The sequence below is a fragment of the Scomber japonicus genome, chromosome 18 (assembly GCF_027409825.1).
Source record: "Scomber japonicus isolate fScoJap1 chromosome 18, fScoJap1.pri, whole genome shotgun sequence".
NCBI classification, from domain to species: Eukaryota; Metazoa; Chordata; class Actinopteri; order Scombriformes; family Scombridae; genus Scomber; species Scomber japonicus.
The window spans coordinates 10688007-10830390 of record NC_070595.1 but is presented as its reverse complement, the minus strand read 5'-3'; the positions used below and the strand labels follow the sequence as shown (position 1 = coordinate 10830390).

General features: G+C 40.9%; 9 protein-coding genes across 14 annotated transcripts; 5 read left to right on the top strand and 4 right to left on the bottom strand.

Annotated features, from left to right (window-relative positions):
- Window positions 1-11188: 11188 nt before the first annotated feature.
- On the top strand, window positions 11189-16718 carry c1qtnf6a (C1q and TNF related 6a). Its single transcript, XM_053338461.1, has 3 exons — window positions 11189-11325; window positions 15595-15798; window positions 16171-16718. The coding sequence occupies exons 2-3, from the start codon at window positions 15603-15605 to the stop codon at window positions 16716-16718; spliced, it is 744 nt and encodes a 247-aa protein (XP_053194436.1). The 5' UTR covers window positions 11189-11325; window positions 15595-15602.
- A 6291-nt stretch (window positions 16719-23009) lies between these two features.
- Window positions 23010-26572, bottom strand: LOC128378296 (carbohydrate sulfotransferase 12-like). Its single transcript, XM_053337764.1, has 4 exons — window positions 26186-26572; window positions 25083-25235; window positions 24273-24452; window positions 23010-24167 (listed from the first exon to the last, which is right to left on the bottom strand). The coding sequence occupies exons 1-4, from the start codon at window positions 26549-26551 to the stop codon at window positions 23619-23621; spliced, it is 1248 nt and encodes a 415-aa protein (XP_053193739.1). The 5' UTR covers window positions 26552-26572; the 3' UTR covers window positions 23010-23618.
- A 5261-nt stretch (window positions 26573-31833) lies between these two features.
- card11 (caspase recruitment domain family, member 11) lies at window positions 31834-53907 on the bottom strand. Its single transcript, XM_053337759.1, has 25 exons — window positions 53891-53907; window positions 46690-46898; window positions 46305-46442; window positions 45433-45609; window positions 43998-44146; window positions 43569-43748; window positions 42297-42443; window positions 41752-41877; window positions 41119-41313; window positions 40844-40990; window positions 39632-39704; window positions 39297-39487; window positions 39064-39170; window positions 38854-38900; window positions 38591-38714; window positions 38247-38415; window positions 37872-37998; window positions 37553-37796; window positions 37010-37094; window positions 36546-36641; window positions 35749-35866; window positions 34370-34552; window positions 33618-33739; window positions 32800-32915; window positions 31834-32266 (listed from the first exon to the last, which is right to left on the bottom strand). The coding sequence occupies exons 2-25, from the start codon at window positions 46886-46888 to the stop codon at window positions 32062-32064; spliced, it is 3465 nt and encodes a 1154-aa protein (XP_053193734.1). The 5' UTR covers window positions 46889-46898; window positions 53891-53907; the 3' UTR covers window positions 31834-32061.
- A 2543-nt stretch (window positions 53908-56450) lies between these two features.
- On the top strand, window positions 56451-63427 carry ap5z1 (adaptor related protein complex 5 subunit zeta 1). 2 transcript variants are annotated; one of them, XM_053337760.1, is made up of 18 exons: window positions 56451-56551; window positions 57118-57255; window positions 57630-57810; window positions 58005-58155; window positions 58290-58402; window positions 58570-58744; window positions 59060-59113; window positions 59808-59948; window positions 60107-60144; window positions 60521-60683; window positions 60925-61103; window positions 61219-61361; window positions 61464-61582; window positions 61800-61927; window positions 62129-62226; window positions 62319-62451; window positions 62722-62936; window positions 63026-63427. In XM_053337760.1, exons 1-18 carry the CDS (start codon window positions 56511-56513, stop codon window positions 63276-63278), a joined length of 2463 nt encoding a protein of 820 aa, XP_053193735.1. In that variant the 5' UTR covers window positions 56451-56510; the 3' UTR covers window positions 63279-63427. The 2 variants fall into 2 exon arrangements, with proteins under 2 accessions (XP_053193735.1, XP_053193736.1); XM_053337761.1 differs by lacking the exon at window positions 59060-59113.
- An 85-nt stretch (window positions 63428-63512) lies between these two features.
- On the bottom strand, window positions 63513-72249 carry LOC128378295 (monocyte to macrophage differentiation factor 2-like). Of its 2 annotated transcripts, none has more exons than XM_053337762.1 (7): window positions 71838-72249; window positions 68954-69035; window positions 67854-68020; window positions 67026-67100; window positions 66818-66919; window positions 66581-66650; window positions 63513-65698 (listed from the first exon to the last, which is right to left on the bottom strand). In XM_053337762.1, the coding sequence occupies exons 1-7, from the start codon at window positions 71900-71902 to the stop codon at window positions 65498-65500; spliced, it is 762 nt and encodes a 253-aa protein (XP_053193737.1). In that variant the 5' UTR covers window positions 71903-72249; the 3' UTR covers window positions 63513-65497. The 2 variants fall into 2 exon arrangements, with proteins under 2 accessions (XP_053193737.1, XP_053193738.1); XM_053337763.1 differs by having other exon boundaries at window positions 64873-65698; window positions 67860-68020; window positions 71838-72247.
- A 4071-nt stretch (window positions 72250-76320) lies between these two features.
- On the top strand, window positions 76321-83103 carry wipi2 (WD repeat domain, phosphoinositide interacting 2). 2 transcript variants are annotated; one of them, XM_053338476.1, is made up of 12 exons: window positions 76321-76524; window positions 77327-77409; window positions 78006-78175; window positions 78330-78426; window positions 78766-78863; window positions 79206-79298; window positions 79455-79525; window positions 79653-79760; window positions 79944-80108; window positions 81055-81162; window positions 81288-81385; window positions 81577-83103. In XM_053338476.1, exons 1-12 carry the CDS (start codon window positions 76451-76453, stop codon window positions 81687-81689), a joined length of 1278 nt encoding a protein of 425 aa, XP_053194451.1. In that variant the 5' UTR covers window positions 76321-76450; the 3' UTR covers window positions 81690-83103. The 2 variants fall into 2 exon arrangements, with proteins under 2 accessions (XP_053194451.1, XP_053194450.1); XM_053338475.1 differs by having other exon boundaries at window positions 79653-79766.
- Window positions 83104-85615: 2512 nt separating this feature from the next.
- Window positions 85616-100210, bottom strand: LOC128379211 (myosin-16-like). Its single transcript, XM_053338855.1, has 43 exons — window positions 100001-100210; window positions 99758-99901; window positions 98990-99146; window positions 98521-98548; window positions 98325-98421; window positions 97987-98079; window positions 97794-97857; window positions 97266-97364; window positions 96797-96904; window positions 96427-96561; window positions 96011-96112; window positions 95755-95921; window positions 95501-95671; window positions 95217-95393; window positions 94716-94901; window positions 93961-94048; window positions 93665-93782; window positions 93145-93265; window positions 92707-92843; window positions 92492-92573; window positions 92218-92391; window positions 91933-92013; window positions 91553-91699; window positions 91265-91369; window positions 91010-91096; window positions 90647-90792; window positions 90345-90435; window positions 89775-89831; window positions 89578-89664; window positions 89232-89477; window positions 88980-89125; window positions 88760-88883; window positions 88435-88631; window positions 88174-88306; window positions 87858-88074; window positions 87622-87758; window positions 87419-87522; window positions 87092-87284; window positions 86796-86999; window positions 86576-86701; window positions 86291-86461; window positions 85999-86199; window positions 85616-85813 (listed from the first exon to the last, which is right to left on the bottom strand). The coding sequence occupies exons 1-43, from the start codon at window positions 100208-100210 to the stop codon at window positions 85616-85618; spliced, it is 5856 nt and encodes a 1951-aa protein (XP_053194830.1).
- A 3347-nt stretch (window positions 100211-103557) lies between these two features.
- Window positions 103558-121552, top strand: smurf1 (SMAD specific E3 ubiquitin protein ligase 1). Of its 3 annotated transcripts, none has more exons than XM_053337786.1 (18): window positions 103558-103798; window positions 112234-112272; window positions 112903-113011; window positions 113297-113430; window positions 113552-113617; window positions 113766-113841; window positions 114431-114642; window positions 114761-114845; window positions 115426-115572; window positions 115908-116139; window positions 116506-116609; window positions 117808-117922; window positions 118026-118204; window positions 118292-118429; window positions 118664-118784; window positions 118966-119167; window positions 119650-119725; window positions 119821-121552. In XM_053337786.1, the coding sequence occupies exons 1-18, from the start codon at window positions 103744-103746 to the stop codon at window positions 119918-119920; spliced, it is 2190 nt and encodes a 729-aa protein (XP_053193761.1). In that variant the 5' UTR covers window positions 103558-103743; the 3' UTR covers window positions 119921-121552. The 3 variants fall into 3 exon arrangements, with proteins under 3 accessions (XP_053193761.1, XP_053193760.1, XP_053193759.1); XM_053337785.1 differs by having other exon boundaries at window positions 119641-119725; XM_053337784.1 differs by lacking the exons at window positions 119650-119725; window positions 119821-121552 and having other exon boundaries at window positions 118966-119424.
- A 632-nt stretch (window positions 121553-122184) lies between these two features.
- Window positions 122185-142135, top strand: rnf216 (ring finger protein 216). The gene is made up of 17 exons (XM_053337783.1): window positions 122185-122244; window positions 123074-123205; window positions 125651-125787; window positions 126013-127377; window positions 127529-127605; window positions 128309-128417; window positions 129429-129590; window positions 129906-130017; window positions 130765-130898; window positions 131118-131168; window positions 131596-131733; window positions 131976-132124; window positions 133851-133929; window positions 138741-138838; window positions 140001-140223; window positions 140741-140810; window positions 141258-142135. Exons 2-17 carry the CDS (start codon window positions 123139-123141, stop codon window positions 141650-141652), a joined length of 3366 nt encoding a protein of 1121 aa, XP_053193758.1. The 5' UTR covers window positions 122185-122244; window positions 123074-123138; the 3' UTR covers window positions 141653-142135.
- The last annotated feature ends 249 nt before the right edge of the window (window positions 142136-142384 follow it).

Sequence of the window (142384 nt, the reverse complement as noted above, 5' to 3'; positions counted from 1 at the left end):
AGATTTCTACCACGTCCATGCTACTAAATTCTGCATATTGCACCTTTAATACAACATTTAATACAACATGTAAAATGTGATCTAACATCTAACATTGGTGTGATCACATTTCAAAAGTCCAGATGTGCACTATGTAGACACTTGCTGTCGATGCTACTTTCTGTCTAGACTGGGTAACAGTGTCCAATCTTGATTAAAAGCTGTGTTTGAGCATACATTAAAGACATGTGAGAAGGGTCTGGCACAGTGATGATTGCAGTGACAGAGTTGCGCAGTTCGGGTTTCTCCTCGTTGACTCCACAGAAAGCGAAGACTGTAGAAGCAGCGGTTCAAACTTTATGACTAACTTCGCTGGAAACTTCAGCCAAAGTATGAGATTTATTGTCTATTTATGTTTGTGTTGAATGAAACTCACAAAAAATATCTTTGTTAGAGCTGATGTTCATGTGCTGGCCTCCACTCAGTTCGTTCCTAACATTTTATTCACCTGTTTCTCTCCGCTGTGAAACCGAAGAAACGGTAAGAGGTAAGTTTTTATCTCCGAATGAATGAAGTCATGTTCATAACGTAATATTATTGGTAATATCCCCACACGATAACACTGATAATATTAATTCGTAAGTAATGATAACACAGTAATCTTTATATATTTGATTTGTGAATTCTGCACCTTATTGTCTGAGCTGTCAGAAACCGACCTGCAGTCTTTCCAGACTCCAGTCAGAAGAGTTAGTCTGTTTCTAATTTTAGGAATACACAAGCACACTGAGATTTCAATAAATTATTCAACTTTTACAGTGAAATGTGTTGTTCTTATTAATTTCTCTCATGTTTACACCCTACCTGCTGATCTTGTCGCAGGTTGCAGGTTCAGTAAATCCAGATTTCTTTAGTTCTGCTTGTCTCTATCTGAAATCATTTAAGGTCCAATGAAACTTTGCTGCTTTTGGTTACAGAACTGACAGTTCATGTTCATCATATCACATCTAGTCACACTGATTTCTCTCCCTCCAGCGTCTGCCCAGACTCTTCTAGTCCTTCTTCACCTCCTCTGGTCAGACTGCAACCCCAGAACCAAACTCTGACAGGACTACAGCCAGTCTGTATTTACTTTGGGTATTCATCAACATGTGTATAGGTAACATGTGCATAATCCAATGTTATTGGTTTTGTTATGTATGATTTGATCAAATGTATTGAATTGTGAGCCCCATATCCCCATCTTGAATATATCAACTGTCTTCCTTCATTAGTGATCTTAACAAAAAAATGACAAAGTTAAGAAAATGTCTATATGAAAAGAAGATAACTTAATAATATATAGCAATGGTCATTAATTAATAGTGATGATTATTGTCACAAACAGTAATAATAATAACAACAACAACAATACTACTACTACTACTACTACTACTACTAATAATAATAATAATAACAATAATAATAATAATAATAATATAATGTATGATGATGATATTATTTAAGATTTCTTTGGCAGGGACACCACACATCAATCAGCTTGGGTCCCTAGCAACATGCCTGCCAAGTGTGAAGAAGTGTGAAGTAGAACAGATATGCGAAGGGCAAACATACAGGCAGACAGAGATTCCTTGCTTATAATAATAATAATAATGATGCATTTTATTTAAAGGCACCTTTCAAAGCACTCAAGGACACCTTACATGGCACATATAACACAACAACAGTACATCAAACAATATAAATCAGGTAACATTTAGTGCAAAGATAAATAATGAATATGAATGTGACTACAAAGTGCATTAGTACAATAAATAAACAAGAATGTGATTGCATAGTTAGTGAGAGACAGAGTATGCCACTCTGAATAGGTGCGTTTTCAGGCGGGATTTAAAGGTGGAGACAGAGTCAGAAGTTCGAATGTTTGGTGGGAGAGAGTTCCACAGGCGGGGGACAGATCAGTTGAAGGCTCTTGACCCCATGGTAGTTAAGTTGCCAGATAGGTATTTTAGATTTATGTAGAGAGATAGAGAGATGAATACATTTCCTCCTATACACAGAAATTACAGCTGAAGATCTCAAGGGCGACAAAAACATATGTCCAAATGCTGTTCTGTTTGTATCCATGAACGCAACAGCAAACACAGACAAAGTTACAGCATCAGAAACAGAATATGGTTTCCAAAACTATCCTTTCCTGCTTATCTATGTTGCCTCAGTGACTACATTATAAACTCACTTATTGATCTTCATTATAATATTATTATTATTAGTAGTAGTAGTAGTAGTAGTAGTGTGGCTTCTAAATCTATTTTATTTTAATCACTTTTATTTGTCATTTTCATTAGTCTCAAATAGTTTTTACTATTTATTGTCTCCACTTGTTCTGTCTTATTATGTGCCTGTCAATCATCTGTGAATCTCTTGCACTAACCTGTATGAAAGGTGCTATACAACAAAGTTTGATTTATTGATTATAACACAGGAAATCAGGTTTAGACTTTAATAATATCTTAATATAATAAATTAAGCCATATCTTCATGATGACAGAATCTCTCTTGTATCCTCCTTTTTTCAGGTCTGTCAAGCATTGAATAATGTGAGCAAGCACAGCACCGCGTGGAAGCTCCAGGCACTAAGACTAATAGGATCCTAAGCTGGCTTTCCGGTGGGGTCAAGGAAGGTGTTTGGAGATGGAGCAGGACAGGTCAAGCACACCTTGTGACCAGGCAGACTCAAGAGGATGAGGAAGAACTGGAAAAAGTGAGGCAACAGCATAGAGCAGAGCAGGATGGAGAACCAGTAGCAGAGGGACAGGAAGCTGGTGGAGAGGGTGTTGTAAAGGAGTGGCAGTGCAAGAGGTTGCATATGGTGTTAATGAAGGGATGGAGGCATTGGAATGTGAAGATGATGAATTGCAGCCTGCTGCAGGAGAGACCAACTGGCACAACTGATGGAGGAGTTGGAAGAGAGACTAGAGAATGATGCAGGGGCACTAATAGAAGGAGAAAGGGACCACAAGCTGGTGTTTGGTGATGATGAGCAGCAAGATGGTGCTTTTACTCATTAAGAGGACTTGGAAGACCACAGATATCTGTATAATGAAATACATGTAGTACTACATAGTGTAGTACATGACATAGTACAATGTCAATCCCCCAGAAGTTCTCTCCCTCACTGCTAGAGTGCATCACTCTGCCTTCAGGCAACAAATACCAGATCAACTCAGTCATCCTCGTAGGGGGTTAGGGAGCAATTTGGGGCACAGGGTCTAGAGACAGGAATGTTAAACTGAGGGATTTGTAGGTAGACATCTGGGCTGAGTCCAGTGTCTGGCATCTCAGGGACCTCTGCTGGCCTCAGCAGACCAGACATGGTTCTGTTATAGCACAAAAACTATCTTAGTAACCAAACTCACAGTGCCCTAGTAGGACGGGCCAACCATCTCACCAGCTGAAGAAAGCAGAGTACCAGTGATTGATGAGGCTTTTGTGACAGGATGGCACGCAGCTATATTCCCTATAGAAGTTGACTGCCGCAGTTTCTCAGCAACATCAGTGCGCTAATTATTGCAGAAGATCAGTTTTGAATTCAAACAACTAAAGAAAGCCACCGAGGAGATTGCTGTAGCAGCTAAGACCAGCTCAGGTTGAGAGAACCAGTAGTTTGAACCCCTATGCAAGTGAAGGCTACTCAGTCATGTGCTGCTCCACTCAGGTGAGGCATACAGGCGAAAGGGGCCTGAGATACCTGCTGAAGATGCAGGAGGGTTCCTGAAAATGAACCACCATGCCACCAAATAATACCATAAAGAAGAGGAACTGGTTGTTGCACCATAGTAAGTAGCTCTTGCAGGTTCTGCTTATAGCAAACGATATGTATCTATAACTGCTGAATCTCTGGTGAAAAGCTTTTGGCATTTTTGGCGCCCCCTATGGATTGAGCTCAAAATGCTTTAGTAATCTTGTTCCCGATGATAAAGTGAACATATGTGCAAAGTTTCATAATGACTGGATTCCTGTATTTCCATGCAGGTTTTTTTTACTTTGAAAGCAGCAAAATATGAATTTAGTGTTTTAATTATGTAAACTGTGATACATTATTTTTTAATCAAGAGCTATATTGTATGCAGGCATTACTTTAGAGTCATGATAAGACTTTATAATGTATGATGTCAATATTAAAGGGTACGAAAATAACCAAATCCATAGCAACGTTTAAACATTTGAGTTAGTTAATCCACTGTCAAAATGAAAGGCAGCAGGTTTGCTACTGATCTCACTTGTTTGTGCATATTTAAAAAATATTTCATGCATTTTGAACATCAGATCACAGCCTTTAATTACTACTGATCATTATTTCTGAAACAGATCACTCATCCAACCATTTATTAGATTGTTTATTTTAGATTTGTGTAAAACATTGAGGTCATTGACAGAATTGCTGCTCTCGTCTCAACACACGCAGTATATTTCCGTTGCGTATGGTGACATCTGTGCAGAGACCAAACACAATAAAAGCTCTGGTAGAAATGGGTCACCCTTTGACTTCCTGTGTCGTTGTGGAATGAAGGCTGAGGGTCGGTCATGTGAGTTGATGTGAGAAAGAGCAACAGAGAGAGAGAGAGTGAGGTGTGTGTGTGTGTGTCTTTGTTTTTGAGTGTGTGCATCTGCATGTGTGAATTTATGTGTGTGTGTGTGTAGTTTTGAGTGTTTACATGTCCTGTCAGGTGGTCCTGGTGGTGTGTGTGCGAGAGTGAGCGTGTGTATTAGAGTGTGGTTTGACATTTAAAGCTGACACAACCGGCGACATCCGCTCACCTCACAGAGAATTTACAATATTTAGCCCTGCCAGTAAGAAAGCACAGGGTTGAGAGGGTTCATCAAAGTTTCTACAGTATTTCCATTTGATAAGAGTTTATCCTTCCTTCCCAAATTATGTCAAGACACGTCACTGAATACGTACAAAAAGCAGCAATATTTATAACATGTAAAAACAGCATTTTTGTGTATCTGCTCAATATATTGACACTTTCAACCTATGAAAAATGTGCATCTAGTTATTAAAATACAATGAAATTACAGACAAATGCAAGTTATTTATATATAGTACTGAAAAAGTATTTAATGACTCTTCATAGGAAAAGAGAAAATATGTTACACACATTTAAATTAAGCAACTTTGGGTCAATATAACTGAGTTAACTTCACCCGGTAACAACTGATAGACAACCACTGTCACCAATCAAACAAAAGACAGTCACTCATTTTGACCAATTGTTAGTATTATTTTTTATATCAGAGTAATCTAAACTCTGGTTATATTGACCCAGTGTTAGACAAAACAAGCTGAAATTTTACATTCAAATGTTCTGTTAGTTGTACAAAATACTGTAGATGACTGTAAAGGATACATACATTATGAACAAGCAATTACAAATAGCAACAAAAAAGAGTTGGAATGTAATAAAGTACAATTTTATGTTACTTGATACTGTTTGCAGTTTTACCAAAGAGTAAATTCCCCTCACATGGTTTCAAATAAATAGCTGCTTGAGGCCCAAAGAGGTAAAACTCTGAATGTATGTAACAGAACAGTTTTTTTTCTTCTTTCTTACCCAATCTATTGTCTCAAGACCTCTCAGATTGTTCTCATGAGCCTCACAAAACAGTTCAAACTAGCTCCATCTCAATCAGCTACAATAAAATGCTGCTTATGCATCAACTCATCATTGTTAATAATGCACTTTGTTAAAAGTATTTAAAATATCAGCCACAGCTCAATTTAATGTAAAAGGAGTAGCTTTTAATGTAATATTTTTAAGTCTGGTAATATTAGAGAGTTTTACTCAAATATGATTTCAAATGCAATAGTTTTACTTGTAATGGAGTATTTTAACTTTGTGGTATTGATACTTTCACTTATTGTTATGATCTTCCTCCATCACTGGGAGAAGATAATAACAGTTCACAACCATATGAAAATGTAGTGGGTAGATAATACAACAGTAATATAAACACCTGCAAATAGCAGCTGGGTTTGATGGTGACCCAATAGATTTCTACCCATTGGCACTGGATGTGTTTGTGCTATACTGACTGAGTGATTTTTAGTGTGAATGTCTGTTTACATCTCTCACTTATGTCCCAGAATAAGTTGAAACATCTTTAATGTAGGCTACTGTGTTCATTTCACCACTAGGGGACATTATAAAACTGAACAAAACAAAACTGAATCAGGGATTCCTCCTCCTCCTTTGGTGTCTGTTTATTATTCATGTTGCCTTTCTCTTTACAACACACACACACACAATCTCAGTCATTCCACATGCATTGCTCATTTCCCAGATTTAATAGATACCGTCTTTATCTGTCAGGTAGCTGGCAGTGTCTTTCAGGCATTGGTCCAGCTGGATGGCTTTGGAGTGTCAGCTTGTTCAGATTTCCTCTGCCTGTTCTGTCAATCACTGAGCCAGCTTTGACCCAGCTGGCCCGAGGACAAAGAGAGAGAGGGAAAGAGCGACCCAAAGGACTTGTCTTGGATCAAACCCACGACTAAATGGGAGAATGTGAGGTTGGGCTGACCATGTTTTAGTCTCTTTATGTGGAGTAAACACAGTCAGCACAGAATCACAACCACCGTTGAAAGTGAGGGCCAACATATGAAAGCAGTTGAGTCAAAGCAATGAGAATAACCACTGACAGTTCATTGAAATTGTTCTGAAGCCTAAACTTATTTCTCAATTTACTCCAGATTTTACTGAACTGACTGGAAACCAAATAGAAGAATAACAGCTGTTTTTCTTTTATATGCTTTTTAGCCACTTAAACATAAATATATGCAAACAGATGTGAAACTGTAAGCTTGATTTCCTTCTTTCTTGAAAGTGTGTTGTGATGTTTTCTGTTTCTTATTGTGGTACAATAGTGGGAAATGCAAACAAAGAAAAATAATGCAATTCTTTATAAACTGCTTCCAATCAAGAGTCATATGTAATCACTTTAATAACAGGCAGAAAATCCATGAACATAGAAATATAGTTTAATTTACTTAGTGCTTAGATTATATCCATCTTTGCTGTCTGAACAACGCATCACTTTTACCTCAAACACAAACCTGATCTGAGGACATTTGGTAATCATGACATTTCTTCCACATGAATGTGCGCCTGAATCCTTGCTGCATGTGCACTGCGATGACGTACATTACCACAACCCATAATGCAACAGTTTGACCAGTTTTGCAAACTCTCACAAATGTTGAGGAGATTTTGTCAGTTTGTGTTCATTAAAGTTCGACCGAGGCTGACATGAGACGGTTAAGCTAGGAGGCAGTTAGCCCAGTTAGCTTAACTTCGCACAAAGACTGGAAATAGGAGGGAACAGCTAACCTAGCTCTGTCCAAAAGTAACAAAATATTCCCACCAACACCTCTGAAGCTCACTAATGAAAATGTAATATCTCATTTGTTTAATCCATACAAAACCCAATGTCTAAAATCAACATTCAGCTGTTTTAGGAAGGCAAAAGACACAACACATAGCCCCTCGGAAATTATGTTTTTGTATGAAATCTTACAAGTTTATATGTGACCAGCTGTTGTTTGTATCACAAAAATGTAATGTGGGGCAAAGTACAGAGGCTATTAAAATGTATACTATATAGTTTTGATACATGGTTAACTCATGATGTGAGCATCAGGTTTGTAAGCAAACAGCTGTTTAAGACTGAGAGGATGTTGGGGGAGGCAATTAAAATTCTATTATGCTGTGGTCAGCAGTCATTTTCAGGTTTTTATGAGTAAATTGTTCACATATCAGATCAAAGGCTGTGGGATGAATTCATTACTTTACAGCCAGGGAGAAATGGACAATGTGCAATGGTATGGTGTTGGCGAGACCAGGAAAGAGTACAGAAATGGAGAAATAGATACCAAATTGTGAGATAAGTGCCTCCAAAAGTGCTTCCAAACAAAATAAGAACAGAGGAAGGGATACTGGAGGCAGACAGACAGAGACACAGACTTAGGCTATGGCTTTAATCCTGAGGACAGCAGAGAGGAAATGTAAACATTTCTCCAGAAGACGATCAGGTTGTTTCTGTCTCTTAATAGTTTACATTGGCCAGAAAGGCAAAGGAATGTTCTCCCGATGTAACAGCATTTCAGTCTATAAAACCTCAACCCTTGGGACATAAAGGCGGTAATGTTCAACAGCTGTGCTCATGTTACACGTGTGCACAAATCCTGCCCCGGCCTCCTTTTGTTCTGCAACAGAAATCACTTCTAACAAGTGTCATAAAATAAGAGGGCAGTTAGCATGGTTATTTAATACATACAGCAAGAGCATAGCTGAGTACATGTGTACATACAGCATACTTGGGTTTCTCACAGTGTGAAAGAGAACACGTTACTCAATCTCATAGTTTACTTTATTCTTTGGTTTTGGGACAGATTAAAAAATTAAAGATTAAAAAATTATTAGTATCAGTCTTCTTATTTATACTGAAGCAAAATGATATGTAGCACTGTGCTACATATCACAATCTCTTTCATTTGTGCTACTTGCACTATAAGCTAGTAAAGCTCTGTAAATGGAACTGCGTTTCTGCACATGCTCAGTGGCGTCTGCTGTACATTCAACTTCTCTCTGGAGCCTCAAAAAATGCTCACTGTTTTGGAACTGCTTCAGGGCAAGGGAACATGTCACGCAGCACAACAGTGTAGCTCACTGATATGTTTTGGTAGTTTTTGGACAACAGAGGTACTGAGGAACATGATCAGGCTTTGCAGATATACACAATACTTCTGAGTAGGATGAGTTCATTGTTGAATTAGCTCTGCATGTGAGATTTGTGGACAATAAGAAAAATAGACCCCTGCTTTATCTTTTAAAGAAGGGGTCAGCATTAGGGTCAACAATGTGTCTGTTTTCCCATCACTGCTGACTCAGTGACTCAGAGTGGCGATATGCTACAGGCACAGTGAAGACTCTTCCTAATACATTGTTGATATATTCTATTTCTTTATTTCATTTAATTCATTCAACAATAAAATTGGTTTATAAACAGTTTTAGGGTCGTATTTGAGGGTATTTGTCATGATTCCCATGAGGAAGAGACGGCTCGTAGACAGCAGCATGTTACTACTCATCATCAACATGAACATATCCTCTCTCTTAAGCAAAGAGAAGATAACTTATCCACGCACACAATAAAAAGTGGACCGTTTCATGACATCGAAGTTATTGACACAAATCTGTTCTGCTCAGATCAAAATTATGTCATGTGCCTGTGTTGTTCATCGTTTATGTTTATAAGATGGTACAAGATCATATTAGTTGAGATTTTGTTTCCATTGTTATCTACCGCAGAGTTATGAAGAGTTATAAAGTTAAAGTATATTTTTTGGGGCTTTTTGCCTTTAATATAGAGGTTAGTAGAGAGAGACAGGAAATGGGAGGCAGAGAGGGGGGAATAACACGCAGGATACGACCGGGGTCGCCTGCAACAAGGACTGTAGCCTCAACACATGGGGCGGGTGCTCTATCCACTGAGCCAAACACTGCCACCAATTAACCCTTTTATTAACAAATCAAAACTCACGCAGCTCCTGTGTGTGGCTGCTGCCCGGCTCTCCAATGCTTCTTAACTCTCTTTTTCCTATGTCTTTTTCCCACTCTGCCTCAGTCCAGCCATTACTGCAGAGAGACCAGAGAACTTGATTAGACATCTAAGCCCAACTGTGCCAATCAACTCACCTGGCGCTGCGCCTGCTGAGCCAGCTCTGCCCAGACTCTCTGTCCTACAGCTGACTGCTCAAACTACACTCACCCCCACAGTCAAAGATTTAATGTCATCTATAAGAGGGAAAACTTCAGCTTTCATTACAGGATCAGATATTTTAGTTGGCCACTGCCTCCTACCACTGCCTGAAAGCATCATTACTCCAAAAGTTCTAAGAACTACTGCCTTAAAAGATAAAACCATTGAAATATGACCCATTTAGTTGTAAAAACAGGAAATTCCAGGGATAAAAACAGACAACAACAAAGACCACAAGAAAAAAACCTGGCTGGTTCATCTCATTGGTTTTTGCTCCAACACTACAGTACAGAATACAGAGTACAGTCTTCTGCAGACACGTGGCAAGACAGGTATGAAAGTATCACAGTAGATAGCAACAGTAATCAGATTCATTATATTTTATTTATATGTCAGGTGCTTAGGGAAAGCAGCAGTAGTTTTTGTGGTGGGTTATGTGAATGGCTTGGGTGTATATATGAGAGATTAAAGACTTCCTGCCACTCTACAAGTGCACCTGCTGCTTAGCAACAAGCATACGCCCTTATGGTCCAGGGCTGCAGGGTCCCTATCTCTCTTTGTTTTTGTCACTCTCATGCTTTACAGCTGCTGTGAGGTGGCTCTCCGAATTAATCTCCCTGACTTTCTCTCTTGCATCCCTCAATTAATGCATTTTTGTACTTATCTCTTTATAGCATTTTCTCTGACATTTCTCTTTGTTAAAGACTATAATCCAAACCTTGGACAGAACATTACATTCTTAAGGTCTAAAAATGTTATGGTTAGAGTTGAATTTATTGTGGTTAGTTAGTAGCTTATTGAAAATAACAGAAGACAGCCATAAATATCCACCTGTAATTGACTTCCCACACATTCCCTATTGCTATTGTACTTCTTGCACAAGTCACTCTCTCACTCTCCCTCTCTCACTCTGTCCCCTCTCTCTTTCTGGCTCCAGCAGATGGGAGGAATGACGGGAAGGAATTCAGCACAACAGAAATGCAAAATCCGGGGGGGCGGGGGGTGACTGGGAGTTTCCTAATTTTCGTAAACAGACCTGGAGAGTGATCCCCCATTGTCATGTGCACATTTGCTCCAATAACCACAGTTATAGGTGATTTCATTCATGCAGTCAATATAACGGCAAATACTTTTAAATCAAACTTACAAATCTTGTCTGTTCAGTTTGGACTTTAAACAAATGAAAGCATTTCAGAGTTGGACACTTCCTGTGCCTTTGTTATCCTAAACCTTTAACAATTTTTGTATGTGGCAGTAAAGATTAAAGGGTCAGGCATTAACTATCATCCTAAATGTCAAATAAATGGACATACACCAGTTGCCAGAGTGTACATGAAACTAGGAGGGATCAGAGAGAAGAGGGATTTTTCTTTCTATAGTACTATATACTCACAACTCACTCCCACAGTGAGACACTAAGAGGGAGAGAGGACTGCTGACTGTTGAGGTTGACTGAGGAATTTCTCTCTCCTCCGTCCAGCTGTCTCCTCAGCGGACTGAAGCGGCTGCAGAGACTTGAACAAGGTGAGATTCACTCAGATAAAAGTCTCAGTTAACAGCTGGCAAGTTGCATGAGCACTGACTGTCTGCATTGTGATGATTGTTGAGTAATGAAGTTCTGTTTGCAGCTATGTTAGAGCTCGATCGGGCTGTCACTAAAAATCAGATACAAACATGTTTCTATAGTCTAATCTAATGCATGTCAATCTGCAAAATGTAGGCTTTATTGATGATTATTGTTTTCATTTTTGCAGCATGTGTTCCTGTGTGTTCACTAATCTTGTACTTTATTCTTATACTGTAAAAAAAAAAAAAAGTTGCTGAGAAATACAAAAAACATTATACAGAGATCTACTGTCGTCATTTATAGATATACATTAGTTTGTATATCTCATTGAAAAGGTTTTAGTTCTAATAGAGTTTTTCCCACTAAAACCAGTTATGTAATACCCTAGGTCAGTACATGAATCATATCAAACTCACTGAATGGCCATCTGTGGTCCAGTCTGGAAATCCTAACAGAACCTTAACACAAGCAGCAGATTTCTACTCCAAGATAAACGACATGCGGTGACACAGCATACAGATGAACAATAATATTTGGATGGACTGTGCCATATACAGCTGCTAGAGCAAACACTGTGAGAGTGTGGTTTTATATGAGTGGGCAAAACAAATATGACAATCCCTAAAGTTTTAAATGACTGAAATTCTCCAACAGTGTAAACACTCTTCGCTTTGGCTGCAGGATTCCCAAGCAGTTCCTCCGTAGAGCAGGAAATAGATATGGCATGTGTGTATAAGTAAAGGTGGACAAAAATATTAAAGACACTATAATGCAGTCCAACAAAAAAACAAAGAGGGTTTCATAGAAGGAAATAGGCTGATTGGTGTGTCAAACAGCTATGTTGGCTCAATTATTGATTGTTTCTGGGATCACATGACATAGTCACGATCCCATAGGTATCCAGGAACTGAGTGAAACAAAGCAGGTAAACCTAAGGGGGTGAGGGGCACATTTCTCCAACTTTTGTCTGAGGGGAGGCCCACAGGCTCAAACTTTGAAAAACTGCTCTAACAATTTGCCAAAAACAGAACCTTACAGCCTTAAAAATGATCAAATTTAAAGATAGATAGATAGATAGATAGATAGATAGATAGATAGATAGATAGATAGATAGATAGATAGATAGATAGATAGATAGATAGATAGATAGATAGATAGATAGATAGATAGATAGATAGATAGATAGATACTGTAGATAGATAGATAGATAGATAGATAGATAGATAGATAGATAGATAGATAGATAGATAGATAGATAGATAGATAGATAGATAGATAGATAGATAGATAGATAGATGCAGTAGTCAGTATGAAGTGATGGATGTCACAGCTCATGGGAAGAAGCTGTTTTTTGTTTTGGTTTTTGTTGTCCTGTATCTTCTCCCAGAGGACAGAAGAGAGAACAGAGAGTGTCTGGGGTGTGTGTAGTCTTTGGAGATACAACTGGCTTTCTTTTTCAGTCGGCCAGTGTAAATGTCTGCAGCTGGAGAACCACGTAGTGCAGCAGTAGGTCAGTATGCTCTCAATCACTGACTGGTAGAAGTTGGTGAGCATGTGATGAGGGAGGTGGGCGTGTTTTAACTTCCTGAGGAAGTACGGCCTCTGTTGGGCCTTCCGCACCTGGTGTGAGATGTGTGTGGTCCAGGTGAGGTTGGCCGCGATGTGGACACCAACGATTTTGAAGCTCTCTGCCCTCTCTACCACCTCCCCGTGTATGAAGAGGGCAGAGTGCACAGTGCGCTTTGATTTCCTGAAGTCCACTATCATTTCCTTGGTTTTAGAGATGTTTAAGTCCAGGTTATTGTGAAGACACCAGTTTGTCAATTGCTGAGCCTCTTCTCTGTAGGCTGTCTCGTTGTTGTTTGGTATCAGTCCTACTATGGTGGTGTCGTCACTCGTCAGCCAATTTGACAATGGTGTAAGAGGGGTGTATGGGAGAACAGTCGTGGGTGAATATGGAGTAGAGGAGGGGGATGAGGACACACCCATGGGACGTGCCTGTGTTGAGATTGAGGGTTGATGATGTGTACTTTCCCATTTGGACATTCTGTGGTCTGTTACTAGGGAAGTCCAGAATCCATGTGAACACAGTGAACTCACAGTGAATTCAGCTGGATTGTTAAGATGATAATATAATAACTGGCAGGCAAAGGCACACAAGTTAAAAGTCTTGTTCTGTTTGTTAACACCAGCAAAACGTCACCAGTTAAACAGTTCAAGCATTTAGAAAATATATGTTTATGATCTTTAGCTGAGCTTCAAGATGCAGTCATATATAAAGGATGCAAGTGTCAGTATGGATGCAGCTGTCCTGCATAAACACAGCAGCACACACTGTTCCAGTTTCAGTACACAGACTGACTGATGAGTTTGGCAGACATCCATTACTTTTCACTTTTAAACAACACTCTGCTTTCCACTCTGACTTTCTTTGCATTAAGTAACCATTGTGCAGAATCAACCAGCTAATTAGTGATAAATTATTGCCTGCCTGCAGAGTCATTTTTCAGGTGATTTATGATCCTTGCAGCCCCACCATTTTCCATTATTATTTCACCACGTTTTTAACATTTGGGATGTGTATGAGCAACATATTAGTTTTATGCTGTATTTTATTGAGTCCTGAGGCACCATTTGGCCTCTCGGTGTCAGCTCTGTGGGCGTGAAAGGGCAGAAATCTTCTATGGCATTTTCTTTAAATAACCAGTAAAATATCCCTGTGAGTGCATGGACAATCAAAAATAAATATGCTAGCTTTGTTGCAAGAGGGCTTCACTTTATTAGTTTTTCCACAATTCCTGACTTTTGTCCTTGCTTCTCAGGGTAACTAATGTTTTCTCTGGCTCAGGATAGCAGATTCCTCTCTCTTCTCTTTTCCACCGCTGTGGGAATAACATCAAGGACACATAATGATCTCATTTTCTGAGCAGCTGCTTAACAACTGATATTTCAGCGAGGACATGTGTTTCATCAGTTTAATGGAATAATCTTCACAACTGTTGCCACAAGCAAGTAAATAAAGAGGACTTCCATCTTTTATTTAAACAAACTAATCTTTTATTGCTACTGTTTGTGGGTGAATTTAAATGGACAATTATCCAAAATAAACACTTCTTTTATGATTGTCCTTACCGGCCAAGAAGCTTTAAGAGGGGACAAGTGGGTTGATTGCTTTTAAAGCTGTCCATGGTTCTGTTCCTTTTATGCAGGATTTCAGATATTTTAACCCCATATGCACCAAGACCACTTAGATTTTCTGAGGAAAGGACATTAAATACACCTTGTCTCTTAGTATCAGGTCCACTGAGTAAAGTTTGGTCCAAACTGAAAAATCTCAACAAATATTGGATGGATGCCATAAAATGTAGTATAAACATTCATAGTCCCCACAGTTCTTTTGACTTTGGTGATCCCCTCTAGTGCCACCATGGTGTTGACTTTTTTTTTTTGAAATGTCTCAAGAACCATTGCTGTGAAATGTATTTATGTTCCCAAATTGATGAATCCTAGTGAGTTTTCATCAGCGCTATCATCAGAACAAACGTGACTAAAAGCAACTTGCAACGCATGCAAGAATCCATCTTGTCAGGCTTCAACTTGTGTGTTTGTGACCAGTCAGCGTCCTATGAGGATTCTCACATGATCTTGTGATCTTGTGACTCCTCTTGCCTCAAATGGTAAGGCGGTGATAGACAAATGTTTTATCCAATCACCATCATCAGTATTTTTTATAATCATTGATGATGTACAGTCAATGGTTAGCATGCTGGCATCATTGTGCCTTTATGTACAGCCTCACAGAGCTGGCATCTTGTTTTTTCTCCTTTATGCTTTTATTTTACATTTAGATTTATTTAAATGATGTTCTATTAATGCTGCACAGTTGTTGTAATGTATTGTCAGAATATTTGTGAAGCACTTTACATCTGTGGTTTTGAAAGTTGCTCTCATGCCTTGATATCTAAAATGGAAGAGAAACAAATATAATCATACTTCCCAGAGTCTATGTAGCTCTTTGTAGCCCATTGTACACCGATACACTGAGACATGTGCCACATGTGCCAACACTTTCTGTCTGCTCACAGCACTGCTGCAACACTCAACACTTGACTCAATTTTGTCACAGTGAGTGATGCAAAATAAATTGTTAAAACACTTGGATCCAGGCCCAACAGCAGAAATTAATTTAAAGCTCTTTATAATAATTTCCTCTGCTCATACTGTAGGCACAGCTATGTTGGGTGTTGTCCTCCTTCTATCCTTCTCCTCCTTGGTGGTGCTGGTACCTCCTCCCAGTGCCCCTCCTGTGACCTGCAGGCACTGCTGTGATGACATGGAGCCAGAAGAGGGCAGTGCAGCTCAACCTCCCACGGAATTGTTCAGCCATGTGCCAGAGGTCCGCACCTACATCAATATGACCATCCTCAAAGGTACCACATGTACAATAATGGGACATGTTAGGTTTCATGTCAATTATCAGCATTTGCAGACCCCAAAATACTATAAGTCCATCATAACACTGTTATATTCAACAGTTTCTCTTGGTTGATTCAGTTTATACACCAACTCCTAGTATTTCATGTTTCTTTGAAAACTGGCTGGTGGCTCAGTGGTTCAGTGTCTTCGAGTTTCTATGCAGTTTACAGTCTGTACACACAATAATTCCACATGTAACCCTACAATACTTCAACAGTTATCAGAGGATGTATCATGTCTTTGGTGTCTTAGTGTTCAGCTGTTTTTAACCCTATGTTTTTTCATTCTGACGTGAGTAAGCTTAGTGTAATTATCACTCTGCACAGGTGATAAAGGAGAACGTGGTGATAGAGGGACACCAGGTAAAGCTGGACAGGAAGGTCCTCCAGGCTCCAGGGGTCCCATGGGCCCAAAAGGCAGTAAGGGCGAGGCAGGTCTCTCAGGAGACCCCTGCAAAGTCCAGAATGCCGCCTTCTCCGTCGGCCGTCGTAAATCTCTCCACAGCCTGGAGGCCTACCAAGTGCTGGTATTCGACACAGTTTTCGTCAATCTTGATGGCCACTTCAACATGTTCCATGGGAAATTCTTCTGCCAAATCCCAGGAATCTACTTCTTCAATGTCAACATTCACACATGGAACTTCAAGGAGACGTACCTGCACATCATGCAGAATGACACAGAGCGGGCCATAGTGTACGCCCAACCCAGTGACCGCTCCATCATGCAGAGTCAGAGCCTAATGCTAACGCTTGAGCTGAACGACGAGGTGTTTGTCCGCCTGTACAAGAGGGAAAGGGAGAATGCGATTTACAGTGACGACGTAGATGTCTACATCACTTTCAATGGATACCTCATCAAAGCCAACACAGAGTGAATCAGGGAATCAGATTGGTTGTTTGGAAAGCACATAGAGTGAACTGACAGGGAGAAAGATACAATTTACAGTTAAGTTGTTCTGTTTGTCCTTCAATTTATAGACAAAACAGGATATCCAGCATTAAAATTGTAGAAGGAAAATGCATGGTGTCATATTATTTCAACATTTACGAAATAAACTTACTCTATCTTTGCTAAAATTAGATGAGAAGATTGATACCTCTCTAATGATTATACAGTAGCTAAATAGACTATGTAGCTTCAGCCAGCAGTCAGTTAGCTTAGCTTAGCATAAAGACTGGACACAAAGGGTAAGTGTACACATGACAAATAATTGGCGAAACATTTTTGTTTTTACTTTTGGTTATTGTACAGATTAAACAAGCAAGATAAAACATCTTTAGAAACACTACATTTTGTTAGCTTTAGAGAGGGCGTGGCTATTCTTTTCACTCCATTTCCATCTTTATGCTAAACTAAGCTAACCAGTGTCTAGCTTTGGCTACTCAAGAACTGTGCACATGTTCTCTTCTCATCTAACTCAAGGCAAGATAGTGAAGTAAATTTCAAAAATGTCAAATCATTCTTTTAGCTACAGAGCTACTGATGTTCCCTTCTCAACCCCTTATATGAAAACAGGTTAAATAATCATATTTTTATAGAAATTCAGCCCACAAGAAGTGTAATTTAAATTTAATTTGAGAGAGGGCTAATAATTAGTTTAATGCTGTAATAAGCAAATAATGATTTATGTAACAGGATATGGTATGAACAAGCACACATTATCACTGGTAATTTAGACTGTTACTGTTTGTGGTGCTAAAATATGGTGCTAACTGAAATTGGGGAAAATTACAATTTGTTTGTGTTTGAGTTTGTCGAACTGCAGCTTCATCAGGAAGTATGATATTTTTCTCCCATTATAATTAATGGCCTGGATTGACTCTCAGATTGCATTGAGTGAATTATGTTCGGTATACTTGAATGTTTTGTGCTAAACATGTTGCCAGAAGGTGCTGATTATCTTCCCTCACCCTCCTTTTTTATTGTAAATATGCAATGAAACATTAAGGGAGATTAATACTAACAGTGCTTTGTACATAAACTGGAGTCCCAAATGCAATATAAAGCAATAATAGCAAGTCAAAAGTATAACTGAATATATTAATAAAAATACTGAATTCAATACACTCAATTGTCTTTAATACAGAGAGTAGGTGGTACAGTTCAGCCTTACCAAAGTGGATACAATCCAGCAGAATCAACAATGGCTCATGAATGATCAGATTAAACTTCATCAAGTTTGGCCAGGGTCTGAACAGTCACGGAAGGTATCAGTGATTATCTTGGTTTGATTAAGAGAAATGTTCTAGTCTTGATCTAGAAAATTGCCACTACAGAACTAGGTAAACTTGAAATTTGCAAATGTCAGGGTTAACGTGTAGAGTTCATACAGTTTGTTCCCACCATTACTGTCTATGACACCATGACATGACTAACGGACTACAACAGGTTTGGGTAGTGTTAGAAGCAAATCTGAATGTAAGACTAAAACAACTTTACTTTAGGCAGGTAGGTATGACGCAAACATGTTCATGCAAGATATTGCTATGATTATCTATGCCATATATATCTTTTTGGTTTTCATAGAAACAATATTTTACATACCAAATTGTACATGTTTTCTGACAAACCCAATGAAATTGTGAAATGTCTTTACAGTAAAATATTACAACAGTATCAATAACAACAAACTTCTGTCCTTGAGACTGTAGCTGGATGTCAGTCTAAGGACTGGCAGTGACACTCTAGTGTGTATTTCCCTTGGTGTGGTTTGTTTGGCAGGTGCCAAAGCAGCAATTGCACTCAGGTGTAGACCAAAACAACTGGACCGAGACCTTGTTGAAGAGGTTGTATTGATAGAGTTAGAAATGAACTCTGGTAGAGTTCATTTAAATGAATTAATGTGATCCAACCTTGATGCGACCCAACTGCAGGAAACTGCATATTTTGGAACAAACCAGGTCCATTTTGGACAGCTATCCTGGAAGAAAAACAAACTCTACTTTCTCTGCATGCCACATTTCTGACCAGTGTGCGGAAAGACAGCTTCCACACAGCTTTTGTTGATACATTTTTGTTCCCTTGATATTTTGTCTGTGTGAAACCAAACTGACCCAAAGGCAAAATGCAACAAAGTAGCAACTTATCCAATGATTTCGAGTAAAGCAAACAAACTATAGGTGTTACAATGCCCTAAGTGCTCCAAATCAAACTGGGATTTGTTGCTGCACAAATCATCTGTAATTTTCTCCTTTATAGTTTAATTTTGAGAGAATATTTTCAAGGTCAGTGCAGAGAGTAGGAATTGTTGCAGCAATAAAGACCCATTTCCACATACATAATGGGACATCAGTATTGAATTGAGACAGACTCGAAAAAACCCTGAACCTATCCTTTCATCCATGCAAAAACCAAAGTGAAAAATTGTGGTTGCCTGGCAACTTCATACCGATGACAAGTCTTCAGGAATTCTGTGTGCCTGGCCGACAAATAGTCACTATGTGTCATTTTTGCCTTACAGTTTTCATATAGATTAAACAAATATGTTAACTTGTCATTTAAAAGTGGTATTGAGTTTCTCATCTCATCAGCTTTCAGCTAGAAAAAAAATGGACTGCTCACTTGGAAGTCAACTGGCATAAAGCTCGGACAACACCACACCGCATTTTTCTCATCAATCAGGGGTGTAGTAGTGAGGCGAACATTGGACCAAAGCCCCTAGGTCAAACATGAGGAGGGCCCTCAAAAAGCCTAATGCAGAATAAGAATGATAACACTTACCTCTTCATATTTTCTTTATGTTGTGTCTTATACAGTCACACTTTCAGTTTCACTAAGTATGGTAGAAATTAAATGTATTATTATTATAAATAGTCATACAGACTATATCTAAGACAATGTTAGAGCTGCTCCTAATTATCTCATAATAGAATTATTGAACGTTACTCCCTGTCATGTTAATTACTGTTCTAAAACCTCATTGTGAAAGCTTTACCCAGTAATTACAGTAAAGAAAGGAGCTGAAATATAGAAATTCAGATTGTGCAAACTTTCTTAAATATTTATAAACTCTTAATATCGTATATAGATATCATATTATATATCGTATTAATATCGATATATCGTTGCCATGGCTGACCCCACCTTGTTGTTTATGCAGTTATTACAGTATCACATGTTTTTAGAATGCTGCTATTCATAGTAATCACTAATATTGCTTTGTACATATTATTACTAATTACAGTCATGCTGACTTGAACATTTTATGTTGGTAGTGGTGGAGAAAGGACACATCGGAGCAGGAAAACTATTTACTTGCTGATCTACACACGACAGTTGTATCAATCTCCTCATGAAACCACTACAACTGCAAAGATGTTTGGCATTGTTGGTGGATGGGAAGCCTGTGAGGGATCATGTTCATGTTGCAGATCATGCCATTCTAACACTACACTGCCTCTAAAAGGTTGTGTAATCAAACGTCTGATAAACATGAATACAGTGACACCTTGAGGATGTCCTGGCAAGTTGCTGAGTAATTAACCAAGTGCCCTCGCCCAAGTCAGTGCTGTTGTAGCTTAATGTGGATCAGTTTTCAAATGAAAGTTGTTTAATGTCTCACCTGTGATACACATCATACATTGACAGAATACTGAAATTAATGTACCGTAAAGAGAGCATGTGGGTGGTAGATTGGCACAAGTACTTCTTAGGCTTTAACATGGAAAAGTTTCCTTTTTTTCCCGAATGTTTCCCTACCCCATTTCTGTGGAAACACGTTCTACTTCATTGCATCGAGACAATACCATGACAAATACTCTGAGGAACATCTAATAATATACTAATATAGTAAGTCACTATTACTCTTGTGCTGGTGTTATCTAATGTAAAGAGTTTAATGTCATAATATAATACTGAAGGAGAATAGATCATTCTGTCTTTCATCCACAAGTGATGACAAGACAAGTGATTTGTACAAAGAGAGACTAATGAATCTGACATCATGCCCCACAAACTTTATTTCTCTTGTATGAAGACCAGATGATGAATGACACCACAATATTAATGAAAGTGCAATAATACTTTCCATTTTCTCCATATATGAGATAAGGAACAAGTCTGTCAAATTGCAGATTCTCTTGTGAATTTATGAAATATACGTTTTACAAAAACATCAATCACAAAAATAGATTTTTTTTTTTTGGTTTTTTTCTGTGCCACTATTTACTGTTAGGAATTGGCATGAGGTCAAAATGTAGGATAAGGTTTGGCACTGCAGCAGCTTCAACAAACCTTTAAGCTGTTCAAAGTGATGTTGTAGCGTCAGGCCACTCCGGAGAAAAAAATGCATATCAGCAGTCAAACAACAAGTTCCCTAAAAACCCAACCATGATTTCCCATGTTTTCCTATTACAAAAGCAGCATGTACTCTATCTATTTCTTTTTTTGCCTTACAAACATTATACTATCTTACAGTCCTGTTGTTTGTACTTTGAAAGAAAAAAAACAGCCAAGAACAAAACTGCTGACAAATCAAGACAAGAACATAAGAAAATACAACAAAAGAACAGAAATGCAAAAGAGATATGAAAATGTGACTGACGGACAATCCAAACACTAGTGAGGTGGGAGTGCAGGATGACTATGTGTTTTTTCCCTTTTTTTCTGACCCAAGTGATGATGACTTTTGGGAAAACCAGACATTGATGAAATAAAATAAAAACAATGAAATCTCCCCTTTGACAAAATACGTCACACTTATACAAAACAAATAAACCAAAAGGCTGTGATACAACACTGAGACAATACTGTGAACATGTACATTTTAGTGACTTGACACAGAGCATGTCCATGACATCACGTACAGTACAAACCACACAGTATCGCTGTGTGGTAAATGACAGGCAGGGTACACAGAGCATTCCACTGGACACAAGCACTTATAATACGTTCTTACACAATCATGAATCACACAAATTTCCAGTAAGACAGTTAGACAACTCTGCTGAAGGGCTCTGCTGTTTCCTATTGTTCCCAAATGATAGTCACACAAGATAAACAAGGCCCAGTATATCAAATATACCTTGTTGTGGCTTCATAATGCTGTCACTATATAGTGTTCAAAGTAAAAATTAAGTCCTCCTACAAAAATACTTTTTTTTTTTTGCTGTGTAAACTTTTGCAACCAAAGGCACTATCTTATCTTCCTCTCTTTTCATACAGTATGAATCATGGATCTGGATCTATGCCCAGATCATGATGTGGATTAATCCTGCCTCGAACCATGATCACACCTCTGCTTAGAAACTCTGACATTAAGACTCATCTTGTATTTAATATGCTAGCATCAACCCAAGCCATGGAGTGTTGTTTCTTCACTTCAGTGCAGTAGAATTGCACAGATTCAAAACCACTCCTTGTTTGCTTCAGGTAATGTGCTCAGCTTCTTGCTACAGAACACTGCAATCCATGAAAATACTGCCCTTAAACAGAAACATTTTCGTCATACTTAAGGGGGGAACAGCAATACTGTTGCAGTCCTTGTCAACTCATGACATAGTTCAGTGTCAATAACTGCAGTTTGTGCGTGAAAACACAAAGGTGATCGAATGCTGATGAAAACACTGTCATGGTAACAAGCAATAACAGAAAATGTTCCCTTTGGGAAAGTCTGTTAAAATATAACGGAGGCTCATCTGTGCACTTCCAGCTGAAATGAAATAAAAAGAATGTTGAAATGCCGGTTTTTACGCCTCAAAGGCAAGCTGAGACAAATCCAGCAATTTGGGTTGGTTCACTGGAACTGCATTTGCTTCTATTATGATGATGTGGCTACAATGTGGCATCCATATCATGCTTCAAAAACCAGTCAAATAAAGCAACCTGCTAAAATATTGTCAAAAATGTTCTATTAATATAACGGAATTAACTTCTACATGCTGAAACCTAACGTACCGAGGTCTAAAGAAGCAATAGGGTTTGCTGCTGAAGTGGAACATAACACGAGTATCCTGCTAGTATGTGTATGAGGTATAAAGGATTTCTACCTGTTTCTGAAGTTGACAACTGTCAATAGTGTTTTCAACAAAAGTGTTCAACAAAAAAAATCCCTTTCATGCTTAACATAAACATTGCACTTACACAATGAGAAATAAATTAGCTGAAAACTACCACTGTAGTGCAACTACATTTAAAACTAATCTAGTTGTTTTTTTATCGACCACCCCCGCTTCCCCAGGTCCCGTCCACAGCATCTATTGTGGCATCACAACCAAAAGCGGTTTCTATGACATCGCAAACATAGCATATGGCTCTGTGACATCACTTCAGCAAAGGTTTATTTCGCAACTTCCTGCTACAAAGCCTGTGAGGTCATCACAGTTAGTCCCAGCAGAACTGTGATGTCCCAAACCACAGGCATGGCGTGACATCAGAGCTGGGAGTACAAAACACTCTGCATGGAGGTTTGAATCAAAGACCACACTGAATGTACAGATTATTAGGGACACCTGCTAATATCCTCTTGCAGCTGTATGTTGCACAATCCACATTCCAACTGTCCCACTCTAACTTGTGTGCTTCTTGTTATCTTTGTGATTGGTAAAGATTTAATTGACAAACAGTAATGGATAATGGCTATTACCTGATTTTGCTGCATTAATGTGCTTCCTTGGAGGAGTGAGTGTCCTTAATAATGTGCACATTCAGTGTAGTATAGACCAGACTGGAGAACACATCTGCAAAGCACATGACTAAGGGAGGTGTCACTGTTGTTAGAGTGTAGCATTATTTTATCACATAAAAAACCTCTGTGTGGCTTAGTCAGTTTTGAACATCACTCATTGAGGATGGAGTCTGGTTTGTCATAGCCAAAGAGCCTGAAGTCAGGTTCATACAGCTTGTAGAGTTCCTTCCGGGCCTCAATGGGTACTGTGCTGAACCAGTCGGTCTCCCAGCTGCTGGCTGTAAGGTTCCTATGAGAAGTGGGGAACTCCACCACATTGTCCACCCTCAACTGACGTAGTAGGTGCTCGGCATCCTCTTCTGCCGTCTCCAAATGGCCCACAAAGTCATACTGAATCTGGCATGGATGGCAAAGGCGATACACCTGCCGCCAGTGCTCATTAAAGGGCATCTCCTTCTCTGTCTGAGGGTCCAGGAGATACTGGATGAAGTGGGAGAAGGAGGGATGGATGCCCACAGTGAACGCCTCATCTACAGAGGCAGGAGGTGTCGGCTGGTTGGCGTAGCGGCGCAGCATGACCTGTGCAAAGCGGCGGTAGAAGTCCTCATTGCGCATTTCAAATTTATTCCGGTAGGCAGAGATGAGACGAACAAAAGGGTCCCGCACGAAAATAAACTTGGTGTACTTCTTCAGCTTCACCTTTAAATTATTATTAAAAAATAAACTTTAGTAATACATCACATATTATTACCACACATATAACTGATAATTAATGGAAGTGTCAAATAAAGTATAGTATCTGACCTTCATGAGGTGCCTTGCAAACTTTCCGTAACGTTTCCAGAACTTGTTGAAGGTGAAGTGCATGCTGCTGTTGTGGACCAGGTCTCTGGAAATGGCCAGCGGGTCTCTCTGGGGAACGCCATCATGCAGGAGGCTCTCACTGAGAATTATCATGATCCGCTTCCAGTTACTGCACGCTACCTGAGGGTGGCAGAGAGCACACAACAGAATATCAAAAGAGAATCTTCAGTTACTACTGTGAGAGATGTGGAAACTGGTGGAAATAAATGGAAACATCCTGACATGAAAACAATGGCTCAGTTACAATTGTGTGCGTGAAGTCGACTGGCCAAAGCAAAGACATTCAGTACTGTATCTGCTTCTGGTTTAGTCATATGAAAAACTATAGTGCCTTTATGTGTATGAACCATGAACAGTTCAGCCAATGAGTGATATTTCTATTTTCTATATTTTTATTTAAACTGCAATGCAACCATGTCACTAACACAAGCACTATTTATATTCTTAGAGCATGTAACAATATAACCAAATAAATGTAATATAAAAGATAGCTAGTTATCCTCACTGTCCAGTAGTCAAAGGCAATTAGGTGGGCAAATATAAAATGTGGCACAATAAAAGACACTTTTCTGAGAGGAAGTCATAAAGTCTGATAAAGATGAAACACATAAGAGGCTACAGTGTGGAAGCTTATGAGAGGTGTTGCAGAGATGGAATGGAGATGTTACACTGTCACATTTACATTATAACTAAACTAAGTTTCATGTAACAGATTCAAACAAAGCAGTGTAAATGCAGGCGTTTGTGTACCTTAGGAACATAGCAGTAGATAATACCATGTCTGTCATCCACAATGAGGTGATCCAGCTCCTTGTTGGGAATGTCGTCGAACGAGCGGTTTTTGCCAGGAAACACCACGCTATCATTAGCACACATCTCCTGAAGTAACTTCCGCCGCTGCTCCTGGTTATCATATTTGCAAAAAAAAAAAAGTATTATTTACAGCTAATATGATAAGAAATGTATTAGCAGACTTCTTTTTTTTACTTTCGAGTATTAAAAACTTTCAAGTATAAAAAAGCAGACATCAAATAGGAAGTACCAACTTCACAAACCAATGAGAATCATAAAGGTGCAACTTTTTCCCACATAAAGTAATACCAGGGTCAGAGAGATTACAATAATTACACACCCACACTCTTTTGAGAAGGAGCCTAATCGAGCAAAATAAGTGAACACATCTGGATGGTTATATTGAATTTCATTTTAGCAAGTGCAGCTGCTTGTGTTTAGACAACATTTAACACTGGAGAACTTTGGCTTTTATAGAAAAACACATTTCTCAAATCAAAATATCAATATTTTGATATTGGTACCAAACTTGAAGTATCAGTACTAGAATAGAAAAAAAGAATAGATATATGATTGTTAGAAATACAGCTTTGGTTTAATTTCAAGGAACTGCAAAATATTTATAATCCATCAATGTTACAAAGCTTTAATCCAATCAACATATCACAAATGATTTTAGTGAGGATTAGTTATTTTTAGTTATTGCTTTTAAAATCCTCCCATTAAGGATCAAGGTCACACTGTTTGAATGAAAAGGAGCTGCTGCTGTCAACAAAATTAGGATTCAGAACTGTGATTGTTGCTGTAAATACTGTGTCCTCTACCAGGCCTTTTTCATGGCTGACAGTTTGACACGTCATAGCAGGAATCACACAGGTGGAACTAATGACATTAAGGATGACTCCATTTTATATAAGTGTCCTATTAAACCATGTCAGTGAGCCAGCATGCAACTGGCTACTAACATAAATGGAATGCAGTGATTCATTTTTTGAAATTGTCATACATTTTTATTTATAATAATACAAATAATAATAATAATAATAATTTCATATATCAACCTGTCTCTCGCGGAGCTCTGCTGCTACTGGAGTCAGGTGAATCTTCCACTCCCGTCGAGGTATGTACCGTTCTTCAGCTTTGTCTGATTGGTTGCTTGTTTCAGCGGGGACGGCGTCTGTGGGCTCACCAGTTCCTGGCTCTAAGAACTGGTTAACGAAGGCATCGATGTCGGACAGGAAGGACGGGGTTCGGGAAGTTTGAGTTCGCTGCTGGGGTTGGGGGTGTGGGATTTTGGGACCAGGCGAGACAGGAGTGTTCAAATACAGATGGGAGGCTCCGACATCATCCCAGTAGAATATGATCAGTAGGATCATGAAGGCTGATCCCAGGACTACAAAAATGCGGAACATCCTGGACGTCCCCATAGTGACGGACAGCTGTGCCAGATGCAATGGCTTTGCTACAGGATCAGCATAGCACTGGACTACAACTTTACAGGGCGTCTCTTCAACATCACCATGGCAGCAGATTGAGATAATTAGGATAGGATCACCAGGACAACAGATTGTAGTTACAGGGTTCTTGCTACAGGGTCACCATGGCAACAGAGTCAAGGTCCAGGAGCTCTCTCTCTCACCATGGCGACAGACAGGCGGCAGCTATGATAGAGTCTGTGGCAGGATTAGGCTTATCATGATGCTGTGCACTGCAGGAGTGTGCTGTGCAGGTGTGTGACTGGCCAACCGTGGATTAACTCTCACCTCTGCTCCATGCCTGCAGCGACCTGCACACAAAGACAACACACATACTGATGTTTTTGTGTGTGTGTGTGTGTGTGTGTGTGTGTGGGAGAGATAGAGGGAGAGAAAACTGCCACTATTTATATGTATAACCACTTCCAATTCTAAAATCTGCTTGGCTCATTTCTGGATAGCATGCTGACACCAGAGAGATTTTTCAAACCAGAGTTATTGCATCAGAACGTTGGATTGTTTTGTCATTTTGCGAGCATATTTGAACAAGAACGCATACAGATAAGCTCACACAAGAATTCAGCAGCATGAGAAAAAAACAAAGACAGTTTAAGGTGTCTTTGTGTTGCCCAATTCCCAGTGTTCTTGTAAGCGTGTTTCACCAACAAGGTGCTTAAATAAGGAGGAATTTAAAAAGGATTGCATACAGCATACAGATTCTGACAAAAATAGAAACAGGGAAAAATTCTAGGAAGGTATTCCTGCGCTTGAAATATAGAGCAAAGTGAGCAAGTCTTACAGTTTATTGGACTCAAATTTTAAACAAGGCATGCACTGAGTTTCTCCTCCCCTCTCAGAGTTGACCTAACGCCCACTCGCAGCAGTAAAATCACAAGAAGTTGTCAAATACCTGCATGCCAGGGAGCTCCACATACCATAAATTAATACGTTTTCATAGCACAAGTATCCTGCTGTGCCCATACCAGGCTTCCTATAGATTATAGTACAGTATCAGCACACTTTAATACCAAGCACCCCTGAGGAAATAAAAAGCTCCTATGTTAGCAACCTTTGAAAGAGGGCCAACAGAAAATATTTTACAGCCCTCACTGAGATACATCCTGCACGCACTGAAGCCTACTGTCCTCATGCAATGTACAAAATGTTATTTTATGTAGTTCTGTAAAGAAGGAGATAGCCTGAGGAGATCTAGCATACAGTTAAAGACAAATACACACTTGTCTGTTCAACCTGTGGCTTATCTCAATCACAATTTATTCCGCTTTGCCTCCAGTCTATCTTTGCCGTTTAAAAGTCACTGGGCGTCGCTTTTCCACTCCGACAGACTTCTAAATTTGGAGCTCTCGTTCAACAGTCCTCATTTATTTCCTCTTTCCTGAAGCTAAGAGGGGTCCATTGACATGGAAAATCATCTCTCCCCTCTCCAGTGGCTGCAGACTAAACTCCTCCTCCTCCTCCCCTCCTCTGCACACCAACAAATTAACTGCTGTGCTAATGTACATCATATCAGACGTATCAGGGGCAACGATATTAAGATCTTCTCTCAGTGGTTTAATGTGTCTCATTGGATTAAGTGCTGTACTTAAAGTACCATTTTTAACATACACTCTACTGAGTATTTCCATTTTGTACTGTGTTATACTTCTAGTCTACTACAATCCAGAGGGAAATATTGTACTTTTTGCTCCCCCAGCTAAAGTCACTTGATATTTGTCCCTAATTAAGATTTTACATATGAAACACGTGATGAGCTTGTAAAATATGATACATTGTTTAAGGCCGTAATATCCATCAGTATATAAAACTGTCTTGTTACAACTGTAATAATGAAATCTACTCTAAATTCCTGAATCTGTCAATACACAAACATTGTTCATTTCATAATCATAACTGTTGAACACAAGATGTCTTCTACTTCACTGAAGTTAATTGTTAGTGTGTGTGCATTGGAGGCTTCAAGGTACCACATCACACTTACATGAGTTGCATACTGGACCACGGTTGACTAGTTTTGATGTCATAAATCATGCTCGCAGGTGCTGCACATGCCTTGAAAGCCTCTGGAAATTTGGCTTGAAATAATAAAAATGCAAATATGATATCAAAGCGAAAAGTCTCATTCAACATCCACAAGCATCTGAATGAAAATAAACATTCATAACTATTAGAAAACAGCTCAACTTCAACAGATGAATGTGAAAACAACCTTTCTACGACCAGACACATCATCAATCATTCCACTGGTCAAACCTCACAGTCACAACATGTCAATTTGACTGGTGGGAGACTTTCAAATCAGCAACACAGTAGACAGCTAGCAGGGATAATAATCCATCAATAACACGACTGTAACAGAGGTCATTTTTTCTGCATGGAGTATTTTCACTTGATTAATGACATTATGTGCTCAATTTGATTATGTGCTTTTACAATCAAAAATTGCATACTTTTTGAAGTTAGGTACTTTACTTGACATTTTTCATGCTGGATTTTCACTTGTATGTTCAGTGTGTGAAATTGCTACACAATCTGAATAGATCCTCTACCACTTCCTACAGTAACTACGGACAATATGGCTTAAGCATTAAATGAATAGATTGACGGTTCATGCGCCTTTCTGTGCTGACAAAACCGATTTTGAACGTAGACATTGGCAGCGCTTCCGTCACCAAGCTCTAGTTTAGGCTAAATTAAAGTCACACTTATTAGGATAAATAAATGAGTTGCTTCATAACTCACCTGTCTTTGTTTTCTCAAATCAGCTGTGTAAACAACAAATAAAAGCCATAAGAGCAGCCTGAGCTCCCCCACCGGGAGACACATCACACCGTCCTGTCCGCAGCAGCCTCCAGCGGATGCCAGACCGGACACAATGTAGCCTTTGACGGGAGAGCAGCACCGCGGGAACGGGCTGTTCCTCTCGCCGGGAAGCTTTTACCATGTGGTTCGCTTCATTACAACCTCGTATGGCGCCGTTAGCCCCAATTTAACGTGTCGACAATAAAGAGTGGCGACAGAAAACAGCCAGTTTTTTTTTTTATCAATATCATATGCTGTCACGGTGACTATAGCGCTAGTCTAGGTGTCAAAGTAGTGCTTAGCGTTGGAGCAAAAGGTGCACGCAAATAAAATAAATGTTGCAACTAAAGGGTGACGTGTTTCGTTACTTTCATGACTGCTCGGTAGTAATAAGAAAAGACGAGTGGAAAACAATGCCTTCTCACCTCTTTTGCGCCCGCCAGCTCCGAGCGCCGCGTCAGCTGAGCCTGCCAGTGATGAGAGTAGAGTCTCAGCTCCTGATTTTTTCCGTGGAGATGGAGCGAGAAGATGGGAAAGTATCGCGAGAGGTTGTAGGCGAGGTTTCTGCAGAGTGAGCTCATAAGGGGAAAAATTCACTTTTCTGGGTCAGCTCCAGCGTAACATGTCTCATCTCTGGGATGATTTATGGAGACACAAATCACCCCCACCCCCCACACACACACATACACACACACACACACACACATTCTCCTCCTCCTCCTCACCCCTCTATGTTCTCTCCCACAGGAGCTGTGAGCTGAAAATAACCTGCTGCACCTGCAAAAACAAATGTCATCCTCCCTCAGAAAAGAGAGAGAGGGAGAGAGAGAGAGAGAGAGAGAGAGAGAGAGAGTGAGAGAGAGAGAGAGAGAGAGACCAAAAGAATCATAATTAGGAAACGTGGCTGTAGGGACCTCCTGTGCCTATTTCTGTAACCTCAGGCTACTGCAGTTAAAATGTTTGTTTGTTAACTCTTCTGTATCCTGTGAGATCTAACATAACAACAGGCTCCCACAGAGCCGCTGATTTATTTTGCAACGCACACACACAGACACAGACACACACACACACACACACACACTCTGAGCGTGAGCACACCAGAGTATAAGATAGTACAAAAAGAAGTCTGAAGAGGAAAAGAAGCTTCACAGATGATGGAAAAGTGGGCATATGTATATCCTGATATTTATAAGCTACTGTATAGCTGTTAGTTTTATATTTGATTACTTTTAAAGATGGTTATTATATTTTAAAATATAAAGCTTTGTAAAGAAATAAAAAACAGCATTCTATCATGGTGCTGGGCAATAATCCTCCGATGCGACACGATAAGCTTTGGGCAGCTTACATATCTGATCTGAGAAATGTGAATTACCCTTGTGTCAAGTACAGAGGACACAGAGTGAATATTGGCTTATGAATATTTGGGAATACTGCATATTTGCCATCTGCATGTCTGCCCTTGCAGATCAGAAGATTATCTCAAAAGAGGTTACTCTAAATCCCCATCTGGCCTGCCCATTTCTGTCAAATTGAACCTTCTGGTGGCTATTTAAAAAATACACAATGTTTGAGGGCACGATGGTCATAGAGATCCCTGCAAACACAAGGAATAAAACCTGATTTATAGGCTGTAGGAATAAGCAAAGTGAGCCCAGCCTAAGCTGGTTTACAGAGTTATACATAACAATGCTGACAGATGTTTTTACATGCCCCAGATTTGGGGGGTTGTACTCAAAGTAATCAAACTAACTCATGATCCATTCTGGGACTCTTTGAATTCATAGCTGGGTTTTAATATCAGAGAGGCTGAAGGATTGTTTTGTTGATGTTTGTTGAGCCTATTTAACTTTAACTTAAATTAATAAATCTGAAATGTTGGTATTGTCAATCACAAATATAGGAAATGATGTTCAAAGGCACAATCTGTTATCTATACAAAAGTTTAAAAGTAGCTTCATTACCAAAACTCAAATCACATATGATCCTGCTAACACTTCTAAAATTGATTTTTAAACATCCTAACACCAACCAACATCTAAGTTAATGTATCCAGTGAATGCTTTCTGATGGCGTTAAAGGTTAGATCGCATTACTAATGTCCACATTTGCCTTTATGGTCAATGAACCTGTAAAACCTTTCTATTTAAATTTGTAAATCACATTCTCTCATTGTCTCACGTGGTAAAAACATTCCATTTTTTATTAAATTATTCTGATTATCTTGCTATTTCTGACATTTTCAAGCAGGTTGTGTAGCAATTCAGCAAAAACAGGTCATCTACTCTACAGGACTGGATTTTAGTCACTAGAGGGCAGTGTCACCTGGTTGAAGTAGAATGAGGCACTAATTGCACATGATGGACTGTGAACACTTTCAATTTAGATGCTTAACTTTTAGACAAAGGAAGCACTTTTCTGATTGTTTCCATCTGTTTATTTCTCCAAAACAAGGGAAAGACACACATTTACAAAATATATATATAATGCATTTATTTTAAGCCTATAACTGAGTGAGTGTCCATGTGTGTTTTGAGTCTGAGCATAAATATAAACGTTAAAAAAAGCATGATGTACAAGGTTGTTTGTGTTTTACGGTGCTCAACATGCACAGCACCCAGTGTGTATCTGTGTGTGTGTGTCTAGAGGAGGTCCTGCTCCACCCAGACAGTCTTCTTCTGCTCCTCAAGTATTCGGTCTTTGATGACCCTGATGAGGTCATCTGGCCCAGCCCAGGCCTCGGGCTCCAGGCTGGCATAAAGGCAAGGGATGCCCTCTAGCTCCTTCTCTTTTGCCCGACACGACCTTACAAACTCATCCTCTGACTCCACGCGCAGTGGCAACTTCCTGTGTGGACAGGAAACAGGAAGTGGTGGTGGTGAGTGCGGTGATGTCTGGAAGCCAGTAAACTCTGCAGAAGTGGTCTATGTGCTTTGTTGTGCAGTAATTCTCAGAAAGACTGACAATAATCACATGCTGGATGACTATTTAAAGGCAAAATCCACCAGAAAATATGACATGCATTAGGCTTTGTTCACAGAGTAATAGATGTTTTTTGAGTTGCTGGTATTTCTACTGACATTATCACCAGCAAACCAGACTGAAAAGCAGCCACAGGACGATTCTCAGTTTTGTGGAATAAGTTACCGTTTCACACCTATGCTGAAGTTTGTGCAGTAAACCTCACAGATCAACATTGTGAAACAGTTTTAAGAGTCAAATAACAGACGTGTCCTTTAGTGGGCTTTACAGACACTTCAATTTAATCTCACCTCCAACTTGGAATCACAACGTCATGCAAAGACTGACGTATGTTCATAGCTGGAAAAAGGTTTGTGGCTGACATTTGTGGCTACGAGGCTCCGTTGAGACAAACTTACTTTAACTTCTTGACATTTTTCTCGCAGATCTTGACGGAGATGATGATTGGGTAGATTTCTCTTCTCAGAAGATCTTTGACGCAACTCAACTCAGCCTCCAGCAGGCAGTGTTTGCCCTGGTGACAGATTGGAAAAATGGGCGTTACAAACATATAACTGATTTTTACTATATACTGCTGTCACATGAATGAACGTGGACGACACACATAACATATTAAAAAATAAGTATTATTCTGAAGGCATTTTCCTGGTTGATCAGATTTTAAATGGCATAGAGGTACTTTTCAAATAATGTGAAAAGGAACAAAATGAATCAGAAAATCACAACTTTTCCATTCATTCAATTGCCATTCATTGTTTGTAGATTTTTGGTAGACACCTTGGTTTACCAAAACTCTACAAAAAATGAAGCATACGTGGGTTAAAGGTTCAAGATTGTTCAAGAGGTTAAAAAATACACTTATCCATTTCCTTGCTGAGAGTTAGATGAGAAGATAAAAATGACTTGCTGATTTTTATCTTTGCAAAATTTGAATATGAACATCCGATGATAAGACTTCAGGAAGTTTCTTCATCCAGTCCAGAAGTAGTCCAGCATGTGTCCCCCATAAAATTACACCTTTTCAGCTTTCAACATATAACGTGTTCATCTCTGACTGAACCAGTGTGTTTGCCCCTGCTTTCCATCTATACTATTTATTCTAAGCTAACTGGCTGCTGGCTGTAGCTTCATATTTCGCGAATTGTCATGAGAGTGGCATCGATCCTCTCATCTAACCCTCAATGAGGAAATGAATTAGTTGTCAGTAATAGCCCACCTTGGCAGCGACAGCCTCTATATTTTCTCTGGTGATGCATTCAAATGTGGCGTAATTCTCTTTGTAGTGAATGAAGGGCTCCACATTCTGTTTCAGATGAAACTCCTCTTTGGACAGTGTGTCTACACAAAAGATAAGGATAAAGTAAAGTACAATACAATGTAAAGAACACATTACACAAACCCTGAAAAGTGTTGAGACATTGCAGGCAATAAGAAGAGGAACAGAAACTTGTGAGGGTTTTACCCTGGGGAATCTCTGCATAACTAAGACATCACACAGTGTTTTGACTTGCCAGATGTTCAGCTCTGTACACCGCCAATTTGTATATGACCTCTTTGTGCTAGCAGCAGTTGATCCTTACAGTGACTGACAGTACTAGCAGCTGATTCAGCTGTAATATCGAAAATAGTCATTGATTGAGATTTCTTTTCATCTGTGCCATCATCACCTTTATCTTCTAAATAATCAACTAGGCCATCTTCCATCCTGCCTCCGCCATCTCTCTGGTTACACTTTTTAACATTTACACCACAGTGCAGTACAATACCTGACCTGGATCACAACAGCAGCATCCCTCTCGCTGCCTCTCTCCATTTACTACTACCTGCCTTCTGCTATCTCTTCTATCTTTGAATCACAATAGGTTAAAGCACAGGATGCCGCTTGGATAGAAGGTGGAAATATTGTTTGGACAGACAATAAGATGATATATTTTGCAGTGAGTGTGCAAATTCCCACCACGCACTGACCTGGTTTGCAGGTATTAAAGTCCATGGCTCCCCCCATGTTAAGTATTTTCTGGATAATGGTTTTGGCTAGAGCAGTGGGAGTGAAGAGAACTGGTCTTCTCCTCTGAGTCCGCTGTGGGGTGACAGGACTGTAGGGGATCAGGTTGAAACTCCTGCTCAGTTCACTGTCTGGGTCAGCAGCTTCTGTTTCCAGGCAAGACAGCACACATACAAAGAGAGGAGCACATAGTGATACACTCACTAACAAGAATACCTGTAGGTTCATACTTTGACTAAGAAAGATGATTTAAACTTTAATCCAATCTCTACCCTTTGTACTTTATCATATTTTTCATACATCTTCAAGATTTTTATATTCATTCACAGACTGAAAACAGACCTGCATTAAAACAATGCAATGGATGCGTTGGTGGAGGCATGTTAGTGAGACATGAAATACAATCCAAGTGGGACAGCTTGAGTAGCAGATCTGGGAATTTGAAGATTGTAAGATGCCAAAACTCTGCACAGTGATTACAATTCTCACATATAAGATTTTACAACTCTGGAATTCCACACACAGCAGCAGTTATTTTGTCTCTGGTCATGCTGATTGCATGGAATATGCACTTGCATGCAAATTATTTGCTGACGCAGCATCCTGCCAGATGATATATTGGAGTTGAGTAACAATTTTTTTGCCAGACGAGACTGATTTATTTCAAGCAGCCACGTGCTCTGCTTGGGACACTTACTTCTTCACTGACACTGCTTTCTAAGTATTATTTTCCAAGTAACACTTCAGCTACTTTCTTATATATATACCTGACATTTAACTGCACTATTTGCACTTCAGCTGAAATTTCAACTATTTTTACCACTTTCACATGAACTGATATCTTAGCTGTTTTCGTCTCTAACTCTTCAAATGGCAACATACGTGTTTCCCCCCCGCTTATATGACAACTGACATTTCAACAGCATGTCTTTCTGTTCAGTGGACATTTCAACTTCTCTCAATGCTTACGATTCCACTGCACTTTCACTTCTCTCTTCACATTTGAACAACAGCAACAAAAAGAAAAAAACTTCACCTGGTTTTGAACTCTCATAACTTCCACTGTTCGTATACATTTATCTCCAGCTGCAACATGTATTTCAGTTCATATACTCGAACTAGCACTCATTTATTTCAGTACTTTCACTTCAGTTTACACTTTTATGCTTCAACTGAAATTTAAAAACCTCTCATCACTTATAGTTTAGTTAGTAATTTAACTACTTTCAGTGTTTGTATTTTGACCTGGACTCTAAATACGATTTCAATTCAACGTTTCAGTGTTTCTTGTGGTTGCTGACGTGGAGTTCTATTTCCCCCCCTGCAAGCGCTCTGAACCCACCTTCAGGTCTAAGCGACTCAAAGCCTTGTCTGGGTAGTGTTGTGTTGCCTGAGTTGATGATCCTCACGCGCTCATTGCTGTTCATCCGCTTATACTTGATATCCACCCTGCTGACAAACTACAAATCAAAACAGACACCGGAAAAAGTGTTATCGGAGGCTTAGATACACAGATTTTTTTTTTTAATGCAACACATTTAAGGAAAATGATGATTCAATCTTTAATATGTGGGTATTTGAAAGGTTGTATATGAGATTACTATCATAGCATTAATGGTTCCATTTTGACATCAAAGTCCTTACTGTGACTGTTCACTTTACAGTCACCATTTTGTCATAATACATGTTATTGCAGAGTGGGCTGCTTAGGATCCCTGCCACAGAATGAGCTGGAGAGGAACGTGGTGTAGTCTTATTTTAGCAGAAATAAACATGTTTAGAAAATTCTGAGAATACAAGAATACCTGAATTATTAAAGATCCCCTCCAGACAAAATTCTCTTATTGCATACAGGATCACGACTAGCTTCCAAACAAGTTGCGATGTCACAAGAAAGCAGATGAATGTGAAAAAAAGCTTTCTAGTATCAAACTCTGCACAGTCAAACATCCAAGTGGAATAATAAAATATAAGTTGAGGAGGGCTTTAAGATTGTTATGGATGTTAAAACCGTGCTCCGTTGACTGTAAAGTACATTTTGTAACACTCTGAGTCTGTATGTTGCAACATGGCTTCATCATCACACTGAACAGACTGAGGCTTGTTATGCAACAGGAGGGTTTGTTTGTGCTTCATTACCTGCAGGATCTGAGTGAGGAAGATGCTGGCTCTGGACAGGCGTGGGCTGGCTTTGGGATCAGGCGTGGGGCTGCCTTCTTCTGGTTGTAGAGAGTTCTGCACAGGCACATATACACAACACAGGAGAATATGTGTATGAACATTTTTGGGTCATCGAGTATCTATTGCCACTGACTCTAATCTATTGATTTTCATTATATTTCTTCTTACTTTTCCATAATACAAAATGTACAGTGCACACTTATACTACAGTAGGCCAAGGAGAATAGCTCTGCTTGAAAAATAAGACAAAAAAAAGCATACCCAACATAATTTAAACAGATTTAGATGACAAAATGACTGTGAACTATGTATCCTAGAATAGTTGCATAAGCATTTTTGTCTAAGTCAAACAGGAATATGTTCGTATATTAATGCCATTCATTCAAATATATGTATAATTAAAAATGTAGGGAAAATCTTACCCTTGTGTTGCGATATATTTCATTGTCTTCTTTCCCCCCTCGACACACTAACTTCTGTATCTTCACTAGGAGCAGCTGCTGGGCCCTACATTCACACACATTTAAACAGAGAGCAAAAACAAAACGTGCTATCATTTAAGAATCTGTCGTGCCTCAAACAGCTTCCTGTCATTCTTGTTGACAAGAACAAATTGTGTGGCTCAAGTGTGAAAATGTGTGTGTGTGTGTGTGTGTGTGTGTGTGTGTGTGTGTGTGTGTGTGTGTGAGGGTGTGCTTGTGTGTCTGTAGATGGGATTTTGCTGTTGCGTTGTGGAGATCAGTGAAAAATTAAGATCCTGAAAGCAGAAGTAGAACCCTTATATTGCTAATGTTTGCATGTTTTCTCAAATGTAGCAGCATAAAAGCAGAATAGAGCAATGGTGCTCGGTTATGTCAAACATGCAGGCGTTGTATCAAAAAAAAAGATTTCATCCATCTCACATTCTTCAGTCAGAAAAATGTAAGAATATTAGTACTATCATATTTAAAAGAAGTGCTGTGTACCGTGAGTTGCTGGGTATAGTGCCACTGTCGCCCTGGTCCAAGCCGGTGTAGGGGTCCACACGTGCACACAACCACTCACAGCGGCCCTGGTGCCTGGTGTCCAGGACATGCACCACCTCGTCACAACGCACGCTCAGAGAACAGCTGTCTGATTGGCCAGAGATGTTGAGGTTGACCCGTATGTAGAAGGAGTCGCCAGAAGCCAGTGTGCCATCCACTAAGTCCCTCTGAAGGCGACGGTAAGCTGCAGCACACATTTGAATTTAAACACAAAAATCTTAAATTTAGCTAATCTGCCAAGACCAATAAAAACACTTACAGTCATAGTTGGCCCGATAGTGCAGCTTGATTGGTCCAGAGCAGTGCTGCAGTGTCCAATGGGCTTCTTCCTGAGTGCTGGTATCCAATGAAATTCTTTGGTTCTCCCCACGAATGCACCCTTCAAGCTGCTCAGACAATCACATCACAAGACGGATGAGTAAAGCATTCATGTTTGTGGTGTGTTATGTCTTTTGTTAATTAGTCCCTCACTTACAGAGAAGACAAACAGAACATTCTTCTAGAAACATAAATACAGTACATGTCTTTGCTCTTATTAATTCACTTCCATTCGAATAGACAAAATGAACCTCACTGAACTTTTTATTTATCATGAGTAAGAATGCTGCTCACATCACAGCGGTAGACTACATACCAGCAGGAGGTGGTGGCCCTCTCGAAGCCCCACCCTCTCAGCGATGGAGCCCGGCTGGACGAATGAGATGAAAATACCACTGTCGTTGCCGCCGACCAGAGTAATGTCCTTCAGCAGGTTGTCCCCTAACAAAGATAACTCCTGTACCGGCTTCAGGGATGAACTGATCCTAGAGAAGGAGGACAAAGAAGGACGAAATGGCCTGCACAGACACACACACACACACACACACACACACACATACACACACACAGACAGAAAAGTGTGACCGTGAACATGTTTGTAAGTATATTTGATTTGCAATGAATCGTGTGTACATGAGTGCATGAGTGACTGTACTGTACCTCTCCAGAGAGAGTTTCCTGAAGATATTGTTAACCTGCTCCAGATCATAACTGTCCATCCCTTCCGACTGATGGGAGGAGGAGGATGAGTGGACAGAGGGTGGGCCGCGCTGCACTTCATCCTCTAAGAAGAGACAGACATAAACCGGAATGAAAGGGAAGAGCAAAAAGATGGATTTTTTTTAAAGTATAGACTACCAGATCAAAAACAACACTTGATGCTCTTGTAGTAAATGTGTTAAATAATTTTAAGTGTACTTTACCAAACTCCATTTCCATGTTGTCACTATCAAAGGTATCATAAGAGAGGCTGAAAGAGACCAAACATCAGACTACTTTAAAGCCATTCATAATAGGGAATCAAATGCAAACCTACACATATTCTTAAAAAAACATGACTGATTGATTGCACTTGTAGATGAATAACACTTGGATTAAATTACATGTACAGTCTGGTATGGGTCTGTGACTACCTGCGAGGTTGGAAGTCATGTTCTTTCTCCCTCTCTCTGCGGTACAGCGATGCTTTCTCAGGTGGCTCAGGGAGTGTGGACAGGATGCTGTCGTTACGGTAACGCAGCTGTGGATTTTGTGAGTGAAGAAAGCAGAAGTCATTGCAAATTTGAAAACTCATGTATGTCAGTCTAATCATGTATTAGAGTGGGGAAAAGTTCCAGATGAAACACTTCAAAAGAGTAGTCCTCACCATATTTTGCCTGGTGGCTTGATCCATCACGTTGAAGAGGAGCGGGGAGCAGGATGGTAAGGAAGTGGACAGAGGGGGAGCCGAGCAGGGGGGGTATGTAGGTGACAATGGGAAGCTGGGCGAGGGAGGGAGGGAGCTGCTGGTCATGTGCGTGTTTGCCGCCTGAATCTCCAGGAAATCTCCTCCATTGCCTGACAATGCGGAAACAAAGGAGACACATGTGGATAAACTTGCACAGGTTGAATGTGAGGGTTACGATGAAATACATGAATAAATTGGGGTTAGGATTAGGGTTAGGGTTTAAGGTTAGGGTTATAAATATAACTGTGTGTTACCTGCAGACTGCGTGGCCTCTGAGTTGATTGGAAGCACTCTGGGTTCACAGACTGGAGACTTAACTCTAAAATTCTAAAATACAAAACAATGAAAGCTTTTTAATCAGAGTGATTTCAATACTGCACATAATGTTTGGAACAGATTACTTCAAGACAATTATTTGCAATGTTAAACCACTTTTTGAGCCAACAGAAAAAAAGCCGGCACTGATTGTGTTTGCGATCACCTTTCAGGTTTTCTTTTTGATTTCACTTCAGCCAAATTTCATGTAATTTCATCCCTGCACAATTAAAATTAACTTTGAGCAGGAGTAGGGAAAGATCTTGTCTTTGTTTGCTCAGAGCATACATGTGATTAACCATGTCATCACTTGAGAGCTGCTCTTTGCTATAAGTAGCTTAATAAATGTGTGTTATTGATCACCAGACCCAAACGAAATCTAGAGACTTTTCAGCTATGATCCAGGATGAAAATCTGCAGAAATCTGTGGAATGTTTTTTTGCTTGTAATTTGATAGATAATATTTATTTAAGATCAGAAAGTTAGTTTTATGTGAATTAGAGCTCAGCCACATTGTTCTGGGAACGAAAACAAGTTGTTGCCCACTGATATCAAAACATGTATCTCTTCTTGTCTTTGCTCATATTTGTTTTGTTAGCTACTATGACTCACAAATTTGTTAGCTACTATGACTCACGAAAAAACTTGTGTGGTTTTATATGTCCAGTGTGGCCGGTTACTTACACAAAGTCACATTCGATTGGGTGAACTTTTGTAAATGCCTATGAGCACATTATGAGCAAACATTTGAGACTATTTTGCAGAAAAGGGGTTAATAAAAGGGTAATAATGTTAAAATTCTGATTTTATGACATATTTGGCATATATTAAGAGATAAATAAACAATTAACACAGGGACAGGATTAAAAGCGGGAAAAAGTAATTTTCATTCCACCATGTCTTGACATTTTGAGTTTTACAAGTAGCATCTTTATTGGTAGAAAATAAAGTGTCGCAATTCTGCAGGCGCAGATTTCGTGTGGGCCTGTTGATCACACTTGCTGAAGTACTTTTTTACTTTTAAGTTGGGTGCTTGGAGCAGTCTTAAGTGTAATTCTTGAAGTTTGATGAATACGGAGCATGGAACCTGCCATAATGCCTAATAAGTAAGTAAGTAAGTAAGTAAGTAAGTGTGAGTTGTAGACCCCTGCCTTGAGGTTGGGTCTACGTTTGAGGCGAGGCTCCTCAACTATAAACTTATCCTCTGGCGACTCATCACTGGACCACTCTGATTGGCCCGGGACAGGTTTATACTCTTCCGTCTGAGAGATGATAGTAGGCATGTCCCTCGGTAGAGTCTGAGAGAAATAAAAAAGAATGGAAACATTTTCGAAATTAGACATTGGAACAAAATAATGAAGCAATAGTTGAGATAGCATGTGAGTATTCATCATATGTAATAAATGTATGCTCATGTATGTCTAACCTGGTCCAGAACAATGTCCTTAGACAGCCGTCGTAGGCGAGACTCCAGTGTGACCAGTTTTGCTTCTTTGCGCACCATCTCGATGTGGAGTTCATCGCTCTTCTCCTCCAACTCTCTGATCTGTTTGCGATATTTGTCTTTGTCAATGAGACTCTGAGAGAAGTGGTGCTGGGCCTCGTCTCTGGCTCGAAATGCCTGTAACAGAGTAGAAATGAGGTTTATAATCACACACAAACTGTTGTAGAAACTATATCGTACTATAGGAAAGAGACTGGTTTGCAGAGATAAGATAAGCAGAGCTACAGAAGTCAAAACACATATCAATATCTCCTGTTATTTTCCCCAACCCCAGCTTGCTTGTAACCTCATTCTCCCTTATCATCCCAAAACTGTCCTTGATATCCTGCATTCTCACGCACAGAAAACTACCTTACCTAATTGACCTCTGCAATACCATAAAACCAGGCAAAAAGGCTGGTAGACATGATGTGAAGTTACAAAAAACCTTAAATGTACTCCATACTTTTGTGTGTATGTGTGTGTGTGTGTGTGTGTGTGTGTGTGTGTGTGTGTGTGTGTGTGTGTGTGCGTGCGTGCGTGTGTGTGTGTGCGTGTGCGTGTGTATGTTCTCACTTGGTCCCTCTCCTTCTCCACCTCCTCTAGCTGTATGGAAATGGTGTCCATGCGGTTACGATACATCTCACAGTCTTTCTGCAGTGTGGAGCACTTCAGCTCCAGATCCTCCTTCTCCTCCAGGTACTGTACACACACACACACACACACACACACACACACACACACACACACACACACACACACACACACACACCAGTGTTATTTAAAGTTAATTACACAAAGAAAAGAGAGAGGAAGAGAAACACAGAGGGAGAAAGAAGAAAGACCAGATTATGTAGAAAGAGGCCTGAGATGGGGGTTTCTGCAAAGGGTGTGTTTCACAGATGGTCTCGTGGGCATTAGGCTCTCTGGTCATGGGTTTGTGTTTCCAGGGTGTGCTTTCGCTATCCTTTGTTTGTCCCCAGCCTGCTTCAGATTCATGCAGCTCCAAACGACCATACATTCGAACACAGATTCAAACAAGCAATCGCCTAGTTACAAGACCACATGTCTAACGTCCACATCGGGGAATATGAACTTGCTTGTATGTGTGTGATTGTTACCTTGTCTCGTAGTTCCTCTGCCTGTCTGATTTCTTCATGGAGGTTGTAGAGGCGGTTGATCAGATCTTGTCTATCTTCTAGCGCTTCTTGTCTGTCGTGCTCCAAAATGTCAAGAATGGCCTTGTCTGATGCAGGTAGTGGACCAGGCTAGGTATTAAGAAACAATGAAACTTGTATAACTGGCTGCTGGATCATTTTTAATGAACAGTCACATGGCAACTATTAGAAAGGACAGAAGCTTCAGGAGAACTTAAAATATAGTGGAGCATTTTGAAGTTAAGAGTCGGTGGAGAGCTAAACAGAGCTAAAAGCATAGTTAATATTGGACATACATTCATCAGGTGGCCGGAAACATGACTTTAATTGAATGCTAATGTTGCTCTGTGTCTGCTGTAAGTGTAAATAGGCAACTGTTTGCTAACTTGCTAGCAGTATCAAGGAGTTCACAGTTTGTTTCACTGCCCTGAAGTCACCAGAAAAATCAATTACCTTTAGCTTCCACACAGAAAATGATTGTGTGTAAGAATGCTCAAAATACTTCAATATAATTTTCCTTGCAGGTCTTGATTAAACAAATCCCAAAGCATCAAATATAAAATGGCAAACTGGAAATGGGATACTCTTTCACCATGGGACTTGTAGCTGTGGCTCTCAGCTGCTAAAATATGAACCAAAAATGGCTACTCTATAGTGAACATCATCTCCAGGGTTGTTCTAATCCAGTTTTCTGTAGCTGAGAGTGGCTCAATACTGCCTCACTGACTGAGATCAAGTCCTCCTTGGGCTCTTGTCTATCTTCTAGCACTTCCTGTCTGTCATGCTCCAAAATGTCAAGAATGGCCTTGTCTGATGCAGGTAGTGGATCAGGTTGGGTATTAAGAAACACACATATCAATAACAATGAAACTTGTATAGGCTCTGCACTTGGACCAGTCAAGCTTGGCAGTAGGCAAAAAGGAAATGTTACACAAAGCAGTTCCGCTTTACTGACTGTGAAACATTTATAGATGCAAGTATGACCCTGCAAAGCGTGGAAGGCACAGGGCATGGTTAACTTACGCAACAACTAAAACTTATTCAGCAAAGTTTCAGGAGGAGGACCACACATCAACTACTAACCTTTCACCATTCCTATAAATACCACTTAAAACTCTCTACCCCCTCACTCATATTCCCTCATTCTCTCTTCTTGTTTCTTTCTGATTCTTCCTGTGTGTGTGTGTGTGTGTGTGTGTGTGTGTGTGTGTGTGTGTGTCTCAGTCAAGGCCGCACCTGGATGATGGACTGTAGTTCCTGTAGTTTAATCTTAAGCATCTCATTCTCTCTCTCCAGCTCAAAGATCTGCTCCCTCTTTGGTCGGTTCTCTATGTCGTTCTTCAGCTTTAGACTCTGCCTCCTTTCCATCTTACACTCTTCTTCCACTTTGTTCAGCCTGTGCTTCAGGTGATCAATCTATACATTCAGAAAGGACAGATCAGGAAATGAATAGTTAGATATGAATATTAGCATCAAGCTGAGAATGAGATGGACCCAATTGACAATCAACTTGTGAAGTCTAATTTCTGGTCTAGTAGAAGAAACTGTAGATGTATGTGTGTAAATATGAGAGTGTGTGTGTGTGTGTCTGTTTTTTTTTCAAATAAACAAGGTGATGACAATGTATATCTGTTCATAATCAAGCATCCACGTGTCTGTCAGTACCTCCAGCTGTAGGTCTCTGCTCCTCATCACTGCCATGTTCTTCTCCTCACTCAGTGTTGCGTACCTCATGGCCAGTTTGTAGTTTTCATCCTTCACTCTCAGCAGCTCATCACTGTAGGTGTTTCTTTCTTCTCTCAACTTGTTGTACCCTGGAGAACCAAACATAGTTATTAATAGTACACGACCAGCATTGTCCAGTTTTACAAACATCACCAGGACTATTTATATCAGTTTTAGCACTAATGGTTAAATGTATAAAAATGTTATGCTTACTTTTTAAATGCAAATACAGAAAACACTAAGAACTGTAATCTTTCATATATTGTAAATCTATGCATTGCTGTAAAGTTATAATGCACATATTTACAGTTTAATATGGAAAGTAACTGAAGTGTCATTAGTGGAGTTGTTTAAGTTTTCAATGTATTATCTTACTTCCTTGTTCTGCTTTTCAGTAATTTATATCTATATGATATCAGTATCATGCATCACTATCATGCAGTTTGTATATCACTATCATGCATCACTATCATGCAGTTTGTATATCACTATCATGCATCACTATCATGCAGTTTTTATATCACTATCATGCATCACTATCATGCAGTTTTTAATTACAGAAAATTAAACAAAATCCAACAACCTCAATCAGGTGATAATACAAATGATACAGGATTTTAAAGGAGTTTCATCTCAATCTTTGAACTTTTGAATTTTCCTTTATCTTCAAGTATTTCTCATCTTATCTGAGTATCTGAATGCACACCAGCATATTTATCAGCTGTTATTTCCTGACATACAGAACACCACTTATCATAAATAGCTGGACGACATGTATACACTCATTAGACAAGAGGATCTGAACCATATCATTATGTCATTTTTGGGCATACTAAGTTCATGTTTTCAGGATGGTTTCGCCCTGAACAGGAAATTTGCAACAAAGTCACACACACACAACTACTATATGTCTTCAGTATTTGATTAAACAGGGAAACTATGTCAGAGACCAGGAGGTGACCTATGTACCCAAATTATTTTTAGCATTTCTTTGAATGTGATTGTGTGTGGTATGCTACCAGAAGGGTTTAACAACACAGAGTATGATAACAAACACCACATTGCCCTAGTTTCATCAATAGACTTTGACAAACAATGTGACTGGCAACTTGGCCTTATTAGACTTAATTGTGGTTCCACTCAACAGGATAAACCAAGCATGTGTGGTGAGGTAGCAGTTTCAGTGCATAGTGGTAAGTTTTTGATTTGGATTTGATGCTCAGAAATTTGAGACACGATGCATCTGTTATTATCCATGTCACCATTTTAAGTATTCTCTGATAAACAGGCCTTAGTAGACAAACAAAGATGGAGAGGCACTTGCACCTCATGATCAAAAAATATCTGCATAACTAATATTAATATGTATTTTTACTCTGTTGGAAGGCCTGAAGTTCCTGGTTGGCCAGCTTTAACTTCTTTTGCTCATCCTCCAGGGTGCAGTTCTTCTTGCTGAGCTCAACCTGTTGCAGGGTCTTGACTTTGGACTGCTGCTGCAGCTTCACCACTTCATTCATTAAGAACTGTGTCAGACCCTCATGACCCTCTTCTACTGAAGTGAGGAAGCATAGAGAAGAGAAGGGGAAAAAACACATCAGATAGTGTAATATGCTATGTATAATATGCCATGTCCTCTATATAAAACATATACCACACACAGGGTTGCGCTGTAAGCTGATATGGATCAATCTCAGACTAAACCTAAACCAGAAGAACAGGATCTTTGAAGTAATGTTTCCACCCTGAACAGAGTTACAATACCCGCTACACAAATGAAGATTAAAGGTGTGTTAAATTGTATAAAAGAAATTAAAGTTTCTTCTTGTTTCCTCAGTTGGGTGTCTGAACTTCACAGTCATCTGCTGAAAATGGAAATTTTCTCTGTGCTCATAAAAAGTTTAAGTGGTGGACCTGTAAGCTTAATTTGCTCATAATTGTTCTGCAGCCAACTTACAACAAGAGTGATGTGGAAAAGTGAGCCTCCACTGCACATTCACTGAGATTGAACTTTATAGTGATTTGCATATTTATAGATTCTAGAATTTTTGATGAGGATGTTTATGGAGTAGATGTAGATTAAATGATTTTCATGGGATAATTTCACTTTTTTGAGGAAAAACAATACCAGACACAAATTATTATTCAAAGTAGAATGTTTTATACACATTTTCCAACATGTGTGGAAAATGTGTAATACACTATGTCATCCTATAAAACCTTTAAGTGCATCTAAAAGGCATGTCTTACCCACGATGGTGGAGAAGCGCCGTGTGGGATCCTTCCCTGTCACCTGCTTGTAGAAATCAGGGTAGTAAAACTCCAGACTCTCCAGAAACACCACGTACCCTCGCTCTCCTTTAGTGTGGAGGATGTCAAGTAGACGGCCTGATAGAAGATTGATTAACATATTTCACAGTCATCACCAAAAACCACAAAAGCACCTACGTTTTATGGATTTCCTCAATCACCTTTCACATTACCATCTCAGCTAAAGAGGAATAAAGTTTGCTGTGTGAATATTTTTACATATATACTAATACTAGTATTACTAGTTTACTAGACTAATACACACACACACACACACACACACACACACACACACACACACACACACACACATCCCTCTACCTACTTGTGCGATTTGCTTTCGAGACGAGCAGCATGGAGTTGAGAATCTCATCCTCATCCTGTTCATCCAGGACTTTGCACTGGCGGAGGTAGGGGGTGATCTTTGCCGGAGCGATGATGCGACACAGATCATAGCGTTTGCACTCCACATTCTCCCACAATGCATCCACATCATTACACGTCCCAGATGTCCCGTTTTCCATTTCATACACCCTGAGAAGCAGGAAAAACAGAGAAGCTCACTGCAAGAGAGATGAGCACAGTGACGTATGTGTGTGTCTGTCAATGATCATGCCTCTTCCTCAGAATGGATACTGTATCTGACAGGGCTGAATTGCATCATGGTACATTGAGGTTAGCTGTTGGTGGAGAAGGTTGCGGAAGTGTCTGTGGTTGTCTCTGAGAGACATTGTCGTAATATTCACACAATTGAACAAAATAGTGAGTGGAAAGAAGGAAGGAACATAGAGTTTATGAGGTCATTGCTTTTGAGTTAACAGGAAAAATGCTGACATCAGGTTTTTATTTAGTTTATGTGACCAGCTGCAAACCTAAGGTAGATCAAAGAAATTTAGACATTAATTGTGCCAGAAGATATACTTCCTCTAGTGCCACCATGGGGGTTAACATTTGTGTTTTTGAGTTAAATGTATTGGAAAGATTGCTATGATATTTGGGATAGACATTCATGGTCCGATTAAGAAGAATTTTAATCACTTTGGTCATCCCTTAACTTATCCAGCTCCATTATCAGGTGTTTTTAATTTGTACAGTACTTTTGTTAAAGGTGCAGTGTGTAGAATTTAGTGTCAACTATCGGAATAGAGTATATGTATGTGAAAATTAGAATTATAGTGTTTTTGTTAGCTTAGAATGAGCCCTTTATGTCTACACTGGGAGCAGGTCCTCTTCCACAAAGGCCAACATGTTCCACTGCCATGTTTCTACAGTAGCCCTAAACGAACAAACCAAACATTGGCTCTAGCAAGGGTTCTTTGTGTTTGTGTTTTGTGTTTTTTGTGAATAGTAGGTTTTCCTGCACACTTGGAATGGGCAGCTGAGTAACCAAGCCAGATGTTTGTTACACAGAACCATCTGAGAATTTGTCCTTGGAAATTGTTTGGAAAAGGGCAGGCACTTTCTAAAAATATTTGTGATTAGATGAACCATCTGCCAATCACTGCCTTACCATGCGAGACAACTGGAATCGCAATGCTGATTTTGAACCGGTGGTCCAGGCATAATTGCATACTTGAAGCCTGACTAGATGGATTTTCAAGCTCAATCTCATAATGTTGTGAAAAGAGGGGTTACATTCTGACCAACCTCACCGCTAATGCCAAATCTTAGATATTGTTCCTTTAAATACATCAAGGCCTATGGGACGTTCCCTTCTGCCTCAGCTATACTTTGTATTAGGTGCTAGCGAGCATGTTAGCATTCTGCCATTATCATTTGGCTCAAAGCAGCGCTGTGCCTATAAGTTGCTAGCTGTAAACTCTTAGGGCCTGATTTACTAAAGGTTTGCGTGTGTAAAAACGTGTGCAAATTTGACATCACCCTCAAAAAATGTGCAAGCTGATCTACTAACGCAGCGCACTGAGGTTTGCATCTTTCAACTGTCCAAGATAGTACGCTGTCCATTTAGTACATTTGCCATAATGAATATGTAATATGAGGCTTTTCAACCCCAGTGTGCAAAATACAGGGAGGAGAAAATGCAAATGTGTTATTTAGCACACGCATTGTGATCTACCAAACCTGAAGGTATTCTTTCTGATGCTAACTGTGTCTATAAATAATATCTTTGAAGGGCAGTTATTAACCGACTGATCACTGCACACAGATGACTTTTGTCACTGTGGAGAGGAGGAGACGGAGGCACAATGACAGAATACGTACAGGACGGAGTTTTTCCACCTGTGTTATCATTTTGGAATGGAATATTTTTGGTTTCTATTGCACCGTGCACGCAATTTAGTACCCACTATTTGGGATCTTATTAAATCAGGCCCTTAGTCTTGTTTCTTTACTAACTACAGGTATAGTTGTACTTACAGTGACGTGGGTGGTAACATTTCTCAAAGAATACTACATATATACTACAAGTCCACAAGACACAAATGAACACCTGCAAATGTTATCATTAATACACTGCATGCACAAATCCATAAAACAGAGTCATATAGTAACTGAAGAAGAGAGCTTTTGTTGGATGGTCAAACTGTTTTTATGTAGGAAGGTGCTTTACAGCCATAGGGATACACTCCTTGAATATGAATATAGAGTATATGACGTGGGACTAAATGACGACTACACTGAATAAACAATAGAACATTATAAACATTATGATCTCTGATGTCAGAGGTAACCACATAACATGGCTGATGTGTTTTGGAAAGTAGCAAATGTTAAGTTTCTGTTATCTATAACTGATAAGCTTCCTACAATACAATAATTGATTCATATCAGCAAAGTAACTGCGCAAGGCTTTTTGAAGTATTAGTTCATCAAGTGAGACGTTGCCCATTTGGTTCCCACACTGTTTCCCCTTAGAAACATAAACTTCAACCAACTGACATTTTTCCATTTCTCTCTCCTGTCTTTCCTTTTTTTTTACTTTTCCAGAGACATATTTCTCTTTATCTTCCTCTTACTCCCACTTGATTTCCTCTCCTTCATTTCACTCTCTCTCTCCGTCTCTTTCTCTCTCACACACACATACTCACACACACACACACACACACACACACACACACACACACACACACTGTCTGTGCATCTCTGGCATTTGCATGCTCTCTGGCTTGTGGGTGTTATCCTATAATCCTGCTTTGTGACTCGTAGCCCACAGTTAGGCAAATTAGGGCTATCTGATGCCATTAATCATGTAAACACACACAATCACACACACCTTTGCATACAACTGTCATCTGCTCGGTGCATGTGAAAATTTCAACTTGTGCTTTTGTACTGCAGACACACAGACACATACTGCTAAATGAATAGGTGGACGATGCAATGTCAGATTTCCTTAAATTCCAACATCACTGTGAGTCAGTGAATGCCTCACATCTTTGGGGGTAAAATTCAGCTTCATTCAGTGACTTTCTCTATTTGCTTTGACTATTGATTCCCAGATATTTGTGTCACCCAGACAGTCAATGAACACAATCAATGATAAGCTACTTTTTAAATGTAGTTTGTGACAGAAATATCACACCTTAACAACACTTCAAGCTATTTTTTGTGTTGTGAGTACACTGCCACAGTCACAGCAGATGATGAAACCACAAGAGTTCAGGCCAACATACATTCATGCTTATGCAGAAGTATGCAGACACACGTTCAAAACACACACACACACACACATGCGCGCACGCACACACACACATACGCACGCACACACACAGACCCTTGCAGTAACCACATATATGTTTCCTCTTTTCTCTTCTCTTATTTGGAGTTCATTTCCGAGAAACTTCATCCTTTCTTCCTCCTTTTCACACCAGATGTGAGTAGTAGCTCTCTTCCTCTATTCTCTTTTCGTCTTCTCAATCATCTTATTTATACTATTGTGGTTAGGGGAGATGAGTGGATTTTTTAACAGTGAGTGTGTGTTTCCCCACACTATACCTTGCATTTTCCCTTTTTCACCACAAGCAACATACTTAAGCAAGCCAGACACACAAACACACAAACACAACTACATATTGTAGGACTCATGCTCTAAAAGCAATGTGGTGCACTGAACAGCAAGGGTCTTTGCTTCATTTTCTCATACCCTGCTCAGTATTTGAACTGTTTACTATTGCCTTGCTCTGCCTTTATGCCTTCAATAGTGGGCTGCAACTACTGATAGCATAAATATGTCTATAAAAACATATTTAGTTATTCTGCTATTTGACTGTGTATTTCCATTTTTGGAGAAGTAACACCAGACTGTTTGCAGTTCAGTGCACTAAAAAAAGCAGTGTTTTATTTCACACATTATGTGTGAGCATGATGTACATTCATTATGCAAATTAGATGTATTATGAATGCATTCATAATAATAATGTATAAATAATAATTCATTTGTAAATGCATAATTACTGGCTAAATTAAACGACTGTAAAAACTCCATATAGAGCATAAGTATAATTTGCATTGCTCTCTAAAGCATGATATTTAAAATGAAACTGATCGTGCAATGGGACCTGCATTTGCATTTTTCCAGTGCCAAATGTTGAGTTTTCACTTCACACTTCTTAATTTGGTTTAATTTTGTTTTACATCGCATTGCTCACATATAATGATTTCATTTATTTCAGTGATTTCAACGGCATAAAATGAACTTTGGACATTTTCCAGCATTGTGTACTCGCTAACAGTGTAGAATTTCAACCAGTAGGGTGTCATGTTTTCAGTATCAGTGGGTAGAGGAGGACAGGATATCAGATATCACGCAACAAGCTGGGTATAAAGAAATTCAAATGATATCTGTGCATAAAAGCAGCGTTCTGAAAATGGCAGTGGGATTATACACCGTGTATCACCTATCCAGTAAATCAGTGGGCTACGTTCTACCAAACTGTCTGGAACATATCATTTAAAGTTGTATAGGAATTTTATTTTTTCTGGTTTTCCTATATCAGTTTGTTGTGATTAAAAATAAGAAAATACTCCTCTAACACTCTTAATTCAAGCGTGATCCAAGTCCAAAATGTAATCTGTGCATATCAATATTTCATGACTGAGAATGAATGATTGCTGAGATTAACCTTTTTAAGTCAAGAAGCAAAATGACTACCAAAATAAAAAAACTGCAGTGTGAGTGCTTGTAGATCTCTGTGGGACAAACACTTCACATAAGTGTATGAAAACATCTATAAGTATATAAATCCAGATGACACAACTTTATAACTCTATAAATTTATAAACTGTGTCTCTTTCTTTTCCATAATGTTTCCACCATGCAGCTATTTTATTTATTCATGATAAACCCAAGCTTAAAAAAATACAACCATTCACACGAACATGGATTTATTGCATTTTGGAAGCTCACCATCAAACCCGTAGGAGTAAAAGGATAAATAAACAGCTGTGTGATATGATAATGCAGCTGACATTATTAAAGGTGTTGATGTGATCCATACTCCTTTATATGTATCCTTCTCATAAACTACAACCAATACACAGCATTCATATTCTATTTCATAATTGTATTGATTTTCATTTCCTTTTTCCCCCTTTTTTGTCTTGTTTCCACTATTTTATTGCTTTTGCTGCCATAAAAGCGTTGCTGCTTGCACTACTTTAGAGGAAATGGAAATTGATTTCCATAGATTTTGCGTTATGCTGCTATTATTATTTCCTGTTGTTTTCATTTCGACCCAACATACTCTTGTGTTTATGTGTAACATAGGTTGTTTGTGACCATTTCATTTCTACGATAAAGAGGTCAGTTAGACACTATATGAAACGAGCGAAGAGTCTGCGTGTTTAGACAAATATCAGTAATTTCCTCTTTGTTTTCACACAAACCACAAAGCCAATTATGTATGAACTTGCCTCACAAACCGTGTACTGTGACCCAGATTTTTTACACTCTCAGCCAACCACAACTAGAAACTACAAAGATGTGTCTCATAATTAGTGTTAGGGGGAAACAAACTGTCCATTACCACATAAATACACTGAAAGTCAGAGTGCTACTGACCAGTGAGCTGAGTAAAGATCATCTGAGATCGTATCAAAAAGTTGACTAGGTCTGATTTCCATTGTCGAAGCGCATACAGTGCATATTATCTGCTAGCTCGTGTTGGAGTGGAAAACACTTGAACATGTAACAGTAGGGAGTAGCAAAGGTGTTCATCATAAAATTAACAATCTTTGAATCCCATTTAGCTGCTTCAGTGTCAGGATCCTGAAATATTTTATGAGTAGAACCAGTGCTTTCCCCACAATGTGCTATAAAAAGGCTAATAAGAGTTACGCAACCCGATCACAATCCATATTAGATTTGTTTGATCTTTTTCTGCTCAGAAGTCAATGCGCACGAGACCACGCTCGAAGACCCTACAGTATGCATAGGGGCTCTGTCCAGGCTTAGATTTAGAGTGCTGGACTGGAATTGGCGGGGCCAGCTGGCTGATGGGCAGATATGATTGGCTCAGGTGTACAAACCATCATAAAGGCTCCCATTGTCCAGCAGAATAGATGAAGCCTGTAGCAATTTGATATGTGGGCTCTGAACGCAGAGATAGAAGGGCTAGAGACACAGAGGAAGAGTGAGGGATGCAGTTTGTATCATTTGCATAATTTAAAGAAAGAAAGGAACAGTCAGCAATGGGTGACTGTGATGAATCATCTTACATCTCTACAATTTCACTTTTAATATGTTAGTCAAAGTTAGGCAGTTCAATTTAACTGACATAATTCAATCCTGCTGTTTCTTCTGCTCTTGTATGGACAAAGGTTTAGAAGTTGCATTTGCTGAATTTTGTCTTCCTGGAGCCTTTTTCTGGTGGTTTGAAAAGTTAATGCATGCTGGTTGCAAGGTGAAAAGTGTGCATGACCTTGTCTCTCTCTCTCTCTCTCTCTCTCTCTCTCTCTCTCTCTCTCTCTCTCTCTCTCTCTCTCTCCCTGCATCTCCTTGATCCTACTCTCACTATGGATCTCATTGTATTCTGCACCTGCTCTCTTGGAATCTGGATTTTTTTTTTTTAATACCGCCAGATAATGTCCTGATGATGGCAGAAGTCAAACTATTGTGTTACCAAAAAAGCTATAAGCCGTGCACAACCCAAGAGGATGTCACCGAAGACAAAGATACACCTTCATAAAAAACCACATGATCTGTAGAAGAATGAACACTCAAATAAGAACAAAGCTTTTAAAGGTGCAAAAACTGACTGAATAAAGATCCTGAAACTGAGAAAACAATATTAATAACTTACAAGAGAAACTTTGATGAGACAAGCATGCATTCTCCTGAAAGTATGAGTAACTTGGCCAGATTGTTTTTTATGACACTAAGGTGACAGGAGACGGTTGTGACATGGCTGTGGTAATATGAGGTGTTCTGACACTTCTAGGACTTCTCGTTTTTTCCATTCAAGACTGGCACACGATCACAAGCGACTCCGGCGTGTTTTCTGACATATTTCTGAATGGATCAACACTCATATATGTATACAACAAGTATGATTTAATCTGCCTACCTGGGATGCGGCGAGGTAAAGTAGTCCGAGGAGTCGAGGGGGGAGTGGTGAGGGGGGGGAAGGAAATCACACTTGGCCTAATAGGCGTGGTGGCTCTTTTATTTTTGTTGCTGTTGTTGTTATTTTTAAAATAAAGAAAGCGGCTGTTTCAGCAAGAATCCCAGGAGCTCAGGTTGCCTCCATTTATCCACGTGAGAGATGAGTTTTGAAGAACTAAAAGAGCGCATGGGAGCTGTGTGGCCCCGACTCACTGCCTGAGATGAAGTTAGACAGACAGAGAGAGTCAAGCAGCAAGTGAGGGTGATGCAGAGAGAGTGAGTGAGAGAGTGAGTGAGAGAGAGAGAGAGAGAGAGAGAGAGAGAGAGAGAGCGGAGGCGGGCGGTGTGATCTCAGATGGAAACAACAAGTTGACTGCAGTGAGGTGAGGAGGAGCTCAACCCCGCAGCTTCTGTGACCAGTCTCACTTTGTGCTCTATGACTGTATGACTGACATCAAATACTGTTACTATGCCAAATACTACAGTATTCAGACAGTCTTGTAGGAACTCTTGATCTTTTTTTTTTTTAATGGGCTTTATGGTATTTTATTAATTTTAAACACTAACATACATACACACACACACACACACACACACACACACACACACACACACACACACACACACACTTAAATCAACAATCACAGCCATATTATATTACATTACATTACAAGATACAAAAAATACTGAGATACTGCATTCTGGTAGCCAAGAGATTCACTCTGAAGGTTAATTAGACTATCTGTAGGGACTCTATATATGTTTATAAGCAACGTAAATAAGTGCATTTACTCAAGTAATGAAGTATAATTGAATTCCTTTTTCTGGTTGTTTTTATACTTCTATTCTACATCAGAGGTCACGTTTTACTCCACAACATGTATGTGACCGTCACATACATGTTGTGGAGTCACATTGTGACGGATATCTTAAGTTGCTTTAAAGAACAGTTTTATATAACAGAAACAGGATGTGAAAGCTTATGAAATACAAAGAAATAAACTTATTTGGATCCTGTACTTAAGCACAATTTGAAATACTGTAAAGTAAAAGTATTATTATCAGCAAAATGTACTTAAAGTATGAAAAGTACTCAATGTGTCTTCTTTTAGACTGTTATAGTATTGTATATTATGTTGTTTGTTTTTATTACTAACAAATACATGCAAGAGCATTTTAATGTTATAGTTTGTCAATGTGGAGCCAATTTTAGACACAATAGTATAGTACTAGTTTTATATAAAAATAGTAATAATAGCATATTTTCAAAAAGAAAATAAAAGAGTAGAAAACTTAAACAACAGCTACAATATTTGAATATCTTGTTTTATGTAAAATGTTAATTTGAAAAGTAGGTTAATTGGCAATTGTTGTGGTTACTATATCTATACTGTGTCTAGTTCATGCCAAAGAAGACAATTCACAGCTTTGTGACTTATGGAAAATGAGCTGATTATTCTGCACAGAAGAAAAGAGACTGGCTCTCACACACACAAGTCAATATTATGTTCATCATTCTCCCTTATCATGCTCTGCTCCCAAAACCTGTCCTTGAGCTCCTGCATTCTCACACCACATTCCTGCTCTTTAGTTGAATCTCTCCACATACACTCTGCCTCTAACTCTTTCACAAAAATGTACCTTTGCTAATTGATCTCTGCAATACCATACGATGTAAAAAGTACAATATTCAACTCTGAAATTAAATGGAATACAAAGTGGCACACAATGGAAATACTCAAGTAAAGTTCAAGTTCCTCAAATTTGTACATGAGTTCAATACTTGAGTAAATGTACGTAGTTACTTTCCACCACTGCTGACCTCTTACAAAGGAGCATTGCAAGTCACATTACAGATTATCTATTTATGATCCCAGATCCCAGAATGGGTCCTTTTTCTATTGTTTCTTTGAACATATTTTGTTGATAATAGTTCAGTACTTTTACATGTACAAAATGCAGGCATTAGTTAAACCTGTGGTAAAAAAGTAAGTAATAAATAGGCTATTTCTCTCTGAAATGAAGGACAGTAGTAAATAGTGGAAGTGACAGTAGTAATTGCAAGTCCTCAAGATGCTGGTTGATTAAAGAGTAGTGAGTGTAGGTCTTATGATACCAGCTGTAGGCTAAAATACAGTAATTAACATTCATTTACAGTTATTATATTAATACATTTTGCTATTATGTTTTGGTCCTCATGGTACCGCTGGAAGACAATGCAGCCTGTAATAAATAACATAATTGTTTTGCTTTGTTTTTTACATGCAAGCGTGCTACAGTGTTTATGAAACATGAAAGGTAAAGAGGAGAAGTAACGCTACAGTGAGTGTGAGTGTTTCGTCCAGGCATAAGGAAAAAAACTATAATGTATTAATTTTGAATTGTAATTTATCTTGATACAATCATCCGTTTAAGTTCATGGTATTTATGTCTTCGCTTTGGGTTTTTTAGTGAGAGCTGAATGCGGAACTAAAGTCATGTCATGTGATTTTAGTCAGGACTAGTTTAGCGACCGCACTGTTTATCTTCCGCTGCAGATAGACGCTGGTCAGTAGCAGAGGAATGTCACACTTGCTCTCAAAATGTACTCTCACGGTTCAGAGAGTTTAATTAAACAAGCGAGGTAAGAAAATATAAAATGAGAACTTCCTCTTTCATGACTTCTCTTCAGCTGGTTTCATACATGTCGCTCTTATTTCAATAGCTAAGCTAACAAGGCTAAAACCTAGGTAGCTTCTCAAAGCCTTGCTGTGAATTGACAGCCGCTACTTATATTATTTAAGGGATATTTTTACAGCCCTTTATCACTGGTAGGATGCCATGATGCCTGTTGTGTTTACTCACTAAAATGTCAATAAAGTGTCACTCGGACAGAAACGACCAAACATCAGGTTTTTGAGACTGTAAGATGCAATGTTGCAAATGTTACTTCTTACTCAGTAAACAACCAAAGGGAGACATAAGTTATCAAATATGGAAGTGATTAAATATTGGGTCAGAAGTTTAGGTGGCTACCAGGGCAGAAAATTAGCACCAGCCACCACCCAAATGTAAAATAGGGGCTCACCAGCCAAAAACTCAATGGTAATTTATAGTGTCTGGTCATTCACTGGCAACATATTGAGACTGTGTGTGTGTGTGTGTGTGTGTGTGTGTCTGTGTGTCTGTGTGTCTGTGTCTCATTTCCAGGGAGATTCAGGAGTCTGAGCTGCAGAAGTTTTACAGCAGATTGGTCAAGCTGCTCCAGGGGAAGGAGATCGGTCATGAGACTGTGGACTCCCTGCAGAGGCTGCACCTCATCCTCTCTGCCACCAAGTACACCAGGACGTAAGCGCTCCAACCCACACCTCCCACATCACATACACGAGCTGCTGTCCATACACACTGTATTTCATCTCTACATGTTCAAGTTTAATGTATCCCAACTCCTCCTTCCTTCTTCACTCTCTCCCCCTGCCTTTTTATTTTTATTATTTATCTAACACCTTTTACTGTCAGTGGTGATGTCATCTGACCACTCAGATCACCAAAAATCCTTTTCTGCTGCCATGTTTTCTACATCAAATAGAGCATGTTTGTTTCTCAGCTTCTAAACTAAATACTATTTTTACACTTGACAGTTATTGTAGTAATTATTATGACTCTGTCTGTTTATGCTCTCTGCCTGAGTCTCATGTTTCCTCTGTTGCCATCAATCAAAGGTTGCCTTCAGAGCTTCAAAAGAGGGTTGTACCACTCCTCTCGTCACCCTCGGAGCAGCTACAGGTGCTAAGCTCAGCTGTGCTTAGAGAGACACTGCCCCTCTCTGGTCAGGAGCAGAACTACAACCAGGAAAATTTCAGTCAACTGAACAGCCATGCTGCTGCTCTACTGCTCTCACAGGTCTGAAGTGTGCATATTTTGTGCTCAGCCTAATTCATCAGTATTCTGAGATGTGTATACAATTGTACAGGGCTGTTTTTGCCTCTACTCTGTGATCTTCAACAATGTACGGATGCTATAAAGTACAAGCATTGTTGTTTGTTTTGGTACATCTAGGCAAATCATTATCTCTCGTACTCTCTTGACCCCAACAGACTGGATCCAGGGCCGATCTGTCATCTCTCTGCGCCCAGCTTCTCCGCAGTCTGGAAAGCCGACCATCGGAGGGGCCGTCTCACACGCTCACAAACACCCTGCCAATCCTCAACACCATCCTCACACACAGCCCTGAGTGCCTCACTGAAGGTAACAAACAGTCAGGCAACGTTTGAAGTCATGATGGTGTTTCAGTGCAATTTGTTAACTAGTAAAATAGATTAGATGGCTCATCCATGATGATGATGATACAAACCCATGTTCTTTTTCTGACTTGACTACAGATCACATGACCGTCCTAAGTAAAAAGCTTGTCGATTGGCTGCGTTACGCTAGCACCACTCAGGGAGGCGGGGCTTCCTCAGGAGGATTTTTCACAGGACCCAGGTCACGTCAGGTACAGACCTTTCAATATCTGATGCTTGTCTGGGAAGCACGCTAATAGCTTTCAACTCATTCATCAAGGTCCCATATGCTTCTAATTCTTTTGAGTTTTGTTTGACGTTAGGCTTTTCCTACCTTATTGTTTATCTTTGTTTTCGTATGCTTGTGGATGGGTTTCAGCCGGTGCCTATAGCAGAGCTGGATGGGTCGGTGTCAGGGGATTTCTTCACAGTGTTGTGTGTGGGTCAAGGCTTCACTGAGGACCAGTGGATGAACGTTTACTCCTTTTCCATGCTGCACCATTGGCTCCTCACCTACCACTCTGGGTCTAATGGCAACACTGCAGCAGACGCTGGTATGACTTCACGCTGATACTAAAATTTGACCTCACATGCTAGATACTCTTTATTTGATGTCATAGCCACAGAGCTAAATTAACTAAAATGTCAGATCACTGTTTTGTTTTTTTAAATGTAGGGATTTTTAATTTTGTGATTGGAAAAAATAATCCAGGATTTAATTTGGCCCCTTCATGACTTCACTGTCCTCTCAAACAACCACATTTGAGTCTTTTGAGGAACGTCAGCCTTGAAATGATCAACCACAAAGTCTGTGATTCATTCATATCACGCGTCTCAGATGACCTGCTCTGTGTTTTCATCATTCCCAGCAAACAGGCTACAGCTCAGTCTCTCCCTCTCCCACTCCCACTCCTTTTCTAATGGTAAGATATATGAGAGAGGTTTTGGACCTTCCCTGCATGCGCGTGCATCTAAGAAGCCAAGCAAACTCCTACTCTACATCTTCTTTTTTAACGCCGGGGCAACACAGGGCAACTCATAACACTTCAGATATGATCGTTACTTACATCCACAATTTATCTAACAAACCCTCTAACCAGAAATCTTGATCTGCAACTCCTTATCTACACTTCCTCACTGGTGTGTGTGTGTGTGTGTGTGTGTGTGTGTGTGTGTGTGTGTGTGTGTGTGTGTGTGTGTGTGTGTGTGTGTGTGTGTGTGTGTGTGTGTGTGTGTGTGTGTGTGTGTGTGTGTGTGTGTACCTTTTGCCTTCTTCTCTTAAACCTCCTGGTGAGGAGCTCAGTGGCACTTCTGTAATTGTTCAGGACTAATTCTATAATCAAATAACACTGTATGTAATTGATATCACTCATTGTATATTTTTACTCCCATGTCAAATAGCTCATCATGACATAATTCTTGTTGATCTCCACTTTTCCTCTTGTTGGACTGGATTTTTACATCTTTCTACAAGATGAACATATTGAACTATTTCAAACATTTCAAATATGCTTTCCACTATAACTTTTTCATTTGGCACCAAGCAGTGGGGTAATTCATCATATGGACTTTTATTATGATAAATAATCATTTTGAATCTGGTCTCCCATGTTGCAGATGACCGGTCGGAGGTGGATGGTTCAGTGGTTTCTATGGTTTCAGCGACTTCCTCCTCCAGCCGACTGCTGCCTCCAAAGGAGCGTCTGAGAGAAAAGGCTTTCCAGTATTGCCAACGCCTCATCGAACAGTGCGATCGCAGTGAGTGTGTTTGTGTTTGTGTGTGTGTGTGTGTATGTGTGTATGTAAGTTATGTAGTTGTGAATGCAGAATTTCAATCAATAATTGATGCACATCTGTTGTATTATACACTGTGTACTTGTGAACAGCTGTAATGTGTATTCCTCTCTTTGTCTCAGAGGCACACAAAAGGACAGATACAGAACTGCAGAAAGCGGTGAGCCCATGTGTCATTTTTGACCATAATGATTGCAATATACATGAATTAACACATACACACAGCAGGGTTGTTGTTTATTATCCAGTTTCTGGTTCTAACAATCTTTAAAACAGCAGTATCCAACGTGTCCTCTTAACCACTGTGTCTCGTGTATGTGCACAGAAACAAGCTGAACTTCACTAACATTAAGTGACAAAATCCACACATACAACAGTTGAATACAACAAATTCATGTCAGTTATATCAGAATAATACGTCATTGTCGGAAATGTAGGAAATAATATATTTAAAAGATTTTAAAAAAAACAAAAAACGAGACCATTTGAAGGGCATAATGATGCTGTCATTGTGTCTGTCCTGTTTCCTCTCTAAGTGTCTGGTGGAGGCTGTGTGTATCCTGGATTGTGTGTGTGTGGAGGACACCTCGCTGGTCTACCGGGCGTTCCCATGCATTAAGGCGCTATATGGGCGACTCAGCTCAGACCTGTCATTTGCCAGAGTCCTGCTGCCTCTAGCACAGTTCTACCTCAACCATGGTGCGCACACTACATGTTTTTACTATAACATACTGTATCTCTATAAAAATGGAAAACTGAGCCCAGTAAAATGGTGTTTAATTTATGATGCCCTTATCTTAATCACATACATACATGAGCACAAATATGGTTAAATGCATGCATATTTGTTTACACAGTTCAGTTCCTTTTTTCACTAATGCCAAAAGGATTTGAAAACATGAATTTTCAAATGGCTAATTATGCACTTGATCCTGTTTAGGCGAGATGGCAGCAGTAGACTGTGAGTGTGTGTGGAAGCTGGTCTTTAGCCGGTTCCCTGCCGAGTTGTTCAACGACCCCTTCCTGGCACACGAGCTACTACGCTTCCTCCGAATGAACCTCGAGAGCCTGCAGGTTCGAGTGCCACAATACACCCGTTCCTTCCCGAACCTGCTGAAGGTGAAAACCAGAGAAGATTTTTTTTACAGATTTGTATCTCAGAGATTCTATTGATTGGTATACACTATATATACTCATTGTAGGCTAGTGAGGACTATGTGTTTTATCTCTGAAGTTCTTAGCGTGGGACAGCCCAGCGGTGGTAGATGACTTTGTGGATCTGCTGCCCTCTCTGGTAACAGCTGGAACTGCAGTGGAGCTGCTCCACACACTGCTCGACCTGCCCTGTCTCTCTGCTACACTGGTGTTGCAGTTAAGGTGCACACACACATATTGCCTAAAAAATGTCAAAGCTGCCTACCACATTGATTTGCTTCTTGTTTTTTTATTTCACTGAGTTTGTGTGTCTGTATGCTGCAGGTCAACATGTTTGCCCATCTCTGAGTCAGGCGGGCGTGGCCTCATGTCACTGGATGCATTTCGGAGCCCATCTTACCGAGGGCTTTTCCTTTTCCTGCTGCGAGGTGAAGCAGGCTCAGGTAATCAGAGACATGTAATTCATTGTTTTAAAACATGTTGTAATAGAGAGATGGGTATGACATGCCACAAAGGTCACTGGCTGGAACCATTCAGCTACTAGGTCGCTGTTATATATATGTAGTATTTTGTTTTTCATCATGGAGAATTGTTTTCACGAGTCTCCATGGTCACTTAGTCTGTTTTTTAGAATCACTGATTTTGTGTCTCCCTCCACAGGTGACACAATTGACCGACTGAGCACTCTCCATGAGCTGCTAGCTGAGGCTGCTGATTGGCCAAGAGTCATTCAGTGTACCCAGACTGTCCCTGTGCTGTTGCACATTTTTTTCAACAAAGTTATTATGGTGAAGAGATTAAACATTCTTTACAAATGAATTATACCTTTTTATAAGAATGATCAGTTGAGGTTAAAAATGTAGGTATGATTCATCTTGTCCATTTTATATAACATAACGTTAATGATTGATAAATGTCAGGTTTTTGAACAGGCTGGATGTTTAGTTTCAGTTTTGATGCACTATATCAAGCATTTGGCTGTTTTTTAGGTAGCTGATGAGAAGCTTTTAGCCCACTTGATTCTGGTGCAGCTGGAGAGAAGTGGCCTCCTCCTCAACATCCCTAGCTACATCAAAGAGATACACAGGTACAGTAAAACACAGTGTTACTCTGCTGGAACATCTGTCTGAGTTTCATCCTGTTCATCCTGATCCTGTCACTGTCTCTGTGCTTCTGCAGGGTGTTCAGCTGCCACCTGCTGAGGTTGTGTAAGCTCCACCCCTCTCTGGTAGTGGACCAGTCTCATGAGCTGTTGGAGTTTGCTGGAACCACAGCCAACGTCTACAGCAAAGAAGAAATCTACACGCACGTGGTAATGAGACTGTCAATCCATCAATCTTTATTTATATAGCGCCAGATCGCAACCAAAGTAATCTCAAGGCACTTTACATATAGAGCAGGTCTAGACCGTACTCTACCCAACATTCCCATATGAGCAAGCACTTGGCGACAGTGGCAAGGAAAAACACTCTTAACGGGAAGAAATCCCTGTAGACTGAAATGTGACAAAATATCACACTGAAATAATAAAATGTGCCAAAACACAGACACTGAGAATATATTTACCTTGTTTGGCTTTCAGGTGTGGGTGCTGGGAGAGTACCTGTCTGTGTCTTGTGACTCGCGCTGCTCAGTGAGGCTCATCACTTCCTGTTTTGAGGCATTGGAGGCTGTGCTGTTTGAGATCACTTCATCTGCCCCACCTCCGGGAGCGTGTAGTCCTGCACCTCGAGTGATCACCACCCTAATGAGCGCGCTCGCTAAGCTGGCATCGCGATCACATGACCTCATACCCAGGTGACTTACAGGCACACACATCAAAGTTTTTCTTCATTCTTTATTCATACACATGTCTGTGATGTCATGTATTTGTTTGTCTATTGCAGGGTGTCGCTATTCCTCTCCAAGCTACGAACAGTAGCCAGAGGTGGGTCAGTTCCTTGGTGCTCTGATGAAGAGGACCTTGTTGCCATAGTAACACGAGGAGAGGAGTTGTGGTCACTGCTTAAGGCCCCCGGTGTGGCTCAGAGTGTCCTGACGCCACCTCCCCATGTCACCACACCCCAGTGGCACCGTGACACCAACGTGGCCATGCCACTACGACTGCGACTCCTCACCAGCCTCACACAATCACAGTGACAGACGCACACACACTTTCATGATCAACCTGCACACACATTAATATAGAATCATTATCATCTGTCATTGGTATTCCCTCATGAAATAGACAAAAACAAATTCAACACACTGTAATGGATCTTGTTTAATTTTTGCACATTATTTTTGTAAATAAATGATATTATTTGATTGAAACTTGATGTGGTGAAGCATATTTGGCATCCACAAAATACACAGATCCATCATAGTTTAATATATTGTGTCTGATTTAATTCAGTGATTTCTCAGAAATACATTTTTACAAAATAGATCATCTGATTTACAAAAAAAGCTCACTTCCTGAGTAAGTGCTCTGTTCAGAAATTTCAAACAGAAACTGTTTAACTACGACTGGTTAAGAAAAACCTTTTTGATCTAAACAGTGCAGACAAAGCATAGAAGTAAAAATGGAAGTTTGCATATATAATCTGCATTCATAACATGTCCACATGTTAATTCTGTCATTTGGAAGGTTTCAGGAAAGTATATTTGTCGATAGAAAAGTGCTCAAGGGTAAGAGTGCATCATTTAAACAAAACAGCTGGTAGTCATAAAGATAATCAATACATATAACCTTGACAAAAAGCAGTGTGAGGATAGACTCTACATTTCTGACAACCATACTTTATGAATTGAGTATTTGACACATTGATTTGACTTTTCTTCTTTTAAATCACATTACAGAAAATCATGAGAATCTTTTTAGTGATCGATTCATGACGATTATAAAATCACAACAGAAACACAACCAGGCCAGTTCTACTGATCCTGGTTGTCCTCAACAAAGGTCAACTTGTTTGAGTTTTAATTACAGTCTGCCTTCAGACTGACTGCTAATTCATGTCAGTGTGTCCCACTAGTGTTATTAATGCTGTTGACTGTTTAAAGACAGCCAAAGATGAGTATGTTTGTTTATGAAACCAGTAACAATAAAGATGTTGAACAGAGTTTAAAGTTTAAATTAAAACCGTCTAAAACCATAGTAACAAAAAAGAATAGCCCCAACGTAAAGAATTCACTTAATTTACTGAAGAATTTGTTGGCTGTGTTGCCAACTTTGAATTTTCATATATTGTCGCTATGAAAAAATGGACATGAGTAAAATAAAATCGCTACAGTTGTGACACTGATTAAAATATAGGGTTAGCACCAATATAAAGGAATGCCTGCATAGTAAGTTTTGGCACATCACTTGTGGTTGGAGTTTACTGGCCTAGCATAGTTTAGTAGACAGAGTCACAGACTGTATGTTGTTAGTTCCATTAAACAGAAGTATGTATAAAGGAATAGTTTGACATTCAGTAAAGTAAGCTTATTTGCTCTCTTTCAGAGAGTTCGATGAGAAGATTGATGACATTCATGTCTGTACATTACATATGAACAGCAGTTGGTTAACATATTAGCTCTTAGCATAGCCATGACTTCCTGACAACAGATGGAGACCTCAGAAAGTCACTGAGAAACTGAGCCAAGAAATATTCCTTTGTATAAAACTGCAACATGTCTTTTTGCATGAATTAGAGAAATGAGATACAGCATGTTAATTAGTGAACTTTAAAAGGTGCAAATAGCAGATTTTGATAACTTTAGAGTGAGTCAGGCTAGCTGCTTCCCTCCATTTTACATTTTTATGCTAAGCTAAGCTAAGCTAAACCTCTATTAGCTACAGCTCAACATTTAACAAGAGTTGTTAGACAAGGAGGTCAATCATCTCATTTAACTCTTAGCAAGAAAGCAAATAAGTGCAATTCCCAAAATTTTAAACTATTCCTTTAACTAGACAAAATCTTCCAGGGACACGTGTTGGCATATCTGTGCAAACATCCCCCTTACAGTGATGAACACAAATGGAAGATTAATTCTAAATCTCTGTCTGTATTGATTGGCAGTCCATCTGGCCATTCAGACCAGCTTGATTGGCACGTCACCGTAAAAATAACTGGTCTCATCAGCAGGTGATACTTTGTAATCAGTTGTCACAAGTTTGATTGAGCCAGGCTAAATGTTCACCGGTCAGTCTGTTATATGATTAACATGTTGTAGTGACTTTTAGTTAGACAGTGAGAATATTTGGTCCTAGTTAGGGAGAATTTCATCTGATCTGTAGCGGTCAGATCATCTCAGCACCATCTCTTATCTCCTATCTGAAAGTATCTCTTCTTTTTGGTTCGAACCATGTGATCTCAGGTGAGAACGGTGAATCACCTCGATGTCTGCAGCAGAGGTGCAGGTACATACAGGTACCTCCAGATGGCGTAATAGTGAACGCTTGCTCCGACTGCAACGAAAAGGTGCCAGATGGCGTGGGCGAAGGGAACGAGGCCATCGCTCTTGAAGAATGCCACGCCCACCACATAGAAGACACCTCCCACAGCCAGTTCACACACGCCTGCACGGTCCACCTGTAATGTAGCATAATTACGGTCAGCTGCTAAAAAAAAAAGTATAGTAATTAAAACCATTTTAGCCTCCATAGTAGACAGAACTATGCTAAATAAATTTCAAGCTGTGGGCTTTAGGAAAAATAACGATTAGATAAAGTAAATGAAGATAAAGATTTTGCATGTTTTAGTCTACTGAGCTCAGATCACATAAAAGCATACAGTTTTCTGTGTAGCCAAAGCCTGAATTGTCTTTTTGCCATACAGCTCCACTCATGTTCCTTTATTATGGTGAACACAGGCACTGTGGGTTAGTTTGAAATTGAGTCATAGTAGACCATCCAAGTGCTGTAAAAGCTCAACTTGCTCAATTTGGAGTGCCAAATGTAAATTCATCCATTACTGAAAGTAGTCCCCAACAAAAGTACTATTTGCTTCTGATTGAATAATGTTTGCTACAAACCACAGTGCCCAGTTGATATTAGAAATTACTTTTTACATTTCGGTAAGGAAACTACATATTTGTGATTCTTCTTCAAGGATTTACATCCAAGGAGTCAGACTAAGACACTGTTTGGTTTTAACACAATAAAACTTGTTGACAATAAAAATATGGACTAAATGTCAATGCCATTGTTTAACAAAAATTCTAATCACCTTTTTTATATCCCAAGGAAGTTTCGAGTCTCTGCTATTTTAATTTTATAGCAAACTCAAAGGAACAGAAAGCAATGATTTGTAGGTAAGGGGCTAAAACAAACAAAACCACCGGCATGGCTCTTTAAATAAAGACAGTGTCTGCACAATAGCAGGAAGCCTCTTGCAGCGGAAAAGGGGCTCGCAGGAGATTTTTTATTCTTAAAAAAGAAAGACAATGCTTAAACCTTTGTGGTTTATTCTCACCATAGACAGGATGACCAAAGCAGGAACAGCTCCCATGGCCACATATCCAAGCAACTCTACCAGCTTGTACCTGCAGGTAGAAAACTGGGACATGAAAAGGCAATGCCTCCAATTTTCAGAGCAATTGTCTCTGCCGACTGTTTGGTGTAAACACCTGAGAACAGGAGTCTGGTTTCAGGTAAATTGTGTCAAACCAAGACACCGGTCAGAGAGAGAGACAAAGAGAGCTGGCGTTACCTCTCATGGAAAAAGAAGACATACATGGATCCTACACAAGCCATGACCCAGATCAGCCAGCGCATGTGGCACGCCCAGGGCCCCAGCTCCCTCAGCATCAACCTGGTGAAGCACATCACACAAACATCATTACAGCACATCCACCAGCTGGGTCGTCCGACAGACTGCTTCTAATTTGAGGTAGGCAACCATGCGACGCCAGACCCACCAGGGAGAATAGGAGGCTGCGATGAAAAAGTAGATGGCCATCCTGTCACACATGTGGAAACGCTGCTCCACCTTCCTGCACAGACACAAAGAGATTAGATTAGAGCTCATTTCTAAATTAAATTTTATGACAAATTGCATCTAATTCAGAGAAAAACATAATCTCTTCATTATTCATAATCTCTAAAATACACAGGGTTCAGGCTGGAAGAAATTTTACCAAGTAAGAAAATTAGATTACCTAAATTACAGGTACTAAAAGTTGTTTCAGGGCATGGCAGGGTCTCACATTTTAGTGTGAACATTTTGTTTCACACACACATTCAAAGTGCCCCTGGTCATGTCCTTCAACATATGAAACAGGATTTGTTGTGCCTTTTTGAACTATTTTATGTGGTTATTTGGTTTAGCCTGAGCTTAGATATTCAAGTGTGATAAGCACTATCATTTTCTATAATAGATATTGAATCTTTAAGGGGAAAAAAGTATGTTATGTGTTTTGGCATGGCCAGGCTCTGAGTGTAGAAATATAAAGTGTTACATTTTCAGGTTTGTTTCTATGTTAGAGAGTGTGTGTGACCTGTTTTCAGTGGGTATGATTTGAAGATAATATTTTCATTACCACAACACATCTGTTATTTGGTCTGCAGCCTTCTGGATTTGTCATAATTAACAACATAATTAACAAACTGTACATCTGAGTGTGCTGTAGAAGTCTACTGGTGCAACACACACATCTGCCAAATCCCTACCAGCATATTCTACTACTACACACACTCACACACACACACACACACACACACACACACACACACACACATACACATACACACACCGGAGATGGCTGATTTTCCAGGCAGCAGTGTGGAAGAGTGTTGAGGTGACAAACAGGCCGGTGAGACCGCTCCCATAGAGCCAGGCAGCAACACGATGCCATTGATCCACAGACAGGAAGTAGAGGACAGACCCACCCAACAGACTGGGGAGGATCCAGAACTGTGGAGGACCACAAGAGACACAACATGAACATTATTTTAATCATTTCCTCATGATGCACACATATTTTATATTATATAAGATTTTTGATAACAGTTGATAATGCGCTTCCTGTGTCATATCTTGAGTTGTATCCGGTTGCTGCTGATACAATGTAAGATAGAAAGAAAAAAAAAAGATCTGCAAATACTGGAAATGTAACCAGGGATTTTATAAAAGCTCAGTACAGGGATTAAGCGAGGAAATTATACACCCACACACGACATTTGTCTGGTCATGTTCGCATTAAGAATACTGTAGTCCTTATGAAAGGGTTTTTGGTTGGTTGATGTTCTTTACCAGTCACATGTGGGAAAATAGTTCTGAATTTGTCCTTCAGTCGCCTTAAAATAGTTTCCTGACATTGTTTACATTCCTCTGTCCCTGAAACCTCTGTTAAATTGTTCAGTGCCTTCAGAAAAGGTACAGATGATCCTTGTGGCTTCATTATGAGATACACACCCTGCAGAATGACATGGAGTGAATCAATGAATGAAATGAATGAACCCACGTCTGTTTCTGGCTTTACAGTCATTATGGCCATGTTTTTTTTTCTGTTCTCTTCCATCCATGTCACTCTCTTGCTCTCTCGGAGGCAGGAGCGTTCAGGGATTACAGCAGATTAGAGAAAGCTACAGGCTGAATCACAGATTACAGCCCACTGCCTCTAATGCACAGCCAAAAAAAAAAAATCCTCCCCATTCTGCCTCATTCCTCACAATCCTCTCCATCTTTTCATAGGATTCTCTGAACTGGCATTAAACACAGAAAACACTGGGACAGAGAGTATAAACCAAAACTACTAACTAGCATTTAAGATGTCTGAAAAGTGCATGTGTGTGTGTATGTGTGTGTGTGTGTGCGGTCTGTCTGAGTATATTCATTTTGGCTCACCCCGTGTGTGGCACAGTTCGCAGCATGTTCATATTCAGTGGGCTGGTATCTCTTACTGGCTGGCACCCTGCAGTTCATGAACCTGAGAGAGAGGCAGAGAAAGAGCAAGAGAGAGAGAGAGAGTGTATTCAAGTAATGAGTGTGTATCTGGAGGCAAAACAAGGTGCTGCTTTATTAGTTAATAAATTACTGTATGCTGAACCAATGAAAGCCAATGGTGTGTGTGTGTATGTGTGTGTGTGTGTGTGTGTGCGCGCGCATGCATACATGTGTGTGTGTGTGTGTGTGTGTGTGTGTGTATGTGTGATTGTCATTCTTGGAGGATTTACAGGTCTCTAATCCACATCACGTTGTCTGAATTTTAGTGTGCCTCATCGTTACTGGGGCAACTATCTGCGTTGCTATGGTCACCAGTGATGTCATTTTCTTTGCTACCACAACAGGAAACCGCTGACCACTAACCATTAACTACATTTGCATTATTTGTAATCTTGTCGTACACTACGAGAAAGTTACTACACATGTGTGTGTGTGTGTGTGTGTGTGTGTGTGTGTGTGTGTGTGCGTGTGTGTGTGTGTGTGTGTGTGTGTGTGTGTGTGTATGTGTGAGCGTGGGTGCATGCGTGTGTGTAGACTATCTAATCAGCAGAAAATCTCTCAATCCCAGTTTACAGGGATAACCACATCTGGAGATGTTACGAAACCACATTTTATACATCAAGATGAACACACACACATAAACAAACAAACACGCACACACACACACACGCCAATTTGAATGTGCAGGGCCACAGGTGTGTCTGTGTGGGTCAGCTGTGTTATTTCATTACACATTTAGGCTGACTGCTCATCATGACACGCTCACACACACAAACAGGAATCACATATCCCATAGCTGTGTGTTATTAAAAAATGGAGAAAGTGAAGCATATCAAACACAAAATTACTAAAATTATACTTTTAATATAACATAATAATATTGCATTAACATAAAATCACGGAGAAAGAGTTTCTTCAGTATAAAATTGCCTCAACAGGAAATATGGCTGAAACTTTGAGATTGTAATAAAGGCAAATTACATTAAGAACAGTTTCCTTGCAGATCTGATTTTATAATGGACAAATGTTATTCTATTTTATGGTATTGCAACTATAAAGATACTGTTAATCTTTCCTAAAGCCTAAGATGTGACCTAAAATGTCTTGTTTTGTCCCGACCAAGAGTCCATAACCCAAAGATATTCAGTTTACTATCATAGAAGACTATAGAAACCAAACAATATTCACATTTAAGAGGATGGAGCCAGAAAATGTGGGTTTTTTTCCGATTCAAGATATCAAGGGTCACTGCCTCATCCTTTTTCTCTTTTTTGGCTTTTAAAATACTTTCCAAGACTTTCTATTAGTTTATGGTTGAAAAACAGGCTCATAATCACTGTTATTAAAATGCTGCTCACATGTCGATGCCTGCATGACTCCTCCTACAAAAACCAATAAATACAGTACATTCTTTTTACAATTGAGCTTGCGTCACATGCACCGTCTTTGTAACGGTGTAATCCACAGACAGAAAACATTTAGTGAGATGACATTAGATAATTGTAGAGCTTCGTCTCTGCCCTGCAGTTCCACAGGGCCGTGCCAAGTGCATAACAAGAGAACAGTATTTTTTCTGAGCACTGTTGTGGTATTGTAGTAGCTATCAATGGACTTGAATGTAGCACTCTGATGTCCTCTAATGGGTTATGACAGAACTCTGTGTGTGTGTGTGTGTGTGTGTGTGTGTGTGTGTGTGTGTGTGTGTGTGTGTGTGTGTGTGTGTGTGTGTGTGTGTGTGTGTAATGAACTGAGAGGAAGTAGGGATTCACAGGCTCTGATCAGAGAGGACATTGTTGTCATCATCAGCACACTATTCTTTCTTTTCTCATGTTTTTCTACTCAGATTCTGTCTTTGCAGACACTTCTACTTTCTCTTCTGCACGCAACACAGGTGTGCGACTCCAATATATGTTTGTGTGTGTGTGTGTGTGTGTGTGTGTGTGTGTGTGCATGTGTTTGTAATCCATGTTTTCATCTCACATGAATGCAAGTGTAATGCAAGGGTCATAAAATCCCATTATAGCACATTCCATACATTAAGAGGATCGGTGGCATCTAAGAGGATCAGAACCTTTGGATCCTTGCAGGATATAATACACTATAGGAATGTGTGTGTGTGTGTGTGTGTGTGTGTGTGTGTGTGTGTGTGTGTGTGTGTGTGTGTGTGTGTGTGTGTGTGTGTGCGCCTGCGTTGGCTGTAACTCCAGGGCTATTCCTTTTACAGCAAAGATCAAGTTCATCTCCTCAGGGACTCAAACTCAGCTTCTCACGATTATAACCATCTCCTATTTACCCTCCTCCACATACACACACACACAAGAATTTCAGTGACTGATGAAAGCATGCCAGCAGTTTACTGTAATACACAGTTAACTGCTTTCTGTATGATGCCATTTCCAGGGAAGAATTTACTGAGTAGCACTGAACCATAGGCCACCCAGAACCTGAAGAGCAGAGAGACTGATGGGGTAGTGGTTCTGTGCACGAAACACAATTTTTCTGATGGTAAAACTCTCACTCACTCTCTCTCTTTCTCTTTTTCACTCTTTCTCTCTCTCTCTCTCTCTCTCTCTCTCTCTCTCTCTCTCTCTCTCTCTCTCTCACACACACACACACACACACACACACACACACAAACTAATCTATAACATCCCTCTGGGACGATCCCAGTGCCAGTGCGTCAGTGCGCATGGATGCACAGGATATGTCACACATGAAAAATGTAGTGCCAGATCAGATCAGAGGGGCACTGAAACTTTCCTAGTAGAACAAAAATCTACGTTACCTTCCCAATTTTGTCTTCTTCAAGTCCATCTCGTGCTTATGTGCGTTTTCTGTGCGTGCGCGCATTGGTGCGCTCGCGCTCTTATCTACAGACAGCACACCAGCGAGCGTCGTCTCCTCCTACGGATTCCCCATTCCGGATGTCCCACCGCCGCGCGTCCAAACATAAACACATAGGTCCAAGAGACGAGGGGCAACGACCTGCAGAGCCGATCAACTGTTCCACAACAACTACACGACTTCAGCTAAAGTGTTGGCACTTTTTTTTGGAGATCAAACAATGAGCCATGCCGGCACGAACACGAGAGCTGCGGTGGATCGGAGGCGGTGCGTCTCTCAGCTCGCAGGGGGAGAAACTGTTCAGACTTTTGTTCCGAGTCTCAGATGTGTTTGCAGGATGTTCCGCGGGACTGGGCTTGTAACCCCTCCTCTCCTCTCCTCCCCTCCCCTTTCCCCTCTCCTGGCTGATGATAACACACCCGCAGCAAACAGCCAGCCCTCCCCACAGCACAACAACTCTTTCTCATGCCTCAGTTTTCACTTTCAACGTGGTGCCACATGTGAACATTTATTATGTTGCAGTAGAAACTTAAACCAATCATACAGGAAAAGTGAAGTAAAGGCATCCAATGTGATCCAGTGATTAAAAAGACTATGAAGGCTTTGTAGAGCGCTATGTTGTGCACGTAGCCATTTATTTTATCTACAATAAAATATGTAGTAGCTTACTAAACTTTAATATGCAGGACAAATAAATCAATCATGCTTTACACGATGGAAATGCTTTCATCTCTGAAAAGTAGGCAATGTGCAGTATTTGTCCACAACAGTGTATCACAGGGCTGTAGTCACAGATTTAGAAGTTCAAGCTCCCCAAACGCCCACATTACCCCCCCCCCCCCCCCCCCCCCAAAAAAAAAAAAAAAAAGACAGTGGAGCAGAGCAGGCTCGTGTTTTTCCATTTTTAATTATTCAGTTGAAGGTTAAATTATATTTTCTGTGCAGTTTAACTCCCTAAATGATGGTTTAAATACATCTTACTGCTATGTCTCTATTGTATCTCCCTATAATAAAAAGCAAAGGCTATCATTCTCTCTCTCTATCTACTTCTTTTTTGCAAATGCACTCATGTCTCCTTTCAAACAACTACTCACACAAACACACACACAAGGAACACACACACATACCACACGCTCAAACTACATGGAAAATTAAATATTATCCAACAACAACAGTGGCCAGCAGAAGCCCCGTGTGGCACTGAGCAGCCGCTGTGTGAGATAGAACAGATACATTATGCAAACAGATTTCCAAACAGGTTTCCATGCCATTCAAACAAAACATGTTACACATTTACGCTGCCTCCTCCAGCTGTGTTTGAAGATTAAAATTCAAAATATGGATGGCAGTGGCCAGACTAGCATATTTTTACAAGTAAAGTATAAAAAGGTGATCCCCAGCACACTGCAGATACTCCTAACAGTGATTACAAGAATTCAAGCATGTAGACTGACTTTGTATTCTATCTATAATGACTCACCAAAACGTACAACCAACAACCAACAGCTAGATTGGCTGTGTTGAACATGTGGACAATATTTGTGTTTGTGTATGTGTGATTTTATGCACCAGCAGTTTGGGTACTATTCCAGGAATTCAGACCATTTATTGATTGTTTTTTTCATATAATAACACCATATTTTTTCCTTCCTCTTATTGGATACAAAATCATGAAAGAGTACAAACATTAAAAAAACATTTCTCACTATTTTCCGACATTTTATAGACCTTTTATAGACCTATAGATGATGATTATGATAATATAATAATAATAATAAAAAATAAAGTAATGCATTGTTCCTGTATTAGAATATGTTTAATGTTTAAATGGTGTTAAAGACATGCTGTTAGCAGCCTTTAAATACACAGAAAATGTCTTTCCTGTTCAACATCATGACATCAAAATCAACTTTTCTCCCACCGCCACCTCTAACAGTGGATACGCAGCCTTGCTTTCTATTTCGTCCACCTCCATCTCTCTCTGCCCATCATGTTTATTTGGACGCTATGGCTTGTGTAAACCAAAGGCCAGTACGCAGTGTGTTGGACCTCTGCCTGTGCTGACAGACCTCTGGAGGAGAGGCAGCCACTCACTCTCTGAAAACAGTCAACTGGACCAAAGGACACAGCTGACACAGTATCACGGCGACCTGGGAGCAAACAAAGGACTTACATGCTCTGATTAACAGAATCACTTCAAAACGGATGGATGGATGAAGTCACTGTGATTAATATAAAGATGAAAAGTTACAAACTAAATGCACAAGATTTTCTCTGATTCTATAATGCTCCTCCTCAGTAGGTCTTATAAAATGCCATCATTATTATCATTGATCATAACTATTTTCTTTAGCTGGTTTCTTCTTAAACTAAACACACTTCCATGCTTTTCTCAGTCTCTTGTATTAGAATCTCTTTACATTTTAGACTGTTGCTCAAAAACTTTTGTGTGGGTTCTTAGAAAACTAAGATGGGCCATTTTCCATTATTTTCTGACATTTTATAGACCAAGTGATTAATAGATTGATCAAGAAAATAAGTTTCAGAATAATTGCTCTTGAGAATATTCTTTCATTGCAGCCCTACAGATAGCAATAACTTAAACTGTGTGTGCCTGAAGACAGAGATTTATGTAAAGTGACAGTGCCAGGCCGATCAGTGGACATTTAGAGGATTCACTACTTTCAGATTTAATTAAAAACACATGTTGATCCATGCTTGTCACACAGGGCTGCTCACAAAGTGAAACAGGCATTGTTTTTTGTTAAAAACAACAGAGGCATTAAGGGAAGAAAATTCCCCATAGACTGATTTGATGTTATAGTTTTCTTGGGTGTGTTGATTCTTTTTCTTTCTTTTTTGCTCTTTTATACTTGTGCCAGCTGACAGTCTGTCTGCTCCGTTTGTCTTATGCTGTCTGCAGAGTTCACTGTGCTGGTATGTTGTTCACCAGCAGTGAGTAATTTGTATCAGTCATGATCACACTCTGACATGCTCAGACTTAAACCAGCATGTGAATTGAAACTAATACGCTCCAGACAAAAAAACGGTGACTCACACCCTAAATTACAATCCACTGAATGCATCAGATCACTCACGGTTTCCCTCTCATCCCACGCCTCAGACCATGTTTTGACACTCATATTAAAGACAAAAAGAAATCTAAGCCATTCAGAAAACTGCTGATCTGGCCTGGTGAATAAATGAGTAGGGGGAGTTCACAAAAGCTGAAATAATTGTAAATAAATGGAATTATCTTCCTACATTAGTTGATTTCTGTAAACATCCTGTCCTTATAATAAATACTCTAAGGCAGGTAACAGACATGCAATGTACACACAACAATACAAAAACAACATGGTAATAGAATACAATTATAAAACTTTTTACAATAAAACAATAATAATAAAACAATTATAACAACACATATTTTAATGAGGTTTAGAGTCACATTATCTCACTAATTGGTAATGGTTAAAGCAAGACTGTCTTGACTTTTACTGAAGAGCGCCTACTGCTGGCACAAGTGATAGTTGCAGGATAATGTAGCTAAAACATACTGCATCAGTATCAAGTCAGTGAATTGACTCAGTCAGTCATGTGTATCACACAATAAAATCCATAAAGTTAGCTGACGTTAGCCACCAGAAGCTACCAGACCAAGTAAGGCTGAAGCAACAGAACCTGTTAGAGAAAATGTGGATTAGTTATAAATTAAACTTTTTTTTTTTTTTGGTTCAGAAAATCAACAACAGGCTATGTGTTTCTGTTTCTGGTAATCTTAAAGTGAGTCTCTGTAGGGGAAACAGGACTAGATATGTAGAAGGTGAATGTTTTTTCCTAATTCATAATAAACTGTTCATAATAGTTTATTTAAAATGGAAATACTTTAAATTTTTAAATACGTTTGACCAATTGTATAGTACAATCTTCTTTCTGTTACGTTGTAACTCTCTTAGGAAACGTGTTTTATTCGGTTTATTTATTATTTATCATTGTATTGAATTTTGGGTGAAGTCAATAGGAGATATGAGCTGGCTTGTATTATCCGTGATATGTTGAATAAATACGGTATTTATCATTGTAGGGTGTGTGGGATGCCTTCTAAAGTTTAGATGTTATTTGCACTTATTGACGGATGATGGCGCTGCTACATCACAGTAGCAGCAGTTACTGTTCAGCAAAGTGATTCCAGGAGAGCTGTATTTAGTCCGACTTTATGTCTCTCGTGGAGCCTCGATATGAAAACAGAAACATACCAGTCATAGTTGTAACAAACAGTGATTACATTTTGTTTAGTATCATTAAGACTGCGCACTTGAAAAAAAAAAAAAAGTTGTCCTGGCTCTTTAAAGCTGCCGCACGCTGCGTGATCGGCGCATGCGCATAACAGTGAAGCAACAGCCCCAATGAACAACAACAACAATCACTACAGAGCGAAGAAAGCGCGATGGCTCCCTGAAGCTCTACACTTTATCAACCTGTCACAGTACTAATATCAGCCGGACTGCTGCTGTTTTTATCGGACCTTTATAAGTCGATGGTGCCGAGCTCATGAACTTGGCCAGTCAAAGCGGGGACGCCGGCGGAAGCCAGCTCCTCTTCGCCAACTTTAACCAGGACAACACGTAAGGCAGGGCCGGGGGACCGTGGTTGGGGATCCGATGGCCCCGACTGTCAAGCTAGCTGACGTTTGACATGTCCGGGCGTCTCACAGGGTGACAGGGCTCCATGTGAAATAGCCTGGATAACGTGTCTCAGATTTAAAATGGTTGCCAATACACGCTCAGTTTAGCTAGCTAATTAAAATGTCCACATATGTTTAGTTTCACTGGTCACTAGCATAACGTTAGCTTTCTAGCTACCATGATGCTGTGTGGTCCGAGGCTAACTTTAGCTACACATGTAGGTTCAGTGTCATGTAACTTACAAGGTGGACTGAGGTGAAATGTGTTATGATTATTAACCGCAGATAGTCTTTACATTAGCTGCGATGTTTACTTTGCCGTTATTTGTCACATTTGATTAAAGATAGGCGCTAACAGTTTGATAATGTAGAGGAAAACTGGAACTGGGTCACTGCTTGTCTTTTTACACAAACAGTAGCAACAAACGTAGATATATTATAGTAAGATATAAAGAGATACTCTGCTAAAGTAGCTGGTGGCTACACTGAACGACACAGGCCTGGTCCTATTGCAAAACAGCCGCAGTCGTGTGACCACTGTCACAGTCTGACTAGTACATCTGCTGATCACTGGAAATAAATCAGCATGCAGATCACTCCAGTCAAGTGTCCGGTTTTGATAAGGCTGTTTAGGCTGTATGATAATAATGTGCTTGGGTGTCAGTGAGTTCGGGTGTGATAGCCTTGCTGATGTAATGATTGATCAACAACTGTTGTTGTGTCTATTTCTATTATTTATAAAGGTCCTTAGCTGTTGGCACCAAATCAGGATACAAGTTTTTCTCCCTGTCCTCTGTGGATAAATTGGAGCAGATATATGAATGTAGTAAGTATTGTAATTTTAATGTCCTCTATCCTCTTCTGTGTACATGATCTTCATTTAGTCAGTGAGCAGATATATAACAGTGGAGTTTGAAGCTTGTTGTTTTATAGTAACACTATCAGTACTGTGTAATGTTCTTGCTCAGTCATATCTTTTTGTGTTTGGTGTATGCTGTCTAGACAGGAAACAGTCACTGCACCATTAGTGCTACTGTTATGTTAAATATTAATAATGATTGTCAGCACTTTTCCCTTACTTAAACATCAATCTTCCTCCTCCTTAGTGAACCATAATGTATAGTATGAAATCTGAAGCCTTTATTATGCATCAACACCCATGTATGGTTAGCTAACCTGTACATTTTTTGGTACTCCTGTTAGATTTGAATGAAGCAGCTAGAAGGACATTCAAGTTGTGTTGTCAGTGAAACAGCCTTCTAAATAGAGTTATAATGTGATGTTTTTATTTGTACCCTTTCACATCCATTACAGTTTAAACTAACTTTCATCTAATAAAAGATGAGAGGATGCCACTGATCTGAGTGAAAGCAGTGAAGTGTTGATTTGTGTGTGTGTGTGTGTGTGTGTGTGTCCCTGCAGCTGACACAGAGGATGTGTGCATTGTGGAGCGTCTGTTCTCCAGCAGCCTGGTAGCAATCGTCAGCCTGAAGGCTCCCAGGAAGCTTAAAGTCTGTCACTTCAAGAAGGGAACTGAGATCTGCAACTACTCCTATTCCAACACCATACTGGCTGTCAAACTCAACAGACAGGTAGAAAGTGGGCCCTCGTCAGACCTTCTGTCTCATACACTTTCATTAGAAATAACAACACAAAATCAACTGAAGACCGATTTATCTTTTGCAAACGTCTAAGTCGTGTTTGCCTTCTGATAGTGATGTCGGTGCTTTGTTGTTTGCTCTGCAGAGGCTGATCGTGTGTCTGGAGGAGTCGCTGTACATTCACAACATCCGAGATATGAAAGTGCTGCACACTATCAGAGAGACTCCACCCAACCCTTCAGGTCTGTCTGAGGAATGACAAACCGTTTCTCAACACACCGTCTGCACAAAAAGATCAAATGAAGTCATTGGAAAACATATATAATTGAAGGTTAAAGGACAACACATTCACATACTGCTCCTATTCAGTAGATGCACTCATAGTGAAACCAGGAATGTGATTCACTAGTTTTTCAGGATTTTAGTTTCTCTTTCGTTTTTTCATGTTTTCCTCTGAAGACTGAAAACTTTTCACTAGAATTATTATAAATACTTATTCTAGTCTCACATACTTAATTCATTACTTTAATTTCATACTTTCTTTGACATCCCTTGTTAATAATTGTTGTGTATGCCTCCAGGACTGTGTGCCCTTTCCATCAGCAATGATAACTGTTACCTGGCGTACCCCGGCAGTGCCACGATAGGAGAAGTCCAGGTGTTTGACACGGTCAACCTGGTAGGTGAACACAAACACAGTACTGCCCGGCCATATGTTTCTTTACTGAAGCCTTCAGATTGAATCTTTCTGATCATTGTGTGTTACCGTAGAAACAAGCAAAAGCCAAAATGAGTATATTTTACTGTGTCCTCACTGTTCTGTCAGATAGTGTTTGCTGCCATCAGTCACAGCCGATGCTCATTACTTGTATCTATCTGAGAGTAGCACATCTCTAACTAATCTAACTGTGTGTGTGTGTGTGTGTGTGTGTGTGTGTGTGTGTGTGTGTGTGTGTGTGTGTGTGTGTGTGTGTGTGTGTGTGTGTGTGTGTGTGTGTGTGTGTGTGTGTGTGTGTTCCAGCGAGCAGCTAATATGATTCCAGCCCACGACAGCCCATTAGCGGCTCTGGCATTTGATGCCAGTGGAACCAAACTGGCCACAGCCTCAGAGAAGGTAGGATGAGTTACTGCATATCAGCCCGTTGCTTATTTCCATTATTCGTGTGTGATTTTGTTTTCAAACCGGAGTAAATACGGACCCGTCTTGTTGCTCCCCCTTCATCTGTTGTCATCCTCTGTGTATCATCTTGTCTCTTTCACTTCCTCACAGGGCACAGTCATCCGTGTCTTCTCAATCCCAGAGGGACAGAAACTCTTTGAGTTTCGGCGAGGAGTCAAGAGGTAGAGGACTTGATGATTATTGTGCTACAGTTCAGATTTTCCAGCAATAGAAGCTCTTTCACCTTGATGGACTAGATTACATCATGAATGAGGTGTGACTCTGTGCATGCGTTCTTTGCTCTTCTAGGTGTGTGAGTATCTGTTCGTTGGCGTTCAGTATGGAAGGCCTGTACCTTTCGGCCTCCAGCAACACAGAGACGGTCCACATCTTCAAATTAGAGACGCAGAAGGAGAAGTATGTGTACGTACCTTTCTGTTTCCTTCCTAATAATGTCAGATTTTAAAAAGGCTTCCAAGGCAGCTGGGCTGGGATTCCCCTTACCTGTTTACTACAAGCTTCGACATTGTGTGTGTGTGTGTGTGTGTGTGTGTGTGTGTGTGTGTGTGTGCGTGTGCGTGTGCGTGTGTGTGTGTGTAGGCCGGCAGAGGAGCCCACCACATGGGGAGGGTACTTGGGCAAGGTCCTAATGGCGTCCACCACCTACCTGCCTTCACAAGTGACAGAAATGTTCACCCAGGGGCGAGCCTTCGCCACCGTACGTCTGCCCTTCTGTGGACATAAGAACATCTGCGCCTTAGCTGTGTAAGTATACGTAAAATATTCAGTCTTTTTTTTCTTTCTTTTTTTTCTTGTTTTTTGAAACAGGGTAAAATAATGTATAGATTCCAGGAAGCAGCTGAAAGAATTAGAAGGAATTGAAAGTGAAAGAGGTAAAAATACATGACTCCATGCCAGTCTGCTCTCTGGGCCAGATTTAGACAAATCATTGAAGTTTGTGTTGTGCCTTCTGTTCAGTCTGCATTGTGCTTATTATAAGCAGCTGATTTATTCTATTTTAGTCTTTTAAGAAAAAAAAGTGTCTGTCACAGTAGTTTTTTTTCCAGTTGTTGCTTTGGTTGTTGTGATGGTTTTTCAATATGACACATAAATCAAACAGTGTTCAATACTGTCTGTATATGATGCTTAATGGTGCTGACTCACTGTAGCCGTCCACTCTAACTACCGTTTTTGTTATTTATTACAAAGAATAATCTGTTACTTCTGTAAAATATGAATCACTTCACATATGAGGAGATGATTAATACACAGATGTGTTATCATTAATAGTAAAATACTTCAGGGGTTGAGCATAGCTCAGCGGGTAGAGCGCCCGCCCCATGTGTTGAGGCTACAGTCCTCGTTGCAGGTGACTCCAGTTCGAATCCTGAGCTGAGTGGTCTTATCCTGCGTGTCATTCCCCCTCTCTCTGCCTCCTGTTTCCTGTCTATCTCCACTGTCCTGTACATTAAAGGCAAAAAAAGCCCGAAAAAATATACTTAAAAAAAAATTAAAAAATAGTAAAATACTTCAGAACTTTACTTCAGCCAATGAGACCCATAATTAGAGGCACTTTAGTATGAAATAGAGTAAATATAGTAGTTTTTGAACTCTTTATTGTTTGTTTTTTTTGTTGTTGTTGTTTTTTTTTAGATTTTTTTTACACCTGTAGGATGTTCTTTAAGTTTAATTTTTCATTGTTTCAAATTAGGATCCAGAAGATTCCCAGGTTGTTGGTAGCAGCGGCTGATGGCTACCTGTATCTGTACAACCTGGATCCACAAGAGGGAGGGGAATGCACACTTATGAAACAGCACAGGTAACACACACACACACACAGTAAATGCGACTGATGTAGAGCAAGGATACATAGATATCCAACAACATTATCAGCAGCTAACATCTAAGAGACTTATACTGAATCTTTGTTGTCTCTGACCTCAGGTTAGATGGCAGTGCTGAGCCAGCCAATGAGATCCTTGAGCAAGGGTCACACGATCGCCCTCTTGTGGCCCAAACCTACAGTGCCGCTGTCACTAAAGGTACATCTCACAAAAGATTGATGTGTTCACGAGCGCATGTGGGTTATACATTATTTAACTTTTCTAAATGAAATGTCTCTTGTGTACTTGCTATTATTTAAGTTTAGTTGTGTTGATTTTATAAGTAATTGATGCTTGTCAGAAGATGTTGCTTTGAAATGATACTCCTCCTTTGAACTCTTGTTACCCAGGTTACTGCGAAGAGCAGGGCGCAGTGGGAGGGGCGGGCCTAGAAGACGACCTCAACGACTTACGTTTAGAGGAGGAGAACGAGCAACCACCACTCATCCTTGAAACTGACTGACTTAACGGACGGCTGTACCCACCAATCAGAGGGCTCCTCTGGTGCTGCTATGAACATGTGACACAAGGGGGGCAGAGGCAGGGGCAGGATCAGAGAGGGGGAGTGGGGTGGGGGGCGGGGGGGGGGGGTTGTTTTTAAATGCTCAAAGCACTCAAGAGCCTGTCTGTCAGTCTTATCTGTGCGTTTGTTTGTTCACATTCACGTCTAATTTTTAATTATTTTTTTTTTCTCCCTCCCTCCTTCCTTCGCTCCCTTTTCCCTCAGTTTTGCCTGCGCCGGCCAAACTGAAGCTTTGCATGTACATGTGCCAACCGCTAAAAAAAAAAAAAAAAAACATGCTCTAATGTGAAAACGAGTATCTGTGAGTGTGCGTGTTGGACGTTTTGATCAAAAATGTAGCTGTGTCTCCACTGAAGACACACACACACAGACGCAGGCACTGTGTAAAATGAAAGTGAAGACGATTGTGTAAGTGCCTCTCTGCCCCGGCGTCATGGTTTCTTCTGTTCGAGAGGGGGGGATCTCTTTGCATTGGCTTAATAAAAATCTATTTTCAGTTGTCAGATCTTAATCGAGGGTGTGTGCTATCTTTTTCTGACCTTTTCCTCTCTCACATACAGTCACACACTTTTCCGGAGAGGAGTGACAAAGATCACTGCTCTCGCCTCAAGTTTACCCTCAAAAGCATGATTCGGAAGCTTTCGGCGTGAGGCAGAGGTGTCTGCGAATAAGAGTGTGTGTTTGTGCGCTTGTGCTGAGAAATCATCAGTGTGTGTGCGTTTGTTGGTGTGTGTGTGTGTGTGTGTGTGTGCTGGGCATGTACATTGGCAAAACATCAAGTAATTATCCTACATTTGTACCCGCTCACTTTTACCTCATCGAAACAGAGGCTCAGTGGACCTTTCCGCCCTGTCCCGCTCCGCAGGCCTGCAGTCATTGGTTGATTATCTTTTTTTTTAAATCTACGTAACCTATCGTAACCAATGATGTGTCATGCGTAAGAAAACATGCATGGTGTTGTTGACGTGGTACTGTGTCCATACATAAAAGACAGTTGGGAGGCGGCGGTCAGCTCAAGTCAGAAAGCAGATCAGTCGAGAATGATGCGTCGTCAGTGAGATTCTCCTCCTACTGTATCTCTACTCTGTACATAACTAGATGTGGCAAGATAATACTGTACCATATTGTCAGGGTTATGACCATGGCTTCTACGCTCTCTTGGATAGTGGGTGTTATAATTTGATTGATCTGGAGCTCAAGCTGAGCCTCATCAACTGATCGAGGATGCTGCATGACTCCCTTAAACAAGGATTAGCTGTGGGATTTTGGCATGTCAGGCATTTTCTAATGATTTTGTACAAAATGTGAAACGTTCATCTGAAACTATAATGAAAATAAATTCCATGTTGATGTATGAGATAGGTGCCGTTTGTTCTTGTTACACTGGCATCTTATATAGAAAAGCAGTTTTGGACACTTTTTAATAAGGGAACAATAAGTGTTTACTGTTAGTACAATACATCACTATAACTTGTATATAATGATATTTTATTTATATATCTAATTTCATGGAAGAGGAGAACATTTTTACCTTTATGCCCCATGATCGATTTGATGTTGAAGATTACTGGCGTACAGTACAGACAAGATGACATTAAAAATAGAGACAGAGACAACAGAAGCCGCTATTATCACAGTCCTATTATCATTATGTGGATGAATGTTTCACTGTTAAGTAGAAACTTTGATTGGCAGATCACAGCACCCCTGGGAGACTGTGTGTAATCTTCACACAATGTCATCACTCATAATCACAGCTGGATTACCCAGTAGACAACTTCCCCAGGGCCCCATAGCCCCCGGGTTAACTGTGTGCCAGTTACAAAGGGGTAATTTGATTAATTGCACACAAAAGCACCATGGAAATTCAAATGGTGAAAGTCTTCAAGTGGCTCATGCATTTTAACCATAGTTTAAACCCAGATTAAAGTTCACAGTTTTTCATGTGTGTCCTAAAACAACAATCAGGTGCCCACATTTTTAATTATTAAAACCTGTGCATACTGGGCACTAAGATCCTTCCTCATGTGGTTTCATTGTAAGTGATGAGGAATAAATACAATCCTTCTCCCATTCAAAAAAATGTATTTAAAGGTGCAGTGTGTAGAATTTAGTGGCATCTAGAGGAATGGATGTAGCAGAAATGGAATATAATATTCATAAGTATGTTTTAATTGGTGTATAATCACCTGAAATCACATTTTGTCACCTTCTAATGAATCCTTCATATCTACATAGGGAGCACGGCCTCTTCCACAAAGCCTGTAATGTTTCTACGGTTGTCCAGAACAGACCAATCGAGCCCTGGCTCTTTTGAGGGCCTTTTGGATTTTTGTAATCCAGTGTTTCACAGCTACTACAGGTTCTCCTATGTATTTGGAAGGGGAAGTTGAGGTGGAGGGCCATTGAGTTTGTTGCAGTGTGCAACCTCACCAATAGATGCCACCATATTCTATAAAATGCACCTTAAAAGGTTTATTTGAAGCTAATATGAAATTTCAGTCATCTAAATCAGTCAAATCACATCAATATCTTTGCATATTAGTCTTTTTAATGCCATTTTTAAAGTCCCTTGCTTAGTTAATACACTATCCATTGAGACACAGAGGGAATTTTAACTAAAAAGACTGTAAATGTGTCATTTTATTTCATTAACACTGATGGCTGAAGCTTCATATTCAGATAGACTTTTAAATAGATTTTTGCTCAAAACAAGGACTACATTTTGTCCCCCATTATTTATAATGTAAGTGCATTTGAAGGTGATCGTCTTATGGTCAGTGTAAATGAGGAATGATTACAGAGAATAAAATGTGTTTCAGTGTTCATTTGCACACCTTTTTTTTCTTGATAAAAATTGTGAACCTCTCCTCTTACTGGTTGTATGGCTACTTGTGGGCAGCAGAAACAAGATGTATATGCAACACTGACATATAATCATGTTTAAGTTGATATTATTAGCAAAACACAACATTAGCATCTATTGGGAGTTGTGTTTCTTACAGTTGAATGTAAAGTATATGTTTTTCACATTAATTTAATTTGTGATTCTTCAAGTGTGACACACTTCCTCTTAATAACACAACACTCTGTCACTTGCCATAGTTTATTAAGACTTTTACAGTAAGCCACTACACACACTGTTAGCACACATGCAGAAACGACACACACACAGGTGGGTTCTCTATCATTGACGTGAGGACACAGCTTCACCCACTCCATCCTCCACAGTGTAAAGACACTAACTGAGATGATACAAGGCACACACACACACACACACACACACATACATACATACATACATACATAAATACACATTCAACAAACTCTCTCACACATGCTAATTAACAGTATGACAGATGCTGGGATCCAAAGCACTTTACAGAACCATGAGAGCAAATGTAGTGAGTGACTAGAGACTCCAAAAGCTCCATACCTGACAGTTCCACATCAAATAATACATTCATTGGCTGTAAAGACATACAACACATTCTTAACAAGTAACAGTAACACATACTTAGCGTGCAGGTTGAAATCGACTACGGTTTACGTGTCCAATCCTAACACTACATTGATTAAGACTATTGGTGATGTTAAAGACTCATTTAATAATTTAAGACTTAATAAGGAGCTCTGTCTCTGCCTTTTTAAGACTTCAGGGTGCCTTAGCTCATACTTCCTCAGTTAAGTGTCCCGTGGAGGGCTGAATGGGTGTGTGCGTCACTCTGTGGGAACCAAAAAGGAGAAAAGAGATGATGAGAGTTGGATATTAAATTCTCTGCCTAAACTACAAGTGTGTTTGCATATCCACGCATATATTTAAATGCCTACCTGCAAATGTGTGTGTGTGTGTGTCTCTTCTCTTTCTACTCGTCCTTTCGTCCGGCGGTGGGCTTGGTGACTTGGACGATTTCCACTGAGGTGAAGCCCTTAGTGGCTGAGGCTCGATTCCTGGTCCTCATTTTATTTAGGGCCATCTCTGCAATGTCTGCACGTTCCTCAGCGTCATCCAGCTCATGGACAGTCTTCCTGTATTTAGACAGGCTGCTGTTGGCCTGCTCTTCCTACAGGGACACAGACAAATATCTTCAGTGTGTTCTCTAATAAGTCTGCTTTTGAGGAATTAAAGGAAGTGTGCACATTTTTGATTGACATATTATTTAAATATATTGGATTCATGAGCCAGTTAAGTAGTATAATTAAAGTGTGATGATTTAGCTTGAGCTTTAAAACTAGTCTCATTACTCACAGCTTCCTCTATCTGGCGTTTGTAGGATTTGAGCTTGTTCTGGAGTTTCTCCACCAGCTCCTGCATGCGCTGATTGGTCTTGTGGTCCTCCTCCGTCTGGAAGATCAACTCCTTGAGTCGGCGTTCTCCCTTACGAAGACTTTTCACTGTCTCCACGTGGCGCTTCTGCTCCTGGTCCAGCTCATTCTCCACCTCCTTGATCTAGTGGTAAAGCAGAGGAATCAATACAATATATGGACGTGTGGTATCAGGTATGGTGTCTGTCCATGCCTCAATCAATCCGACTCCTCACCCTGGTTTCCAGTTTCTGGATGGTGCGTTTTCCGGCTTTCAGACCCTGCTGCTCAGCTTCCTCCAGCTTCAGTGTGAGGTCTCTGAGGTTCTGCTCCTGGTACTTCTTGACCTTCTCCAGGTGGGAGCAGCGGTCCTGCTCTTGGCGAAGCTCCTCACACAGCCGCGTCGCCTGCAGGCAGAGCAACATGTGAATGAAACCATTAAAGTAGTTTGTTTTGCCTTTAATGTTTTTTTCTTTTTGAGTCTGATATCAAAATTTTAGGTTGTGTTTCTCTCAGCTTACGTCAGTCACAGCCTTCTTGGCTCTTTCATCAGCAGCGCGAAACTCTGAGATCAGCTCCTCATTCTCACTGGACACTCGGGTGAGGTCAGCTTCCAGTTTTCTCTTCAGGATTGTCAGACTCTGGTTCTAAGACAAGAAAAATAAATCAGATCAGTTTAGATTGATGTGTAGATCCACTAAAGAAAAAGCAAAAAGTCAAGTCTTAAAAGTAGCCACCAACCTGCATGCTAATCTCACTGAACCTCTCTGTGGTGTCCACCAGCTCCTGCTCAATTTGTTTTCGGGCCCTCTCGGATGCCTCCAGGCCCCCCCTCAGCTCCTCCATCTCTGACTGCATGAGGCACAGACGGCGCTCCTGGAGGCTGTACTTCTCCCTCAGCTCCTCATGGTGACGGGCGTCCTCGTCCATCTGCACCTGCAGATCCTGGATGAGGGACACAAAGATGTTTGCTGTAATAATTTCAAACTCCAAAGTAGTTCCTTAATTCATGTCTAAATGGTCAAATAAAATCCTACTTTGATTTGCTGTTGCAGCTTCTTGAGAGTTTTGACCAGCTCCGCATTGTTCCTGTTAGCATGCTCCAGCTGAACCTCCATCTCATTCAGGTCTCCCTCCATCTTCTTCTTCATCCTCAGGGCCTCTGCTCGACCTTTGGCCTCTGTCTCCAGGCTGGCCTGCAGTGACTCCACTGCACGGGCATGGTTCTTTCTAGACACCATAATGACACAGGTAGATGTTATGGGTGTGTGTGTGTGTGTGTGTATTTGTGTGTGTGTGTGTGTGTGTGTATGTGTGTGTGTGTGTGTTTGTTTCTGTATGTAACAGTATGTGTGTTTTCTAACCTGGTGACTTCAAACTCTTCCTCCTTCTCATGGATTCTGCGGTCGATATCGGCCTTGACTTGAGCCAGCTCCAGCTGCACACGCACCAGCTTACCTTCCTCTACCTGGACACACACACACACACACACAATGCTTTTTAGCAACTGGGCTAATGGATAGAAGCAAAAATCCCTTGCTTGCTCCAGCTTTTTGGCTCTTTGTACCTCAAGTGAAGCTTCGGCCTCCTCCAGAGCCATGTGTAGCTCCTCCTTCTCCACTTCCAGTTTCTTCTTGGCCTTCTGCAGCTCGTGGACGCTGCGGCCTCCTTCCCCAAGCTGGTCAACCAACTCCTTGATCTCCTCTGTGAGAAAAGTGGGAGCATTGTCAAGAAAACATGAGCAGATGCTGTAGATCATGACCATGATATTCACGTGTGATATACGTCCTCAGCGCTTCTCACCTGAGAGGATTTTGTTCTCCTTGCGGACAGTCTCTATGTGATCCTGGCTCTCCTCATAGGCCGTCCTCAGCTTGTAGAGCTCCGTCATGTAGGAGCGGCTCTCCTTCTGGCTGTTGTCCAGTTCCAGTTGCAGCTCCTCATTCTTGCAGCTCCACTCGGCAGCCAGCTTGTCAAAAACTCGCTGCTTCTTATCCAGAGCTGCTGCTTCCGCGTTGGACTAGACACACAAACACAGACAAAAGCAGAAGAATGTCATTATGTTTGTTTGATTTTAGATTTTAGATTTGCCTGTATGCATGTGTGTGTGTGTTTTTACCTTCTCCAGATCTATGGTGAGATCCTCCACTTCTCCCGCAAGCCTCTGCTTAACCTTCTCCAGGCTGGCAGCTCTGGCTTGTGCCGCTTCTGCTGCCTCCTCAGCCTCCTGGAGACGCACTGCGAGTTTGCGCCTGGAGGAGAGAGGGAGGAGAGAAACAGAGAGAAAGGAAACTATGAGATTTAAATTAAAAAGTATGTTTTAGTGTCAAAAGAAATCAAACTTTGGGCATACACTTTGCTATATTTCTGCTTGACCTACTTGGTCTCCTCTAGCTCCTCAGTGCGGTGGATGGCGTCCGTCTCATACTTGCTCCTCCAGGAGGTGACATCAGCATTGAGCTTGGACACAAGGCGCTGCAGCTCCCCACGTCCTTCAGACTCCTCCTCAAGCTGCTCCTTGAGCAGGGAGAGGTCATGACGGGCGTTGGCCAGGGCCACCACTGCAGTGTTACGACCCTGCAGGAAGAGAGGGAGGAAAGGAGGCCATCATCTTCTTATAAGAATGTTTTAAAAGCAATGTAAGGTGGCTAATAGAACAGATAGGAAATGTTAAAATTGAGGTTTCGACTGAGTGTCCCTCATACCTTGTTCTCTTCATCCACCTGTCTCTTGAGCTCATCAATCTGCGAGGTGAGTGAAGCCTTCAGCCTGGTCAGCTGGGTCAACTTACTCTGCACATCCTCCAACTCTCTGCTCAGGTCATTTATTCTCCGCTACACACACACACACACACACACACACACACACACAAAAGAAAGAAGATGGAAACAGATCACCTCATGAAACAGTGTTTGTCAAACTCACCCATGTGTGAGATTGTGTGTGTTCCTACCAGTCAGATGGATTTTGGTGGTGCTGAGCTCAGTCTGGTTGCGCTCCATCTCAGTCAAGCGAGCATTGGCCTCTGCCAGACTGTCCTCTAGCTTATGGGCATGGGCATCAGAGTTCATCTGCACATGTAAACACAGACGCAAAAGCAGGAGTGTGTATGAGTTTATATTCATGTGAATTAATTGACATTTTGACACAAGGGTGGCGGTGCAAAATACTTCGTACTTTGGCTTTCTGAGTAGCCTCCATGGTGGCGTTGAGGTCTTCAATCTCAGCCTTCATGCACTGTTTGTCCTTCTCCAGTTTGACTCTCAGCCTGGTCAGGTTCTCCAGCTGCTCGCCCATCTCTGCCATGGCGTCAGAGTTCTTCTTTCTCAGTGCTGCCGCCGTGGCCTCTGACTGGAGCGCTGCCTCCTCCAGCTCCCGCCTCAGCTTCAGCAGGTCCCCCTCTCTCTTCCTGTTCTGCTCGATCTGAGGGTCAGCCACAGATGAGGTTGTGCAGGTTAGAAGGACAAAGGTCATGTTGTTACTCTAAAACTCCAACTGAGTGATGGCCATCAGTCAAATTCACCTGGGCGACAGTAGCTCCTCCTGCCTCTTCCAGCCGATCACTGAGGTCTTCCAGATCTCGTGACAGCTCCGCTCTCTGCTTCTCCACCTGTCAGGATTGACAAAGAGTCAGCTTTAATCTTTAACTGTAATCCCACCTGTCCACCTATTTATACGAAGACACTAAATAGAATAGAATATATAAGACATAATCCATACTTTTCCTCTCATGGCTCTTTCAGCCTCCAGCTCCTCCTCCAGCTCCTCAATGCGGCCCTGTAAGAAATGACATATCACAATCATACATGTTATTGTCTGATTAGTAAACTGGCAGGAAATACACCTTCAAACAATTTTGATGATCAGTTTATGCAGAATTGCTTCTTATCTTTGTTTTCTATGATAGTAAACAAAGCATTTTTGTCATGAGACAAAATAAGATATGTAAAGATGTCAGCTTGGATTCTAGGAACTGTATTGGGAATTTTCACATTTTCTGATATACTTTAGACCAAACTAATAATTGATTCAGAGAAAGAAGATGATGAGAAGAGAAATGATTTACAGATGAATCGAGGATGAAAATATTTGTTAGCTGCCACACTAGTTTATTTAACATCTAAGTGAGGACTTTGAATAAAAATAATTATAAATTTAGCACAACATTTGAATGAATGCCTGATTATTGGCTTCTCCTCATCCTTTAAACACAGCCTTAACCAAAGAAGATGAAAAAAATGAGTGAACTCAGCACTGAATAAAGGAGATGAATGACTAAGAACCACGAACCTGGTGCTCTTTGAGCTTGCGGCTGAGCATGGAGCTGAGAGCTTGTTCGTCCTCCAGCTTTGAGTTCATGTTGTTGATCTCAAAGTCTCTCCTACATGAACACATAGTAACACACACACACACACACACACACACACACACACACACACACACACACACACACACACACACAGCAAGAAATCAGTAAAAGAGAGTGTGTAAAAGAGAGTGAGATATGCACACAGATCTTTAGGTACTGTATGTAGTTTATTTGTACATGTGTGTGTGTGTGGGGGGGGGGGGGGGGGGGGGTTCTTTCTCACTTCTTGATGACCTCCTCCAGATCAATCTTAGCATTCTCCATCTCATTCAAGTTTTCAATGGTCATCTTCAGGTCTCCCTCTGCTTTCCTCCTTGCTTTCTCCACCTCCGCCCTGATTTTCTTCTCCTGCTCCCAGCTGTCCTCCAGCTACACACACACACACACACACACACACACACACACACACACACACACACACACACACACACACACACACACACACATATCCCCACAAACATTAATACACAAGTAAGGCACTACATTCTGCAGCAGGTCTGCTCCTATACCTGCTCCACAGAATTTCAAAAACTCATACAGACAATAAATCTTTCAGGTGTGCCTGTGAAGAGGTAGAGTCACATACCTCATTCACTTGGGTGTTGAGCTTGCTGTTGGTCTTGGTTAGATGATTAACTTTGTCTTCCTCTGTTTGGAGATCCTCCAGAGTTTTCTGATAAAATTAATAGTAAAGTATATATTATTAAACCTTTAATTACTATGCAGTTTAAAATTGAGTGTTTACTGTGCATACTGTACATTTTGTCAAGTGTACGTGTCTGTGTGTGTGTGCGTGTGTGTGTGTGTGTGTGTGTGTGTGTGTGTGTGTGGGTTTGTCTACCTGTTGCAGTTCCTCCAGAGCTCTCTTTTCCTTCTGCAGCTTGGCAATATGGTCGTCTCGCTGGCCCAGGTCACCAGTCAGAGTCCGCACCTTGTAGTCTAGACTCTAAACACACCATTGAATACAGTTCAGTGGTAAAATCTCACATCTAATTTCCTGGATTTGTGTCCATATGTTTCCAGATGTTTCCTCCAGGAAAAGCCAAGAAATGTCTAGTGTAGTGTCTTTCTCTCTCCTTGCGCACAGCTTCTACACTTCCATCCTCTTCTCAGTCATCCTCCCTCATACCTGTTTCTCCTTCTCAGTCTTGGCCAGTGTGGACTCCAGAGACTCAAGATCTCTCTTCAGCTCGTTCAGTTCCACCTCCAGCTGTCTCCTCTGGGAATGAAGGGAGGATGTGTTGCCTTCTTCTTCCTCCAGGCGCTCACGCAGATCCTAAATTCAGTCATTTTAGTCAACACGGGACAGTTAGCAGCTATTTTTAAGACTGTCTAATTTTGGATCAGACATGTGCATGAAACATTTCCTCTGGTCCTCTGCATGCTACAGTAACATTAAACAAATAATTCATTTAGACTGATGTTAACACTACCTCACTGCACTCATCACTGTACAACATCAATTTGATTGTACATAAAAGTGATAAAACGGTATATATAGTATATTACCTGCACTGACTCCTCCAGTTGGACCTTCTGGTGCATCAGTTGGGTGCAGCGCTCCTCAGCATCACCCAGGGTGTCCTGCTCCTGTAGAGGAAATAAGTGAAGTGCGTGTGCATGTCAGTGTGCAGTGTGTCCGTGATTACATGGATGAGATGTTTATCACTGACTCTGACTTGAAAATAGTTTTATGTGCAATTTCTGCATATTGGTGAACTGTTTTATAGAGGATTCCATACCCTGAAAGTACTTCATGAGACATGTATGAACTGTGTGTGGATGTGCACTTACTGCAGCCAGCGCCAGGGCAAGGTCATTCTTCTCCTGTGACAGAGTGACCATCTTCCCCTCCAGAGCTTTGATCTTGCCCTCCAGTTCCTTCACCTTCTCCACAGCCAGTCTGAGCTCCTCCTCCTTGGCCTTGAAGGTCTCCTCCTGACGAGCCACCATCAGCAGAGGCTTCACCTGCAGAAAGCCAGGCAGGAAATAAAATTATTATGATGATGATTTGTTAAGAAAGTAATGCATTGTAATCTGTGTGTGTGTGTGTGTATAGTGCCTTTACCTTAGTGTACAGTTTCCACCAGCCCCAGTAGCGTAACTGAAGGAACTTCCTCACGTTGCGCTGGATGGCCATCAGTGCAATTCTGCATCACACACACACATAACAATGCAGAAACTTACTGCACACAATCATACACTGAAAAGTCATACACTCATAATCATAATTTACTCTCTGATCCAGCACTGTGAAAGAAAAACACCTGTGCACATACTGACCGTCTGTCTACCATCTTCTTAAACTCGATCCTCATGAGAGTTCCTCTGAGATGAGCCTGCAGCATGGTTATGATCTTCGCCAGGCGCTCGTCACGCATGTCCTCCAGCTTAGCCAGGGTGCCCGCACGGAAAAACACCTGAGAGGAGGACAGGAAAGCGCAGACAGGTGAAAGAAGGAAGAAGAGGAGGATTAAGAAGAAGTGGAAAACAAGACAAAAGCAGGATTCAGGTAATTTATCACAAAAAGTGATTGATTCTGTATTAAACCTTCCTATTCTGAGCTTTTAGAAATATTAAATCATGAGCTTCAAGTAAGAGTGATATATTTACAAAATAAACTGATCAAATATAAGCAGAACAAAATTACAAGGTGAGATATAATACACTGACAGAGTATTGTAACACAGAATCACATTTCCTATCATAACAGTGGTGTACCTTGGTGTGGCCGATGCGGTACTCCATACTATCCAGGCCAAGAGAACTTAAGATGAGCTCAGAGGCCTTCTTGTTGTCAACAAATCCCTTGGGGATGACGTTGGGGTTGAGGATATAGTACCTAAGATACATCAGTAGGAGGAACAGAGGGAGGAAAGAGGAATAGGGAGAAGAATGGAGAGAAAAAGGAGGAAATATGGAAAAGCAGGGTAGGATGAAGTGAGATCAGCAGAAAAATGAATATACGTAAAGAAATATAGGTGACAAGAGGGGGGAAATTAACTACAACATTATATTATAACATAGCCTATAATATAATTATAATATAACTACATTATGATATAATTTTGCTACACAGTGTCATAGACAGTGAAGGCCATAAAGATCCTCTGCTTAGGCATCAGATTAAAAAAGGAAGATCTAAACAACAGTGGCCATATATACAGATTTAACATTACTGCAGTTTAATTCAAATGGAGATGATTCATGGAAATCAATATAGAAATAACAGGAGTCAGACCTCTGTTTGAATTCTGGGTACTGTAGTCTGTTGGGGAATCCTTTCCTGCAGATACGGATGCCCTCCAGCACGCCATTACAGGCTAACTGGTGCAGGATCAGCTGGTTGTCTGTCACAGCTTCTCAACAGCAAGGAAAGAGAATGTGATCATAAATACGAATCATTTCCAGTTCATACACGCTCCAAGAATATTTCACCAATGTTTTGACTTGTTGATTACTTGTGGGCTTGACAATACGCCTCAAAAACAAACAATGGCGTCCTTTGACCACAAAGGAAATGTTCCACTCACTGACCTGACTTCTTGAACTCATTGGGCACGATGCAGCGGACAAAGTGAGGAGCAGTGCTTCGCAGGGTGCTCATCAGTTTGTTCAACTGTTCCTGTTGGGGAAAAAATAGCAATAGGAAAAAATTACACCAGTGCGAGCATGTTGTGAGATTTGCAGTGTTGCTATGAAGTGCTAAGAAGCCTGTGTGTGGTTTTAAAGGTGTCTTATCATATATAACACCTTTAAACCACACACAGGCTTATTAGTACTTTTAATAAATATAATAATAATATATTATATCATACTTGTTCCTCACTTTATTTTATTTTTTTTTAGGAGAAGATTGACACAACTTGCATGTCTGTAAAGATAAGGCTACACCTTAGCTTAGCTTAGCTTAACACAAAGACTGAAGACAGAAATAAACAGTAGCTAGCCTGGCTCAGTCCAAAGACAACAACATCCACCAACCAGCATCTCTAAAACTCACTTTTTAACTAGTGACATCTTGTTTATTTGAACTGTATAAAAACAGAAGTGTAAAAACCACAATTTGACATTATATGGGGCTTATGTGCTGGCCATTTGACTCCAATAAGTTACTGCTTGCAGCCAAAATTTTACATTTTATGACAATGTTTTACACTTTTTTGTACAGGTTAGAGAAATGAGCTATAACGTGTTAATTACTGAATTTCACAGGTGCTCTAGATAGATTTTGTCTTCTGTGTGTGCTTTAATGTAGCCTATGTACATGAGTTGAGGTTTGTGTGAGTTACCCTGTAGAAGTTGGAGACAGTTTGGAAGGATGACCCTTTCTTCTGTTTCTTGGTCCCGGCAACGGCCTCCTCCTCTTTGAACAGCAGAGCCAGCAGGTGCATGGAGGACTTCTGGAAGAGTCCCACCACCGTCTCATTCAAAGGGTCTTTGTTCTTCTCTAGCCAGCCAGTGATGTTGTAACCCACCTGTGAGAGGCAAAAACAGGCTTCATTGCACCTATGTACATTAAAGTTACATCTAGTCCTATACATTCAGAGATATCACTGACTTTGTTGAGAGAGATACATACACTTGGGCATTGTACTCTTACATAGATTTAAAGCTGAAATACAGACAATCCATGGATCTTTAAAAAAAAAAAAACTACTTTAACTTTTTAATAGAGCGTTATCTCAATGCAAACCCTCACTTATTCTTCCCCATTACCAGCATTTGTGTATTTACCACCCAGAAACACTTATTTATATGTCAAATGGTCCAACAATAAATCCAGTACTCACAGTCCCGGCATAGTGCACCAGTTCAAAGTGCGCTTCTGGTCCTTTCTTCCCCCCTTTTGGCTTGAGGAAGTTAGGGGACTTTCCAAGGTGGTTGTCATGCAGAGCTGTTTTGAAGGTTATATCTGTTGCCTTTGGAAACACACATTGTTCTTCCAGGATGGAGAAAATACCCATAGGCTGGACAGGAGAAAGAGAGAGAGAGAGGTGGAAAGATGAAAGGTGGTGTCCATATTTGTGCACTCACAGATATCTCTCCATTCTGACTGAGTGTAGTTGAGTCTTACCTTCTCTAGCAGCTCAATGCAGGCCTGCAGGTCCAGGCCAAAGTCAATGAAGACCCATTCAATGCCTTCCTTCTTGTATTCCTCTTGCTCCAGCACAAACATATGATGGTTGAAGAACTGCTGCAGCTTCTCATTGGTGAAGTTGATGCACAGCTGCTCAAAGCTGTTGTGCTGGAGGCAAAATATAGAGATGAGATAACAAATAATGTAACAGAGAGAAAACATCATAATTCACCCTGTTAATTAAATCTCACCTCAAAGATCTCAAACCCAGCGATGTCCAGCACTCCTATGAAGTACTGCCGCTGCATCTTGGTGTCCAGGGTCTTATTGATGCGGGTCACCATCCACTTGAACATGCGGTCATAGATGGCTTTTGCCAGAGCACCGATGGAGTATACACACTGGTCCTGGTTTTGGCCTTTTTAAAAAGTTTAAATATTGTATAAATCATTTTAAACTATGAATGGCTGTATTATTTCAATAATTTAAATAATGGTTTTGCAATACCTTTGGTCACAAACTCATTGCCAACCTTGACCCGAGGGCGTGTTATGCCCTTCTGCAGCTCCCCAGAGTTGATGGCCATGAGGTGGGAGACTTTGTCAGCCACTATAGGAAAGGAAGAGAGGGGACAAAAAATGAAAGAAATGATGTCTTGTAATACATGCTGAAAAAAATGGGTCAGAACATTATGCACAAATGAAGATTGAAATTAATGGGAGGGGGGGGAAATGTAGATGGGTTGCGACACCAGAATAAAAGAGTAGGCTTCATAAGAAATGTCAAAAGAGAGAGAGAAGGGGGGAGAGAGAGAGAGAGAGAGAGATAAAAGGATAGAGAACTAGGTCAGTTGGACAAGAAGGCTCATACATAGATAGTGAGGAAAATCAGAGAGAGAGAGCAAGGTGGGCTCTTTTTTATACCCTCAGTGGAATCCACATCAGCCTGCTCCTCTCTGGCTTTCTGTTTGAACTTCATGTTGCCGAAGTGCATTATGCCTGCAGTCAGCTTGTATAGGCTCATCTTCTCTTCAGGAGTGAAGCCTAGGACATCAAAGGCTTCCTGTGGACACACACAAGCATAAAGAGAGAAGGAGGGAGAGGACAGAAAAGAGAACATCAGCGCCATACTCTGAAGTTACACAAAGAGAGGCAACAGTGCCATCAACAGGCAAATACATTTAGATGACAAATTCCTCATTAGACAAAGAAATATTTATCAGCTTGTAATTTAAAATGAACTCAGCACACATAAAAGTTCTGAATCGAAACATGAGAGAGAACAAGTCTTGACTGACATCAGTGAGCAGCAGCTCCTCCCCATCATCCATGTTGTCCACCATAGTGACTCCCTGACACACCCACACATACTGTTTGGGGTCTGGGCTCAGCAGCAGAGCCTCTGAAACACAGTTTTAACATAATAGCAAGAAAATCCTTATTTGTTGCAGTAAAGGCAAAAACTTGATGATGTTCATTATTAAACAATAAACAATAAGAGCATGATTTGGGCAGTGTTATCAACTGTATTTTAATATTGAAAAGTGTATATTAGGCAATGTTGTATGTTCAAATACCATATTCTATATTGACATTGCTATCCTTCGTAATCTCAAAAAAAGACATTATAACTATAAAAGAAAACATTACATTCATTTGAAAAAATGTTGTTACTTTCTTGTGAATATGTGTTACACTCATTTGCAATAAAAGTTAATTTAATTCTGCATTAATCAGTGGCACAGCAGCTTTATCGGTCTCACCGAGGAGTTCTGGCTTCTTTCCAGACAGGAGCTGGTAGAAGATGTGGTATCCTCTCTCAGCAGCCTGCTGGGAGATCACTCGTGATTTCTCCAGCAGATCTGATCAACACACACGCGGGAAAAGCAACACAGAGACATCAAGACAAACACAGTTTCACGATCTGTCTTAGAGCTATGAAGTGATTGTTTGATTAGTCAATTAAAAAATTAATTGGCAACTATTTTGACAATCAAAAAATCTTTTTTGTTGTTATTTAAAGGAAAGTGCCAAACTTTTACCAGCTTCTCAAATGTGAGGATTTAAAACTTTTAAGTCATACATGATAGAAAGTTGAATATCTTGGATTCTTCACTGTTGATTAGACAAAACAAGTTACTTTAGACTCTAAGAAATTATAATAAGCACTTTTTACAATATTATAATATCTTATTGGCAAAAATAAAATGAATCAATAATGAAAATCATCATTAGTTGCAGCCTGCTCCAAAGTAATGAATCAGTAAAGGAAATAAATAAAATTCACTCACAGGACTCGATGTCGGCACCAGCCAGCTTAGCTGTTGGACCAAAGTGGATGCGGATGAATTTTCCCTAAACCAAAGACAAGATCATCAACATTCTTTTAGTACTGTTGTCATTTTCTGACAATTTTCATCTAATTCTATATGATTATAATTGCGTTCTTCAACATAAGGAAATGTTATGTGTATGTGTCCGTACAAAGCGTGAAGAGTTGTTGTTCCTGATGGTCTTGGCATTGCCAAATGCCTCCAGCACTGGGTTAGCCTGAATGATCTGGTCCTCAAGAGAACCCTAAGAAGAGAAGAGAGGAGAGGAGAGGAGAGGAGAGGAGAAGAAAAGAGAAGAGAAGAGAAGAGAAGAGAAGAGAAGAGAAGAGAAGAGAAGAGAAGAGAAGAGAAGAGAAGAGAAGAGAAGAGAAGAGAGGAGAAGAGAGGAGAAGAGAGGAGAGGAGAGGAGAGGAGACAGATATTTAACTGCTTTATATCTGACAAGAAGAGTAACATGTTAAATGATGTCACACACAAATATACACTTGCCTTGGAGTCTGCGGCTTTGCTCCCAGAGGCTCCCACATTGGCAAAGTACTGGATGACCTTCTTAGTGTTTTCAGTCTTGCCAGCACCAGATTCTCCACTGGAGGCAAAGCACCATAAGCAAATGAGTAATTCATGGTGAGATATGCAGGTTACATGGTATATATCATTTGTTGGGACATTAAAAAAAATTCCTTACGTGATCAGCATAGACTGGTTCTCATGCTCTGTGATGGTAGGACGTAAAGCAGGCAGGAGAGGAGAGAAACAAAGTGTGAGAGAGACGAGAATAATTACTGATGATTTCCCTGTGAGCAGTTCAGAGGCTTGTTGATGTTCTCTGTCAGCAGTGCGAACAACACAGACAGCTGTCAGCTCTCCCCTGATGCCACATAATGGCCTCAAAGTGTTTTTCTACTCCCCGAACAAATCATAACACGCCACACTGATTACGCACCTCCAGCAACTGCCTCACTCCATCTTTCCACATACAACAGTGGAATGACTTTCAAGCAACAGGTCTCCAGGAGGGTTATCCCAAATCACTACATACCTCTTGCATGCTTATGTCTTTCTCCCTCCCACATCACCCATCATTGCCTGTTCCTCATTACTCCGAAACTCCCATTTTATTCCCAACAGCACTTTCGCCCCCCTCTTCTCCTCACCCATTAACATGTCGTGGTAGGCGTTGTCAGAGATGGAGAAAAGGTGAGGAGGAACTTCGTTGCGTTTCTTCCCCTTGTATATCTGGGCCACTTTAGCACCGTAGATGGGCAGCCATTTGTATGGGTTGATCGTCACGCAGAAGAGGCCCGAGTAGGTCTAGAAGTATGGGAGAGAATGTTAAAAATGGTTTGAAGGGTGTGGATCAACATTTGTGGGCACAAATCTGGTTCATCACAAACAACTTTACCCTTCCACCATTTATGTTCTCTTTCCCATCTATCCCATGCATTAAAATGAAACAATAGATCTGAGATCTAGAGGCACTTTTAAGGGAATGGTTTAATAAGAAGGAGGAGAAGAAGAAGAAGAAAAGCGTAGTCAAAATCAAAGCAGCAGAGTAATGCAACTCAATACCTTCTTTTTATTCTACTCTGCCTGCCTGTTAAACGCCTAAACTGTTTAAACTCCACATTTCCAGTTTGTAATCCCGGCTTCTGTTATAAATTGATAGTCTCGAAGCCCAAACTGAGATAACCCTAATTACATCACCATGACATCATCAAGGTTACTTCTGTACCATTGTACAACTGCTTAGTACACAGGCTTAGTAGTACTCCCCATGATGAATAGATGTATCTTTATATGTAAAATATGTGGAGTGTACCTTTAAGAACCTATAGAGAGCCTTACTGGGCTTTGTGAATATGGTTCTCAGTTAGCGTTTGAAAGTGCTGTGGGTTCTTCAGTGTTATAGGCAACATGCTTACATAGATCCTCATGCTGACGTAGCGACTGCGCAGGTTTTCCAAGACGCTGGCCTCATTGAGGAAAGTGAGGTCAGCCATGTCATTGGCTTGATAGAACTTGGGAGGATTCATTTGATGAATGTCATCCCTCTTTACTGACACCGTCTATAAGAAAAGAAACAATAATAACTCAAGTCATTTGCATTTTATAGATGTAAAATGATCCTGAATGTTTAACATACAGCTTCAATGTGACAATCTTACAGTGTTCTTGGTGGTCTTGACGGTGACTTTGTCCCCATCTTCAGACTGAATCTCCCCAGCAATGAAAGCCTCCTTCTCATCTTTGATCCAGCAGGAGCGTTTGATGTCGTATGGCTTATTCACAGCATCCAGTCGCTCCTTCTCTGTGGGTACCAGGAACGGCATGGGGTCCACATCATCCCCGCACTCCCCTTTATACGCACCCGGCATGGCTGCTGCTGCTGCTGCTGCCACCAACAAACACTCGACCAAATGACTGACCACCTCACAACTGGCTGCTACAGAGAGAAGCTGAGCAGTGGAGAGGAACCAGAAATGAAGATGTTAATAGTGATGAGAAGACTGACAATAGTATTATCAACAGGATCAAATGTTTGACTCAAGCACATACTCACCAACGCAGGATGCAGAATGTGCATGTGTTGAGGCCAGGCTGTTATATATCAGGCCTTCTCCTCCCTGATATGGTCACAACTCTGATACCAGTCATCACCCTGAGGTCTCATCCTTCCGATCCGCCTGCTCTGACCACTGACAGCGCGGGATTTGGGAATTCTTCAATCTGCCTCCCTCCATTTAAGGTTATCCTGGACAGACATCACTCAGGCTAAAACCATCTCCTTTCCTCATACACATCATTCTTCCTCCAGCCCCAAAGCTCTTCTGCACCTCGATTTTCATCCCACCACGCCTCTGCTCTCGACCATCAATTGCTTTCTCTCTGTGCACCTGATGGGACGAGTAAGGCATCCCAATTTAAAACCACTGAACCACAAAGATGGTTCCCTTAATATCTTTTTCATTTTTACAGTCATTTTCATTCCGCTACTCTACAGACTTCCCAATGTTTAAACCCTATATATCAAATTCAAAGCTATGGGGTAAGAGATTTCAAATATCATGCACCTTTAATGCATTTCTGTTGAATAAATCACTTGTTTTTGCAACCATCTATTATCTATTTGAACCATGTTATCTTTTAACAGTCCCTTGTGGAGGCATGAGCAGATAACAAAGGCAGAGTAACACACACGCTCACACACATAATGAAAAGAAATAGAAGAAGAACAAAAGCTTCTTGTGGCACTTTCAGAGAAATGTTGCTCTTTTTGGCATCGCTGTCAGGATCATACCCAAATTGTAACCTCAATCTCAACTAGATTCCTTAGATCTGAAGCAGCTGTTGCTTCTATTCCCCAAAGGGAGCATGATACAGGCTGACACTAATCACACACTCGTACACACACACACACACACACACACACACACACACACAGATTCAGCCTCTGGAGAGGTAATGGTTTAAATCTCACCATCTCTCTCTTTCTCATATTTCTGTTATCCAGTCTGCAGCTTTTAATAATCATAATTTCTAGCATTACTCAGATTCTCAGGAACAAAATTATGTTTATTATTTTTCACTTCTTCTTTTTATTCTGATGTAATGTCTTCATTGTGCCTGTGTTCTTCTTATTTTATTCAAATGTGTTTATGAGGAGGAAAAACCCACATTTGGCCACCTAGTGGGATTTCCCAACTGATCTGTGCAAAGAATGACTTCATGTTCATTAATTCAGTGTGTGTGTGTGTGTGTGTGTGTGTGTGTGTGTGTGTGTGTGTGTGTGTGTGTGTGTGTGTGTGTGTGTGTGTGTGTGTACATCCCCAGAGTTCCCCATGTTTGTCTCTATGATGGGAATTATATCAAAGTAGTTGTGAGCACACTCAGCCACTCTCAAGGGTTTTCAAGTGCACTTTGAATAACACACACACGCCACATAGACATATAAACACACACATATTTACACGTACATGTACACGCAAACACACACATAATTGCATAATAATACTAACAGCTGTACACGACCAGTTTGGAGGGATGAACTAATTTGTGTGTGCGTGTCTATGTGTGTGTGTGTGTGCGTGTATGTGTGTATGTGTGTGTCTATCTGTCTCTGGCATCACTTCAGCCACCTGTGGAGTGTTGACATAGTTAAACATACAAATACATATAAACACAAGTGGGAGGGAGACAGGTGTAGTGGAAGGGCAGATGAAAAGTGGGAGGGAGAACTTGAGAAAAGGGACGGGCTGAAACAAAAAGACAAATGTTGCTATGAAGAGGAAGACTTTAAAGATGTTGAAATGATTACATGCCAATTATGAGTGTGTATGTGTGTCAGAGAGGGAGAGACTGTGTGTGTGGCAGGGTTCACACAGACAAAGAGTGGATATAACAGTTGAAACTGCACGTGTGTTTGTAAGACAAAGCTTGTGTGTGTGATTGTGTGTGTGTGTGTGTGTGTGTGTGTGTGTGTGTCTCAACCCTCTGGAAGTGGAGGCTGAAGAGCTGCTTCACTGCTTATGTGGATTTACTGTGTCCTGTAAACAGGCTGGTCAGAGGGTCTATTGTTCCACTGGTAAATACTGCAGCCATGCAGCTAACCCCAGTGCTGCTAAAGAGCCAAATCCCAGCAACCCTTATCCCTGTCCACCAGCTCTCCCTAAACCTTTAAAGGAGTCTACCAGTTTTTTAAAGGGCAATATCAGTCAGTCGGTCGGTCGGTTAGTTCACCACTTTGATCCAGACTGACATGAAATTGTATATAGACATTCACAATCCCCAGAAAATGAATTGTAATGACACTGGTGATTTCCTGACTTTTCCTCTCCAATAGCACCATCTATCCATCCCTCCATCAATCCATCAAGAAATATTAAATGGATTGCAATGAAATTTGATACACATATCCATGTTCCCCTCAGGATGAATTGTAATAACTTTGGTGATCCCCTGACTTGTCATGTAGGACAATCATCAAAATTTCACTTTGTCTGTTTTGGGAATTAAAACATTATAACTGCTAAACATCAGCATGTTAGCATGTTGAGGTTTGGCATTTAGCTCAAAGAACTGCTGATTTGACTGGTGCTTGTGGTTTCTATTTAGGAAGTGATTTGTAGACTAGAAGTCACCAGAAAACAGAACTAAGTAAAGCCAACTGGAAGTGTATTTCGAATAACTAAAAGACAAACCTGTTGAAAATGGTTTCAGTACTTTCGTAATATTTTCTTACAATTGTTATTGTGTTTTTCGGTTCCACATTTGTGCATACATTTTGATACTGCATTGTATTTTATCATTGCTTTTCATTGTCACTGTTTGTGCTTTCTATTACTGATTTAATTTCATTCTCTACTGCCTTTTACTGTAATTGTGTTTTGTGTAAATGTTTTCAAATGTGCTATACTTTTGACTTGTCTTCTCCATCTTATTAGTTTATCATCCAACTAAATATCTTAATTGAAACATTTCTTTAGTATGATTGTATGTGTTTGTACCAAAAAATATAATAGACATAAACTAATGTAAATAAATTAAAACAATCAGGGGGATATGTGCTCCAAATACCTGAAATAAAAGCAAAACCGACCCGTGACATACTTCATTGTGAGATTCCATGCGGGCACACGCACGTTTCCCAGAAGCGCGCACGTAATGTTATACCCGTTAAGAGCATGACGTCAGTACGTGCTTGAGCCTGCCCGAAAATGTTCTCCCGTGTTGTTGGATTTCGAAGGAGCGCAGGACTTTGCGATGAAATAATACATTTGTACCCGTGAGGAAAACAACAACAAACCGCATGTTTGTGAACTGAAGTGATTCGCCTTCCCGCTGAGTTGTGAAACGGTGTTTTTGGGGAGACTCCACGGGGAAGTTTGAGTGATCGTTTTTTCCCGGAGTGATGTCGAATCCCGGGACTCGGAGGAACGGGTCCAGCATCAAAATCCGACTGACAGGTAAAAAAAATCGCTTACGGTGCATGTTTCAACTGGAGCCAAAAACGCCTTTACCTACAAACCGCTATCGCGAAGAGTTGATACCTAGGAAACCTACCAAGACACCACGAAGTATCTCGGAGGCTCTCTGGTGTGCTGTTTGCCTAAACATCCGGTTTTTGTGTGGCAGACAGCCGCACAAGTGCTAGCTTGTTAGCTGAGATGCTAACCAATTTACCGAGAGGACAGCCAAGGAGCAGACCACTATCCTGTGGGTTTCACAGCCGATTAGTCTGCTGGTGACTAGTCGGGTCATTGAAAAAACACCGGCCATTGAAAGCCATGTTAAGAAACTTTATCAATTGCTAACAGTAACCAGCTAGCGGTAGCTCTCAGTAACATTGTAGTTAATGTTGACCGCTAACGCTTGCTAGCTACACCCTTTTTTGGGGGGGCTGATCACCAGCCGAACCCGTCGCTTGACCTGAATGCGACGAGCTCTGTACCAAGGATGAAAGCAAATGTCGAACAACAGCCTCTCTGAAGATCGATGTGTCGGTAGATTTGACATGTTAGCCCAGATTAGCTTTGACTATTGATTGGGTGACTGTCGGTTAGACAAACGTCTGACTCGTTGAACTTATCCTTACCCAGAGGAGATGGACACGTTTGCTCTTTTGGGTACCCTGTACTCAACTCATATTTTTTTTGGGTCAGTTTGTCCTCTGCAGGGCAGATAGGAGTCTCTCTCTCTCACACACTCACACATACACACACGGACACAGCTGGAACAATGGTTTTTACTGTAGCTAATGTAACCCCACTGGGCACCCAGGGGTCTCTATTCAAATGGAAATGACCACTCTGTGCCGCTGGGCAGACGCCTTGTCCTTCTTCTGCTTTTCAAAATTAAGCAAACACACACCAGAATGTGCTTGCTGGCAGACTAAATATTTCTAGATGTGGTTGGTGTGAACCAGAGCGGGAGGGTACATCAAGTGCATGATTGTGATGGATGTTTTTTTAAGTATGTCAGGACAGATAAATTCAGGAGATAAAAGTGGCAGATCTGACACATATCACAGTCTGTTTACCTCAGTATAAGTCAAATAAAGTTTCTTTATTAGGAACAGTATTACAGAGAGTGTGTCAATGACCTCACAGCACCTTTGGGTCCTAATTAAGCTCAAACCGTCAAAGTAGACCAGGGAAAACTCATCTAAAAAAAAACAAAAGACACATTACACACTGAATAAGAAAATTCAAGATATCTCAGAGCATAAATAGGGTGTAGCAATAAAAAGTAGAAGTGGAACAAGTAGTTGGTCGATCAGTTTATTGAAATATTACCAGATACCAGCTTCTTCAATCGTGAACATTTTAGTTGGAGACTTTTGTTGAAGGTGGCACCAGGAGCATTGGGAACATGTGATTGGGATTTTCTCATTGTGTGGTGACATTTTAAGGGCCAACAGATTAATTAAGAAAATAACTATTTAATTAATTGATAATAACAATAATCACTAATTGTAGGCCTTGTAAGAAGAAATACAAAATACAGTAAAACCCATCAGGTTTATGATGGAGCCAGTACTGAGGTAATAAATCCAGGATATGTACTCCCAATAAAATAACACCTGCAGATTGTTCCAGTTAAGTGCAATAAATTATCAGCAGGATGAATCAAGATGAAAGAAAGGAGTGTGTGTGTGTGTGTGTGTGTGTGTGTGTGTGTGTGTGTGTGTGTGTGTGTGTGTGTGTGTGTGTGTGTGTGTGTGTGTGTGGAGCGTGGCGTTTGTGTGTATAAACCAGTCAGTCATTATATCAGCTCAGATGCTAACAGAGGTTATTGCCCCTGACTGTGCCCCGCCCCCACAGGTATGAGTGGAATTCTAATTGGGTGAGGAATGTGCGATGAGCCAATGGGAGCGCAATGCTGTCCCGCTGGCCCGGCGCTCTGTTTAGTCTGTCAGTGAGCGGGGTTGTTTGGCCTACATCAGAAAGGCCTGTGTGTCTGTGGCAGGGACGCAGACAAAGAGAAAGGCCAGTTTGACACCGGTTCACATTTCAGAGACGCGCTTGTGTTTATATGGACATGTTTAAGCTAGCCAAGGAGGTTGTTGTGTCTCTGTGTCTATCATATGTGGTTTTTTTTGTATGTGGATACGCTTAAGATAGCTAAAGGAGAAGTGCTGTGTCTGTAAGAAAAATGTGACATTATTATCCTGAGGTAGCGCTGGCTAGTGAGACGTGAATGGATGGTATTAGACTTAGTGGAGAAACACTTGCTGAAATAGCTTTTTCTTGGTTTAGCTGTGCATTCAACCTAAATACATTTTAGAGTCTCGACCAAAATATAACAACAGTGTCGACACTAAAAGTTGGCACCAAACATCAAATTCTTAGTTTTATTTATTCATTCTCTGAAAAGGTATTGCCAGAAGTTTGAGACTATGGTGGTAGGATCTCAGTCAAAAAAAACTTTAAGTCAAATGCATCATGCTGGTATACTTACTCTGAAAGCAAAATTAAGAGGTTATGTCTAGATTTTTTTTATTTGTGCTTTAGTAATATAACTACTGGTTGAATGGTGATGACACAGCAAAAAGTTCACACCAACAAAGCTCAGGAAATAGCCTACATTTTACCAGTTCATAAATGTTAGAAACAAACGATCAAAAAAGACTAATGCCCATATTTCAGCTCTGAAGCATAGAAAGCAGAGGTTATTATCCAGGTTCAACTAGTTAATTACATATAAACATATATATACTACTGTTTCACTAAATATCTTTTTCTACGTTGTGTTTCTTTAAATAACCAACAACAACTGTCCTTTCTGATTAATGAAAGACTCAACTTCCAGATGTCTTAGAAGTGGATCAGGGTCAGAATTGATTTATTGTTCCGATGGATATAAAGAAGATCTCTCATTAAGACTGTGCTTTTTTAAACCAAACCAAATAAAGTAGTATAATGCTGCTGCAGCTGCATTTTAAACAGCACACAGGTGTTTCAGATTCAGAGGTTTGAGGTGGAGCTTCAGGGTTAGGTGGAGGTGTGTAGGGGAAGTTTATTTGTGCTGTTGAACGTAACCGCTGTTACCAATCAGAAAATAACATTTTATTGACCTGATTCGGTGTCTCGACCTTTTATACAGAACAGCAAGGCGTAATTATTATTCTCACATTGAACAGACTCTCTGAGAGTAGAGCAGAACAATGCAACGAGAAGTGACAGCAAACTATAGCAGAGGCTAACGTTTTCTGCTCCTCTCCTCTGTCTCAGCGGGGGCGGATCTGAGCCTCCTTGCAGCAGAGTTCATTCAGTAATTCAACAATATAATCCACACAAAGGAAGATCACACATCTCATCCTATATCTCATTTGATAATATGTTGATATATCTGAAGAACTCAATACACAGCAATATACCAACGGAACGTTTTGGAGAGTGTATAGACATGTTCAGCTCACTGTGAAACTGTGGCGGCACAAAGTAGACTATGGCAGGCCGCCACAGTCTATATAATTAAAGGGAAACACTGCCATTTTTTAGGTAATAATTTTGTATTTTATTGAGGAAAACTTCTCATAACTTGCTTATTTTCTCATCACAGTTTTCTTTCACGAGCCTCGTCCGTCCAGTTGTCCAAAAATATATTAAGTTTATAATTATATTTTTTTTTAAAAAGAGAAAAGCAGCAAATAAAAGATATTAAAAGTTTAATATCCTAAATAGCTACCCATCAGAGAGGCATCAACAGCTGCCACTGAAGCTTGCTCAGCAGCACCAGAAGATTTTAAGGAAATAAACAGGTCAAAAGCTAAATAAAGGAGTGTTTTTAGATTAGAAATGAATGGAGCTTATTGTAAATAATGCCGCCTAATGGATGAAGGCATCACTGATTCAGCAGGATAACGTTAATTAGCTCACGGAAGAGTCACGTGCCGCTCAGGTTTTTTCGCTGCCAGGTACTCGGAGTGAACGGGTCAGCGCCAGGACAACCGTTTGACTCTGTGACACTCGTCGGAGAGGGAAAGAGGACAGGAGAGTAAAGGAATGAGGAATAAAGAATGATGGAGGAAATAGAAGAGGAAAAAAAAGTAGCTTAAAGTGTGTTTAGAGAGAGAGGAAAAGGGGGGGAATCATGCTTACTTAGGAAGCAGCATAAGCACTTCTAATCCTCTCACTGACTGAGCCCGCAGCATGTGCAGAAACAAACCCAAGTACACAACATAAATGTGGAAAAGTGGCTGGAGAGACACATACAGTACTGTGTGTGTGTGTATGTGTGTATGTGTGTGTGTGGTCTAAAATGAATTGGTTTTTTGCTTATTTAACAACTAATATTAAACTCAGTGCTACACTTTGTTTGGCTGGCAGTGAGCAGAGAAAGTTATTAGTCATTTTGTGCGTGTGTGTGTATGTGTGTGTACGTGTGTGTGTGTGTTCAGATGCGGGTGCAGCCTCCGTTATTAAGTAGGTGAGATATTTGCATGTGCCCGCCGTTTATTGCTTTGTTTTCGTAGCGGAGAGGAGAAGGTTACACAGGAAATGACACTGTGGTAAATCTGGCGCAGGTCACTCAGCTTTTTACTTGTAAATCTGCGAGTGCACTCCGAGACAGTAACGGTCCAGTCTAGTCCACCACCCTACCCCACCCCTACCTCCACCTCCACCCCTTCCAGATTTTTACCATTCATCATTTCTGTCTCGGCCTGTGATTATTCATCCCAGGGCAGAGATGGTTCCCTTCACCTCGACTTCTTTTCTTGGCTTCCGCTCCGAGCGTCGGTGATTTAAGACGTTTTAATGAACCTCAAAGTGTCTGCAGTTTAAAGTCGTACAGATTTACTGAATCCAGTAAAGCTCCAGAAGAGCACATTTATTGTTCTTCTCTGTTAAAGGTGTTAAGAGAAGAGCAAAAATTAGGACTGGACGATTAAAACGAGCTCAGTAACTAAGATAAACTCGGTGTGGATCTAACAGCAGAAATAAACGTGATCAACGGCCATTCAGTCTGCAGTTTTTTGGCGTGCACATCAAAGCACACGCCCATTTCCTACTGCAAAGCATTGTTTGAGCTACCGGTGAAGAAAGTGGATGTCCTCTGGAAAAGACGAGGAGGGAGGGGGGGAAAAAGAGAGTGGAAGCGATAAGCGATTGTGATGATAGCTGCACCCTCAGATATATGGAGAGTTTCTCCTCCATAAGCAGTGAAGCCAGACTGGAGAAGACACAAACTCTGCCACATCTGCTGAAGAGGCTAAACTAGTGCTAACGTTTGCAGGGCTACAGCTGGAGTGCCGTCACGTCCAAAGTAACTCTGGTTTGATTGTGCAGCTACAGAAGCAACTCAGGATTTTTTTTTTTTTTTTTTTTTTAATCTTCTCTCTTGTACAGTTTCTGCTTGTTTCCCTCAAGATTGGATGAATAGCATTCTTCCCCCGCCAGCTCTCTACAGCTCGCAGGTTTTCTTTTTCTTTTTTTTTTTGTAAAAAGAGCAGACACGAATGCCAAAAAAGAAAGCGGCAGCGGGGGGAAAATTGAGAACCAGCTGAGCTGTTACTGTGTGTGTCTTTACCAGCCGTGACCTTGGCAGAAAGAGGAATTTCCTGAGACGCTGAGAAAGGCCCCGTTACACATTCACAGCGCCACAGAAGAGCCGGTCAAGAGGCTGAAAAGAGAAGAGCGGGTGAAAATTAGGGGTGTCCCTCGTCTCTGGCAGGAGATTGGAGGGTGAAAGGGGTGGATAGAGCAACGGCGACAGAGACAGACAGAGAGTCTTTCCTCCGCCGCTCGTCTGAAAGAGGAGGCAGGGGCACGTTTTAGAAACCTGATTCTCTCCCCTCTCTCCTCTCATCGCCGCGCTCCTCTCATTGTGTCGGTAGGAGAGATGAGGTCTCGGTGTGGAATGTGTGAGTCAAGAGGAGGGAGGAATGAACGGGCTCTCTGAGGAAGAGGGGAAGGATATCCTGCAGCCATTCTCTATGGGTTAATCACAGGAAGAAGACCAGGCTACACCAGACTCATTTACGCCACCAGTTACCACATCCTAAACCGCTGGCTGACTGACTGACTTCCTCCATGGTTGTCTGGGCCAAACCAAATCTTGCCAGATTTTCAGCTGGACCTCAAAGCTATGATAACGTTTTAGTAATCAGTGTCAAATTTAAAATGACACTACAATACCAATATAATCCCTGATCTGTTGCCAAAATATCTCCACCACTGTTCAGTCAGCATAGAGATGAATTAAGGGAATTATCGACTATAACTGTGTTGATTTATTGATTATTTTGTTCATATAATATAACACTAATTTGACTCATATTTCTCAAACAAAACACAAAGCAGCAAATCTTCACATTAGAGAAGCTGGAGCTAGTAAATATTTGGCAATTTCACATGAAATGATTGACTAACTGTAGAAAAGGGTGTGATAACTGACTCATCGCTTCAGCTGTAACCGGATTGCATGATACCCTCATTTAGAGCTCTGGTAGAGGAGACGAAACCTTCATTAAATTCAAATCAATGTATGTGACAATACTCCTCCCCCTCTTCCTCCATGCCCCCCCCCCTTCCCCTCCCTCCCCCCGTCTAACAGCGAACAGGTGATTTACATGGGTTACATAATCTACCTCAGACCCTCAGGAGTATCCAGGGCAGTGGTGATAACACTGTAATGTCTGAGATACACCTGTTGCTCATGTATCTTGGGCTTCACAGTGTGTGTATTTGATATTGCATCAGTGATCAGCTCAAGACTTTCTAACAAGGTGTTTACACAGCGGCTCTAGAGATGTTTCCCACTGCATTAAACATTAACGCTTATCGTTGTGTTTTCCTTTAAAACAAGCAAAGTGCTTTTTTTTTTTTTTTTTTTTTTGTGGACTCATTACCGATGCTGACTCTCAACAATCACACAAGGACACACTCACAGTGAAAATCAAAGCACATATAACGTTTTATTCACACACACACACACAGCAGCCTACATGTAGTTAATAATGCAGATGTTTGATAGTGTATAAATATAGTAGCGTCTACAGCCACATCAGTTCCCGTATGGGTAAAAATGTTCATAGCTGCAGTGTTTCCTCCGCTCACTTGGTTTTTAAAGAAAATGCAACAATCAAGTCAATCTTTGCAGTAAGGATGTTTTTTAAAGTGTACAATAGCAAGACTGAAGTGATTACAGCCATGTTACCAGCTCTGTCAGACACTACCGAGGCTTTGCTCACATTGCTAACATGCTGACGTCGATGGATTTGATATGAGAATAAAAACAGATAAAGAAGAGAAACAAAATAAGAATGACAGTGTTGGAAAAGGAATATGAAGAAGTATACTCATACATTCCTACCCCTTCCTCACTACTCCTCTATAACCATAACTTTAACCCTAACCGGTGAACACAGCCCCTTCTCATCCATTTATCTCATCTTCTGAACTGATTCCACAAATTCAGCCCACAGATTTAAAGAACAAATACAAAGATTTTTAATGTCCTTGTTTCATGAGGAGGTTGTGAATGTTGAGATATTTCACTAAAAAATCATATATGTCAACATCATAGTGAAGTGGAGCTATGGGAAAAGTCAGGGCGATCAAACTTAAAAAACAACGATGACTGTTTTCTCCTGAAGATGTTTACCTCTCAACATTGTTCCTGTGCCACACTCAGTTCCTAAAAATAAGCTTAAGTGCAGTTATTCAGAAGTGGACGTTAAGGCCTTCGGTGTAAATATTATTGCAGTTTTGGTGTCAATAACAACCTCGGTGGATGAATTACATCAGCCCAGAAAACAAACTCGCAGCTTGTTTTTGTCCGTTGCCCACACTGCTCTATAATCAGGACGGGTACTCGTGACTGACTGGACACGACCGCCTTTCTGAAAATGAGCTTATTGTGGTTCAGCTGTATGATTTAGTGTGACAACAGTCCTGCCTGAGCTGACTGAGACTGACATATCCCCGCTCTCACCCTGAATCACACACACACACACACACACACAAACACAATAAACTTAATACTCAGCACACACTTAGAAATTCACAAAGTCTCGGTCAGTTGGAGATTTGCTCTCTGAATCCACAAAGATGATGTGGCAGAGGAGGCATTCAGCTACTTTCACTGTGGGCGGCCTGTGTATGTGTGTGTGTGTGTTTGTGTGTGTGTGTGTGTGTGTGTGTGTGTCTGTCTGTGTGTGTGCATGTTCAATGATCCCAATGCTAGCTTATACTTTATTGTTCACTCTGTCTGTCTGTATGTCACATAAGTTTTCCTGCTCATTACCATCCTCTGGCATTCATGTATTATCCTAACAAGCTTTCTTCCTACACACACACACATTTGTATCAGCAGCCTACACACTGTGAGATCATTTACATGTTTGCGTTTTTGGCATTTAGTTCATAATGATCTCTTTTTTTTCTCCTTTTTACAGTATTATGTGCCAAGAACCTCGCAAAGAAAGACTTCTTTCGTAAGTACCTCTTCATTTGAATCTTGACTCATGATAATTGGTATACACGACGAGATGATATGTTTCACTGGGGGTCTTTGTGCGCACCATCAAAAGCAAAGCTGTAAACAAATGTGCAGTGTGGATCATTAGCTGCGCGCGGCTTCATGATCGTTTGCATTTCCACTGCACCGTCAAAGAAAGGACAGCTGTGTTGACCTGTAATAGCACCACAATAACAAGTGTGGCTGGCCAGCGTTCGACCCACAATCAGGCGTTTGTTCGCCGCCGCAAAGCTTCTGTGAACATGCCAAATTAGATTTGTTGGGAGTTTGTCGGGCCGAGACTGCCAGGATGAGGGTTTTCATTTGCACCGGTGTCACCACGCTTTGATTAATTATGCATCGCAGAAGCTGTTAGTAAGAGTTTTATCCGAATATAATGCTGTTATTGGGTCAGAGGATTTTCAAATTGCAGGCCAGCCTCAGGACAAGGTGCTGGGTAAAGATGAAGCTTTATGTCTCTGCAGTGATAGAAATCCCTGCTTTGTTCTAAATACTGCTCTCTATAGTCATCTTTTGTATCCTATCATCTTTTTCTCCAATGTAATTTAGTAGATGCAAACTATTAATTAGCATTGTGTACCTGCAGGCCTGCCAGATCCATTTGCCAAGGTAGTGGTGGACGGATCAGGTCAATGCCACTCTACAGACACAGTCAAGAGCACACTGGACCCCAAATGGAATCAGCACTATGACCTGTGAGTCTCCTCCACCTTACCATATTGATTTACTCTTCCTACTTTTATTTAACTGTGAGAATATATTTAAAAGACGTTGAAGATGTTTATCATCCTTGTTATATTCAGATTTTTCCAAAAAACTGGTGTTTAGTAAATGAAGGATTATTTTCTAGTGCTGGATACTTTTATATTTCTTGTGTTTAATGAATGTTTAGGCTTTCAGATGGCTTTTATTGATGCCAAATTATGTTAATAAACTTTGTAGGAAGAGGTAGGTATGTGACCACGTGTCTTGTTTTTCAGCTACATCGGAAAGACAGATTCAATCACAATCAGTATATGGAATCACAAGAAGATCCATAAACGACAGGGGGCAGGCTTCTTGGGCTGTATACGACTTCTTTCCAATGCCATCAGCAGGCTAAAAGACACAGGATGTAAGTTTTGTGTGTCCAGCCTGCAGATTTTAAATCCACAGAAATCCACACAAGCTCCAAAATGTCCCCTCTGATTCACCGTCACAGTCAGAAATTCATCTCTTGTTTCCTCCTCTTCCAGACCAGCGACTAGATCTATGTAAACTGAACCCCTCGGACAGCGACGCAGTGCGGGGGCAGATAGTAGGTAAGGCTGGACACATGAATACATTATCTTTACACCCTTGCGGTCTTCCCTCCCCGCGCTGCTCCTCTTTCACTCTGCACCCTCTCAGTGTCACCCGCTCACTGTGTCCCTCCTCTCTGACTTTTTATATCACCGCTCTCGTTTCCAGTGAGCTTACAGACGCGAGACCGCATCGGCAGCGGAGGCCCCGTGGTGGACTGCAGAGGACTGTTGGAAAATGATGGGTGAGTGTATCACCAAGACTTTAACGCTCCAGGCGCCAAAAGGAGTTTAGAGACATAGTTACTCATTGTCACACTGCTAGACGTTCACGTGTGTCTCATGGATGACTCTGGATGCTTCACTCTGTCAGATTAGGGGAAAGATGATGAAAATGATGTCACTGCTTTTCTTAATAGGAGCAGTGATGTTTAGTTTTTAACACAAAACCAAAGAAGTTAGCTCTCATCTCCTGGATAGAAACACTTTATATATGTTAGATTTTATCCTTCTGTATAATTTAATGACATGACAAATCACATGTTACCAGAACCCCCCCCAAATTTGGTGTCATGCCAGCAGCTTGGCTTTTCAGCTCTCATGGTGTCATGTTGGGATCCATATATGACGTAGGACTGAGATCCACTTTGGGAGGCTGCAGTGTTGTAGGATGTGTCTGCAGCTCAGTTCAGTTATAATCATCATTTGTTTATCCCGTTGAGTTCAAAATAAAGAGCAGTTGACCTATCATGTGATTTCAGTAAAACACAGAAAATAGGACTTCAGTATTATGTGTGTGTGCGTGTGTGTGTGTGTATGTGTTTGTGTGTGTAGGCCTGTGTTTGAAGGATGTTTCAGCGAGGAGCCGCTTCCCTATTCCGACCCCACCGGTGCGGCGGGGGGCGGGAACTGCCGGCTTGACTCACCCAGTCAAGAGGGCCGTCTTCAGTCGCAGCGAATCAGAGGGCAGGATTCCAGAGGACACGGCCACACCCCTCAGAACAGACCTCACGGGCACCAACCGCCTGACCTCCCAGAGGGATACGGTCAGTCAAATACTTTCAGGCCCCGGCTGTGAAACACGCCCCATAATTCTTGATACTTAACTAACTCGAATCTCTCGTGTCGATTTATAACATTTTCCTTTTTTATTTTTTTAAACAGAGCAGCGAACAACAGTGCAGGGCCAGGTGTACTTCCTTCACACACAGACGGGCGTCAGCACCTGGCACGACCCTCGGATACCGCGGTATGATTGCACCCCACTTCACTCATGTCCAGTCCAAGCATAACCTGGGATGAAATGATCTACCTGACCTTAAATAAACCCAGCAAAGAAACAGGGTCATTGCAGAGAAGGGGACAAAGAGAAAAAGAAAGAACAAAGGTTATGTTAAGGATAAGCAAATATGAACTTTTTGTAATACAATATTAGTTAATGGGGTATTGTTTTCAGGTGATTTGAAATTGAGAAATGAATTCAGAAATGTCTATTTTTTCCCCTCACACACAAACAAATACCCTATTTCTGTTGTATTAGACTATAAAGGTCAGAAATCTGTGTTGTCCTTAATTATGTTCAGTACTAATTACACAAGCAGATTAAAAGAAAATCACAGGCTATTTTCGTTGAGTTGAGGTCAGTTTGAGCGGTTAAGACCATACAGTATGTACAGTCAGAGCTGATAGAGAGCTGTCTGCTTGAAGGCTTAACAAACTGATGCTGATGTCTCAGTCTGGTTTATTTTGTGTGTGTGTGTGTGTGTGTGTATGTATGTGTGTGTGTGTGTGTGTGTGTGTGTGTGTGTGTGTGTGTGTGTGCGCTGCAGGGACCTGGCCAGTGTGAGCTGTGAGGAGCTTGGTCCGCTGCCAGTGGGCTGGGAGGTCCGAAGCACCGTGTCTGGCCGGATCTACTTTGTCGACCACAATAACCGAACCACACAGTTCACAGACCCGCGCCTGCACACTATTATCAGGTACGGGCACACGGCAAAAAAAAAAACACGGGGCGACGGACACATACAGAATAAGTGGTTTCAAGCTTAATCTGTCGTTAATCTCATCTGTCACCGCTGAACTCTGACTGGACCTAGACATGACCTACTAACTGTTATCAGCTCTTTTTATAACACTCAATCGTGTGATATACAGAAATGTGGGCTCAGAGTAGATTTAGCTGGTTTGGGCAAAAGTACAGAACATAATCTAGCACATAATAAAAATAAATATATATAAAGTCAGTTCTCTTTTTTTGCTGTCTTTCTGTGCTACATCTTTCAACTGTCCCCCTCTGCTTCTTTCCCACCTCCAGCCAGCAATCCCAAGCAAAGGACTCCTCCCAAGCCCCCCAGATGGAAGTGGGGGGCGAAGAAGGGGGAGGCGGAGGAGTGGGCGGCGGCGGCGGAGGAGGAGACGGAGACGTGGCGGCGCGCTACGAGAGAGATCTGGTCCATAAACTGAAACTGCTCCGCCACGAGCTGTCCCTCCAGCAGCCGCAAGCGGGACACTGTCGCATTGAAGTGTCCCGCGAGGAGATCTTTGAGGTGGGTGCACCAGGAAGTGAAGAGAAGTATAAAAACCTACCAGTGAAAGACTTGTCACAATAGCTGATACTTTTTTTAAATTGACAAACATTTCACCCATACGTCGAGCTGTAAAAGCGGCGTGGACACAGCAGGGTCCTTCTTGTGGAAGTTTACACTCCTCCTGACTCAAACAGCAGTCACTACAACCTTTTCCTTCCACTGGGAGAGCTCAACAAGCAGCACTGGTTATGCATACTAATACACAGAAACACTGATCTGAAAGGGCTGTGTTATAGGTCTCTAATTGCTTCTTTTGTATGAGATAACTAGTGTGTCCGGTGATAAACATATTAATGCTGCATGTATGTATGTGTGCGTGTGTAGGAGTCGTACAGGCAGATAATGAAGATGAGGCCCAAAGACCTAAAGAAACGTCTCATGGTGAAGTTCCGGGGAGAGGAGGGTCTGGACTATGGTGGTGTGGCCAGGTGATTTTTTTTTTTTTTCTTCTTCTTCTCTCTCTATTCACAGCTGTTTTTCCCTCTTGCACAGTTTGTTGAAGGCTCTCCATTTTTTTTTTTGTCACCACACATGTTCAAGTGTTGTGCTTTTTAAGTCACATCCCACGAGTCAATCTTTTCTCCAGCTAAACAAATAAGAACAGGGGGAAAGAAAACAGCTTAACGTGACGGCTCTGGTTTCGTGGCTTGTACTGACAGTATTGACGGTTAAAGAAACAGCGGAAAGTTTTAGAAGGAGGGTTTTGATAGTATGTGTGTAAGATAATTGGTCGGTTCATCAGTTTAGGAAAATGTGTGGAAAATGATTTGGTGTTTGTAACCAAATAGATGATGAACTTGAAACTAACCACTAAATATATTTGACATTTTGCAGCTTTTCCTTCACATGTATTCATCCATAGTAATAACTGGAAAATCTGACTCGCTCACAAATACAGGAAAAAACTGTCAGCTTAGATACTTCATACAGTAAGGAAAAGCAAAAGGGCTACATTTACATAATCACACTGGTGCCTATGACCCAGTCATTGATGTTCAGTACAACAGCACTCCTTCTCATGTAATATTGCTTTTATTACTTTACGCTGTATCATGTACATCTATCTGTATGTCTCCATTTATTGTGTAACCAGTGAAATTAGACATGGATGATCTACAGTAACTTTTTAGTGAGCTTTCAGACCTGTGAGACAAACATGTTTAGTTTAGTTTTTTGTTACCGCTACTTTTTTTTTTTTTTTTTTTTTTTAAATGTTCTGCAATTCATTAGAGATCACAATTCACATTTTAGTCTCTGTATACTTATATAAAGCATCTCACCTGTGCCCATTCACTGCCATGATCTCCATCCACATCAAGTCCCACATCTGTAACAGCTGGTCTACTCCCAGCGGAACGGCCCGTAAAGTAGAGTGATGCATTTATAGTTAAAAGTCGCAGTGCTGTTGTACTCTATATCAGCACTAATGAAAGGCCCCATGTCCATTCAAATTACTTGGTCAGAAGTAACTGTTGTATAATCAGAAATGAAAGCTGATAGTTTTCAAGGTGATAAACAAAGACTGCATCATGTAATTTAGTGTTTTTCACTTTTTTCACTTTCTTTAAAGTTCTACCAATGTTGTGAGTTTTAAACATTTGTTAACAATGTGCTGGTTGTCTGTAGGGAGTGGCTTTACCTGCTGTGTCATGAAATGTTGAACCCCTATTACGGCCTGTTCCAGTACTCCACAGACAATATTTACACACTACAGATCAACCCCGACTCCTCCATCAACCCCGTAAGTACACAGGACCGCACACGCATAAAGCACTTCATGGCTAAACCGAGTGAGGGGGGAGATTCCCTCTGACTTTCTCACTCTCTGCCTCTCTTTCCATCAGGACCATTTGTCATACTTCCATTTTGTGGGCCGCGTCATGGGCCTGGCTGTTTTTCACGGTCACTACATCAACGGGAGCTTCACGCTACCCTTCTACAAACAGCTGCTGGGCAAACCCATCCAGCTCAACGACCTGGAGACCACCGACCCAGAGTTGCACAAGAGCCTCGTGTGGATATTGTAAGCAAACACACCTGCAAATAAATCTAGTCTATCTGACAGTATGGGACTGCTTCTCAGTTACCTAATGTAATCTTTGGTTTGCAGAGAGAACGACATCACTTCAGTCCTCGACCACACATTCTGCGTGGAGCACAATGCCTTCGGGAAATTCCTACAACATGAGCTCAAACCTAATGGGCGTAATATCCCTGTCACTGAGGAGAACAAGAAGGAATACGTAAGGTAATAACACTGTGACAGGTGTCTTCTGTCTTTTTTTTATATCTCAGGTACAGACTTTAAACAATTCTCCAACTATTGTGTACGTTACTTTTGCTAGTTTATAACAGTATATAGTTATATGACCTGCATTACTGTTGAGCTGTCTCTGTATACCCTACAGTTTATAGGATATACCCACCATATGGCTCATGCATGTGGAAATGTCTAATGCAAATGTGTGTTTGTGTTTCTCAGACTTTATGTGAACTGGAGGTTCATGAGGGGAATTGAAGCCCAGTTTCTGGCTCTTCAGAAGGGCTTCAGTGAGCTCATCCCCCAGCACCTCCTCAAACCTTTTGACCATAAAGAACTTGAGGTATGTATGTTGTCTGTAAACAATAAATAAAGTCAAAATGAATTAAAGATAAAAATCTAATTCTGTATATTGCACATCTGAATGTTGAATTAGCCATTTAAGTCTAATTATACTAGTTTTGGACACACAAAAAAGAAGGATGTATAGAAGTCAGCACATCACATCTCTCCCTCTCTTCCAGTTGATCATCGGCGGACTGGGAAAGATCGACCTCGCAGACTGGAAGACGAACACGCGCCTGAAGCACTGTACAAGCGAAAGCAACGTGGTTCGGTGGTTCTGGCAAGCGGTGGAGGCCTTCAGCGAAGAGAGGAGAGGACGCCTGCTGCAGTTCGTCACGGGCTCCACCAGAGTCCCTTTGCAGGGATTCAAAGCGCTGCAGGGTGGGTCATGCACTGGTTCAGAGTCCACACAGAGTCACGCATCAATTACTGTCATTATTGGTGGTGCTCAATGCCAATTCAAGTGTGCCAGTTTAGAATGCCTGCATCCAACATTTATATTGTCTTACACACTCATAACCTGCAGCTGCACATTATACACATTAGAATCTGTAGTTACTTCATTTAAGAAAACATGGCCTGAATCATAGTTTTCATTTGATCATTTCTTACCCTATTTTCTATAGAGTTTGGTATAATACCAAGTCAGTGTGGATCTGTTGTGATATGAGATTTTGGTTGGAATTTTTTGGGCAGCTTTGTTGATGCCCAGCACAAATAAAATCTTAAATTCATAATTACACACATGTCCACACTGAATATCAACAAAAACAAAATTCCCATCATGTTAAACAGATAAGCATTGCTCTGTGTACCAGAGTAGAGCAGTGATAACTAGAATGTATGTGTGTAAGGTTCTACAGGTTCTGCAGGACCAAGGCTCTTCACCATCCATTTGATAGATGCCAACACAGACAACCTGCCCAAGGCTCACACGTGGTAAGGATACATAAATGAAACGCACCCCACTGAATTTCTTAACATTGGCTAAAGTGTCAGGCTCCGGATGACTAATTCTCCTCCTCTGTCTCTAGTTTTAACAGGATAGACATCCCTCCCTACGAGTCTTACGAGAAACTTTACGAGAAACTGCTGACGGCTGTGGAGGAGACCTGCGGCTTCGCTGTGGAGTGATGAATCCACAACCAAACCAACATATACACAGAAACACTTGCGCTTGCACTTGCACACAACTATTTGACATTTTACATATATACACACATACACAGAATATCGAGTATATGGTGCAGCCAAGCATCACAAGAACACACACATACACACACACACACACACACACACAGAGTCTGTTGCCACCTCTTCACCACTGAACTGTTTGGGGGATTAAAGGAGGAAGCACAGCAGGAGAGGAAGAAATAAAACAAAAACAAACAAAAAGAAAAGTATTTTAAAAATTTTTCAAATGTTTTGAAGAAGCATTTTTATCCTTCAGTTTTAACAAGCTATGATGTCATTCTTCAGAATGTCTACCGCCACAGCGAATTTGACTCTGTCTCCAATCGCACCCCGAGTCACCGGACTGAATCGGCCAATCACATATGAGCCTGTGAACAGAGACCTTTTGAAATCAGATGTCTGAAGAACAAGGCGGAGACCGATTGTCTTTCTGTCTGACAAGCTGATTGATTGACTTGTACTCATGCTTCATGTTTAACCACTGTCGTGTATCAAGGATGTGTGAATGCGTGCGTGTGTGTGTAAGAGAGTGAGATTGAAGTTGTGTGTGAGAGTGTGTCGTGTGTGTGTATGAGTGTGTGTTAGGCATGGCACCTGGTTACGCTGTTAAAGGACAAAAAAAAAGAAGATCAAATGAGCCTGCTCCTCTGTTTGGTAACTTTTTGTCTCTTCCGTTTGTACCTGCGACCACTCTGATCCACTCTGATGTTTTATTATTTATTACTAAGTGATTACTGACCAAGCTGCTATATGCTCTACAAAGAGCTCACACTAATCTCTTCATCACCCCCTCTACCAGAGTTGAAGGGTCACTTTGCAATTCAAGTAATCCACAAAGTGGGTTTTATTGAATTTCGTTACTTTTTTTTTTTTTTTTTTTTTAACATTCATATTAATGCGGAGAAATATTCTTGTGAGTGTATGAAAACTGTCTTTTGGTGTTTTCAGTATCTTGTTACATTTATTGAAGTGAAAGGGGATCGACCGTCCCAGCCCTAATTTTAAAATCTAACTCATTTTTTTGAGATTTACTCTACTGACGTTATGGAGAGGTCCAGAGGGCGTGACCTGGATTATTTTACAAAAATGAGCCGTTAAAATGGAAAGAAGGAGTCAGCTTCTGGAGTTCTTCAGTTGTATGCGACATGTATAATAAAATCGTACATGTTTCATTATCAATTTCACCATTTTTTTTTTCCTTTGTGGCCTGGATGTTTCTCTACACCTGTTTTTCCTCCATAGCCTGAATGTTAGTAAAAAGGTTGCCCGTTTGTCAAGTCGTCACCATCCTGAAGACCGCCATGAATGAACAAAGTCTATTTACGGTCATCAAACCTCCATAGAAGTGAATGAAATCAAAAACCTAAATGTCGAGCGAGTAATGTGGAAAATGTTGGGCTCTGCTGTAGATTGAAGACTGTTAAGCAGTATCATTTCAATCTGCATTTTTTTCTAGGTTCTCAGTTCACTGTGTAATGGATGCAAGAGTATTGTAACTTACTATGTACTAAAACATTTATGAAAAAATACAATGTAAATAAGATTATATTAAAAGAAATTAAATTGAAAATACTTTCCCTTGTGATGTGTGCATTACTTTCTATATAAGAATATAAATATCCAAAACAATCTAATATGTATTGTGTAAGGAAATATATGATAAACATATTATACATAGTCACTGAATGTGTTATACTTTACTGTTTCCTCAACCTTTCCAGCAGTAAAAAGAATCAACATTTGTGTCGGAGGTGAGTTCTAATTGTGACATAATGAGACATTGATTCATGGATTTTATTAAAACCCAAGAAGGTTTGTCCCATTTTAAATATAAGGATTCTATAGTGTTTGTCAAAATTCTCCCTTTATGACAACATAATAATCCCATTGTGATTTTAATATTTCAAATGATTGATAGACCTATTTTACATTAAACCTACATTCAAAAATAGAATAAGGCTTTTATGGGTGCGTTTGCTTGTTCTTTCTGCTAGGTTTATGCATTTACACAAGTGACCTCAATAACTTAATAACTATACCGTTTAGCTTGGAGTCCACATCTGTCACCTCTGCACTTCATACAGCTATCCTCTGCCTCGATGTATCTTATGCTTTTGGACTACAGTTCCCAGAAGGCCATTGTTGTACGCACGATACGCGTGACGTCGCGCCTTGGTCTTGTTTTGGCAGTTTGTTTCGATATTCACGGATTGTCAGTCCACCAAGAAAGGCGTTTTATACTGGTTGACCAACACGAAGCTGCGGTATTGCACATTTCTGCATATATATTTATTATACATGTAATTTACACTGTATATGGATGGGATGAAGCAATGTTATGGCTAGAAATTCAAACAGAAGTGAGCTAACTAGTTAACATCCAGGCTAGCTAGCCTGCCAAGCTAATTAACATTAGCTTAGCTAAGAGCAGTGGTTTGTTCTGTGTGTGTGTGCGGAAATGATCGATAGTTGTTCTACCACGTTTGTTTTTATAGCTGCAGCATCTTAAACTGTAAGCCAATGTTACGGTGTTAATATTCATGTCAAGACAATGAATAAACGCAAGTTGGTATAGTGTTGCATTACATTGTTAGTTTCTCGTAATGTTAGCGCCCACTCTTTAACAACATGTAACATTCACATTGCTTTAGTGCCAACTTTGATGAGATCTAAGGCGAGTAGCTAATGGTGACCGAGATAATGGTACAAAATATTGGCGTGGGATCAGGTTAGCCAACACATCAAACCAACTTACTGTTACCCAGCTAACGTCATCTTCATTATTGGTTATTTAAAGTGACACAAATCCTAATCCACCATAACTCTTCTCCTCATGCTTTAGATTTCTGTTATTTTTATGTGCTTCCCTTTGTGCTAAGTTCTCTTTAGCTAACTTGCCAGTGGATAGTTTATGTGCATGATGAGCAGATCATTTATGGTAACAGGGTGCGGTCCAAGGCTTCCCGAGTTTGGGAAATGTTTTGACAAGTCACATTTTAAAAAGTGAAACCATTTGTTGTGTCCAGGGGAATACCATTGCTTTAGCTGTGTGTGTTTGTCTCTGCTTTGTCTGTCTCTGTATGTATGGAGTAGATGGTATCGATTGAGCAGTGACTCTGTGTGGGCTAATTCAGAGAGCTGGTGAGAGTAGTGTCACAATGGCAGATGGAGGCAGTGATGACGAAGTCATTCACCTGGCAAGCTTCAACATCCATCGCAGCCAAGGTGAGAGAAATTCACTTCATCTTCACTCACATGCATACATCTCAAACTATTAAGTGGCATGACTTACAATATGTGTCCATATACTCATGCCACTGTAGTTTGTCCCATAGCTATGAATGAGACTAACATGCTTTCATTGTCATACTGGCCACGTAATTCAAAAATGTGAACAAAATCTACCCGGTGTTCTTTGTTGTGTATATGCTGCTCCTGACATAGTTTTAAGGTTGCAGTTTGTAAGGGCAAACATTATTTCTGCTGGACCAACAGAAATACAGTTCAGCATCAGTGTTTCTGCTTTGGTTTCTACATCACAGGCATGAAGATAAATGTGTCACAATAATGCAACATGATACAAAATGTAGTTTATTAGGTTCTGTGTTTAAAAAGTCCATGACTTACTCTATAATCAATTAAAACCATGTGACAAAATCAGCACTGATTTTCCCACTCAGAGTTTTAATAAAGCTACATTATGAATGAAAACTCAAATATGGTATCAGGGCTTTATAAACTAGTGGACTTTGTAAAGTCTTTTATTTCAAACTCTAAATCACATTCACAATAAAAGCTCACATGTACTCTGAGAGGAGCTGGAGGATATGACACAGTGATTAATATGTTTTGTGACTCACCATTCATTACAAAATTGAGTGGCATACCACACATTACTTTCTGTGTAGTCATCAAAATGAAGGCCTGGAAAATTAGAATGAACTTTGCACACAGACAATTCAATAAGTGTGCCGGAAGAAAAAAGTAGATAAGCTGAATGAATTGAACCGTCTGTACACACCCAGCTTGAATCAGAGAGATGTTTGTGACAGAAGTATTTGTTATGTGTATTAGAAACTTTTGCTTGTAACAAATCCTGTTTTGAGTACATTCAAACTGTTTCAATGACGAACCAGGAATGCAACAATGCACCATATTTCCATAATTTGTTTGAAAACTCAAATTAATTCAAGTTGCAGAGTTTAGACACATAAAAAGTTGTATGAAGGCTTTGTGGATCTTGTAGCTGACTTGGTTCATACATACTGTACATACCATATTTTTGACAACATACAATAATTACTAATGGTTTGTACTGATGGTTCAACCAAGAGCATTTCATGCTATCCACATGTTTGAAAAGCTCCAGGGGCCAGTCAAATAAACATTTCTGTTGGAAAAATGAATAAAATAACTTTAATTTAAGAATTAACTACCTACTGTAAACTTGAGCTTTATTATATGTGGCCTGTACTATACTGAGAGAGGATAGGTTTTCCTGCAGGGATCCATGTAGTGTAACAAAAAGCTGAGGGAGGGACCAGGTGTGCACACATCCAGGAAGAAATATTCAGGTGAAAGACAAAAAGTATTTCACTGCTGGGCACAAAGGAGAAAGATCTGCATACTGTTAGCCTCCATATAAACTGTTAAATTCTCTTTTTTTCTCTTTTCAAGGCAACGTCTCGAGCTACATGATCTTCTTTAGGCCAGTGTGAAAGAGAAGAGGCCATAATCAACTCAAATCACTGTCACCTGCCGGTCAGCAAGCAGCAGATAAACACTACAAGATGATGATCACACTACTCCAGAAAACAGAAACAACAGAAAAAATTAAAGTACAGTAATAATACAGTAATAATACAATACAGTTTCAATATGACATTCATGATAGGCCTGTTTTATTTGGAGGGGGAGACATCTGTATCAAACCCCAGTAAGTAAAAACACAATCTCATAGAGAAAGAATATATAGAAGGAAAAAAAAGCAGCAAGCACACAAAAATAGTTTTACATGTTGATAATAATGGGTAGAGAGCCAAAAGGAAAAATACAGTATATAAATCTCAAGAGGGGAAAAGTATATCTGCAGTCATTACAATTATGTATAACCTATTGGTAAAATCTGTTTGTTTGCAGTTTTTTTTTTTTGGCAGAATTGCAATCTGCAATATGTTTCTGTATTCTGGAGTAGTGTGATCGCCATCTTGTGGTGTGTATCTGCTGCTTGCTGACCAGCAGTTGACAGTGATTTGAGTTGATTTCAGCCTTTACAAGTAAGGTCTTCTCTTTCACACTTGCCTGAGAAAATTCATGTAGATCGAAACGTTGCCTTGAAAAGAGAAAAAGAGATTTAAACCTTTTTCTTTTGGAGCCTAACAGTCTGTAGACCTCTCTCCTTTGTGCCCTGCAGTGTAACAAAAATCTGCCAAATGATTTCTTGAAGTCGCTCTGCAGTGTTTACAACTAATAGATGATATCATCCTGAATATTCAACAACGGCTCAGTTCACATTCTCACCTCTTTTTTTCACACACATTGTCCCTTGATGCGATACAGTACAGTCTCCATGTACTGTAGTTTAAAGTACAGTTCAATGATAATATTAACTTATGCGTGTGTGTGTGTGTGTGTGTTCGTGTGTGTGTGTGTGTGTGTGTGTGTGTGTAGGCACTCGGGCCCGTCAAAGGGAGCCTAAACTCATCACCATTTCTGATGACTCTGATGAGGAGCCCGTGACTCTGGTACCTGGCAGTCCTGTTGTAGTCCCTGATGATGGTGATGATGATGACATCAGCATACTGGAGGTGACTTAAAAAGTCTTTATTGTGGAATTGACAATGTCTTGAATATTTGAATGTTGTCTTTTTTTCTACCGAAAAGGTAAAAGTTTGAAACAAGTGTGAATGTGTTGTGTTAGACAGTTGGTATGTTGAGCTGTGAAAGTTACAGGAAAAGTTGCAACAGAAGTATCATTATTGTTTCTGTTTATATGGGAAGTTAACTCCTCTGCTTCCTGTATTTTCCTTCAGCCTCTAACTCCTGCACGCAGACATATAATTCGCCCAGCAGCGAAATGGAGTGGGACCTCTCACAACCTAACTCACGTTTTTGGTCATAGTAGCGCAACTCCTGGGGTTCCCACAGTGGACCCCGGCTCTGCCCCCTCTACCTCCAGAGATGCCAAGGCCAACTCCTCTACAGTAAGGCCAGCCATACGAACACAGGTACCGGAGCAGGCTAGCACATCTGGACTCACGCAGCCACAGCCTGGCTCTTCATCATTCACACTGTCTCAGCCAAAACTCAACACGAACTCACAGCAACAGGATGGTACTTCAGCACATACAAAAGTGGAGGTCCGAGCAGTTTCTCCTATCCAAACCCCATCTACCTCCGCAGACGCTCAGGCTAGCGGCATCACGTCGAGAGCACCTCTACGAACACTTCTTCAGCCTCAGCCGAGCACATCTGGACTCACGCAGCCGCAAGCTGGCTCTTCAGCACTCTTATTGGTGAGGCCCCAGTTGAGTACCTCCACCAGTACCACGCACTTTTCAATGACTACGTCAAGTGCTTCTACAAAGACTCAAGCAAAGGCTAGTACAAGTACTCAAACACAAGACAATCCTCAGGCCAGTACTTCATCTGCACATCCTCAGTCACAGTCTCACACACGGACGCAGCCTCAGCCCGGTACATCTACGCAGTTTCAATCTGGTGGGACCGCAAACCTACAGCCCCGTCTCATCCAGCTGAAGGAGGTGAAGCTAGTCGTCCTTTCACAACAGCCGAGCATCCAAGCCTCTGCTCTAATAACCCAACCGCAGCTGCAGCTCAGGCCGCAGGAACCGCTGCAGCCCGGGTCACTCAATCGCATGCAGGGCAATCTCATTCAGATTGAACCGCAGCCATTGGCTCAGGCCCCAGCCCAGGGTCCAGTCCAGGCCCCTCAAGCTCCTCAGGTGATCCCGGTGATACCCCCTGCAGTGCTAATAGCTGCAGCCCCAGAGAGGCTAGGACCTCCAGAGGCAGGTCACCGGATCATCCTAGGGAGCCAGGCGCCTGGGGAGGCTGTTCCCAATATTCAACCACAGGCTGACGCCTCCAACGTTGTTCCACCAGTCCGCAGCCTCAACATAAGGGTGCCTAACGTGAACTTTAACCCTCCTGCTCCTCCAGCTCCCGCAGCGGCACTCCCCCACAACAGAGGAGAGGATCGTCTCTTTCTGGCTCCAGCCCCAAACCCAGAAAGGGTCAATCCAGCTCCCGGTCTGGTTGCAGTCCCACCTGCGCCAGAGGACATTCCCCTAATAGAGGATGCAAGGCCTGGTCCCTCTGTACCACGAGAGAGACAGGAGCTGCAGCCCCACGTCAGGACCCTCATCGCCGGTGTTGTGAGTATCACACAAACTGGAGCTCATGAGTTAGTTAAAATCATGTAAAGTAGATAGAATGGTTCTGGGAGAATGACTTTCACCTCCTCTGGCACAGCTCCTTTCTTCTATTCTGCCTGTGTCTCTTCAACTCTTTGTGTCTCCTCTACAGTTGGATCTCTTCCCAGATGTCCAAGAAGCCTATGTAGCAGAACTGATCCAAAAGAATAATGTGAAAGACTTGAATGTGTAAGAAGCATCAACTGTTTTTCCTCAGCACTGTTGGGAAGTGATAAGTGAATCCACTGCTCAGTGAATTAAATAAAATAGCTATTGATTTAATTTGGCCTTTGTCTAGTCGGGGCGAAAAAAACAAGATTGATTTTGCAGTAGTTTTACAGCACAGTTCCTTTTCAGTAGTTATATCCTTTTCCTTGTCTGAATAAGGTTGAAGTTTAACTAGTACATAAGATTTTTTTGTTTTTGTGCAATGCTGCATTAAAACAGGATTTACTAAGGGTTCAGCTCTCTGGGTTTAATATCATGGTTAGGCTGTTGTGATTTCAGCCCCGAAGTTATGGCTCGACATAATGCAAGCTGTCCAGATATCCTTTGCAATGTTTGTACCTAGTACATTTTGTACATTTTTATGACAAAAGGTTAGAGGTCTCTTGTGTTTTTTTCATTTTGAGGATTTATTGAACTATCAGAAGTACCTGAATTTAAAAAAACAGATGTTCTTAACTGGTCGATTCAGTTATGCTTTTCCCACATAAAGTAGAAAAATGAAGATGTTCATTTCATTGCCACAGTTTCAGTAGGACACAGCATGCATTCTGTATTTAAATTAGTTTTGTGTGGATTGAGGAGTGTTGATAGAACATCAGCGTACATATATGTGTTTTTGTTTTCAAGCTTATTTACATGTAGCTTTCCTCTGCTGTGTTTCCAGTATCTGTAACCTGCTGTTGGAGAACCCAGAGTATCCCAGAGGAGACACTGCAGCGACCGCAGCACCCCCCACCAGCATCCTACTGGAGTCTGGAGACACCCAGACAGAGGTGAGTGTGTGTGAATGTGTGTGTGTGTGTGTGTGTGTGTGTGTGTGTGTGTGTGTGTGTGTGTGTGAGTATGTGTGTGTATGTTAAACCCACCGGGGGTACTTATATCCCATATGATAGTTCTGCAGTTGCCATAGGCTACATGGTAAGAAATTACAATTGGATTTTTTATATCCACATATTGAATCAACTGTAATAACTCAACACCACATGATACAATTAAGTGTAGAAACTATAACAAAAGACAGCAAGCTGAGAAGTAGGAATAGTTTAAATAGTTTGATAAAACTAATGAATAAATAATTTAAAGTAACAAGTATTCAGTTTATATAGTTAGCTAACAGTGCTGAATGTACAGTTTGAATAGTTACCTATCGTATAATTACCTATATATAGTTATAACTAGATAAAAATAATAGATGGATGGGTGATATAGTTAGCTAAAAATAATAGATAAATAAATGATTGAAAGGCCCAGGCCCATGAACACATTTGAGAACCACCCCACTAGAATATAATATAATAAGTAATAAGTGCAGTTGTTTTAGTAAGAAGGTTAAAACTTAAATGAGTTTTCAAGCAACATTTCTTGCTTCTGCCTTGTTTTCTTCATCATATATAACAGTGAATTGATTATCTTTAAGTTTTGGTATTAATCAGACAAACCAAATTTTTTTCACTCTATAAACATGTTTATAGACTAAACAAGCAAAGTTTACTGAACACAAACATGTGAAAGCAAAAAACAAGAAAGAACAGTCCCTCCTCAGCTTTTTCAACTTGTTCAGACAAAACAACGGAATGCACAAACAAACCCTTCAGTCTGTCCTGTCCTAAAACCTGATGATTCAACTGTTCCCCAACCCACTCTACAATAAAAAAAAAAGCCTAATGTGTCAAAATTGCAGTTACGTAATTGTCATTTTTTTATTTGGCATTTTGATGCCAGTTGCATATTTGTCTTTAAATCTCACTGTCTGTGTTTTATGCTTGTGTAACGCTTGTTTTCAGGTGACCGAGGACCTGTTTGACTACGCTAAGCTGGGCGCGGTGGGACCCGAAGCTGTGATGCAGGCTGCCGACTTGCTCATGGCGGATTTCAGGATGCTCAGCTGTCAGGACATCAAATGGGCCCTCAATGTCCTGAAGGGACACTATGCAATCACACGCAAGGTACCTGTGGACTCATAGCACACCGCGCATCACTCATAGTTGGTCTCAGGAAATTACAGCAATTAAAATCCTCCCACTCTGTCTCTCTCTCTGTCTCTCTCTGTCTCTGTCTCTCTCTCTCTCTCTCTCTCTCTCTCTCTCTCTCTGTCTCTCTCTCTATCTCTGTGTCTCTCTCTGTCTCTCTCTGTCTCTGTCTCTCTCTCTCTCTCTCTCTCTCTCTCTCTCTGTCTCTCTCTCTATCTCTGTGTCTCTCTCTCTCTTTCTCCCTCTTTTCCTCTCTCTCTACCCCTCTCTACCCCTCTCTACCCCTCTCAGGCCTTATGTGAAGCTCTAAAGAAGTGGCAAGAATCAGGCGACCCCTCAGGAAAGAGACGGCGGAGCAGAGCCTCCTCGGAGCGCTGCTACGTGGATTTCCACTTTGAGCACGGTGAACAAAGTTTCTCACTTTTTCTTATCCATCTGTTTGTGCCTTACTTCTTGCAGTGGATGGAGTAGTTTTTGTTTAAGGACCCAACTGATGCTGGATATCTGTGTAACCAATGCTGATACCGATATTCAGGAGTAAAAACATTCTGATATCAATATATGGACTGATAATCTTTATATATACATAAACACACATATTTTGAAGTGACCCCTCAAATGTCAAACACTTGTGACAAAGATATGAAATGGAGGTTTAATAATAGACGTTGTTCTCTAAAATGACATCTGTGCAATGAAACAGTAAACTTCAGTCGGAATTTAATCATTATAAATGACTATAAATAACAAAAAACACATACAACTAAAAACACATGCATTAAATTTCAATTAAGAAAAAGGACCAAGTATACATAAAATGCTGTCTATATAACTTTTTCCACTAACCCTAACCCATTTCAAGGTATTGCATACTGTATCTATAACTGTATATGTAACGTATATGCCAATACTAATATATCTGATATAGGCCAATATCAGCTGACTGATAAATGGTTTGGGCTGAAGAGTGATTTCTAACCAGGCATTAGTTCCTGATAATGCCTTGCTGCTCTTCTTTTATTTCCGAAGTAATTGAGTTTGACTGAAGAGCTGGAGGTTCATCATGTGAGGACATTTTATCCTGTTTTTGTTGACCCCGGTCAGAAAGAATATGAATGTAGAATCTCTCTCGGTTCCTTCTGTCCACCAGGTTCAGTGAAGTTTGACAAGAGGATGTATTTCTTGGAGAACGACCGGCGCTACTGCAGGACGTACAACAATCTGGAAGCTTCTGTGCAGAAGGAGCTTTCGTTCTATCAACAGAAAGCCAAGGAATGGGCAGAGGTAAACACACACACACACACACGTTTCTTTTTGTCTTTCACAGTTATATATGATGTAGTTCATAATGTTCTGTCTCTGTGTTGCATCTACACCTACAGACTTTATACTTTTTTGATTTTGTATTGTATATGACTGAGAACTCGCCCACACCAGGAAAGTCCCTCTGTCTGACAGTCTGTCTTCTGCCTTTTTTCTCTCTCTCTGTCTCTCTCTCTGCAGCATGAGGACTTCCTCTTGGCTCTGCAGGTCAATGAAGATGAATATAAGAAGGTAGGAAACACACACACACACACACATCCCCCAAGCAAGATGTAGTCATCACGCTGTAAACACCAACCGATTTAACATCTCCTCAATGCATGACTTTGCTCTTGATGAATAGATGGAAAGTCTTTACCGGGCCACACACTCAGAGGCTGTCGGTGTGCTTTCTCAGGATAGTATTTGTCAGCCATTCACAGGGTTGCTGCTGAACTTCTATATAAGACAGCTGCATGAATTATTGATGAGTAATTCTGGGACTTTCCATCAAAGTCAGCTGAATGTAATTGCTGCTCCAGAAGTTTCCCCAAGTCCCTGAAAAGCAATTTACTTGTGGAATATCCTGTGGGCTAGCTCCTTTTTTGTAGGTCACTCTTCTTAATTTAGGTTTGGAAATTACATAGAAATACGTCTGCGTGTGCGCTTCTGTCTCCAGGACGGCCAGCTGATCGAGTGCGGGTGCTGCTACGGGGAGTTCGCGTTCGAGAAAATGACGCAGTGTTCGGACGGTCACCTGTTCTGTAAAGAGTGCCTGGTCAAATACGCTCAGGAGGCAGTTTTTGGCTCCGGAAAGGTACGAAGACACACACACGTTTTCCTACAACGATGTGAGTAGGGCCTACCTGCTAATGTTGCCAGGCAACTATAATATAACATCTTCTCGAGCAGGAGAATAGCTGTAGAAAGTGAAGTGACAGTCAAATAAATGTGAATACTCTAGTTATAAACTCAGGTATTTATGACATGAAACATAACTGAGTGTGTGCAGTCAACTGAAGGTGGTGGTTTGTGATTGTATCTGTGTGTGTGTTGCAGTTGGAGTTGAGCTGCATGGAGGGGGGCTGCCCGTGTTCCTACCCAGTGTTTGAGCTGGAGAAGGTGCTACCAGAGAACATACTCTATAAATATTATGAGAGGCAGGCGGAGGAGGCGGTCGCTGCCACCTGTGCCGATGAGCTTGTGCGGTGAGCGCGTGTTTACACTCAGATCTGAACTGTCTACATGCGATCAGGCTGGACTACACTTAGACAAATGTTCCGCACATCCTTGTTACATAATGATTACATCCTTTTATGATGTACAGCAAACACATGTGGTTCCATGCATTTCTTTTCTGTTTCTTTTTTGTAATTTTTTATTTTGTTTGGAAAAGGCATTTACAAGCAAACATCAGCATAAAAATATAAAGTCAATGTTTTCCATAAACCTATTCCAATTTTTCAAAATTTTTCCCCCATCCAATCGTGCATACAGGTACTCATATAAAAAAGTCTGCGGGAGTTAGAAATTGTGTGATAGAGGATCGTCCATTTGGTCCTTCGTGAGCCTCCATATTCATTATCCTGGAAACTTGTTGTTGTATAGTCCATCGAATATAGAAGGTTTAGTACATTCAGGTACAGTACAAACTCACCCATAAGACCCTCCCTTTTACCCACATGTTCACAGCCTGCATACCCGGGGTTATCATTCAGTAAACAACAGACTTACAGTCTTAAAATGATAACTATATACAATTAAGTGAAGGAGCTTACATATTTAAGTTTTCATCCAGGAAAAGGTGGAAAATAAATGAATAAGTACTTCAGAGGGGTCATAGAAAGTCTGCTCGGGTTGGAGTTATGAAATCAATCCATTTTTCCCAAATTTGGTCAAACTTATCTTTTTGGGTCCTCAGACAATAGGTCAACTTTTCCATCTTGAAAATTTCCAGAATTGTTCCGTACCAATTAGTAATTGTAGGTGGTGATGGATTTAACCACTTTCTGGTAATGGATTTTTTACTTGCGGCCAAAAGGGCCTGAAGCAGCTTTATATCCCTCCTTAGTGTCACACATACAACACGACCCAGATACAGATTTTCAAAATTGAGTGGAAATTGACACTTAAACACTGTATTTAATGTGTTGTGGATGCCACTCCAGTATTGATTCAGTTTGGGGCATCCCCAGAATACATGGAAATGGTTTGCCTCTGAAGAACCACATTTTCTCCAGCAATTTGAGTTTGTATTCTTGTACTTTTCTTGATATGGGGTCTTAAAATATCTTATAACATTTTTCCAACAGTGCTCCCGCCAGTCCATTGAGTTTGTTGACGACCACTGAAAAGTGCAAATTTCCCCCCAATCTTCCTCAGACAGCTTCATTCCTCCCTCTTTTTCCCACTTGTCTTTAATATGAAGTGTATTTTCATTAGTAGCATGCAAAAGTGAGTCATATAACCTAGAAATGCTTTTTTTAAGGGTTGAGCTGGAGGCTGATTTCAAGATTTTGTAGAATGCTAATTCTGCTGCTGATAAGTCTATAGTTCTGCAATTTTGGTTGAAATAGTCACGAATTTGGAGGAATCTGAAAAAGTCATTTTGTTGTAGATCATGCTTGGCCTTTAAACACTGAAAACTTTGTATTGCGCCTTTGTGTGTAAAGGAGAGATAGGTTGTGAGACCCTTCTCGACCCAGGATACGAACCTTTTATCTCCCCTATTGGGTAAAAAATCTGTGTCATAGGCACACCATCTGAAAAGTTTTAGCATCTTCTGGATTCCAAAAGTGCATTTCTTTTCTGTTTCCACCGACATATTCACAAATGTGGCTCTCCATTGTGAACCTAATCACCCTGCATGTTAATTAAAAGTCTGTGTTTTCCTCTCCTCTTTACTCCTTCTACTTTCTTCTCTGACTTTCACAGGTGTCCGTTTTGCAACTTCCCGGCCTTGTTGGACAAAGACATGTCTCTGTTTAGCTGTCCCAACCCTCGATGCCGCAAGGTCAGTCCCTATTCTCTGTGTTTGTTTGGCTCTCTTTCTTCTCCAGATCTCAACTGTAAAGCAGTGCGTTTGCTGTCAAAACGCTTTGGCTCTCACGCATTATACGCAGCCTCAATTGTAATCACATATGGCTGATTCTCAGAGTTAAATCACACTGAACAAAAGAGAGATCGGACCTTGATTTAAATTCAAGAGGAGAGGTCATGAATAATTCAGTCGGTCGTGACAGAAAGTACACGGTCGTGCATCGAAGGCTTCCTGTGCTCACCGTTCCTCTTCAGCATAAATTACATCGGTGCAGTAGTTCAGACATGAGATCAAAATATGTGAGTGGAAAGATTGATGAAGGGTTTTATGGAGACGATGGAGATGAAACGGTTCCATCTGGCGAGGTTGCCACCTCTGTCTCTCCCTCTCTGTTTATCTCCATGCCTCCTCCCTCTGTCTGAGGAATGCAGGGGGGGGGGGGGGTGTTGCTTTTTGTCTGCCAAGGCTGTCACATGGATTCCAGTCTGAAAATCTCCATTATTTAGCGGAAACACACACACACACACACACACACACACATACTTACAGTCTTATCCTGACTCTTTCCACACAACCCTCTCATCTTTCTCTTGATGTGTCTTTGTCTCTGTCTGTTTATACTCTTGTGTCTCACACTCAATCGTCTCGTTCTGACTCAACACAAACACACACTCCTAATATCACTACATTCCCGGAATGGGGGGGTGGGGGTGTCGGGTTATGTCAACACCCCAACATAATAAATGTGTGTGAGTGTGTGTCTGTATACACTATATATGTTTACTCACCTCTTGGCATTGTGGCACCAGGTTAATCTCTCTGTCAGTTTTTGCCGACTGTGCATATCTGCTTGTATACATCCCGTTTTCAAACAAGCACTGACATGATTAGTCATTTAATTAATCGCTAACAGTTTTGATAGTCATCTATCGAGAAGAAATGCCAAACATATGCTGATTTATGCTTCTCAAATATGCAAGGATGTTTGTTGCTTTTGACATTTATATCTCTGTATATTAGATATCATTGGATTTTGAAGCATATATCAGCCAAAGTGAACAGTTTGGCTCTGAGAAAATGTGATTGTGATTTTTCGAAAGCCCCATTTTGTACAGTTTCGGTGCAGTCGCCGACATGACACAGACACGATTTAGAAACACAGCCAGGTGGTGAATTGCTGCCATGTTACAGTATTAGATGAGTCAAGGCAGTTGGCTTAACTGTGACATGGATTTCCAAACCCTGGTATCCTAAACCTCCCCAGCCCCTCCATGATGAATGTGTGGTTATTCACAATCACCAGGTATCACCAACTTTACTCAGCCTGGAATTCCTGTGAAATATGTCATCCTCCCACCACATAGTAAGATCTTGTTTCTCTGGTGGTCAGACTAAAAAGTGTCATTTTTCATCTGCTGACCCAAACGCAACCAGTCCCTTTAACTTGCAACTAGTAATCTTTCCTTATTTGTCCGTTACATTTTCTAAAATGATTTTCACAGTGGCTTTTTCCTGCTGTTCCAGTCATATCACACTTTTGTTGGAATGTACGACGCCCCACATGAAACCCTGCAAACCTCTAAGGTTATATAAATGCAGAGTTCAGTGCAGATGAGCATGCTCACCATTTCTTCTGCTATTCCCTACATTAACCTCTAGGTGGAGCCAGAGGTTCATTGCATGTGCTCTGCAGTGTCATTGCACAGCTGCAGCCTATTACATACTCATACACACCCAAAGAAAAAAAAAATTAGACATGCTCCAGATATCTTCAGTCCATATCTTTTTTTTTTTAAATATATGCAGCACAGGAACCAACAACTGCAGATTTAGGTCTAACATTGGAAGCTAATATATCTACAGTGTTGTTTAAAGGTGATAAAGGAACCGAGGCTCGTTTTTTTGGGCACAAAAAGTTAACACGACATGCTTCCCCTTTAATGTGTGTAAGAATCAGGATGTGAGTCTGTGGCTGTTGTGGTGTGTTGTTGTCTGGAGAGTTTCCCCTCACTGCAGTGGAACCCCCCCCCCCCCAGCTGCCACACACACACACACAAATAAGAATATAATTATTCGATAGACCGGCTTTAATGAGAGTGTTTTTGCCATTAATTTATCCCGCTCCCTGTTTCCCATCAGCAGAAGCACGGTTAGACAGTTGTTGTACAGTCGCCCGCTCATTGTAGGAACAGGGAGGGGCTTCATTATGTAACTGACACACTTCTGTAAGCCCACCCGCCTTCTCTCACACCGCCGCCCCATTGGCCGGCCGCTCTTTCCACTCCCCTCGTACTGGTTTCTCACTGGTTGGACACACTTCTTCCCTCCATTTCAAATGTGGTTCAGATCAAGTTTGACCCAGATTCTCCTCCCTCCCAGTCTCCTTCTCTTTCTTTCTCCCCCGGCTCTGTCTGACCTACACACACACACACACACACACACACATATATATGCACGCACACAAGCGGATGGTAATGTATTCCACATGTGGTTATGAGGACATTTGGACAGGCTTGCTCCTGGCCCGCGTACGACTGCTTCCTCAAAGCAGAGGAATGTAAAATGTAGGCCACTGGAAGGCAGTCAGAGTGCAGACAAGAGCCGGATCTGTGCACCAGTGTGTTTTTGTAATCTTTTAAACACCGTCGTCCATTTTCACGTCTTCTGCACGTCTCATCACACCCGCCCCTCTCTTAAAGAAGCGTCTTATATCACAGATTATGTAAAAAAAAACACAGGCATGTACAGTCATGTTAGGTGTACATTTCTTCTGTTCCTCCCCGCCCTGTTATCTGCACTCGGCTTTGATTGCAGTAAAAGCCGCCTCCCCACCCAAAAAAACACACACTCACTTGATGCAGCCCCCCAATCAGAAACCCCGCAAGCAACTTGCACCACCTTATAAGGGCTGCTGCAGCCTGCACCAGGAGGGAAGAGAGAGAGACATAGAAAAAGAGAAAGATCCAGAGGAGGAGAGGAGAGTAATGAATGAAGATGGAGGAAGAAGATACTGGGTAGGAGGGGAGGGGATGAAGGAGGGTAGGACCCAGGGGAGAGGAGAGTATTGAATGACGATAGAGGACAAGTTAGAGCAAGAAGCACAGGAAGAGAAAAAGGACTTAAGGGAGGAGTGAGTGCTTATGAATGAATGTAGGCTTCTTTTTTTTTTAGTTACAAGTTGTAGTGTGGTTCTTCATAACTGTGCGTGAAATGCTTGTCTGTCATCAAGCGACAACCCTGTCTCATTCCTGTCATTTGTACATCATAAAGTCAAGCCCATTGTGTCATTTCAAGTTTCACTACTGATTATTGAAACGACTGCTTCGAAAGACACGCCCTGGACACGGGTCGACTGCAGCGTCACCAGCTTGTATTTTTAGCCCGACTATAAGTACTCAGGTGTGTTCCTGCTTCTCGACAGCTCGCCCAACAGGTCCCGAACGAGCACTGTCACTCATGCCACACAGGCTGTCGCTCTTCCTGGTCTGCGGGCTACCACTAGGGGGTGATCTTTCACCACACTGCCCTGTCTCCTCCTCCTCCTCCCCCTTCTCTTGTTCTTTTCCTCCTCAGTCTTTGTGTGATTTTTTTTTATTTTTTTCACTCAAGTCAGATTCTGCACCCTGTGGCTCACACACAACCCCTCCTCCCCTTCTTTAAAGACCCACATTTTCTGAAATCATAGACCAGAGAGAGTTTTCTCATTATACTTAAAGTACACACACATGCACACACTCTCATACCTCTCCATTGGACACTCCCTTTTTATAAATCAGAACTTCCATGGAAATAAATGTGGATCCTTTTAGACTACTTTTCATCTGTTTCTTGTTTGAATTGGCTCAGGGAAAAAAGCTCTTCCCTCGCTTGAAGCTACAACAGCAGATGTGGCAGCACAGTTTGTCTTTAAAGGTCTTTTCAAACTGCTCCAAATGTCAGAGAGAACTCAACTAGCTCTCCACCCTCTGGCTGACCTTGCACAAACACACACACACACACACACACACACACACACACACACACACACATATCTGTCTCCATGATTATTGTGAGAGTGATGAGCCAGTCGTAGCAGAAAGACATAAAGGATCACACGCACGCACACACACACACACACACACACACACACACACACAGAGGGAATAAAGGATGCATAAGGAGTTCACAGGACATCAAGGGCGTGTTTCCGACTGTCGCAGGCTTTCCGTTCCGAGGTTAAGGGTCGGACTGGAGGTTGCCGCAGCCATTCGGATCACGCCGCGCCGCATCAGCTGTCATATTCCACGCTCTTCAATATTAGATGAGCGCTTCAAATATTCATGGTGACACCACTTAGCCGAGGGTAGCTAGGGAGGCGCAGCGGTGCCGTCTGCCCCGCGTGTCCTTTAACCAGACAGTCTCGATCGAGGCCGGTGGATGGAGTTGCTGTTTCTAGGCAACCAGGCAGTCAGCGGCGAGCGAATAGCACTCTCACTGCAGTCACACACACACACACACACACACATTTGCACTGAGAGCCACACCTAGCCCTGTCTGTGAAAGTCCCTGCAGTGGCAGCACCAGCAGCATATAGAGCAGATGCTGTGAAGGAATATTCTTGTTCAGCATTTACTGGAGATGTGTTAGAGGAGGAGTAGAGAGTGATGGAAGGATGAAATGTGGAATGATTTCTCAATATTTGATGATGTGTTAAGAAATTTACAAGTGAATAAATGTTAGAGAGATTCTAATAAAAAAATCTCCCTTTTTTTTTTTCCTTCTTCCTCTGATGTGTTTTTTTGCAGGAGAGCTGTAGGAAATGCCATGTCCAGTGGAAGCAGCATGTGGGGAAGACGTGTGAGCAGGTCCTGGAGAGGGACGAGATCCGCATGAGGGTGCTCTTGTAAGTGACACACAGAAACAACCCGACATGACCCCACCCGTCTCCTTTATCACCTCCACCTCTCAGCCATCTCTGCTAATAATCCGCAAAAGATGGCCTGGTCTCACTTCACTCTTAAAGAGCGTTTATGTCCCGAACCCCCGTCCATTCCTCCATTTCCTCGCTCCCTGTCGACTCCCGTCCTCATCAGAGAGGATGCTGGGTAAACAGCTCAGTTTCCCGGACAACACTCCAGGAAGCGGAGAGGCCGGCTGCTTCCTTTGGGCCTGCCGGGCAGTACTTCCTGTTATGAGCCGTTCACAGATCTTCTTACTTCCTGCCGCTGAAAGAGACAGGAAGGAGCCTGGTAGAAAGATCAGTGGAGCAGGTCCGAACAGCTCACCTTCATTTTTGGGGGGTTTGGTCAGCACACTGATTTCAAACTACAAATCTATGCTAATGGACGTTATTTTGATCCTAGTTGGGTTTTCCTAAAGTCAGAATGTTTAAAAATGGTTACAACAAAGCAAGAGTGAAAACATCTCAAAATCCAAGTCTAAAAGAGTGGGAGTACAGATAATCATACATCAAACACACACCCAGCACAGTTCGCCATGCCTGTGCTACACTCAGACTAAATATCAATGTACCATTTTATTTAGCTTGTGATACAGCCATGTCAGTTGTGATGTATTCAACAACCAGTATGGAAATGATGAAATTATAACAGTCATGTAGAAACAGAAGCTAATTTGGTGAAACCCCGACAGTACAGCACTCTGGAGATGTTAGCGTCTCAGTGGGCCGATTTGTTTGATTTGTGCTCGTAGCCTCAAGTTCTTCTTCTTAATGATAAATGTGCTGCAAATAACAAAGCAGAGACTAAACAGTGTGTTTGACCCTGAAACAAACCTCAAGGTGACAGCTTTTCGTTAACCCCAACAACAAAATACTCACATGAACCCGAGCTGCAGACATAATTTCTCATTGGACTTAAAAAACACAAAACATGAAGGCGACTGTGACCTTGTGATATGTTTGAGAAAGTGAATTTGACTGTCTGCAGCCTCAGAGACGTGTATTTGTGTCGTCTCCTATGTTTCCTCTTGTTGAATTTTTCCTCTTTTGTCTCTCGCTCCTCTCTTCATCCACTTTATCACTAACTCTCCTACCTGCCCCGCAGTGAGGAGCGTATGACAGCCGCTCGGGTGAGGAAGTGCGTCAAGTGCGGGACTGGGCTGGTCAAGTCGGAGGGCTGCAACCGCATGTCGTGTCGCTGCGGCAGCTTCATGTGCTACCTCTGCCGAGAGCCAATCACCGGCTACAACCACTTCTGCCAGCACGCCCGCTCTCCCGGCGCTCCCTGTCGCCACTGCCGCAAGTGTTCTCTGTGGACTGACCCCACGGTGCGCTGTCACACACACTCACACACACACACACAACTCTTAAAATATAGAGTTGTAATTTAAATAAAATGAGAATAAATATGAGTGTCTTGTTGTTCTGTGATTTTGCCACTTTTCAGAATTTCAGTCAGTGCACATCAAGTTCTTTCTCTGGTCCTGTACACACACACTACACTTTAACCATCTGATTCCATGGTAGCCTACAGTGACCTGGCCACAGTTTCACTGGCAACCAAAAGCAACAATTAGACCCCAAGCAGTTAATGAGCTGGAGCTGCTCCAGTGGCTCTATAGAGGCACCGGAGCTGGCCAAGAGCTGGTGTGGAAGTCAGTGCCAAGAAATGGACAAATACTTATAACCAGGGGGGCCGTGTGAGGGGTTTGGTTAAAAAGAGTCATCTGCTCTCTCAACATTATTTAAAGGTTATGACCAAAATGTGGTTACTCTTTTGATAAAACAGTTGCTGTTTTGTCTAATTTGAGAATCTAACACTTTCTTTGTGTGTGTTTTCTGCAGCAAGATGACGAGCGAATCATTCAGGAGATCCAGAAGGAAGGAGAGGCAGAGCTGAATAAGAAGTCTGCAGGTCAGTACTGACACACTGTCACCTGTTGATTTACACTTACATTGAAAACTGTGACCAAACTATTTCACTGGAATTGTACAAACTGTTAATTATCACTTAATGCCGTTTATCATCGCCCCCTGTGTAGAAATGTGTGATTTATGTCTCCTGGCAGAGAAATTTCAGTCTGTAGCAACATTATTCTTCCTGCCTGCTGCTTCCTTTTTGTCTTTTAAACCATTATTTATTCAGACAAGTTGGCTGTTTACAGCTAAAGCCAGCAGCAGTTGCAGGGTGTTTCCTGTGTTTGGTTTGTCTCAATGTGTTTGTGTAAAGTGTGTAAGGGTGTACAGGGGTTAGAGTCAAACCTCCAGGAAAGTCCTGAATATTTCGACATGCTATAAAACCAGAAGGCTGCTGGTTCATCGATAACTTCTGTGTTTCTTCCTCTTTTCTTCTTTTTCTCAGAATCTTCAGGGAAGAGAGTCGGCCCTCCTCCGGAGCCAATCACAGATGCCAAGCGACCACGTGTGGGTCCGCCGCCCGAAAACCCACAGAACCCAAACCCCGCGGCCCCTCCTCACCCCCAGGCGGTACAAGCTCCTCTGTTCGTTCCTCCACGCGCACGTTACCCTCCAGCTCCGCCCCAGGGCAGGATGTACCACCAGGTGATTGTGCCCCGGCTGCCCCCTGCACCCTACGTGCCCCCACTGCAGCACCTGCCCCCCCTGAACAATAACAATAACAACAACCACCATCACCACCACAACCCTCCTCCCGTCAACCCTCATCACCATAACATGGACATGATGGACCTGCCCATGCACTATGGACCCCCGGCCCGCTACTACAGACGCTTCTAACACACACTCAGTGATGAGTGTGTACTCAGACACACACACACACAGACTGTCCTGGTGCAGTTCCACTTTTCATTTCAGTGCTGTTCATGAGATCTGATTTTTCCACTTTGTTCATCAGTTTTCATGTTTCATGTGTGCTCATAGAGGATTCAGACAGACCGCTCGACTCGTGCTTTTGTGTGTCAGATGATAAAACACTGAAATGATAAGTGCTTCTGTAGGGACACGCACACACTGACACTTTGCCTTCTCCCAACTTTGAACTTCAAGAATGAATGAAGTCCTTTTCCTTTTTTCAACTTTTTTCCGTTCAAATATTGGGGTTGAACTGAACAGTTGAGAATCTTGAGACAATTTATTTCATGTTTATACAGATATTTTTGAGTACATAATAATAATAAAAATGGTTAGCATTCCCTTCTGTATCTTTTGTGTAATGTGTGAGACCACACAATTTTCTAATAAAGATTTCTGTTCACATTGCCTTGAATTTCTGGTTCATGCAGGTTTGGGCTTTGCCTGTTTGAAGGTTTTTTGTTTTTATTTGAACAGGAGACATTTGTCATACCTGAAGAAATCACTCTTCACCACCTTTCTTCTGCTATCGATCGACGTTCAGCCTGTCTCTGCCCCCCCCCCCCCCCCCCCCGTCTCATGCAGAAAAAAGGGGCTGACTCATGATAACTGAGCCCCTGGGCTATGCACCAATCACATGACAGAGAGGGTGCTTTC

Coding starts and splice junctions, on each gene's coding strand:
- c1qtnf6a (XM_053338461.1), top strand. CDS start 15,603: ATGTTGGGTGTTGTCCTCCTTCTATCCTTCTCCTCCTTGGTGGTGCTG. Junction 15,799..16,170: donor CAATATGACCATCCTCAAAG/GTACCACATGTA, acceptor CACTCTGCACAG/GTGATAAAGGAGAACGTGGT.
- LOC128378296 (XM_053337764.1), bottom strand. CDS start 26,551: ATGGGGACGTCCAGGATGTTCCGCATTTTTGTAGTCCTGGGATCAGCC. Junction 25,236..26,185: donor CAGAGCTCCGCGAGAGACAG/GTTGATATATGA, acceptor TATGATAACCAG/GAGCAGCGGCGGAAGTTACT. Junction 24,453..25,082: donor TCTACTGCTATGTTCCTAAG/GTACACAAACGC, acceptor TGCCACCCTCAG/GTAGCGTGCAGTAACTGGAA.
- card11 (XM_053337759.1), bottom strand. CDS start 46,888: ATGGAAAACGGGACATCTGGGACGTGTAATGATGTGGATGCATTGTGG. Junction 39,705..40,843: donor AACGTAGACCCAACCTCAAG/GCAGGGGTCTAC, acceptor TTTGTATTTTAG/AATTTTAGAGTTAAGTCTCC. Junction 34,553..35,748: donor TGAGTCGCTTAGACCTGAAG/GTGGGTTCAGAG, acceptor GCCTGGAAACAG/AAGCTGCTGACCCAGACAGT.
- ap5z1 (XM_053337760.1), top strand. CDS start 56,511: ATGTACTCTCACGGTTCAGAGAGTTTAATTAAACAAGCGAG. Junction 56,552..57,117: donor AGTTTAATTAAACAAGCGAG/GTAAGAAAATAT, acceptor TCTCATTTCCAG/GGAGATTCAGGAGTCTGAGC. Junction 61,583..61,799: donor GCGAGGTGAAGCAGGCTCAG/GTAATCAGAGAC, acceptor CTCCCTCCACAG/GTGACACAATTGACCGACTG.
- LOC128378295 (XM_053337762.1), bottom strand. CDS start 71,902: ATGCGCGCACGCACAGAAAACGCACATAAGCACGAGATGGACTTGAAG. Junction 67,101..67,853: donor ATCAGCCATCTCCGGTGTGT/GTATGTGTATGT, acceptor GTGTCTGTGCAG/GAAGGTGGAGCAGCGTTTCC. Junction 65,699..66,580: donor CTTTGGTCATCCTGTCTATG/GTGAGAATAAAC, acceptor GCTACATTACAG/GTGGACCGTGCAGGCGTGTG.
- wipi2 (XM_053338475.1), top strand. CDS start 76,451: ATGAACTTGGCCAGTCAAAGCGGGGACGCCGGCGGAAGCCAGCTCCTC. Junction 78,427..78,765: donor GACTCCACCCAACCCTTCAG/GTCTGTCTGAGG, acceptor GTATGCCTCCAG/GACTGTGTGCCCTTTCCATC. Junction 79,299..79,454: donor TGGCCACAGCCTCAGAGAAG/GTAGGATGAGTT, acceptor ACTTCCTCACAG/GGCACAGTCATCCGTGTCTT.
- LOC128379211 (XM_053338855.1), bottom strand. CDS start 100,210: ATGCCGGGTGCGTATAAAGGGGAGTGCGGGGATGATGTGGACCCCATG. Junction 92,014..92,217: donor TTGCCCTGGCGCTGGCTGCA/GTAAGTGCACAT, acceptor TTTCCTCTACAG/GAGCAGGACACCCTGGGTGA. Junction 87,285..87,418: donor GAAGAGTTTGAAGTCACCAG/GTTAGAAAACAC, acceptor TATGGTGTCTAG/AAAGAACCATGCCCGTGCAG.
- smurf1 (XM_053337784.1), top strand. CDS start 103,744: ATGTCGAATCCCGGGACTCGGAGGAACGGGTCCAGCATCAAAATCCGA. Junction 113,012..113,296: donor TGGAATCAGCACTATGACCT/GTGAGTCTCCTC, acceptor CTTGTTTTTCAG/CTACATCGGAAAGACAGATT. Junction 117,923..118,025: donor CCGACTCCTCCATCAACCCC/GTAAGTACACAG, acceptor TCTTTCCATCAG/GACCATTTGTCATACTTCCA.
- rnf216 (XM_053337783.1), top strand. CDS start 123,139: ATGGCAGATGGAGGCAGTGATGACGAAGTCATTCACCTGGCAAGCTTC. Junction 129,591..129,905: donor ACTATGCAATCACACGCAAG/GTACCTGTGGAC, acceptor TACCCCTCTCAG/GCCTTATGTGAAGCTCTAAA. Junction 131,169..131,595: donor ATGAAGATGAATATAAGAAG/GTAGGAAACACA, acceptor TTCTGTCTCCAG/GACGGCCAGCTGATCGAGTG.